Source organism: Sinohyriopsis cumingii, chromosome 14, assembly GCF_028554795.1.
Source record: "Sinohyriopsis cumingii isolate HCF-2022 chromosome 14, ASM2855479v2, whole genome shotgun sequence".
NCBI lineage: Eukaryota > Metazoa > Mollusca > Bivalvia > Unionida > Unionidae > Sinohyriopsis > Sinohyriopsis cumingii.
Genome location: NC_142974.1, coordinates 4,586,003 through 4,709,286, shown reverse-complemented (window position 1 = coordinate 4,709,286; position 123,284 = coordinate 4,586,003). Strand labels below are relative to the sequence as shown.

Here is a 123,284-nt window from a genome sequence, read left to right as displayed (position 1 = left end):
ATCCCATCCCTATTGAAATTGTATGGGAAACAGGAGCTTCTCAGAGATTTTGTATTGTTAGGTACTTTGCCTTTTTCTGAGAAGTCTTCTAATGAATGTGTTCTTATTCAAGGAATAGAATGTGGCTTTGTTAATATTCCTCTCCACTGTGTAAATTTGTCATCAGACTTGGGATCCGTGACAGTCGGAACAGTGTCTGGAGACAAGGTTTTGGTTAATCCACTTGTAACTGACAAGCCTTGCTTGGATCAGAAAGTTGATCCTATTGAAATAGAATTCCATGATTTATACACATCTTGTGCAGTTACTAGAGCTATGGCAAAGAAAGCTCTTGAGAATGATGTTGATCAGGAACGTATTCCTTTAGCTGACACATGTATTTGTCAGGCTTTAGATGGGGTCACTTTTACTCCTTGTTTGGATCAAAGGGTATTGATCACAGTGATCCTCTTTTTAGCGACTCGTTCTCTTTATTCTAATCAGGATGACAAACGATAATCACTTGTCGTCGAACATGAATGAGATCTCATGTATGTTTCAAAGGGCCATTAGTGAAACTGAAGCCACTGAAGTACCTGTCTGTTATTTCATTAAAAATGGAATTCTTATGAGAAAATGGAGACCTCACGAGGTACCTGATGGTGACGAGTGGTCAGTGAATTATCAAATTGTTGTTCCAAAATCGTACAGACAAGAATTCTTAGGCTGGCCCAAGAAACTCCTTTGGCTGGTCATTTAAGGATTAATAAGACTTATCACAAGATATTGACTCACTTCTATTGGCCAAAAATTAAAAGTGATGTTTGTAAATACTGTGCATATTGTCAAACCTGTCAAATGGAAGGAAAACCCGATCAGAAGATACTTAACACATTAACCCCTAACGACTAGTTAACGTGGCAGAAGGTAGTAGCCTACTACCGAGTTCTGTAGCATCATGGTCATGCATGATACACTAAAGTGGGTGGTATTATAGAAAGGTAGACAGATGAATCTCTACAAAGATACGAAATAATCTGGAAAATCTAGTTGCACTACAAAATACAGATACAAAAAAGCTCATTTTTTGGACCCGATTTTGTGTCCGGATTTTAGACTTTTTGGTCTCGGGTCTAAGGCAAACCGGTATGAACTGCAAACAGACATATGAACCTTTGCAAAAAGTAGGATAAGATGGGTATTTGGAATAAAGAGTGGTCTCGATGCAAAAATAATGGCTCCGTTTAGCCCACCTACCCAAAAAAAGAACTCCAACTTTTAACCTTCTGCTCATGCGCGAGCCAAATAGCCAATGAAAAACGATGTTTCTAACACAACTAGGCAGTATGTTATTGAAAGATCGCCGGGGATTTGATGTTTTCGGATGTATTCAGAAATAGCTTTCAAAATGTGTTTCCTACTCGATTTTCAGGCGAAAATGAAAAAAACCTCCAGGAGTTAATGTGTTATGGCTCATCTGCAACTTATTCCTGCATATGACGAACCATTTAGTAGAATTATAGTAGATTATGTTGGTCCCTAACCCAAGACCAAGTCAGGTAACCAAGACTTGTTGAGCATAATGTGTGCGTCAACTAGGTTCCCAAAGGCAATTCCTTTTAGGAACATTAAATCTAAAACAATAGTAAAAGCTTTGATAAAGTTTTTGTACTCAATTTGTCCTTCCCAAATCTTTCCAATCTGGTCAAGGGTCAAATTTTATGTCTCGAATTTTCCAGCCAATTATGCTTCAATTTCGCATCCTGCAGTTCAAGTCAAACATGAAATTGTGGATTGACAGAACTACATTGGAGAGACCTTTTGATTCTGGTAATATAGATCTGTCTCTCTCTCTCTCTCTCATTCTTCAAAATTTTCTTCAGATTAGATATTACGGCCCTGACAAAGTTACGAAGAAAATGAATGAGTTAAAGTATAATGATAGTACTGATGGGATCTAAATAATTTAAAGGAATGAGAGGGATAGCCAAGTTAATCATGCAATTAATTTAATTGTACCTCAGTGAGGATTTAAGTGAAGGAATGCAATCGGACTCTATTGACTTTTGGGTGACAGATCTTCGGAATTCAGACATTATGAATGATCTGGACCAGAAAGTTTAATATTTGTAACAGAAAGAAAGAAATCAACTTAAACAGTTATTATTTGAATATGAGCACTGATTTCCAGATGTTCTTACAAGAACAAACGAAATTTTCCATGACGTTGAAATTGTAAATTCCACACATGTGAAACAACATCCATACAGGATGAACCCTTTCAAACAGGAATACTTGAAAAACGAAATTCAGTATTTGCTGGAGAATTATTTCACAGAGCCCAGTAAAAGTGATTGGAGTTCACTATGTATAATTGTTCCAAAACCAGATAAAACTTTCCGTATGTGCAATGATTATAGGAGGTGATCAGTGTGACTAAAACATTAATTTCCATTACAAGAATCTGTGACTATATTGATAAGATCAGAAATGCCAAGTATGTCACCACATTTGACCTTCTGAAAGGATTTTGGCAAATTTCACTGACGGAAAGAGCAAAGGATATTTCGGCATTCGTGACTCCAGACGGACTTTATCAATTTAAAGTGATGCAGTTTGGGATGAAGGGTACGCCAACGTCTAATGAATATGACTACCTCTGGTCTAGATAAGTGTGATGCTTACATCGATGATGTCATCATCTACAATGATACCTGGGAATAATATTTAGCGACAATTCGGAAATTCTTTGACAGACTCACCAAAGCAAGTATGACAATTAATTTATCCAAAATTAAGTTCTGGCGTGCTTTTTTAATTTTTCTAGGACATCTCGTGGGACATGGACAAGTTAAACCTATAAATGCTAAAGTCAAGGCTATCTTTGAATTCCCTGTGCCGGTTAGTAAAAAGCAACTGATGCGATTTTTAGGTATGGTTGGATACTATCGGAAATTTTGTTCCAATTTTTCTATAATTGCTGAACCCCTGACAAATTTATTGAGCAAGAAAAACACGTTTCTTTGGACTGGCAAATGTCAGGAGGCTTTTGGTACGTAAAAACCCATACTTAAAAGCGCACCAGTTCTTACAGGTCCAAATTTCAATCTTTTAAAATGTCTATTGATGTTGGGGTTGGAGCAGTATTGATTCAAAAATGGTGTTGATCATCCAGTGTGCTGTTTTTCTAAGAACTTAAATAAGCACTAAAGAAATTATGCAACAATCGAAAAGGAATGTTTGGCTTCAATATTGGCATTACAACATTGTGAAGTTTACATTAGTTTAGCTCCTTCTTCGATTATTGTGTTTAGTGATCACAACCCCATTACTTTCATCAGCAAGATGAAAAATAAAAATCAAAGCTACTTAGGTGGAGTTTGTTGTTACAGGAATATACTATTGACATCAGACACGTTAAGAGAAAATACATTTTAATAGCAGATGCACTTTCCCGTGTATAGAGATGTATTATTTCATGTATAATTCATAAGAGTTGTTCTTTCTTCTTATTTATTTATTTAAACATCATATATAATTAAACTATGGTAAAAGAAAGCTTTATTATATAAATCTTTCTTTTTCTTTATGGGTAAGTGTTATGTATATTTGATTTAATTGGAAATTTTTTGTTAGTTTATTTTTTTAAATTCCATTTCATGCTATTTTAATGTAACTTTATTTACTGGATTTGACATTGTCTAGAAATTCATTTCAGTTCTGTTTGACCTGACTGTTTTTTGTAAACAACTAATAAAAGAAAGTTTGTTATCTAATGTTGACATAGTTCTTGACCTTGGTTCAGAATCAGTAAGAGCTGAAGTAAACAACGTTTTTAATTATGTTTTTAATTCTTTCTCAGAGTAAGATTCATAAAGCGAAATCGAGGACATACTTGCAGTACGTGACAAATAACATGTATCAATTAGGTTTTTGCAGAAGATTGACCCACATCCAGGCATATGTTTTGCGTTGTAGCTAGATTTATTATTGATGATATGAGAACGGATAGTCATTAGTGCCTTAACACTTGAGAATTTAAAGTGTTTTATGTTGTTACCAGTTTTGGGGCTAATTATTTTGTTTTCTTCAAATAATTTGGATTTTAAGTTTGTTTTCCCTGCAAATATAGTGCTCTAAATTATTTTTTGGACAAGGGCATTTATCGAAATTTGCACTGAATTCAAACACTGGAATATCATTTTCGATGATTCAACAAAGAACTGTTGACACACATATCTGCACGACGCTGACCACAGCATACGTCATCACCTTCCATTTTGGATTTCATTGGAACTCGAACTCAGTTTCATTGGGACTTTTTATTACTAGGACTTCTAATTTTTTATTCTTGGATTATTTTTGTATTTGATTCGTAGAACCTTATTTTTACCTTGTTTTTCTATGGAAATAAATTATTTGTTAAATTTTATCAAGTTTGTTGTCTTCACTTTTTTCTTGTTACGTTTTGTAAGAGCCTAAACACGTAAGAGGTAAATTTACATTTTTGTGTGCTGTTCTTTATACAAGTACGTTAATGTTCATATAACTACATGTGTGTGGAGTTACCAATTACATTTGCTGGATGGATGTATTTTTAACAAGTGATCCAATGTTTCCAGCTTCCCCTTTATATCTGGAAAAAGCAATAGTTAACACCATGGAGTGTCATGGTGTATACATGTCTAATTTGGTTAGAAAACTAATGTTCGTTGTACGAACTGACACAGTCCAATGTTTGTCTTACTTTCTCATTTATGTCATATTTGGCACAAAGAGTCTTGTGTGTTTTTTATGGGGATAGATCTTCTGCAAATCCAGTAAGCATTGTCCTTTTCAAATGATTAAAGGTAAGTGGTACGTTTTCTAAAAAATTTAAAATCTTGTCAACAATATAGCTAAAAGTGAAAAACAGTATTTTCGTCACGCAAGTAACAGGCATGACGTAGGCATTACTTTTATAGGGTCGGTGGCGGCGTCAAAAAGTTAAGGTGTTGTGTTACAGTCTTTTAAAGTCACGTATTTTTCAACATAAAACGGATCCTTGCTTGAATATAACTGTATATAAAGTTTATAACCTTATACGACTGGAGGTAATGTCTCATCTGCGTGAGCTGAAATCATAATTCCGTTAGTAGGCGGCACTCTGAATATCAATGAACACTTATTTTTATCAAACATGGTTACTCCATGTCGCAATCTGTCAAGACTGGTTCGATAACCAGCAATTGATGACGGGTTCAGTTTGAAAGTTACGATTTAAGGCTTTCCACTTCAAAACGTTTGTCAAAATAAATATTCAGACAAATGAAACCTGTCTTGATCAGACTATGTATTCATGTGCATCGTAACCCCGTGAGCTTCGGCTTCAGGTCAAATATCGTTACACTCATTGACTTTGGCTTAAAGGTTGAAGGTCACTAAAGAATCGTGTGAAATTCAGTATCTTGAAGAAATTCAAAAGAATTTTAATGTTACATGATATATTAGTACTTTACTTAGATACGGTATGCAGCTGCGAATGGCATAACTTGAATAAAAAAAAGTGGTTTTTTAATAAAACTCATTTTCTTGGTACATTAGTATCTTGAATATTATGAACGGTATTGACGACCAGCACTAGTTGGCTTTCGTTTTATGGTTGAGGTCATTAAAGAATAGTGTGAATTCGCTATCTTGAACAAATTCAAAAGAATCTTAATCTAACATGATATCTTAGTATCTCTCAGTCACCCCTCAAAAGTTTGCATAACCAGGATTGTGTGACCTTAGGTTCAAAGTCAACGAATGTGACTTAGGTTTTAAAATGTAATTATGAACACCGTAGTATGGATACATGCATACAAATGGAGTTTTATCAAACTCATTATACTGGTATATTTTGAAGGAGTCTGATAACCAGCTCTAATGATATTCAATTAATGGCCAAATGTAACTATTGTTTTTACTGATTTTAGTTCCCCATTTAGTTGGGCCCTATACTGAACTTTGTGTTTTAAGGATATTTTGGGGCTTTGTCTTTGTTTTGGGTGCCTTTATAACATACCTAAACTTATTTGGCATTGTGTAGCCAGGATCGTTTTGATGTCCAATCGCATACATAAATAGATACTAATCTAGGGTCGCAGCATCTTGTCCAGGCAAGTGTAATTCATAAACGTGGTTCCACGTCGAAACAAATTGGATTAGTTCAGTTTATTAGTATAAATGGATTTTAACTTAACTCGGCATGTCGGTACAGCATAACAAATCTGAATCGAATTCAATGATCGATCATCCACGACGTTATAGTCAAGACTGAAGGGCATGATAGATGTTTTGTCTTCTTTCTAATTTTTCAATTGTGAAGGTATTAATCAAATGGTATAAATAAACAACCACATTTTTATATATAAACACCGACATTTGTCTCTTTTTCTGTGTGCAACGCTTGCCAAACAAAAGTTCGCGAGATCGAAACCGACATCGGCATCAAATTGTTGAATACTCTTTGTACTTTTATGTTCAAACTTTTTAAAACTTGCTCATCCCCCCTTTTTTTAGCATTTTTTATGCCTGTCGTAGGATGGGCAATGAACCTAGTACTAATATAGTATCTGACCTGGTATGTTGGAGTTTCTCAGGAATATCTCTGAAGACTTAGATATTCATCGATTATAAGGATGAAAGAAGGACGAAATTGACCTGTCAAATATTCGTATAAAGTTTTTTCACCCATGAATACGTCGCTTCCTACGAGAGAACTCTGGTTAGAATCAGTCTTTGGTCAGACAAGGGGGTCAAGAGATTAAACATTACTTACTGCCCTCTGCATGTAATGTGATTTTAATGAATGTTCTTTTTGTCTTCTTCAAACGGCTACAATAGGTAACGCGCTCTTAACAACCCCTCCCCATCTCTCTCTCTCTCTCTCTCTCTCTCTCTCTCTCTCTCTCTCTCTCTGTGAAACCGCTCTGGTGGCCTAAGTGGTTAGCGCGTCCGCCTCAAACGCTGGAGGTCGCGGGTTCGAACCCCGGTAGTGTCATACAAATGGTACTATTGGCTTCCTGGCTTGGCGCTTATCATTTAGAGGTTAGTGTTGGGGCTGGTCGGCGTGGTGTCAGGATAATGTGACTGGATAGGACATGATGCTACGGCACGATTCCACTGTGCTAGATATCAATTATAAACTGACACACTGCAAACATGATAACGACATAACTAACAAAAAATTAAAGCTATATTAAAAATCCAAATCTCTCTATCTCTCTCTCTTTATTATTTTTTTTTTTTTTGCGGGGGGGGGGGGGTTATTAGTAGATCTTCGACCCCCAAATAGCTTGAAGTAAATATTTTGGCTCAGATTTGCAGTTGTTCCAAATTGGAAGATAACGACTGAACACTCTGTATTCAATTTTAGTTGCTTCTAAGTAAAAAGCTGTTGTTTTTTTTCTACAAATTACCGAATCTTCTTTTCTCTTGCATATTTCGAAAGAACTCAAATTTGGCAGATTTTAGTAAAATATATATTAACAGGATTCACAAAATTATTATTTTGCTGCTGTTGAAGGTGCGTCATCTTATTTCACTCAGTTTCCAATGCTTTCCTTCACAAACAGTTACCAGTAAAGACACGATTTCGCAATAAAAATCTGAGACCTACTTAATGGAGATCGAGCAGGAAAAAAAACAAATTTACAGTTTTCTACCTAAACTATGAAAATGAAAAGGTATACTGATCACATATCTAAATCTTAATAGATCTATGGTTTCGAAATATCGTATTAGCTGTCCATAACGGAGTGACTTGATCCACTTTTGAGTCTATGGATGAGCTCGTTGACAACACGTCTAATTTTGAAAGGAGGAAAGCAAACTTTGTTCAGCATAGTTCCACTAGGAATACATTAACATGGCAAGCGTAAAATACTGCTAGTAGAAAGTAGGAAGATATCGGGTCATTAATTAAAACTTTAAAATTTGTGACATTTCGTTTGTTCCCTCGTTCTACGTTGGATTTTATAACATGGCAAAACTGATACATCCTACCATGGAGATAAACTGTGAAGACAACTAAGCTTCTACGGTTCGTTCGTTCTTTTGTCTTTTGACAAACTACACCTGCTATTGGATCGCTTTCTCGTATGTTGTTAAGTACAAAGTTTGTTAAATACCGTATACACACAACCATGTGTTCAACACAAACCCAATCTAGATCATAGTTAGCGTTCCGTTAGGTCATGGTGTTTGAAGCATTCACCTCACGTAGGTTTACGTGACCAGCGTGAGGGTGTGTACACTTGATTTTACTCTTGATTGGCGTGATTTCAAGTTTCACCAGAGCAACCGATTCAGTAAGTTCGGGGAAGTGAGGTTATACAATAACATTTCAATGGCGGTTAGAAAAGGGGTGAAAGCATGAATAAACACGGGAAAAGACTTGACGTTAAATATTGTACAGTGTAAGAAACAAGCGAAGCATCGCATGTCGGAAATATTCCTCATTGAAAACAGAGCGAACAGAGCTTCAAAATGGTAAGTTATTCGTTATTCATAATTAGATTATTAATATTATTACCACTTTGAAATATCAGCATTTGTTTTTGTTTCTCAACAAAATGCATGCAATGATATGCTACGATAGGTGGGAATTATTGACTATTGGCGTCAACGTATTAATTAGTCTGTGGGGTGGACTAAATTAAGACACTTCTTCTGATTCCGAAATATTTCTTACATATTTTCTGAAAATGTTAATGTTTGTGGTTACTTTCTCTTTTATTTATTTGCAGCTCTAGAACTTCCCTGTCTCTTCTACCAACCCACCAACTTATATCAGCCTGTCTGCCTACATCCCAACATGTGGACGTGCAGACAGGCAGACATGCAAGCACACATACATACACACTTATATGAATGTATACAAAAATTCTAAAAATGCAAGGAATTTGTTTTTGTCTATCGTTTATGTAAGAGAAGTTCAATATTTTTAACTTGTTTGTTCATATCAGTGGTAAAATTCAGTACGCTTAGAATGTGTTCTATCACACTGAATTTTTTTAGAAAGGATCGATAAGGTATGTACCATTTAATTTTCGGGGTGGGGTATAGGATTTTTTGAATACTTTTGTTTAAGATAATTTATTTCGTTCAACTAATGTAATGAATATAGTAATTTTTAAATGCTAACCAGATTCATAATATTATTCTCAACCTATTTGGGGAACTGAAGTTTGTTTTTAACACACACACACACACATACACTGGTCGGTTTATAATGTAATTTGTTCATATCTTGAATTTTACAGAACGAGCAAGAGGAGTTCACCCAAGAAGGTATTTTTTTTTTAAACACAATGAAGTGATTATAAAGCCCCGTATTATCTAACAATTTGGTGATTCTCATCCCAGGCAAAGTCGAGCAGCAACCAATGAACCATGAATCCAGTGCCCTGCCTTAACGAGGGACAGAATCTGTCTATTTAATAAATCCAACGTAAAAGAAAGAGCAGCATCACAACATTTTAAGTAACTGAGAGAAACTTAATTATTATTGATATGGATTTTAAAAGGAAAGATACTTAGAACCCTTACAACTGATATGCCTAACCTTCTTTGTCGGAAACTGTTTCTAACACCGTAAATTTAAATTTCCTGTTTGGGCCTTGTCTGAGATTAACAATTACAAATTATGCATAATCAGACATCTCTCTCTCTCTCTTTCTCTCTCTCTCTCTCTCTCTCTCTCTCTCTCTCTCATGATTATTATCTGACAATGTATGTTAAAGTTATCGCTCATTTTGACTTCTTGAGCCCGATGTAACGTATTGCAGAATTTTATCAATACAACACATCCAATGGTTTTCAATGGATTGCCATGACAGTCGTCATTTTTGAAGATGCGCAGGTCAACAAATCACTTTGCTCTCACAAATTTTGTTTTAGAGTAATTGCGTTTTTGGTTCTGTAGTTGAATCCAGTCTAAGAGAAAATCGTGTGTGCAAGTAGTAAAATAACAGCGGATTTTATATTATTTTGACTGATCTAGATAAAATCCTTCTACGTTCCCCATGAACTTGACCTCACGGCAGACGAATATACATGTGTGCCCATGGGCAAACCATTGCCATGATGCTAGATCAGTAAGCAACAGAACTGCTGTTATCTATGAGGCGTCGTTGTGGACAAAGGGTGGTACAATCAGAACGTTGCCGTTGAAATTTTAGGGTCATATGTCCAGATTTCCAATTTTACGTGTTGTATCAAAAAAGCTTGTCCTTAAAGTTCCATTTTCTAGGTAGAGATTTTAGACTGTATATGTTGAATTAAACAATAGTAGCTGAAATCTATATTTTCTATGGCGAAGTTTTAGATTGTGTCGTTTGAATTACACGGCGGTGGATGGAATTTCAATGTCATACTTCGAGAATTCCTAATTTACGTACTGGTTCAAGGAGTTTGTTGAAAGTTCCATTTCACACGATGAGTATTTAGATATCATGTCTTGAATTACACAGCATTGGTTAAAAATTCGGAACCCAATGTCGAGTTTTTAGATTGTACATTCTAACTTGGCGGTTGTTGAAATTCTAATGTTGAACCACATTGATTTTGCTGAAAGTTCCATTTTGTATGTTGAGTGTTTTGATTGTATCTGATAAATTACACAGCGGTGATTGGATATTTTATTGTGCTTGTTAGAACTGTTATTTGTTATATGGTGAAATGATGTGTTGGTGTTAAAAGTAAGATTACACAAGGTCCAGTTTAAAGAAATTCAAAATAATATCGAGAATTAAGATACATCATTTGTGTATTCAATTATGAGGCGCCATTACATTTCATGCATTTACAGTTTGAAAGTTACCATTCACAGGTCGAGAATTACTATGAATGTCTTCGCTACAGGTCGCTCTCGTGACCGGACCGCGTTATTTTTAAACAAGGAGGTTGCTTCTCGTTGCAGTTTAATTCAACACATGAAATCTAAATACTGTACATATGAAATGGAACTTGTTGATAGCATGCTTGTATCATCATAAGTGGTGATATCTTCAAAAGAATAGCTCGTAGACGAATACACAAGTCACGTGTTTAATCAACACACACGAAGGTAACTCCTTCAAGACCACTACAGAATAGAGAGTAACAGTTGTCTTTCTTAGTTCATATCAACATCCCTTTTTCTCTAACGAAACTAATTGAGATCTAAACAAAACATCAATTTATGAACAAGTTAACAGGTTATAAAATTTACAGTTACAAAAAGTACTGGCTTTGGATTTTTTGACTTAGATAAATATTATTGACTAGACTTTAACTGAAAATGATTTAAAGAAGACAGGATTTTATACTATGCAGTCATCAAAATGCAATGCAAATAAATTCAACTAATTTAGCTAACAATAACTGTAACACTTGAAAACATTTCTAGATCACTACAGGGGATTATTATGTCCCTCACAACTGCATAAAACTGACTCAAAACCTCACATAGTCTTTGAGATAGGTTGGCGTCTTCACTTCGCGCCTGGGTCTTATAACTGGTGTAGTCGCTGATTCCAGGCATGTCGACTCTGGTACGGGACGCCTCTGATCAGGTTCCTTTACATGCGTGTCAGCCGTTTGCTCCTGTACAGTTGTTCTTTCCGGTGATTTATCGCGGATTTGTACTGGGATTGATGTCGGTCTTATGTGTTCACTATTTCTCTTGTATTGAACACCATCCGTTGAAGTTACAATACAGTTTCGGTCGTTTGATTCTGTAATAACACCTTTTCTCCAGGGTTTATCTGGTTTGTGTCGGAAATATACAGGCTGACTGTTTTCAAGTTTTAGTTTAATTCTAGCACTGCGGTCATAACTTTTCTTGATACAGTCCTTCCTAGCATCTCGCTTCTTGTTTCTGGGCGACTTCTTTTGAACCAAAGGTAGCATTGATCTTGTTTCTCTCCCAAACATCATTTGGGCCGGACTTAGACCAGTGTCCTGTCTTGGAGTATTCCTTAGTTCTAGCAGTGCTTCGTACTGATCAGTCCTAGAGTTCAGGCATTTAACCATCATGCCTTTTATAATCTTCACACCGGCTTCGGCTTTGCCATTTGACTTTGGGTGATGAGGAGAAGTCACGTGATGTTGAATGCCCCACTGTTTCGTGAACTGACTGAATTCGTCAGACGTAAATTGTGGTCCACCATCGCTGATGATTATTCTAGGTATTCCAAATTGCGCAAACTGCTTCTTGAGTTTGATAATGACTTGACTTGATGATGTTGTGGTGAGTAAATCAACGTCTATAAAATCTGAGTAATAATCAATCGCCAGCAAATAGTTTCTACCCTGTATTTCAAACAAGTCTAACCCAATTTTCTCCCATGGGTAGTTGCCGTCATCATGTTGCCGCAGGGGCTCTTTCTGGAGTTTTGGCTTTCTCTCCATGCAGTGTTCACAATTGTCTGCTAATTGTCTTATTTCTTGATTCATTCCCAGCCAGAAAACGGTTCCTCGTGCTCTCCTAACCATACTGTCAAAGCCAAGGTGGGCACTATGTAAACGTTCTTTAATTTGTCCTCTCCAAGCTTTTGGAATTAAAACAGCTTCCCCTTTCAGTATTATACCGTCATAAAAGCTCAGTGTGTCTCTGATAGAGAAATAAGGTCTCACTTCGGGCTTTAGGTCATTTTTGTTTTTGGGCCATCCTTCTATAATACGGTCAATCAACAACTGACAAGTTGTGTCTTTGGCAGTTTCTCTCCTGATTTCTGTAATTCGCGCATCCGGAATTTTATCAAACATTTCGACCTCACATACTTTCAGCCTAGTCAGTTCAGTGTCATCTGACAAACTATAAGCACGACTTAGTGTGTCCGCAATGATTAATTCAGATCCTTTGACGTACCGAAACGTAACATTGTATCTAAACATCTTCATTAGAATGTCTTGTAGCCGCTTTGGTGCTTGACTGAGTGGTTTCTTCAGGATGGTTTCCAGAGGTTTATGGTCGTTTTCAACAATCACTGGGCGACCATATGTGTACTGATCGAACCTCTCTAGCCCATACAATACTGCAAGCGCTTCTTTTTCTATTTGTGCCCAGTTCCTTTCAGCTGGTTTCAAAGATCTTGATGCAAACTCAAGTGGGTGTCCATCTTGCAGCAGAGCAGCTCCTAGGCCATCTTTACTACTATCAACTTGTAGTACCAAGTCCTTATTTGGATCGTAGATTGCTAACACATCTGTTTGCTTTAACAGTTGTTTCACTCTTTCAAAAGCTTCCGTGCATTGTTTTGTCCATTTCCACGGTGTGTTCTTTCTAGTCAGGTTTCTCAATGGTTCAAGAGTCTCAGACAGATTTGGCACAAATTTAGCCATATACTGTACCAATCCACAAAATCGTTTGATTTCAGTAACGTCCGTCGGAGCAATCATTTCAAGAACAGCTTTGATTTTATCGTTATCTGGCTTGATACCTTGTGGCGTGATTCTGTGTCCATGGAAAGTGATTTCAGGGCCCATATCCTTCTTTCCTTCATTCAAAACAATGTGCCTCTCTTCACAGCGTTTGTAAAGCTTTGCCAGCTTTTCATCATTGTCTTTCTGAGCTGCTATTTCATTATCACCACAACCAACGATGATAATATCATCCGCAATTGTAAATATGCCTTCAAGGTCGCTAAGAGCTTCATTCAGTTTCCGCTGAAATATTTCACTGGATACATTCAGTCCGAACGGTAGTCGAGCCCATCTGTATCTTCCAAACGGTGTTATCATAGTAGTAAGTAGACTGGATTTTTCATCAAGTCTAATATGCCAATATGCTTCTTGCACATCGAGTTTCGTGAATACTTTGGCATTATGTAATCCTGGAACTACGTCATCAAAAGTTGGAAGTCTATATCGTTCTCTCACTAACACTTTGTTCAGCGGTTGAGGATCTAAACATATCCTCCACGATCCATTGCTCTTCTTTGTAATTGCCATCTGGCTAACCCATTCAGTTGGTTCTGTAACTGGTATTAAAATGCCGCGTTCTGTCAGTAGGTCAATTTGTTCTTTCACCTCAGTTCTCACTGCCAGCGGTATGTTGCGAGCTGGCAATGCCCTGGGTTTTGCATCATCTGTGAGTCTGAGGTTCACTTCACCAAGATCTCCGAGGTGGCGTTTGACGCTTCCGATAAAATTATCGGTGTTAATTGTGACCAGTTTCAGTTCTTGAACCGCTTTCAAACCTAGCAAGCAATCTAGCTCATTTGGCACAATTACAAAAGTTACGTTATAAGTTTCATTGTTCACTGGGTTTGTCACTGTCAGAGTTGCCTCCCCTAAGGATTTCGCTGTTGACTTGTTCCACATTCTGAGATGTGACACTTTCTGTATTCTCTGAGATTTTCGGACAAATCTCTGTTGGATTGTATTTACCTGGGCCCCAGTGTCAATGTGAAATGTTACATCACAGTCATTTACAATCATTTTGGCTTTTGCCTTTGAATTGATCGAACTGTCAATGTAGTTAAGCCAGAATTCTTCTTCTGTAGCTTCTTCGGGCTTGTCATTTTGGTCAACTGTTTGCACTTTCTTGCAGCATGATTTGAAATGGTTCTTTACACCACAGTTGTTACATCTCTTTCCCCAGGCTGGACATTTTTCTTTGCTTCGTTCATGAAACAGTCCACAGAAACCGCACTTAAGTTTCGGTCTTACCAATCCAGTACCAGATACACCTGCTTGTGATCGTGGTTTCGCGTTATCAACTTTGTTCACCGAATCATGTACTTTGTCTTGTCTGATTTATTGCACATGTCTATTTGACTGTTCAAATGCTCGGCAAGTTTGAAGACACTTGTCAAGTTCAAGTTTTTCTTCTCTCAACAACAATTCTTGGAGCTTACCACTTGTGCTGAGTACAATTTTATCTCTTATCATTCTGTCTTTTTCTTTGAAATTGCACGACTCTGCTCTTCTCCTAACTTCGGTAAGGAAATGTTCGAACGATGTAAAGTCATCATATTTCACACACCAGAACCTGTGGGTTTCAAGAACTTCATTCCTCCGTGGATTACAGTAGGCTTCAATCTGTTGCAGAACTTTGTCTGGATCGTTTTTGTCATCTTGATTTGCCCATACAAACTGGTCATAAATGTCAATTATCTTCGGTCCTGCACAGTGTAAAATGATGCTGGTTCGAACGGTCTTGTCTTTGTTTTGGGAACCACTAGCGGTCAAATATATTTCTATCTGTCGCTTCCATCTCTTGAAGTTTTCACTTATGTTTCCTTCAGTAATATCTAAAGTCCCAGGTGGCTTTAACGAGTCCGCCATGTCGAACGAATCAAATCGGGACGAATGTTCAATTAAATGTGATCTATTTTCGCGACCTGGCTTGGTCAAATTTTCGGAGTTTCTTCAACTCTGTGCGTTTATCCAGCGAAAATCAACGTTGCAGACGTTATCAGGATATGCGTTCACCGCTGCCACCATGTTGATAGCATGCTTGTATCATCATAAGTGGTGATATCTTCAAAAGAATAGCTCGTAGACGAATACACAAGTCACGTGTTTAATCAACACACACGAAGGTAACTCCTTCAAGACCACTACAGAATAGAGAGTAACAGTTGTCTTTCTTAGTTCATATCAACAGAACTTTCATCACAAACAGTTACATACAACGTGTCAATTAGGGATTCTCGACATATGATATTGGAATTTCAACCACTGCTGTGTAATTCAAAATATACACTGTAAAACGCCGTCATAGGAAATAGAACTTTAAACCTCCACTCTATAATTCATCGTAAAAATCTAAAATCTCGATCTAGAAAATGGAAATTTAAGGACATGCAATTTGATACAACACGTGATATTGGATTTCTCGACATATGACATCGAAATTTCAACTGCAACTTTCTCATTGGACCAGCATTTGTCCGCTACGGGGCCTTATAGTTATCATGCTACTACTGTCAATGACTCAATTGCGAAATCACGCCAGCGATGAATATGGTTACAAATCCTGAAACTAGCTTGTACTAGCAAACAAGCAAATGTTGTCTAGACTTTCACTGCCTGTAAATCCACTATCCCACTGTGTCTTATAAACGCTCAGACTTGGCGTTGGCGTTGGTTTGCCATTTTCGCCAACACGGCGTCGATCTCAGCAATGTTAATCGTTTTATCCTCAGTAGTCATGAGGTACAGGTCGGTAAATGTATTGAGACTACAGTGTGTTGCCGCGAAATGTTCCCTACAGACACGTTATCGCGAATGCAGCCGTGACATGATTATTCTACTAGCACCGCCAGTCACACCGACTCCTATTCGTGCGCCTAAATAGTTAACGTAGTCGTGATTCTTACCACACCCAGACCAACGGTGGCTGCTGTGGCGATGCCGTATATAAAACCCACAACTTCACACAAGCGTATGTAGTTTACAATTACAGTGAATCTCTAGGCTATTTCATCTTGCAGCTGTTGTTCCGCGTCAATTATTTTCTCGCATCGGTAACATTGAAGGTCTATCGTCGTTCTTTTATTAATAAAGTGATCGCGAAGTGTAATTGCTGGACATGCTGTCCTTAGTTATGTACAACATGCAAACGCACTTCTAACCAATTACATGTACCCTTTTTTACTTGGACAACTGCCATGCAATCATAGAAATTATGTACTTGCAGAATATTTAAATTTCCATAAAAACAATGTGTGTTCTGGGACATGACGTTCACTTAGAATCAGTGTCTGAAACGGTCGTTCTCATCATAACCACACGGATGAATGTATCCTTATTGAATATCAGTCGACTAAGTATTATTTTCCTGGCCCAGTCATTGTTGGTGTAACATACTTATCTGGAAATACAACAGGGGTCGATTTTCCGTGAATATTATTTCATTGTTGGAGAAACAATCTCTGTTTTCACACCTAGTTGTGAAGTCAGTGACCCAGCATTTTTGCATGCTACAATACCAAGCTGACCTCTTGTTGGTATCTGTGCATCAAAGTAGTCTCAACTATCAATTTCTGTTTGACAAGATTATATTTCAGTGTATACAAGGGTTAGATAACAATAATCTGATGCAGATATTCATTAACAAGTGGAAAGAAATCAGTATCAATGTTAGCATGTGCTGTCAGCAGGCCCAGAATGTAGTCGGCAAATTCTCATCACCGCGGTCAGAATACATCACTTATATGTAATGATAAATCTAATCTTAAACACAAACAATAAAGATAGTTGAGGAGCCTGTTGAATAAGTACTGTACTGAATTACATCTCCGGCGATTAATTGTACTTATATTTAATAAGTCATAGATGTTTAATATTGTCATCACGTCTGATGGTACTTAAGGCTTATAAAACAGACTATACTTGTACTATATATATATACCTGTGATGAAAGAATCTTAAGATGAATAAATACGTTCCAGACTCTAGCACTATTAATATGTGAGATTCAATATCATCCAAAATATGCACAATAGCACAGGTTAAGTCGACCATATGTTCTGGCGTTCTCCTCTTCCTCGGGTTGTAATATTCCCACTGTGGCTAATATTTAATTGATCTGTAACCATCCGGTTACTATGCATGTTGGTGGCAGAAATTCTGCGTATGCATCCATGCATTGTTTCACCTCATCCTCGGCTACCTCAGTGTAATTCGTGATAACCGCGATCTACAAGGTTTCGCTAGGGCGACTCGCAGCTTCAAAACACTTTCTTAAATATTCACGTTATAAATTATAGTTTCCCTGTTTGGTCTTCGAAAATGACAAGCTCACCGGGTCGACAACAACCCAGCTGATAAACTAGTCATGTCCGCTTTGGTGGCAAATTTGGTCAAAACGACATCTGGGTTGTGTTGTCGGGCGGTCGAGAGTCCATGAATGTCAATAGGTACTTCATAAACTACTAAGCGTACTTTCGAAGTAAAGAGGTAAACTCAAAAAGCTTTTGAGGGATTGGTGAACGTTCAAAAGCGTGCAGTGCTTTAGCAGCAAAATGTTAGCATATTGGTTCGACATGGGGTTGCTCAAGCATGGTTAGCCAAAGAAAAATTATCGCAAGGAAATTTCCAGTGGATGGTTTAATATGAAAACACTCAGCAATGTTCCTGAGTCTGACCTATTGTTTCTTCAACACGTGGACTCACATTCAAGTACGCGTTAACTGTTATAGATGTCACCAGTGGATACAAAGAAGCGGAGGCGTTAACGTCTTAACATTCTGCTAGTGTCGCTGGTGCGTTTAAAAGTATTAAAACACGCTGACCACTAACAGAACCCTGGCTGTTGCAAGTGGACTCGGGAAAAGAATTTCTCAGATCCGTTGCTGCATTGTTAAGAAAACGTAATATGCGGTTCGTGTTGGATATGTTAATATACAGCGCGAATAGTCAGTCTATAATGAAACGATGTAACTATACACTTGCGGAACGGTTATTCGGACATCAGAACGCTCAGGAATTATTAACGGGGTCTCGGAGAGATAGCAATCTAGAGCTTTATCACAACTGGGTAACTCAGTTTCTATCAGTTATATTAGCTCTGATTATGAATCCACATGTATAATTGGATTAAAGCTAGCGGATGTGGAGATTCGACAGAAGACTGTCACCGTTACATACAAAATGCTTTCACAACCACAACCGTTAGACGCACTCGTAAACAATTTCGTTTTGTGCATGTATGCACTGGAAGAGTTAGAAGGTGGACAACGTCGAGTTACTGATCCCGTATGGTCCATTAATGTATTAACTATCTCGGATCGGATTGTTACTCCGAGACAACCAACACATTACCCTTTGGCGAGACAAAGGCCTCCCGGTAGACAATTTGCACGAGAGGATTTGCAAGTTGCTCTCGCGAAAATAGAACTACTGTCAAGATGTATTGTTTTGTATGCGCATGCCGTAGACGTAAGTGGTGATTCCATCAGGGAAAATCGACCGTTTGGTGTCAAAAGGGGAAAAACTTATTTTAGTGGAACAACAAACACCCATACAATGTTTCTTAGACCGGGTCTGATTTGCGGTTAGCGAATTCACAGCATGTCTGCAGTCATTTCACATGCACTCCACATACATTTCGTGCCGAAGATCCTTCTGCATAAGCACGCATGAGACTCCTTTCGCCTTCTTGATTGTTTTGGAGGCGAGACAGCAGAGAAGTCTGACCACAATCAAATATATTTTGGGGCACAGTCCTACATATTGTTCGATAGGTTTACCCGAGGACTCGTCTCTTAACTTACAAGCAACCTTTACATGTTCATTACTAAAACGTGGATTATCTTTCAGAGACACGCTAGTATCAAGATCATTTCTCAGCAACGCCTCACCCATGTCAACATATAAGTCGCCGGTGATATGCATCAACAACGAGTCTATGTTGGTGTACAGCATCTTGATTTTGCTGCCGTATTGTAATTAAACTCTAGATAAGCCCAACACAGACGCGGAAACACATGTAGGCTCTGTAAGCTTTAGTGTTGGTATTTTACTGTGCACGGCAATGAATCCACCATCGAAGATCTTCCACGACACAGACAGCCGCGAGCAGTAAGACACACACACACACACACACACACACACACACAGATATATATATATATATATATATATATATATATATATATATATGTATATGTATATATATATATATATATATATATATATATCATGATAGTCACACATATTTTTATATTTGAATGCGGACAGGACTCTGTGTGTTCATATTCGTTGGCAGAAATATCGCCATGAGACAACGACGAATTTAATGCCTCAACGGGTGGTAACTGAGTTTAAGAAGCTTTGTCCTACTCGCTCATGTAGTCGTATGGGTAAACTCATTTCCTGGTTAGCATATAGACTGGTGATTTAGATTTAATCTTTAGACCCAGTCTAAACGTAATGCATTTTTTCATGTTGCTGGGGATTACCTTTTTTGGTGCCTTTGATCTGCCGAGACTCCTTGCATAATCAGGAGATCATCATACCCACATATGTTCCAAAGTACTACATGAATTCATGTTGCACTTTGGTAACTTCGCAACTGTACACTGTGTGCATTGTTGGAGGCTCTTCTGTTCGCACCAGTAATGTGACACGATCACGAGTACATGCATCAATGTCAAAGGGGCCAACACAGATCCAGGAATCAGTGGCCACTGAAAACGTGCGTGTTTCATCATTAGTTATAATTATGTATGCGGAGGAAAGAGCTGTTGTATGATACATTTTCCCGTAACCTTGAAGGATTTACGAGACACCTTAATTGAGTCCTGGCCACGATACAACAATGGTGGCTCGATTTGCCCGTCACATTTGACTGCAGTATACCTTCTCCAGCTATTTGCGTTGTAATTCGCTGAACGTAGGGTGCATCCCACTGGTATGTTGCGACATTCGAAGTCTGCATAGATGATATATAGCACTTTGAATTTTTGTTGCACTGCTGTGAAATTCAGAACAAGTCTACCAGGTTCTGATATGACAGTGAGCTCACAGCTTTCTGCTGATTCCACTAAGTCAAGGTTATGCTAGTCAAGTAGCTGATGGGTACAACATACATGCATGCAAAGTATGTGTGTAAATGTTCTGCCCTCGTACTTACTAAAGCGGTATAATATTTATGGACAATTTGTATCAATGGTATCGCAACTTCGGACAGTGTAACAATAACACATCAGTATTAAACTACGTGCATGTACATATTTATTGCCGAATCGGCTGCCTTTATTCCAAATAAATACATTAGCATCGATGTCAGGATTAGCTAGCTCAAACCTACTGATGTCAGTAACTTCTGCAGGAAATTCAATCTTGCCAAACATAAGTGCACCAGTGTGTTTATTTGAACTTTTTTCTGGTATGATCCTGATTATCGCTCGTGGAATGCAACACACTCACGAGCACCCCATTCAATACATCTTTACATTGGTTATTGCTCAACGAGTAACACATAATAGTAATGGAAAGGATTTAACGGGACAATATGCAGTTGAACGTCCGTATATCTGTCTACAGTCCATCATGATTCTTCGCTGATGACTTTTTCAACGTGTCAACAATATTTGCAAACTTTGTGTGGATTTAATCATTATTTATCTCAGTGTCTTTACGTTTCAGTATCACACACTATCGCAATGAATCCACTGGTCTGTGATTTTAAATGCGTTATCATTATCACAGTTAAGCGGTATAATAAAATTTAAATGGGAAACATTTCCATCTTAACCACAGTGGTGACTGCGCGCTATAACATGGACATGTTTCCTTGACGCATCTTCGAAAGACGTTTAACAGTGTCTTTAACTGGCAAATATTCGATCAGGGTAATTGCCGAAAAGCTTGCAAAGCACCACGAGGTTTATGTAGCTCTAACCATGGTACTTATAACTGTGCTGCATTCTCGGAGGCTCAATAGAAATGGTATGTATTATAAGGCGAATACGCTCTTGTTTATCAGCAACTATCTGTGCTATTTTAGCCCGATTGGTCCATCTATGAATTTTTTTATGTGATACTACGCTGCTATTTCTCTCTGAGGAAAGTTCTAACATCACAAACATGTCTGGTGTTTTGACTGCTTGGTATTCGTATCTCAAGTTCTCGTGCGAGTTGCCTTGGTTGAGTCACAGTTGGAGGACTTATTTGTAAGGAAATCATTTGTCTAATTGAGACATCTTTGTATAGTTGTTTTTAACTTTACAGGGATTAGAAACTCCAATCGCTTCCATTCTGGCTATTATTCCATAGAATTCTGTGTCGTTTTCAATGGCTTTGACGTTGCTGGGTGTTTCTACAATCATAGATTTGGTGAATCTTAGCCTGTGCAACATAAATTCACTAACAAATCCGCATGGACCGCAAAGCTGAATTAGCGACTTTACTACGATAACACACTTAAGACATGGTCGAGTAATTAGACCAGTACGTAAGGCTAGCACATGTGATTTACATTATATTTAATGACATTTTATGCCGCATAGTTCATGTTTTCCAAGGCATACCCCTTTGCAGTAGTTACGTTCCAATGCCGTTGAACTTAGTAATGCAAAATGTTTATCTGTTTGGGATAGAACTAAGTAACATGTAGATTATGGTCTTCATTTATAGGAGTCTGAAATACTGTACGAGAGTGTTGTGAATAAGCAGGAGCTCAGTCTGACTAATCAGTAACATACCAATCAATAAACTCATGCATCTTTAGTCCATGTCAGATCAAATTAGTTCATGTAATTAATAATGCGCTAACCCGCATACTGCCGTTATGTGCATGAAATCCAATAATTTGAACAGTTTTTGATTGTTTGTATATCTTAGATATGTTTTCTCTTATGTGGACCTAGAGAGTGGTTTATAAATTTCCACCCACTGGTTAGTTATCGTGGATACCATCGTTATATTACTGTTGAAAGTAACTTTCTAAATGTGACGATTTTCGCTATCTTCGCTGTCACAATTAACAAAGCCATCTTCATCACAAAGCGTAAACGAATTGAAACATTATTTTACAATATCAAGTAATGACCTTTCACGCTTTTGTGTTACTCCTTGCTAAGTATATGTCGTTATTTTTCCAAGATTCGAACCTGCAGTATCCTAATCATATATGTAACACGGTAACCGATTAGCATACAGATAACATTTAATAAGTAAGTGAAAGAACTCATATTTGCAGTTAAAAGGCTGAGGAAAATAATGTGCACGCATCCCTTCTAAATTAAGTTGGTGTGACAACATTACCATTATGAATTAATTGTTCATGACTTATTGTATGAAGCCAAGCAATGTACAATACGCTTCGAAATAATTATAGACACTCCAAAATAATACATTTCTTAGCTAAATCAAGAAATCGCTATTTTCCCTTTGATAATTGAACGGCACGCTGGAGACAGGATTCAATACATCCTTAGACAAAAGTGAACTTTGCTGTACTAACAGATAACAGAAAACCTTCTCTTCCGCATGAATAACCGCTTGCATGGGTGCGTAGTACAATCGCGGGATTACACGTGGACTGGTATTCGTACGCGCCTGATGTGATTGCATAGTCATGGGTGGAGTAGATGGCTGTGACCTCTACCAGTAACACAAATATAAAACTGATATCATTATACTACTTGCAACTTGCAAATAGTCATTGATCGTTGTGAACTTGGTACATATAGTGGTCATCATGTAAGTTGCATATGTTCATAAACCTTTTGCAGCCACCTTTCATGTAAGAGTTATGTAACTTTCTGACTTGCAGATGTATGCATGGCACAATAGTGGGAGTGTCATTTCTAGTGGATTGCTGCGAAAGTAACACATTGCTAAAAATCATCATCAAAAGAGACGCATGTTGAAAATTGATTGTATTCACTTTGTCATCAGAAGACATATGCGATTATTTATGCTTTAAATTGATAAAATTGAAGGAGAGTGTGATTGGGTACATTGACCTGGGAAAATGCTCGTCATTCCTAAAATTTTCTTTTCCTAATTTGCTTTTTAACCAGAAATTCAGTGGATGCAAGAAAAGTTTGACATGAAAAGCGAGGATGGACTATTGGATTTTGACGGAGTCATATTCGTATTAAGATCCCTGGGTTTGAACCCAATCCGAACTGACGTAAAGAAACATTACAATGAAAACAACACAGACGGTAATCTCTCTCTCTCTCTCTCTCTCTCTCTCTCTCAGTTGATCATTCGACATTCCCTCATCTGATTATCAATGTCTCTACACGCGGTCTCTTTATTGTAAAACTTCTGATCCATCCTTATCAAACTTTATCCTACAAGTTTTACCACATACATTTCTTTGGTAATTTTGTCTTCGTTTGCCTTGTACTGATGTCAGGGAAATTATTACAATCGGAGACTTTAATAATGACCATCACGCTGAAATTATAGGAAGCGATTATTTAAAAAAATAATGAAGAGTCGTTTCTTAATGATCCAGCAATTGCTTTCTTTTATCCCGAAGAAAATGTTGCTGACATTAGTGAAACTCTAGATCTAGTGTACATTATATTCAGAACTATGCTAAATATTCATACTCCAGTCAGAACTATGCTAAATACTCATATTCCAGTCAGAACTATGCTAAATACTCATACTCCAGTCAGAACAATGCTAAATACTCATACTCCAGTCAGAACTATGCTAAATACTCATACTCCAGTCAGAACTATGCTAAATACTCATACTCCAGTCAGAACAATGCTAAATACTCATACTCCAGTCAGAACTATGCTAAATACTCATATTCCAGTCAGAACTATGCTAAATACTCATATTCCAGTCAGAACAATGCTAAATACTCATATTCCAGTCAGAACTATGCTAAATACTCATACTCCAGTCAGAACAATGCTAAATACTCATACTCCAGTCAGAACTATGCTAAATACTCATACTCCAGTCAGAACTATGCTAAATACTCATACTCCAGTCAGAACAATGCTAAATACTCATACTCCAGTCAGAACTATGCTAAATACTCATATTCCAGTCAGAACTATGCTAAATACTCATATTCCAGTCAGAACTATGCTAAATACTCATACTCCAGTCAGAACTATGCTAAATACTCATACTCCAGTCAGAACAATGCTAAATACTCATACTCCAGTCAGAACTATGCTAAATACTCATATTCCAGTCAGAACTATGCTAAATACTCATGCTCCAGTCAGAACTATGCTAAATACTCATATTCCAGTCAGAACTATGCTAAATACTCATATTCCAGTCAGAACTATGCTAAATACTCATACTCCAGTCAGAACTATGCTAAATACTCATACTCCAGTCAGAACTATGCTAAATACTCATACTCCAGTCAGAACAATGCTAAATATTCATACTCCAGTCAGAACTATGCTAAATACTCATATTCCAGTCAGAACTATGCTAAATACTCATATTCCAGTCGCAAACAAAATCATAAAGAGTCAACATAGACGAGCGTGGCTGCTAGTCGATTAAATAAAGCCAGTTTTATAGACAAATCAACAATAAGGAAGCACTATACGGAAGAAATAGGACATCGAAATGGACATAATCGTTTATCAACAGCAATACGCTTATACAAAATGCATAAGCGCAGTAATCCATGAATACTTTGAAAACCATTTTTTTGTTGTTCTGTTGGCAAATGATAACTGCAGTATAGGCTATCAAAATGCAGATGATCGAAAACTACACAAATCTAGAACACAAGCATTAAAGCAAAGTCTTCAGTACTCATGTGTAATGATTTGGAACTAAGTAATCTGGTATAGTGATTTGGAACCCCTTTGATCGAAGTAAAATTAAGTAATCTGGTATAGTGATTTGGAACCCTTTTGATCGAAGTAAAATTAAGTAATCTGGTATAGTGATTTGGAACCCCTTTGATCGAAGTAAAATTAAGTAATCTGGTATAGTGATTTGGAACCCCTTTGATCGAAGTAAAAATAAGTAATCTGGTATAGTGATTTAGAACCCTTTTGATCGAAGTAAAATTAAGTAATCTGGTATAGTGATTTGGAACCCCTTTGATCGAAGTAAAATTAAGTAATCTGGTATAGTGATTTGGAACCCCTTTGATCGAAGTAAAAATAAGTAATCTGGTATAGTGATTTGGAACCCCTTTGATCGAAGTAAAATTAAGTAATCTGGTATAGTGATTTGGAACCCCTTTGATCGAAGTAAAATTAAGTAATCTGGTATAGTGATTTGGAACCCCTTTGATGGAAATAAAATTAGTAATCTGGTATTGTGATTTGGAACTCCAGGGCCGGCGCTACCATATAGGCAAACTAGGCAGCCGCCTGTGTGCGCTGATTTCAGGGGGCGCATTTTTAAATTTATTTTATTGTTCATTAATTTTGAAATTGATATTTTCCGGGGGGGGGGGCGCCAGAATCTAACCTTGCCTAGGAAGCCAGATAGTCTGACCGGGTCTGGCGCCGGCCCTGTGGAACTCCCTTCGACCGAAGTAAAATTAAATAATCTGGTATAGTGATTTGGAACCCCTTTCCTCCAAAGTAAACTGTATTACTCGAATGTTACGATTTAGACTTCCTTCCGAAATAACGTTTAATATTCAGGTAATAGATTTGGAACTCCCTTAATTCTGAAGTAAAATCTGCACAGCCAGAACAAATTCATATATATATATATATATATATATATATATATATATATATATATATATATATATATATATATATATATATATATATATATATATATATATATATATATATACACAGATAGATAGATAGATATATGATGATGATGATATTATCTCGTTGCATCCAAGCGATGATTAAGAGATATATCTATTAATAAGCTCCGAAGCTCCCGACAAATGGTCAAGCCATCACCTCGTGTGATCTATTCGTCCCAGCCTACGGAGGGATCCATCGAAAACTTCCAGATCCTGCATTCCAGCTGGTCCAGAACCTATGGCCCCTCGCATCGAGTTAACCAGTATCGTTCCTCTAATCGGAGCACCTTGGACTGCACTATCCCGGTTACAAAACCGCAGAGAGTTCGACGATTCCCCGTAACAACATCTTAGCTGGAGATTAATTAAAACAAATGGATGGCCTCCTGACAAGTCATACGTATTTTGACGATACAGATAGAATTAACATTATACATACTAATCGTGACAAATTCCATTGTCAGAGAACTCGAGAAAATCGGGTCCCCCTCTGATTACGCTTTATGCGTGCATCAGTGAGTGAAATGAAATCAATATTTTGAAATCGTTATGGTTACCACTATACATTCTCGGGTAATGCTGTAAGTGGCAAGGAAATTCATATATACTTTCGGTCTGATATGATACAAAGGTATTTTCATACGATTCCATGACAAATGTATGCATGTATCCAGCCAGTCATCCATCCAACTAACCATGTGTCCATCTATGTATTTATCTATATGTCTTCCAAGCAGTCAAGTGACCTACCAACCAACCTTCCTGACTGTATCATCATCTTTTTTCAGTCACCCATTCACTTGATTTTGAAGAATTTAAAAGCATGTTCTCCAGTTGGATCAAAAACCGTCACAAGGAAGTAGATCGGCTCGTGGGCGCCTTAAAGGAACTGTTCCCTGACAATAAAATTCCCAAAGATGACTTGATAAAAGTGCTTGTGGCGATTGGAGAAGAGAATTTTACCGAGGCAGAAGCAGAAGAAAAAGTCGAAAAGATACAGTTTGGCAAAGATGGAAAAATCACATTTGAAGGTATAATCTTTACTTCTCCCTACTTTTATCCGTTGTCATCATTAGACAAAATAGACGTCGCTTTCAAACTGTTCCCTAATTGGGGATGTTTCAAACTGTTCCCTAATTGGGAATGTTTCAAACTGTTCCCTAATTGGGGATGTTTCAAACTGTTCCCTAATTGGGGATGCTTCAAACTGTTCCCTAACTGGGGATGTGTCAAACTGTTCCCTAATTGGGGATGTTTCAAACTGTTCCCTAATTGGGGATGTTTCTTCTCTCAACACGCTACTGATACCTCAGCTTGTTTTATTGCAAAAACTTGTTGTTGTCTTTTTAAAATAAGGAATTTGCAAGATGTGATTGAAAATATAGAACTTGTAAGGTTTTGACCAGCATCTGTGCAATAATTTGAAGTCCCAGTTTGAAATTATTGATTGAACTGAAGGTGTGAGTTACTTTCAAAATGACCTCTCGAATTTGATTATGAATGTAATCGTTCTATGCTGTAATTTTGCTATGTCGAACGGAACATGATATATAAATGACATTTGACGATGTACCCCATAATATTCATATATTAGATCGGATGAACCCGAAAGTTTACACGTGTCAGAAACGGGACGCAAGCCCGTATGTAAAATTAAAATTATTAGAGAAAGGATCGAAAACAGCCAGATACTATGTCAGCACGAATATAGCACGAGTCTGACGGTTTTTCTCTAATGTACAACAGAGTGCACAAATTCATTAACATTGCAGACCAAATTAAGTCACTGTCCATGGTTACTCTGGAGTCAAAAAATGTTTCCTTTTATCGACAAAAACTTTGGACTGATAGTGTTACCAAATACATTACAAAATTCACATTTCAAAAGAAGAAAAAAATTCAAGCTCGTCCTCTGTCTGCACTTTGGTTTCTTGTCCAATCCGTTACGAATCCACCGGGTTTTCACTCTTTTTTTTCCAGAATTCATACAATATGTTCAGAACAGGACAGACGTGGAAATAAATGAAGCTCAAGAAATTGAACCGGAAACGGAACCTTCAGAGCAGGATGAGCCTGACTTTTAACTCACACACATGCGCAGTCTGCAATATATTCATTCTAAAACGTATGGCCAGAAATAAAATGTGATGCCTAAGAAAAATCAGCAGCAAGGATATTGTTACTATATGTTGAAAAACAACGTATTTCTTCATTCAAACAGAGAGGATACATTTTAGTGTTGAATGGTTCAATGAAACTACATATTTTGTTATCGTTTATAGTAATGGTATCATTGACGTTCATTATACAATAATAAAAAACAGTGTATGCAAAACACTATTCCTATTCCTCAATGAGACTAGCCCAAATAATACAGTAAAAACGACTATAAAATGTATGTGTCCTTCTTGGTCATGACACCATGTATCTTGACCACATATGCACACCAGAGACTATCCATCGTAATTAATTTTAACGGTCGAGAGTACGTTGATTGAAGTAGTGTAATTACTATTGGGTAAAACTTTTTAATCAACTGCCACTTAAGGAAGCAATTTAATTTTTTTTTTGCTTTCTCAAACTTCAACAGAAAATGACCAAAATTAAGACAGCTCAAAAACCGCAAGATAGCGTATTCTCGAGTGTCTTCACGCCATAGTGTTCTTCTACTCAAACCATAATGGTAACTTATGTTACAGACGAGTAAGCTCGACTTGATAACTACATGTGTGGGGGTTATTAATAAACAGTGTATAAATCGTTGAGACTTTGTCGTTTTAATGAAGTTTTGAAAACTCAAAAGAAGATTTTAAATTGCTTGTTCTGGTGGCAGGTGATTAAATATGTATATACCGTCTATATTGATAGTAAGTTTCTAAAGATTGATCAAACTGTGTTTCATTTTGGGTTTTATTTTGGGATCTCCGACGTTGGACTTTAATTAGCATTATTTTTAGTTTTTCTCTACAGGTAATGTTAATGTGATAATTTTCTTTACATTTATTTGATGATCCCATTAACGAAGTACATGACAAAAATGTCCCAGAGTAATAATTATAGACGGAGACAATTATAATGGGTTCTACGTAGATTACCAAGTCCCAAAATAAGCTCCAGTTTTACAAATGTTTCGACAGAAATGATAATATGTTCAACCTGAATTTCTTTCTACATTTATTAAACAGCATTAGAAATACACACTAATACTTTATGTGCATTGTTTCAGCTTTGAAAACGCAACACAATATTTTGGGTATTATCATTTACTGATTCGACTAAATCACAATGACGTCGTTGATATCCATTTCCCAGCTTTTATTCCCGTAGCGCAACGCGCAGTGTTTTTTTTTTTTTTTTACACACTGACATGGTTTTGTTACTTTTTCATCCTAAATATGGTGTCTAACAGCAAGGTTATGTTGAAGATATGTATTTGTCTTGCATAGTTCCTTCATTGTTGACTGTATGCTGCCACCATTATATAATGGCAAGCTAATATCAGAGGCCGGTAACTAGGAAATTCTGTATTTCCCGACTGGTTAGAGAGTGACGACATTCACACAAAAAGTGACCTCATTTCCATAACGGCAAATTTGGAAACTCCCTCCTGAACCAAAGCAAGTAGTTCGTAGTTTCTTATCAATGCAGTGCATAATGCGTAGAAAATATGAACTTGTGTGCCTTTTCAGAGATGGCGCTCGATCAATAAAACTACATATTTTACTATCGACTAACGAACACCGGAAGCGTGCTGCAATTGTTAGCGAACATTGATTAACTCTTGAAACTCACACTCGTATTACAGTTGTATTCGATTTGAGTTGGCTCACTGTTTATGCAACAATATCACTTCTACAATATATGAAATATGTAACCTAAACAAACTATATTTCACAGAGGAGTTTTTTTCTTCTTTATTTTCTTCCATGACCTAGCAATTGTATTGTAGTCAAGTGTACACGAGTGTCATTACTGCCATTCATTCCGTATATATTCTCTTTGACAGAACATTTATGTTGTTTGAATATCTCTCTGCCTCATCTAAGTGTAACAGTAATTGCTTCATGTCATTATGAATTTTTATTGCATTCATTTTCCGATTTTTTCATGTATTCATCCGGACGATATTAACGACATTGACGTCATATTTTGGATCCTTTGGGTACGCATGCCTCTTCAAATACTTGTTAATATAGCCATTGCACGCTTTCAATAGGTTTGAAGAATATGGCATAATATTAGTTATACATGTTATCATACTTCTGTGTTCGTTGCTTTTCATTTTCATTTTCTTTTTCTGTGTGGTGGACCGACTTTACCGTTTCGTTCGGAGAAAATTGTTCTTTGCTCTCTAACAGTAATAGTCCAATCTTCTCCAAAATGGTAAATATGTTTTGTTCACCATTCCCCTGTTCCTTGATAATAACCGATTCAGGCTGATTTTCCCAGGCTTATACGTCTACCCGACGGTGTGTACCTGTACTTTGTATCTCCACAAAACATTTGGTAGCATCAACCAATTTTCAGCCACGATCGGGGTAGATGATGGACCCTATCACCGTTTGAAACCAACCGCAATCCAAATGAAACCCCATAACCATGTGTATATTTTTAAACTCGTAAAAAATGGATAAAACGAATAAATGAAAATATTGCCTAGTTGAAGCTATTCTTCTATCCTTACCTCTTTAGAGTTACACTATCCCCTCCCCACAACACTTATAAATTTCTAAAACTCACGATTTTTAACGCAAGAAGAACTTGTACTGAACAATGAGGAGATATTTCACTTATAAGTTAGCGACAATTGCGTCCAAAACATATGATATATATGTATGAATGGATAATAAAGTGGTCCAGGAACAGACCGATTTCTCACCAGAATGGACAGCCTCTCTTGCACAATGGAAGCTTTAGTCTAACCAGGCTAGCATATATTCTTCTTCACTAAAATGATTCCCTCCTGCATACAAAATTAAATACATTCTTCACACCACTATGCTACCAAATAAAGCCGGTGTATGCTTCTGTTTGGTTAGCTGTGCGATTATGTAACATGATACAATAGACCGAGTTCTTGACCTAGTGCAATATTGACATATTGATTTATTGCACGGGATTCACCAGTAACAAGAGTATTAATTTTGTAATGCAGGGGCCTGGGAATTTACAGCTCTCACATAGCTGAAAAAGTATATGGCTCTACTTTATAGCGAAATAACACAGTGTTATTTTTATCTAATTATTAGAACCAATATTGTAAAATTACGAGAGATAAAAAGACAATACAATTTTTCAGTTCGAAAGAAAATTTCAACCCTTCCCTCCGAAATAAATGGTTAGTACTTGATAGTGGACGAATTTGTCATTTGTAAGTTAATTGCTGTATAAGTTGTCTTCCAAGACATGTACCTAAAGTGAGATGACTGTTTATTCAATAGCTGACACGTAGTAAAACTTGTCTAGAGGGCTTGTTGATAAAAATAGGAAGTATTGAGGCTGAATAATATAATTTACTAGCTACGCTATTAATGTGATAGAAAGGAAATCTTTGAGTGGGATGTCAACAACTGGTCAAGAGAGAGAGAGAGAGAGAGAGAGAGATGTTTTGATTAAAAAACTATGAAACATTTAGTGGACTAGAGAAATTACGTAAATCTTATACATACAAATTACTGCTCTCTTGCATTTCTTCGGCTAATCCTCTGTCTTACAAAGGAATACGTGTACTTAAATACAGAAATATGCTATATCAAAATAACTTTAAAAATGAATTGTTTCCTTTCTTTTCATCCGAATGTTCTTCAAAACTTAGATTTGACCCGAATATTTTTCATAGCATCCCTTTCGGCTACCATGGTTGCAAACATAATACGTATCAAACATGTAATTCATGGTTCATAAATATAGACGCCTTTGGTTACCTAGTTATCTCCCTCTTTTATTAGGTATTTACCCCATCCTGTAGGTAATTAAGCTGCTGGACAAGAATATAATTGCTAAAGTCACTTATGAGACCGTCTTTGCTAAGTGTTTCTTATTTAGCTATGTTCACCATGACGCAGTGCTGTGCGATTTCTAACAACTCTCACAGTATACAGTTACTATGTGAGAAAGGACTGGACAAATACAACACATAATTTTATACAACTATTATACACTTCACCATATTTTTTGTAAAAAAATTGTACGTAAGTAAAAAAAAATGTAATACAAATTAAAATATATGAAACGGCCATTCCTAACACAAATACGATATAGCATGATTAAAACAATATTTCATACACATATAACCCTCAGAAGACATAGATTGGTCCTTGCCCAGGATCACTCAAATTTAGGGACCATGTTAGGGACAAGCGGAAGACTTAGTGTCTGAGGAGGGAAGTATATATCATAATGAAATATACTCGGAAGGAAAACAAAGGGACCATCTCCAGGAACCTTCTGAATACGACCGACCGAAAAATAATGAAAATGCAAATAGTAAAGGGCAAGCCTTGAACGTGATAAATAATTACTTTATTCCTTCCACATTCTTTTGATCTGTTAAAGAAAAACAAGCACGTACGCTATGGAGCATACAGAAACACATTAAGGCCTTTAAAATTTTCAGATAAAACACTACACAGTTCACGGTTTGTAAACGAACTGTGTTAAAAGATCTAGTTGATGTGGAATGAGATCAGCGAATTATAGGTCGTTATGACTAAAAGTCGCAATGAATAAATGGAACGCACTAGAAATATAAAAAACAATGAAAATTAATTTTGTTTGTTTTTAATTTTTTAATTGGAAAAAGAATTTTAAAAAAAGATTTAATCATCAGATGCATGCAAATATGTTTGAATTACACAACAGAAAATAGAATTAATTTTTAAAACTGACGATAATAATTGTATGAAAAGTGCCTTTTTGAGAAAGTATGCAATCGTCGTATGCAAATGTAAACTATCACATTAAAAAAGGTTCATTACCGAATTTTCAATAGTATAAAGTTTTAACGCAATGGAAACAAAGAACGCAGTGGAAATTATTTATTTTATTTGTAAATGATTTGTTTAATTAAGGAAGGCGAACAGAAGGTTTCATCATCAGCTGTATATTCTAAGCGTTTTGGATAATATATAACAGAATCGTGAATAATTTTCTTACTTACAATCAGAAAATGCCTGGATTAGGAACAAAGTACTCTTACATAAATCAACCGGTTCCAGTTAATCAGAGGTGTGTGTTAGCTTCATGTTCAAAGACTGGAGTCTCACGTACCAATTAAACACAGCTTTTGTCTCGGAAAGCACCTTTCATTCAAATATTTATTGAATAATGTATTTGTTTTGGTGACTGAACAGGCACAATTGTCAATCGAAGTTCAACTGTTGGCCGGAATAATCGGAAAAGATTTCAAACACACAAATTCCGCCTTGATTTGAAATTACAAACTTATGGATTCTGTAAACGGTATAAGATCCGTGTAATATTACATCGTCTGCCATCAGTATTTCAAAAGTAAATCAGTGGAACAGTATAACTATTACTTTTATATCACTTTTGTAATAAGCATGAGACGTTCTGCTTTATTTATTATTACGAAGATTGGATCTGTGGCTATATAATCATTCACAAGATAACACAAAATGTAAAAATATTTAATATAAATATAAACTAGATGATAACTTTGTAATTGTAAAATATTTGACAGTGATTAATATTGTATGTCAGTACTAGTAATCATGTATATATATATATATATATATATATATATATATATATATATATATATATATATATATATATATATATATACAGAGAGAGAGAGAGAGAGAGAGTCAAGTTCAACAAGTGTAAAAAAAATGTTGTAGTGGGCTTAACGCCTTTTTCAGCACATGATAGGCTACAGATGGTGGCCATTACATATGGCGAAGGAAGAACCCGGAAAAATCATGGGAAGGACCACCAACCAACGGGAAGCTACTGGCAAGCTTTTTCACGTACACATGTTGACCGAGCCTGAAACGAAGCAACGCAGAGAGAGGTAGGATGTCGGTGACTTGTAAATGCCAGCACCTTGGACCAATGAGCCTCACGGGCAAAATGCCAGCACCTTGGACCAATGAGCCTCACGGGCAAAATGCCAGCACCTTGGACCAATGAGCCTCACGGGCAAAATGCCAGCACCTTGGACCAATGAGCCTCACGGGCATCAAAAATAAGTGTAAGAATAACTGTAACCATTCCACGTAAACTCAATAATATGGTAATTTTTTGTTCATGTTGTTGATGTCCCCCTCCCCCGAATATATTAGCAAATAATATTTCTAAAGATGCGGGATATTAACGCGTTGTCAATTGTTTCCATGCCTTTCGGTGAGAAAAGGGGGTGAGAACAAATGATGATAAATAAAAATTTCAAGTCGACATAACTCACACGACATGCTTTTTGGTGTGTGTAGTTGTGGTAATAATAACTATAATCATTATTTTAGAACGTAGCCCATTACTGACAAGATAGATTATTGCGGCTTCTAAAAGGATTATGAATTCGTGTGCTAAAAGGTGAAATTAAATTTTGGTTTGAGAGCGTACAATGTTATTATTGTTGTTGTTATAGGGGTTAACGCCATTTCCAGCACAAGATAGGCTATACATGTCGGCCAGTATAACTGGTAAAGGAATAACCCGGGAAAATCCCCAAAAGAAATACCCACCCACTGGAAGCTTCTGGCAAGCTTTCTCACGTACAGTAAAATCTGTTTTGAAAAACCACTATGTGAGACCACCTGACTTGAGAGAATTTATCCACAATGCACATATTTATGGATTATATAGTCATACCACAGTAATGGGAGACCACCTGTCTTAAGAGACCATAATGTTTTGGCAGAAGGGGTGGTTTTTCAAGACAGGTTCTACTGTAACAACACTGGCCAAACCCGAGACTCGAACCCACGCAGATAGAGACGAGATGGCGCTGTAGACCACTGGGCCACTCGCGGCCTCCCGTAAAATGATGTTAAGTATTTGGGCATAAAGACGATACGATATGCTGGTCTAGATGGACTATACCGTGATAGCACAATGAAGAGCAGTAGCAACGCAGGCTTTCTCCAGTAACCCATCTTTGATGGTGCCATGGAATGTTATAATGGCAGCTCCAAACTTTATAAACCTATGCAGGACGTGTGGCAATGGTAAGAGGAATTCTTCACAATGAAATTACTCCGAAACAAAAGACGATTTGTTGAAGTCTCTTTGTTTCGCAAAGGATAAATATTATTATGGAAGGTCTTGATAACACAGTGGTTTATTTGGGAATATAGAATTTTGTAATATTTCCAACATTGAGTTTCTTTTTATGTTTCTAAGAAGGGACGAAATAGTACGCCATAAGGCGGAATGAAGTTTGGTTTTGGAATGTTCTAGGTTTGATATCAGGCCTGTAAATTTGAAGATAGTGTGGTAGGATACTGAAAAACAAGAGATAAAGCGAAGTTTAATTTGCCTCGAAAGAAGAGCTTTCTGAAAGGAGCGCTCTAATACTCGCAAAATGTAAGGCTTTCTGGAGGGGACTTTCTAATGCCCCAAAGTTTGAGGCTTTCTGAAGTGGACATTCTAATGTTCCCAAAGGTTAAATCTTTCTGAAGCGGACCTTCTAATGCTCCCAAAGTTTTAGGTTTTCTGAAGGGGACTTTTTCATGCTCCCAAAGTTTTAGGCTTTCGGAAGAGGACGTTTTAATTTTCCCAAAGTTTAAGGGTTTCAGAAGGTGGCGTTTTAATGCTCCCAAAGCTTAATGCTTTTTGAAGTGGACGTTCTAATGCGTCAAAAGTTTAAGGCTTTCTGAAGGGCCTTTCTAATGCTCCCAAAGTTTTAGGCTTTCTAAAGGGGACGTTTTAATTTTCCCAAAGTTTAAGGGTTTCAGAAGGTGGCGTTTTAATGCTCCCAAAGGTTTAGGCTCTCTGAAGGGGACTTTCAAATGTTCCCAAAGTTCAAGTCCCTCATTTTGTATCGGATAAAGCATCTATCTGAAAAGCATAAAATTATACAGCTGACCCGTACATAAATACATAAACAACGTTGGATTTTACTGAAGTTCAGAATACCCGGAGTAAGGCCAATTACGTTGCTCCAAATTGATTTTGTGCCTGCCACGATTCTTGTTAGATCCAGTTTGTTTGCCAATGCTGTTCTTCTTACCTATGATCTCGATATAACTCATAAGAGGAAGGAAAGTACAAGTTCTAAACATTTTGTATCATTCAAAACAAGGATAAGTGAACGATCAATATAGACGTTTGGGTCGTCAACAAAGTTTATGTGATCTGCCAAAGTGTAGTCAAAAGGTTTTTGTTTTGAACAGTGGAACCCGTTTTCTGCATGCCATTTCGAACCCTATTCTAAATCGATATATTGCTGAAGCTCATTAGTATGCATGCGTCTTGATCTATAGCGGATAAAAATGTCGACGTCTATTGAGCAGTCAGTTCCTACAATGAAACATTTTGCTATGCTATTAATTTTAATGACGAAATGAGAGACTGGCAAATGACACACTGAGGTACACCCATAAACCATAAACAGCTTTCGAAAAAGGGTTATGCCTACATTGGCTCTAACATAATTGGATAGATATGCGGCCCCTTTAACCTCGATTAAATAGATTCTTTATTCTAACTTACATCTATGTGGTTTTATATGCTTTCTCCACATTCGAACAATGGTTACTCTATGGTCTTTCTTTATGAAGGTTTCTCTAATCTGTGAATTCGCTGAAGTCGGCAAAACAGTTCTCTTGCAAAGAAATGTTTGAGAATACTTTGGCCAATGTAGTTTAATTTTATCATGTGGAAGAGTAGTGATCAATTCATCAAATGTATTTTTTTTTAAATTTGAAACAGATAATTAAGTTTTTACCAGTAACATTCAGTAACCGCTGTTTCTTGGTGCCTGCCAGAACGCTGTAAAGGAATGGAGGAAAGTCCTTAGCGAGTTCAAAGCCATTCCAACAATTGAAAATGTAATTAAATATAGTATATACCGAGCCAGATCAGAGGGAAAGAGAGAGAGAGATCCTTTGTCTTTATGTTGAACTATCGATCATATATATATATATATATATATATATATATATATATATATTCCTCCAGTATGTTACTCCAGACGTAACATATACCAACTGCTTACCATAACAGGATTAAACGTCATTTTGATGGACCATATTTGACATTCCTATACACATATGTGAGTCTATGGACTTCATATACACACATGTGAGTCTATGGACTTCATATACATATATGTGAGTCTATGGACTCATATGAAAATCATATCCAACGTATTACAAAAATAAGTAAAATAAATTAGATGAGTAAAAAGTAAATAAATAACCAAATACAGACATGATTGTTTATATATCTATGTGACATCGTATGACACCAAGAGACAAATCAGAGACATCGATTATTCATTAAACGAGGAAACAAATCCAACATATGAATTATTCACTAAGAACGTGATTGGAGATGAATGCTTTGATTAGTCTCTCTCTCTCTCTCTCTCTCTCTCTCTCTCTTCTATTTACACTACACGTATTGAATTTTATTTCAGTGCTACAGTTCGGTGGTAAAGACTGTACGGTGATCTGCCATATGGAAAATAAATGCATCTATATTTAGGGCTTGAATACGTACAGACAAATTGTGGTTCACTAAGCGTACAGTTTCCTGAGAAGTCCACTTCTGATTTTCTTGTGTTTATAAGATATATTAACTAAAATGCTAAAACTATGATTTTCATTTTAAGGAATCTCTGGAAGCTACGGGATGGTGTCCCATCAACAGAAAGTAAACGACCTCACGCAGTCACTTTGTCTAATGTCATCATAGTCACCTACTGTACCACCATACACAACTTTGGTTTTTTTGCGTGTGTGTTTGTTAGTATAAATTATATGCGACTAATGTTGTTTCTTAATCCTTTAGTTAACTTCGTCGCTTTTGGTGCTTTGAGGAAATCGCCCCAACAATGGTTGCAGACTGCCCATAAAAACCTCGTCCCAAATCGTGTATTGAATCGTCAAATGAAAATCTTATCTACTGTAAGAGTAACACTAGTCTCCTCGTTTCGTATTTGCATTATAATATGATTTGGCACTGTTTCCGGTTGTTTTGGGTAACGGATTGTACGTCCTGGTCTACTTCCTTGAATTCGACGAAATGAAATCAATAAACTCTGAAAATAGAACAACAGCCATGTGTACGAAGTCTTGCAGATAACGCAATATACATAGGACTGAGTCATGTAGATAATGTAATACACATATAATTGAGTCATGCAGATGATGCAATACACATATAATTGAGTCATGCAGATGATGCAATACACATATAATTGAGTGATGCAGATAATGTAATACACATATAATTGAGTCATGCAGATAATGTAGTACACATAGGATTGAGTCATGCAGATAATGTAATACACACAGGAATGAGTCATGCAGATAATGTAATACACACCGGAATGAATCATGCAGATAATGCAATATACATAGGACCAAGTCATGTAGACAATGTAATACTCATAAGATTGGGTCATGCAGAAATAAAAAATAGTTTTTAGCCTTCTCTTGAAATTTTATTTGGATATTGTACTTGTGGACATCGTACGTAATCCAAGTAAAGAGCTAACTAAAATGACTGCTTCTGTGTGTTACAAAAATCAACCTGAATTAGTCTAAAATACACAGTTTTTAGGACTCGTTAACATAGAAAAATTAATTTCTCCAGACTGAACAATACAAACTTCTGATAGTGCAACACATGAATTACCAAATACAAAACATGAAAGAAGAAGTTATCGACTCTTTTTTTCTCCAATTAACCTCTGAAGTCCAAAAAGTGAAAATGATCAGGCGTAGCTGGAAAATGTTAGATACGAGCACATCTGAAGTAAGGTCAAGGTGAATACCCTGGAACCCATATAACAACCAAATAAAGGGAATTTATTGTTCTTTTAACAATACCAACGACATTTGAAGGTATTTTAACAATATCAAATATAAACAGTGAGGAAAACCAGGGAAATTCTTTTTCTTTAAATATCTAACCTATGCAGTCAGCCCCAAAAGGAAAATGAAAACAATAAAAACAAAAAATGTAGAACACCACCCAAGACAATTATTATTATTATGGACATTCAATTTTCCTCAATATCGATTTTCTTTTCTTCTCAGCAAAACCAGTTGTCTTCCAAAATGAAGAAGGCATTTGTATCTCGCGCTTAATACTTTAAGTTGGTGACTACTGGATAAATCTCACTGTACTATATATGGAAAATGGGAACCAGTCTAGAAAAGGGTGAATGCAAAATAGAAAATGTTTGGCTGGCCACGATCGGTTGATAATGACAGTCAAATGTTAGTAACGGGAATCTACTGATAACTTATCCTAACTGTAATTTAAACAAGTAGATACAATTTTCCATTGATGGAATTTCAGCAATTTTACACACTTGAATTTAGAAAACTCATTACTTAAATTAGCACCTGATTTCTTACTAAGGTATTGAAAACATGTTTCACACACATGTATATCCCAAACAATACCGCTGCTTATATAGTCTTCTCAACACAAAAAGCTGGCATCATTTATCAGGCTGTACAATAAATGTAGTTTTGATCAGGCTGTACAATAAATGTAGTTTTGATCAGGCTGTACAATAAATATAGTTTTGATCATAAGCATTCAGAAATTTTACGCTCTTGAATTTTTCACCAGGTGTTCCTACAGGTTCTCTTTGTGAGCTGAATTAGTGTGAGTCCTATAGGGAACAACATACTTAGAGTGGTTCAACATATGCATTTACCATTAACTTGACAATAAATGAAAACTTCTTGTTCCAAAGATGGATAACAAGTAAAACAAATACACTTTTTTAACCTCAGAATGATTTTCAGAAGGATCTTAAACACACTTTCAGATATGGCAACAGTTGCCATGACATGGTGGAGGTTGGTGGAGTGCATATACTGGACTATGCAAGGTGGGGTGTGTAGTACATTGGTTAGTGTCTATATAATCAAATATACAAACTATATACAAAAGACCATTTACAGAGTAATTACGGTCACCAATTTTATATTTGCTAAGATACGATCACTTAGATCTCTTGTCACCAAGTTTAGTGGCGATGACACCTCATGATTTTGTGTCCCACCAATTACATCAGCAAATGTTTGAAACTGCAAATGTTTTATCTTAATTGGCTTAAGTCTACCTTTCTTTAACTTTAAATTATATGTATTACAGAGAAATTTATGGTCATTTATGTCATCTAAATCTCATTTTCGGTAGTTAAACATCATCACAAAAATGGTCTCTATAACTTTTTATTCATTTGTTGCATAATATGGCAAGGTTTATAATATATTTCAATCTAATAATTAAAGAGAAATAAATGGCAATAGCAAACAAATGTAATTTTTGATTACACAGAACTCTGAATATTTTTTTCTGATTCCCCTAAATAAATTTCAAATACTTAAATATTTCCTGAAATGCACCATTGCTCTTTAGGTGTAAATGAATTTGCAATATAATTTAATATTCACTAATGCAGTCTTTGACAAGCATATCTATGTGCATAGTTTACTTATGTATTGAACTACTACTATGCCATAGTAATCCAGGGTGGATATAGGACTCATGGTACTAATTATATGGAAGAATAAGAACCAGTCTAGAAGTGGACGAAGATTAAATAGAGTACAAATAGGTTTGGCTGGCCAGGATTGGGTGATAATGAAAATTAAAGTTTAGTTTAAAAAATCTATTAAGAACTTATCCTAGATGTAATTTAAAAAATATATGTAATGTTTCATTGATTGAATTTCAGTTCTTTTTTTACACACCTGACTTTGGAAAAGTTACTATTGAAATTAGTACCTGACTCCTTGAAGCGAAATTGAAAATACAAATTTCAAACACATGTATCTCTCAGTACTGATATATATATATATATATATATATATATATATATATATATATATATATATATATATATATATATATATATATATATATATATCTGATCATGAGCATTTAGAAATTTAAAGTTATTGAATTTTAATATCATGTTTTTTCCATCGATTTAATATGGCAGCTGGATTAGTAGCGTGAGTCCTACAGTGTGTCACTAGGTTACTAAAATGGGAGGAGGCTGGCACTACAATCCATATTACAGTATCGCAGTTCAGGTCAATTATTCATCACGCATTACTTATCAGTTGGGGGGGGGGGGCAATGTCCTTTAGACCTGTCCATCAGTTCATCCGTCTGTGTGTTTGTCCGTCTATCGCTTGATAGAAGGTATTATCAACCCCATAACTTTTTTTATATCCACCTCGGCTTGCGAGGACCTCTGTGAATATCGTTTTACTATGGTTGATAAATCGTTGCATCAGTTTCATAAAAGGTCAATAATCACACACTAGTATTAGTTCTCAAATGCACACGTGGCTGCAGATAACAACTGTAACACTATAATTTCTTACCCATGTAGTCTATCTTTCCATCACTGTTTTTGTCAGCAACTTTAATCATAAGGTTACATTCTTCATCTGTTAATGTATCCCCTAACGTTTTCATTGCAGTCTGTAGTTCTTTGGCGTCAATTTTTCCATTACCATCCCTGTCAAATACTTGGAAGGCACGTTTTAAGACATCTCTGTTATTGCTTTTCATCAGCTTTTTGTCCTGTTCTTGTAACAATCTCTTAAACTCGTTGATTTCTATCACACCAGACTCTAAAATAAAACGGGAAATTACATGAAAATTAAACATAGGGTGATGCTGATGATTCAATTTCGATCATACCATTAATGAAGAACTAAATATCACGGATAAAAAAAGCATGGTCAGTAAATGGTGTTTCAAGTGTAGTGTTGTCCTACTTGCGGAACAGAAGGAACGTACCTATAATGGATTTGTAATGAAATCTAACACAAAATATCCCTGATTCTGTTGCACTGGGTATGTCAGTTGTTTAAGGACATGTTGAAGAGAAGAAAAAAAAAACTGAGATGACAATGCACAAACATTGAAAAATTTGTGGCAATTGCTTCAAAGTGTTTGGAACTGGAAATTAAGTAGACCCTGGAAAGCAGGTCACTATGTTCCAGTGTTGGTGTACAATGCTTAAGTCACAAGCTGAAAATATCCCGGAAATGTGGTGTCATTTTGTGAGAAGGTATTGGAAGCAGAGCCGAGAAATTATTGTATCCTGTGAACAGGCCATGAAAGTGTCAAAGTGTTTCAGTTTCTGGATGCGACACATCTGCATTCAAAGATTCACCCGTATTAGTGATATAGTCTCCAATAGGACACTGTTTATACGGTATTTTCGAGTAAACCTCGGACATTTGATTACATCAACCTAGTTTTGATGGAGGACACACACATATATCTGTTGCCATGTACAAAGAAAAAATTCGTAACAATCAAATTCATGTGATCTGGTACTTTTTAAATGGTCTGTTAGGAATTCAAAACACACCGGTGGTACAATTTTATCTCACTATCATTTTGATAGATAAGTCTATGACAGAGAGCAGAGCTAATGAAGACATAACGCTGTTGTAGACAAGAGTATCAACAAAGTAGAGAAGAAGAATATATATGAATTTGGAAGGTGACACCGTACGAGTATTTTTTTTATAAACAAAAACTAGTAATCTCAAATGTCACCGTGCCAGATGTTTATTTTGGACAAGCAAAACGTTCGCTCTCGTACGAGGCATAAGGACCAAGGCATATATGAAGGACATATAAAGTTCACCACGTTGTCCCCAAACACAGGATTTCATACACTTTTACTGAAGCGTACATTCCCATCCAAATATCACTGAACATCATATTCTATAATAAATATAATTAAAGCAAAAATTCTGATTCGAAGTTGAAAATAAAAACTATATCATAGGATCTTGTTGCAGTTTACAATTTAAAAATAAATGTGTAGGAATGTTTGAAAAGTATTGTTAAATATAGAATCCATAACAAACTGTAAGCGACGTAGGCAACTGTTATCAAAATACTGAACTTACTATTTCTGTCTGCATATTTCATCAAATCTCTCAGCTCATTCTCTGTAGGGTTGTAACCGATTTCTCGAACCAAATACCGCAGTTCATCCACGGAGATTTTCCCGTCTCTGTCCCTGTCAAATATTGAAAACGCCTCTTCGATTCCTAAAAAGAAAACATAAGATATGTTTCTTCTTGTTGTTTTTGTGTGTTAGTGGTGGGTAGGAGGTGCATAGCTGAAGTCAGGGCCGACAAGTGGGGGGGGGGGGACAACCAGGAATACATTCCCGGGGCCCGGGCCTGTTAGGGGGACCGGGCCGAACAACACTTTTTAATTTTATAAAAGAAAAATTTGGTTTGAACAAGAACTAGGAGAGGCCCGGGTGTTTCTTATCCCAGGGCCTGTGATCGCTCTCTACGGCTCTGGCTTAAGTACCTAAATTCATGACGCTGGAAGACTTGTTGGAAAAACAGTTTGTGCTCTTGAAACGGACTACTTTCGAATGTATGTATTTTATATGTCACTAGAGTCACACACGCACACACACGCATGCACACACACATGTCTGTGTTTCTCTGCCTGTCTTGGTCTCTATCTGAATATAGAATACTTGATTGTTTCTATTGTCGAACAACTTTGCTTTGTGTCTATTACTACTGGATTTAGATTAAAAAATTCAGCGTACTTTATTAACATCTGGCCAATTCAATTAAATGACTGCTATTTTTTTTTAAACTCAAAGACTGAGAAAACACAAAGACGGAGATGCACAGAAGCATAAACACTGACATGTACAATGAGACAGAGATTGGCACAGAGAGAGAGAGAGAGAGAGAGAGAGAGAGAGAGAGAGAGAGAGAGAGATGGATGTATATGTACCAAGAGAGGCGTATAAAAAGAAAGCAAGAAAGAACGTGGCATACAACGACAGATACGCAAACAAGTAAATAAACACTTACTTTCGTCCCACTCTGTCTTCTGTTGCCTCGACTGAAAATAATGCAAGAAAAATGATTCAGCAGACATGACTACAGCCACAAAAGTTTCTTTTGCTGTTTGGGTAGGCGGTAGATGTTTATTATGTCCATGTAAGCAAGGTTTTATAATTGCAAATTAGTAGTCTTGTTTATTATTGAAGCCGTTAAGAAAACAACCGGGCATGACTAAACCAAAAAACCGTTAAGCTGAAAATACAATACTAACTGATAATGCGTATCTGCACCAATTTAGCTAACTTCAAAAGCTCATCTTCAGGAAACATAATATGATTATTTAAAAGCCAGCAAGTTATAGCACGTATAGACTTAGTGGTTACGGATGTATCGTCTCATTTTGGTCATTACGCTACGTATTTAGGCCATAGTACTTCCAAGGTCTACTACAAAAACTATTCATCGTAAATAATTCGTAATGATAGGAGTACCTATAAACATTGTAGTTATTGTAAAACGTTGAAATATTTTTTTAAATACACGTACAACAACTAATATCTTTTATGTTAGATTCTTAAACTTCACTAAACCAGAATGTAATCAACGATTCCATAACTCACCTCTCCAGCAGCCATTTTAGGCATTAACCATCGCAAACAAAAATAAATTATTACGAAAGTGATATTTTAGAAGGAAATATCTTTTATAAGGAAAGATTTAATTTTTTTTATTTATTTAGTTTTAATTCTTTCTAAAATTTAAAAAATTATCTTTGAATCAGATGATCTACCGTTAAACCATATACATGTAGGTCACAGTGACCTTTCTATTTGCTCTTGAGCAATTGGACTAATATAAATACATACAAACGTAAAACGATGAATCCTGCATGAGCAGGCTTGTGACCCTGATCCAAAATCAGTGAAGCATGAAATATGGTTCATAAGGTAACTGTTTGGAATGTGGTTATTCATCAAAATGTCCAAAATCAAACGGTATACACACGGAGTACACAATCCTAGTTTTGACCATGAACAAGACACAAAAACGTAGCCTACGCCACCGGCACCATTTATTGTAAAACTGCATATTATCATACAGTTTGAACATATGTTAAAGAAACTTAAAATTGGTAATTTAAACAAACTGAGTGAAACATTAAATATGGCTCACATTAACCTATTTTTGTGATGATCATGTGGTACCATTGCTGTCCCTTCTAATTATAATTCATAGACTTTCCACCCGTCTTACCAATGCAGTACATGTATCCTTCTTTAAAATGATAACTGATCTGATTGAATTTTCGTAATGGAAGTAGTGTTATTTGAGGAGTTAAAATGCAGTTAAGTCCCATCCCCCAATGTAAGGAAGAGAACTGAAGTATAGAATTCGTTGTGAATGTTTGCTGTTGCGATCCAGTTTGTAATACACCGTGCTAGGCTTAATCAAAATTAACATAATCTTAAATCTGTCATGTTCATTTTCAAGTCATGGGGGAAAAAACGTTAGCTGTGACCTTTGAATTTAAAGTACTCTAATGAAATAATCATGCCGGAAATATAGTTCTAGTTACAGTAGTGATTGAAACAACAAGCAATCGCAACCCATAGTCTAATTATTAATAAAAAAATTTTTACAGAATAACTTGTAAATGCGTAAAATGCTAGGTATTTTCTAAGAGAACACATCGCAATTACCTTCACGCAAGCATGTATCCTTCTCAAATATATTGGAAAAGCCGTTGACTTTACAAGTTAAACCGATCAGTATCACACGAAAATATTAATGGAAAGAAATTCAACCCCTCCTGTCATAAAACACTCTAACATATGCTCAAATGTATCCTCAGATAAGTTTATTACAGTTGGGGTTGAAACAGGATGCGGACGCGACCCGTATTGTAATAACCAAACTTGTTACGAAATGTGTTGTTATGGCATGAAATTTCAACACATTGTGCAATCAATTTTACGAAGTCCCAATCAATTTACACAGAACATGATTCTATAATATTCTAGTTAATTAGACAGCATAGCTGTTGAGGTTGACAATTATACAGATAATTGATCTAACTGAATATCAATCATTACATTAGAGAATGAAATCGTACGCAGATAATTCCGTTTTGTAATAATTGATACGTTGTGATTGCATGAAATTGGGACCGATTTTGTAATAAACGTGCAGTGTGCAACTTTTAAAAAAAAATATGGCATTGACACCACCATATTCAGTTTTATTAGATCTGAATCGATGTCTACATTGGAGTTTGTTGTGACAAGTGGTTTCATTCAATCTACATCCAATGAAAGCTGTTACTACAATAGGGGTTGTAACTACAGGCGGTCAAACTGTTACTACAATAGGGGTTGTAACTACAGGCTGTCAAACTGTTACTACAATAGGGTTTGTAACTACAGGCGGTCAAAACCAGTATTCTAATTAAACTGACCGTACTGCAGCTTGACTTTTGATTGCATGCAATCATAGCCAATATTGTAATAATTATTACAACTTGCAACTTGATTTAATAAGGGTCAAATTAAGGTCATTATAAGCCATAGGCAAGTCTTTCACAAAACGATTGATATTGACATGATTCTGTCTCTTTGTGTACACACTTTTCAGAAACATGGTAGTTTTTGGGTAGGCATTAGAAACCATACCTACTGTGCTATTGTATAATACGGCCCTGATTTATTACAATGAATAATCGTTGCATGGTGTAGAACCAGACATTTTTATTGATAGGTGATGTTGTGGAATATACGCCCGACAAATGTTATTAAAATAGGGTTGACATTGCATGCAGTCGCAGTATCTGTTGATTAAAGCATACATTATTACAATACGCTTTGTGAATGCATGCAGTATCTGTTGATTAAAGCATACATTATTACAATACGCTTTGTGAATGCATGCAGTATCTGTTGATTAAAGCATACATTATTACAATACGCTTTGTGAATGCATGCAGTATCTGTTGATTAAAGCATACATTATTACAATACGCTTTGTGAATGCATGCAGTATCTGTTGATTAAAGCATACATTATTACAATACGCTTTGTGAATGCATGCAGTATCTGTTGATTAAAGCATACATTATTACAATACGTTTTGTGAATGCATGCAGTATCTGTTGATTAAAGCATACATTATTACAATACGCTTTGTGAATGCATGCAGTATCTGTTGATTAAAGCATACATTATTACAATACGCTTTGTGAATGCATGCAGTATCTGTTGATTAAAGCATACATTATTACAATACGCTTTGTGAATGCATGCAGTATCTGTTGATTAAAGCATACATTATTACAATACGCTTTGTGAATGCATGCAGTATCTGTTGATTAAAGCATACATTATTACAATAAGCTTTGTGAATGCATGCAGTATCTGTTGATTAAAGCATACATTATTACAATAAGCTTTGTGAATGCATGCAGTCTTAACCCTTTTGCAATAGTTATTGCAAATGGCTGCTGACCCTGACATTTATACCTGTCGTAATCTAGGGGAATATCCGTGGAATAAAAGATGTTACTACAAAAGAGATTGAAATTGCAGGATCTCATCCCCATGGCAACAAAGCATACGTTATGCCATTATACATTGTAATTGCACGCAATAGTCACCACTAATGTAATTATTATTACAATTTGTAACTTTTAAATATGAGTATCGTTTTAATTAGATCCATAAAATTGTTAACTTTGACACTCAACCGACAAGTGATCTCATCAAATATTCATGGAACAAATGTCATTATTACAATAGGATTGAAACCCCTCTTCAAAATAAAACAGATTTTATTACAATGCTGCAATATACGTTGGAATTGCATGTCATCGTAATCACTATTGTAATAATTGGTAATTTTCACTTTGAAGATAAATCGAGGAGGTGGGGTGGATGACTTATTGATAACTCCACTTATATATAATAAAAATCCCCTCACCCCCCCCCCCAAAAAAAAAAAAACTCAAGCCCAATTGTGATAGCTAATGAGACTTTTAGGTGCTAAAATGTTCCACTCCACATTTACGTATTTTGTGATGACGTGAATTTCTTAATCGAAGACGAATCTCTACAGTTGAGCAATAAGATCGTGTGCTTTTGAAAGAAGAATCCAAGAATATTTATGTTGACATGAATCGTTTTTTTTTCTTCAGTCAAAGTCTCAATTTTAGGTAGTTTCGCCGCCACGAATAAACCTCTTGCTGAGGTGACATTTTGTCAAAACTGTGCATCCTCACTTGATCGTAGGCAATGACTAAATGTAGATGGAAAATACCTGTTTAGATACGTAGATGCCATTTTATGGATTCAGTTACTTAATCACTCTAGAGAACAATCCAATTTGTTATTCGTTTAGATCATTAATTTTGTCCTAAAATTGCAATGACTATAATGTAACATCTGTAAATAATACATCCTCCCACATCTCCTGCGATGAAGACGGCAGCTAATATCTTTATTACCGTTTGGCTTACTTTCCTTCTCTTATTTACCATCAAGTGTTCTACTGTGTGCTCCTTTCTTTTTACGTAGGGCTTACTGACGTCATGCTTAAGTCCTCAATTTGTGCTTTTGCTTTTAATTTAATTTCAGTTTCGATATTAACCTAGTTTTAAATTACCTAGACTTTGTTTTCATCCTTGAGATCCTAACGTGTATTTTTATAGTTATCTGAAGTGCCGAATTCACTTTTAATTACTGCAGTTTTACCATGCTTTGCTTGCTTTTATTTTAAGTTATGCAATATGTGTTCTGTCCCATCGTATATATTTATTATGCTGTGTTGGAATGTCTTGCTAATCATGTTCGATTTAATGCCTTTATTTTTTATTTTACCACGTCGGTAATAAAAAGCCCATTACAGTTGATGTTGAATTCTTGCTTTAAATCATGCCGACTATAAATAAATCTGATCGTATTTTATGGAGATCATACGCGTGTGAGGAAGTGCCATTTTGCGAAAACTTCACTGTGATATCAGCAAAGGAGCGAACTATATTTGTTTTCAGGGCAGAAGAGCTCGTGAATATTGCGACATTTGTGTATCGGGATAGCCATTTTCAACGGATAAGAAAGCAATAAGTTATCTCTTACAAAAGCGTTAGGAAAACAAAAACTTCGATAAATGCGGAACTTATTAGAGAACGTATACTCTTTCGCCGCCCGAAGGCTGTTTAGGTCCAATGGTGCTATAACCCTATGTGGCTTAGTACATTATCTTTGCACATTAATTATACGAGTACGTTGACAGGATAATATCTTGTACCATTATTACAGACTGAATTCTAATTTATAAAAAAAACGAGGTATAAACAACTAGACTGTGAAAGGTGGTTCAGTAAAGCTTCATTATGGTGTAATCGGCATATTAGGACGTCTGCTATCTTGGCTCCGTCTCTGCTAGTAAAGAATTCCTATGTTCTTCCCACATATTTAGTAAAATTTTCACATTCTGCAATAAAGCCATTGTAGAGAAAAGATCGCAGAAAAACAATATTTCATGAGTGTGATGCATTTTTTTAAGCATACAGTTTTCTTCTGATGGCATTTTACTACCAATTAAGATCATTCTTACAGTAGGGTTAATCCGTCTAAGGGGAGGTAGCCCACTGTAAAGGCGTATACTGTTGATACTGACAGATTTCAGTGGTCATCTTATTTACATAGTAACATTGTTTCGAGCAATGAACTGAAAGAACGAGATTTTGAGACTAAGAAAGACATGAGAAAAGTGACTACGAGGGGAAGGGTTACACAAAAACAAATATCGATTTAAGTTAAAAGAACTGTGTACCAAGCTTTGTTCTCTGTGTACCTATGATTAGCCTATACGTGATAATACAAGTCGAATCACTTCAAAATGATGCCAATAATTTTAAAACAAAACAAGCAAGTAGATATTTAAGCCGACGTTATACTGATCATCCGTAAAAAGCCCATTAGAGCTTATGTTTTGGTGTTTCAAATCATGCCGACTATAAATAAATCTTATCGTATTTTATGGAAATCACACACGTGTGAGGAAGTGCCATTTAGTGAAAACTGCACCGTGTCCTCGGAACAGGTGCAAAATATATTTATTTTCAGAGCTGAAGAGCAAATGAAACAATTACCAGATTTCACGACGGTTAAGATGACGTCATGTCTGCTGAATGATCTGTAACTTTTAAATAGGCAAAATAATTGTCTTGCGTATCTTTGGAAAAAGAAAAAGAAGTGATTTAAACTCAACATACACTTGTAAATTCGTTTTCCTTTTCGCTGTAAAGTATCATTTAATGAAGAAGAAATCCGCTGTCTATCAGACATACACCCAGAATTAAAAAAAAAACAAAACAAGAACGGTAACGAAAAACAAGTAAGACGCATTTGAAATTTAATCCTGGATGTAATATACTATTTCGGTATTAATTTTTTAACCGCAGTTATATGCACTACATGTAATATTTAATCCACATTTTGTTATTGATATTATTATTGTCAATAATAACAATAATAATAATAATAATAATAACAATAATAATAATAATAATAATAATATGATGATGATGATGATGATGAACTGACCTCGAAAAGTGCATCTTTCTTTTTATCCATGATTTAAAATTCTCATTGTTACAGATAATTTGTTTTATGTCAATCAATTGTACGTCCGTGTCTGTGTATGCGTAGTTTGTTGTGGTGCGTTTCTATGACTCAGTATAGCTTTTCTGGTAGTACAATTTTTTTGCCTATCATATGAGGCCCGGGGTGGCCGACATGGCACTCGCCTTTTGCGGCTCGCTCACACATCTTACGCTGTCCGCATGAGTTCGAGTCTCGGCTCGACCAACCTGGGTACGTGAAAAAGCTTGCCAGTATCTTCCCGTGTGTAGGTGGTTCTTCCTTCACCAAATATATGGGCCGCTATGTATAGCCTATCAAGTGCCGAAAATGTCGCTAAACCCCACAAAACCAAAGCGCTATTGTATATGTGCATGTCTTGAAGATTCATCTGGTACTGTTAGAAGAGCATTCTCAAGTTATGAAGAAGTAAGTATGATCAACCCAACACACCCAGACCTTGATTATGTATTCATGGTGTGCATGGATCCCCTCATATGCTATAAGAGTGCGTATTTCAAGTAGGGAAACGAGGGAAAACAACTTGGCGAGGAGGAGGAAAACGGAGAACCAGGATGTATACAGCAGAGGGAAGGGGGACTCTTCTGACTTATCACCTCTGCGCCGTTTTTCCAGCGCTCAGATCAGAGAGACATTGGTCTGCATGCTGCATCCTAACGCAGTTGATCCTCAGTGAGTTGGAGCAATGGCGTCACATGGGTTGGTGTCACCCAGTGCGGTAATTCATGTTGTCACCCTATGGACCCCCTTCCTGTACAAAAATTCAAAAAGTTTATAGACAGTCATGTGCGGTAACTCATTGCGTCACCCCATGGTCCACCTTCCTGCACAAATATTCAAATATTTTATAGACAGTCTTCTACGGTAACTCATGGTGTCACCCCCGATGGGCCTTCTTCCTGCACAAAAATTCACAAATTTTATAGGCAGTCATTTTTGGTGTCACCCCCTCTGATGGTGTCACCCGGTGAGGTCCGCACCCCACCCCACCCCCAGTGACGCCACTGAGTTGGAGTCTCATGGGCCACCGACGAATCTAAGTTGTACAGCAGTGATTCATATTAATTCATGCGTTTATTCTACTAGTCACTCAGTACACATATAATTTCTATATGTAGATATTAGGCATGAATGAGGGATCAGCTAAATATTCACGTGGTCTATAAACAGGTCTAGCTAGTATTATAGTCATTACAACTGGAAAACATGATAATTATTAAAATGTGACTTTTCAAGCTTTAATTCCATGGAAAAGGCTATTCCAAGATAGTATTGTAATTTTTATTTTGAACACATACTGAGTCAATATTCAGGTCTGTACATGTTGTCCCTCATCATGCTAAATGATCTTAGGCCCCAGCCTACACCATCTCATCTATAACAGGGAGTACGGATGGTGGTCGGAGTGAAGGTGATTGGTCAGTAGTGCGGAATCGCGGTTCTCCGAAAACAGATCGCGACACTATCGTTACAAACTGTAGTACAAATTAGGGCAGCAATTGGTTTGTTTTGTCAGGGAACTAAAAGAGCTGCTGTTTAAATACATAGATCGTGGAGGGAAATAAAAATACGCACTAACGTTTACTTGAAGGCTGATGTAGAATTATGTGCATTGCTAACCTTGATAACCTTGGTATTTTTCTTATGTAAACTAACGTCTTTGATCAACATTAAAAGACTGTTAATATATGTTTAATACCTTATTTAGTAGGCGTGGAATCTTTGCAACCGTAGTTAATACCCCCCCAAGTCGACAATATATTATACACGTTATATTTCAGTAGAATGCCAACATAATTATCAATTTCTTTGTTCGTTGTTTAGAGATCAGGCTGTTTGCTATTTATATACAATGTTTGCTTTGTGCAAAGAAAACATAAAAACTGGTCTAGTTCGTTCATTGTTGCAGCTGCACGGGCTTAAATTTTGCGCATTTCCCTGCAAACTACTCATGTATATACATTTGAAACTACACGTCCAACTTTACAGGATAACTACATTCAAGTTATAAAAGCAAACAACAAACAACATATTTGCACGTGTAAGTATTTGTGAAGCCTCACTGACATATATACTGCCTGAGAAACCTCATTAACATGTATAATGCCTGAGAAACCTCATTAACATGTAGAATGCCTGAGAAACCTCATTAACATGTATAATGCCTGAGAAACCCGATTACCCTATATAATGCCTGAAATGTAAATTGCAGAAAGCTTGATAATAATTATAAAGAATGTGTTTAGTCGTGTTATTAAGAAATAGGATTCGCATTATCGATCAAAAGAAACAATATAACGAAATACGTTAACGTACCAAATTAATTGGTCGGCTGAAAATAGCGCAGTTTTTAAGCGTGAAGAGACGCGCTCGCATAGAGCAATTTACTATCGGCTCATAAACAAAACAACAGTCTAGTAGATGCTGGGGACGATTGTTGATTATACACCTGATTTCTGGGTAAGTATAAAGCAAAAAGATACCTTAATATACTGAAGATATGAAACTTACCATTTTGTGTTAAACCTCTACCCCTTCTCCACGTATTTGTTACCAGGTGAATAATTTGCTTTACCTGTGTACACCACAGTCAATATATGTTGCGTTGATCGAATGAATAGGATTTAGAACACGTCAGAACCAATCCGAACAAAATGGATCTCGATACGGGTGATATGAAATATGTCGTATGCTTGTTTTGCGTTAGGTATCGCTTTCTCGTGTCAATTATACATGACCGAAACACAAACTAAGCCAAGGACACTATTATAATGAAGCATCGATTAACAAATAAATCGATGGCGCATTATTAAGCAGACAAAGAGAAATTGGACTAGTTCAAAATGTTGGACTACTTTTCGAATGTTTTACAGTCAATCCTTCGAACAGTCCAATAAAAAGATCGCCTGATAAATATACCAGGTAAAATCCAAGGTCAAAGAAAAGCGGTTTACATTTGTATTTATCCTACACACAAATCGTGTTGAAATACACATATATTAAGAAACGATAAAGTACAAGGCATACGACCAGGAGCCGAGTGTAATAGACGGTGTGTGTGTGTGTGAAAAACTATCAAAATGTGTGCCTTAGAGAATATAAATGTTATAATCAAAAGGATTAGTAGAATATAATAGAATAGAATAGAATAGAATAGAATAGAAACTTAAGAGGAAAATGTTATTTCATCACAAGCATTTCTTACTGAAATTGGAAATATGTACACCAATCTCAACTCAAGACAAGTGATAATTTAGATGTTGATTTTGGAGCAATCAGAACGAGTTTAGTGCCCCAAAGTCACCACAAAAAAAAAAAAAATACACCCCCCCCAAAAAAAACCCCCCCAGCTATCTGGCTAGATCTTCTTTGTGTATGCTAAAGGATGAATAATTACAATCCCCAGGAGTTGATGGGTTTTCCTGAGGTAATTAAAAATGGAATGACTTACCATGTTTGATCTTAAGATCAATTAAGGGAACATCATGAACATTGTTTGTAAGATAATTGAGTTAATAACGTTTTAAATACTGTTGTATTTTGTTGTTTAATGAACGGGTTTGTCCTGTAGGATGAGTCATTTTAACAGTGTGTGTGAGTGCGTGTGCGTGTGATTTGGAGTTTTAACTTTTTTTTGTCATATCGCTATGATGTCTGCAGTGTGGCAGTTTATAGCGATGTCTAACACTGGGACATCATGCCGCAGACCCAGTCACATTATCTTGACACCAGGCCAACCAGTGCTAACACTAACCTCTTAATGCTGAGAGCCGAGCGAGGCAGCTGTTAGTACCATTTTTGTAAGTATTTGGTATGACTCGAACCCACGACCACCCCCATCTGAGGTGGACGCTCTTACCACTAGACCACCGGAGCGGTCTCTAACAGTGTGTAGAGCCATTAATAAAATTCAACGGTAAATTTCATGTGATGTGTATTGAGGTCATATGTTTTTGAAAACCAAACCTACCTAATTTCTAATTGCCGAATGTCAACCACATGACCTTGTTCACCAGTTCAATTCATTCCGGAATGAATATTGATGTCTCAATTGTACTACGGCTTAGCAATCTATATAAGAATATTATTAATGAGAATTAGACATTCGAGCTGTAACTACGTATCCTGGAAGTTATTCAGTTATATTGAGAAGATTGATTCATTTATTTAATTTAATAATTCGTTGGAATTACAATGTCCGAAATATTCAGATTAATTGGAATAATAGCTGTATGGAGTTACTGTGAATTCGTTTAAAACATTTAGGAATTATATAATATGCGTTATGTAATGTCGATATATCAGCACGAGAAATAGTCGAATAGTTTTAAGACAAAACCAAGTTAGCACTGCAACTCATTCGGATTACTCGATACTATTGGATTTGATACAACTACCTAGGTCTTTATGGTTATATTCACTATACTGTAAGTTATGTTTACTTGTTGACCTTGCATTTAAAGAAATAAATTATATTTTCAATTATACAAAACGTGTTGACTTTTGACCTTTCTTGTTACTTATTTAAGAACACATATTCGTAACACAAATTTCATTCAGTCAGAGACAATATAGTATTATTTGCTTACCAAACATAGAGTTTAAATAGCTGTCTTCCTGTTACTATTTTAAATATAGTCTATACATTAAGATCATGATGGAGAACTCAACGGGTAAAAGTGATGTTGGAGACAATATCCGAATCACGAATTTTATTCATTAAACCCACCAGCAGCACACACACACACACGCACACTTTTATTTAGTGATTTTTCATATATATAATGATAATACTAATAACATCAGATAACTATAGGATAATGGACTGTTCATAAAATTAAATATTCTTGGTCAATTTGAGGATTTTGAAGAATCGTTTATTCTGCAAATTTTTTAAAGTATTTAATTTTGGGAATTCGGCACAAAAAAACGGATTGCGATATTTCATCAGCAGTTATACAGAACGGATTTATATTTGTCACAGAATTAGGCAAAGAAATAACTTGGTTTTGTCTTAAAACTATTCGACTATTTCGCGTTGTACATGCGTACAACGTTATCTAGGGTGAATGTGTTTTTCCAGGTAAGCGACTGTATTAACATGTACCTAGCCATAGAGATTACTTGTGACGAGATAACATGACTAACATGATATGCACGGGTATTCTACCCTGACTTGTACTCACTCTCCTATAGATTTAAGTAAGACCAATTTCTGAAACCACACTGGTCGTTTTTGGATCACGTCAAGGAGTGTACGCTCTCCATTGCGTTTGTAGCTGACTGTGTTTGAAGCTGATTCTGACTGTTAATGTAGCTGACTGTTTTTGTAGCTGATTGTGACTGTCGCTGTGATTGTGTCTGTCGCTGTGAAGGTGGCGCTATACAGTTTCGCATTTTGCATAGGGTTAGGATTTTAAAGAAAAAGAATGTCCCCGGCTTTCCTCACTGGTTATATTGGCTATTTAAAAAAGACCTTGTATATCTTAGGTATAATGCAAAGAACCTTTAATTCCCTTTATTTTGGTGTATGATTGATGGGTGTACTATGGGTTATAGAGTATACAGCTTGGCCTTACTTCAAATGTGCACCTGTCAAAAAAGTGCTAGCTCTACTTGGTCATTTTCACTTCCTGAACTTCAGAGGTAAATTGTATAAAAAAGAGCCGATAACTTTTTTTACATTTTATATATTTGGTAATTCATTCATTGCACTTTCAGAAGCTGGTATTGTCTAGTCTGGCAAAATTCATTTTCCCTATTTTAATAGCTGCTATTTATAGTGTACTTTAGACTAATTCAGACTGATTTTTTAACACAAGGGAGCAGTCATTTTAGTTAGCAGTGTGCTTAAATCATGTAAAATTTCCAAAGTACAATATCCAAAAGAAATATCATCCACATTACATTAATGTAGCATAGAGGTATGCAAACATTCTCTCCACTGTGCATGTTTTAAATGCGAACTACTTCACCTTACATACGTCACTCTCTCAAAAGTACATATTATCTGGTGAGCGCCACCGAAGTGTGATTGTCAATGTGACTGTAAATATGACTAGAGCGGTCTGAAGCTGTCCGAAGCCGTCTAAAGTTCCTTAGAGCTATCTGGAGTTTCCAGAACATTTAATGCTACGTGCTGTCGATACGTACGTATGTATGTACGAATGTCTGTGCCACGGACGTAGACGTAGCAAAATTAAAAAGGGTGCTGTATGCTGTCTGTACGTGTATACGTATGACTGTACACGTGGTGGATTCATAAAGGGTGCGAGCGGCCGATAAGTCAGGGCCAACCAAAGGAATCGTGCGACTGTACAAGGGGTCTAGAAGCAAACGTTTGGATCAATTGTTGTTCCATTGCATTTTTATATCCATAAGATTATTTTGAATCTTACTTGTATTCATAAGATTATTTTGAATCTTAATGTAATTTATGTTCGAGATTATGTGAATCTCTTATTGTGTAAAATACTGTTTGAGGCGTATGTGCAGTCCATGAGGTTTCTTGGATCTGTACTTCATTTTGATTTAATATTTTTGGTTTATTTTCGATGTGTGCTTGTTGTGTAGAGTGACTTGAGTAAATCGTATGTTAAGAGCATGAGAGAATCATTGTATTTTTACATCATATATTTATCTTTATTAATTCATTCATAAATTTCCATCTTTCTCACATTGTGTTTGTCTTATTCATTTAGTCCAAAGACTCACTCGGTTTTTATTCTGCGACAATACTGTATTTCTTTGCAAAAAGAAGGGGATGTAGACAAGGAGGTCCTATTTAACCATAGCTGTCTGTACTATGTGCGGACATACTGTCAATTGTGATATTAAAGCTGGACAATAATGAACATAAAGTTAGTTTGTGGATTATAGTTCCCATAAATATTTCTATTCAGCGCTCAGTTTATTAATGGTTTGCTTCAACATCAGGTTTGAAGATAAATGACGACAAAACCACAGTAATATGGACATAAAGTGAAAACGTTTGTAAAAATGTAAGCCGTCACGCTCACTGAAAATTAATTTGGGAAAAATATCAATAGTCTTTAAAGTATAGAGTTTTCAAAGAATCTGATGAAATGATGAATATTAAAATGTCAAAAATACATCCGCAAGATAAAATCACTAATACCTTAATTGTAAAAGATAACATTGATTCATACAAAAAGAATAGCAGCTCTCTCTAAACTTAACCATTTGATGTTGGCTTTGTTTAAACTCGCTTACTAAAGCAACAAATGACTGTATGAAAAGAGAGATAATTATACGAAACTAGAACAATAGTGGACTAGTTAAGGTTAATTTGAAAAACTTCATTTAAGCATTTAAAAAGTTTAATGAAATACATTTATCTGGGTCTATGTAATGTTAGAAAAACAAATGTCAGATCCAGATAATTAAAAACAACAGATTGATCCAATTCATATCCATCACTCGCCTATACTCCGTACTAGGGTATCATTACATGTATAAATTAATTGCTGTAAAGATATTATAAATCACTTGCTAATAATAATGTTCTAAAACCGAATCGGGACAAAAAGGGACACTGCCCTTTTTATTAATTTTAATCCGGAGATATGGAATCGGATATACATACAAACTGTATTCTAAAACAAGTCCAAAATACATTAGTTCAGTATAGAGTATTTCACAGAATACTACCTGTAAGAAAACTGTAAACAAGATAGATGTAATCCAAAATGACCCATACAAGTTGTTGCATGTGGAAATTAGAGTTGTATGGGAACTAAATAAGATCACATGGTTAAATGGAAATGTTACTTGGGGTTCAAGGGGAATTCTTATTTTAAATGGTACATAAATGTACATGGAAAAGATCACTTGGGAGTCAAACGTGGTTATAGGATCAAACGGGAATTTATATCTACAATCCAACATCATTACAATCCAAATCTACAAATACAATCCAGCACCCACTCACTGAATACTTTTTAAACATACACACACGCGCGCTCTTCCTCTTCGATTGACACACACACACACACACACACACACACACACACACGCACATCTGCAATGCAACGAAATGAGCAGGAAGTATTGATACGAATACTTTCATACAAACATGCAATTACATGCAAGGAAATGAAGTGTTGATAGACACTACCATATTCTCTCACACATGCATACTGTTGTTCGGAAAAAAAAATGGGGTAAAAGGGTTGTTAAGTTTAGTTGTTAACAACACAGATGTACACAAACACGTGCATACAGAAAACACAAAATTGCGAATATGATTATTCTCTCTTTTCAAGTGATCTGGGTCATTTATTTTATCAACTTGGCTGGTAGCGGAGAACAACTTATCAGTCTAAGCATATCGAATCTTCACAAGTTCTGGTGTTTTTTCAAAAACGACCACTTCTACTTAGGCAATATGGAAGTGTGGAGTGCATAAGGTATAACCGTATCAACTGAACAGCCCCTGGTGGGCAGAGCTTAAGGTGCAGGGGAAACTGTATTCAGAAATAAGAGCAGTGATTGGTGCATTATGTAAGAGTTGTAGTTTCTGACAGGCTTAAAAGATGTTGAGTCTCTTGGCAGCATTTAAGATTATGTTAGTTCATATCTAGTTAATATTTTGTATTTTTTAAAATTAAAATAAATGTCATACACATCATTAAAAATGCATCTGTTAAAACTGGATAACTCGTACCCCTATTTATTAGCAGCAGAGTTATCTCTCTTATATGCGATTGGATACCTGATTCTGTCCTTGTCAAGGTGACAATCTAACATTGATCTCTTTGACAGTGTGTGATACGCCTGCTGACCTCTGTGGAAAAACAATTGGTACCGTGATACTATACATGATTTATTGTTCTCCGAAAGTAAAGAGCTTGACAACGTTCAATACTACTCACTTCCGAAACTGAAGATTAGAGAACGGACGTTACGCAAATATACATGTTAACACATATTTATGAAGAATGTTACTTATTTCAAATTACATTCAAGACATAGATTCATTTTAGCAGCTATCACAACAAAATAGGAAAAGGGGCAATTTTTTAAAAACTATTTGGTATGCTCTTAACACATAAGGTCGCGTTTTTAGGTGTGTGTGTGTGTGTGTGTGATTTGGATTTTTAACGTAGCTTAAAAAACAAAAGTAAGTCATATCGCTACGATATCTACAGTGTGGCAATTTTATAGTGATGTCTAGCACTGGGGCATCATGCCGCTTACATGTAGCATGATGTCCCACATTATCCTGACACCAGGCCGACCAGTGCTAATACTAACTTCTTAGTGCTGAGCGCCAAGAGAGGCAGCTGTTGGTACCATTTTTTTTAAAAAGTATTTGGTATAACTCGACCGGTATTCGAACTCGCGACCTCCCGCATTCGAGGCGGACGCTCTAACCATTAGGCAACCGGGGCGGTATGTGTTTCGTACTTTGCATTTGATTTATAAAAGAATGTGAATTTCTTGGGTTTTCCTCGCTGGTTATTGTACATCTTAGATAATATTTGGTGTACAATTAATGGGTGTAATTTAGGTAAATTAATATATATCACGGCCCTTACTTTAGATGTGCATCTCTCACAATACTGCTGACTCTTCTTGGTCATTTTTCACTTCCTGAACCTCACAGTTAACTGGGAAAAAAAGAGCAGATAATTTAAAAAATGTTAAAAATATATTTATAATTAATTCATTGCACTTTCAGACACTGGTGTTATCTAATCTTGCAAAATTCATTTTCTCTATTTCTAATAATTTCTGAGGTGTACGGGGGCCTAGTATAGGCTCTTCTTTTTTTCCCTCTTTTTATTATTGTACACTGGAACAGCCATTGGACATGCATCACATAATGACCACATATAAAGAACAGTACCTGACCATAGCAACATTCATTCTAAAGTGCATATTGCCAATGCAAACAACCATATACCGGTCCCTTAAAAATGTAGCCTGTAGAGCAGTAGTATCCAAACTTTTTCGGGTCACCGCTCCCTAGGTTATCCTCAGCGCTCCATACCTTACCCCGTAACAAGCACTATTCAGCATTAACGCTCCCACCGCCCAAAAAGCTACCGCCCACTTTGGGAACCACTACTGTCGAGCATGCCTGGCTGGTTCGCGTTGTAATAGTATCAAAAATCGCTGGATAACAGAGGTGTTTACTTTGCGACAAAAACGTCCTGTGGCATTATATCATTTTCATCGTTTTAGAAGCTGCTTCTCGATTACTCATTCACAACACGTATGAGTCATATGCCGTACTTACCACAAACTTATAGTAACTTTACGGTCTGTCGTAATTGAATTGATAATTAGACTGTGCAACAGATACACCCGGCGGAAAAGACCCGGATACAATATTCACAAACATTTTCTCACGGTTAATCTGCTGGTATGGCTGAATTTGTTTGGAACTTTGAGAAATAACCAGCATGTTGTGTAAGTTTTTAGATGTTTTTACTTACATAACAATTTTTTTTTCTTCTTCTGTCATACTGGATTTTACCAGGGTTTACTTTTTAAAATACGTGTGCGTTTTAGGCCTAATGTATTTTCTCAACAACGCTATTAATAATACGAGTATCCCAAATTTTCAGCTTTCAAAAGTGGTTTATATTATGCTTTATAGTAATTATTTTATTCGGGGGATGGAAAGTGTACAGTATATGTACTGAAGTTTTCATTAAAATATCGCATTTACCCCTAGACCGGAATCAAGTGTTGTAAGCTGCTGCTGTACAGTGTAGTAAGACGGTAATCACATGATAGTTTTGCTTTCGTGTACGTCATTGTTGTAGGACTACAACTTGTTTCTGTTACTTTGCAATTTGTAAAAACAATATTTACATTTCATTCAGTGTTTGATTTTCTCACGTGATGATGGAAATTGATAACTTTGATAATCAATAAAATATTTAACTTGGGTTATCATTAACACCTAAAGTTAATGCTCCATTTCTCATACGTTGTAAAAATGAGTATGTGAAGTAGTTGCAAGATTTACTTCCCTTTTATACATCAAAAGCTGGCCATACAGCTTGCATATAAACAGTTGCCAGACAGCAGCCTGAATGGTGAATGGCAAATAATACTAGTTTTATGTAAGCACATTCAATGGCATTGAGCAATGATTTATAATATTTTATATTGATTTGGAGTCTCTTGACAGTAATGGATTACCTACCTTGGGTATGATTGAAAAAAGGAATGAAATGGAAATAAAATATGCTTTGGAAATAAACAATTTGTATATTAACACTGTTTCATCACTATTGGAACTAAATATGATTTCTGATGATAAATTGACAGCATAAAATACAAAAATGAATACTAATTATAAGTACTAATGCAAATTTACTTAAAGAAAATTATTGTACCAAATAAAGATTTCAGAAGTACATTTTATTTGTTGGTCTTTATCATGAAATATGGATAAATATTTTACTGGTTATTTGTATAATAATTTAGAAATTAAATGTAGAAAGGCCAGAACACAGATATTAATTAAAATACCAACAATTTAAAAGTAGAATGCAATCTTCATTTTTCTCAATGAATTTAGTCCTGCAAATAATATGCTTTAGATTAGAACCATATATCCCTATCAAGGTTAAGATAGACTGAAAAAATAAAAAATGAAATTAAGATGTAAATATATTTATTTGTCTGAACAAGCAGACTATGACTGATGGACTAAAAACCCTAATACAGCATTATGGAACATACAAGAAATCTGGCATAGTAGCCAGTAAACTACTGATTTAAGAAAGTGAAAGTTTATGTTATCGAAAAGATAATATCTGTGACCTCTGGAAAATTGTACATAACAGTCGTAAAGATAAATTTCCCAGTCTGTTTAAGCTGACAAATCTAGCCATGTATATACCCCTTCAGAAGAAAGCACAGAACAATATTCATATACAGATAACATATGGGGTATGCTCAGAAAGAATCAACATATTAATGTTTGTACAACTAGAGGTGACATCTTTTAAAGAGTTGATTTTATTAGTGCTCAAAAAAGTGAACAGGAAGGAGACAGATTTTGAAATGTTAGGTAAATATTGAACTTTGCCCGTTTTCTTTTTCCCCACCTTTTTTCTTCTCCCCATTATTTCGAAGGCAGAGGGGACATTCTGCCTTTAGAGAAAATGATGTCAGCATATCTCCTTAAGTTGTAAATGGGGAAGAAATTTGTCTCTTTTTATGCAGCTATTTAACTAGCGACCGATTGTTCCAATGAAATAAGTAAAACTAGTACAAAATCAGCGAGGGGGCAAATTTCAAGCAGCTCAGGTTTATCACCTTGAGTAAGTTTTTAAAAAATATAGAATGTCACTGGGTGTTGTCTGTATGTTTCCCTCTTTACTGAAAAAAAGCTGAAGTACATGTGGCTGCAGCATGGTCGCATCTGTATCTCTACAGTGATTTTGTTGGTATTCATCCTCATTCCCATACCCAGATTTGTATGAGATGAGATTTTCTTTGCTCAAGGAAAATGCATTATTTCTTCTGTTTTGAAGATAACATCATAATGTCTTTCAAGTTTAAGTGATACATGAAATTGGTAATATGATGTTTTTAAAACGTTCATACAATGTGAAACAAAGGGTCTAGTGGCTAAAGTATATTAAATGGAGTCTGTCTTAAATGGCACGAATTAAATTAATTTGCTTAAGTAAGAGAAATGATAAGAGTGTGCTGGGTGAAATAAATGCAAATCACACGCATCACAATTGCGCATAGTTTATATAGATGTATGTATGAAGAAGTAGGGTTGAATTACCATGCTTCTCCCAGGAAACCCAAGCATTAATTTATCCAGTTGAGAAAGAGAGAGAGAGATGTTTTTTTTAACATATTTTACATTCTTTACAAATTTATGATTGTTCATCATTTCGTCTACTTCAATTATTTAGTATTTCCAGTGCATCCGTCTTGTTACTAGTTTATTATCATAGGCCTATATCAAGTTTCTTAGTTGCTTCTCATTTTTCATTTTTCATGTTTTAGGCCTGATTTAATTAGTTTCGGGCTTTGGAAACTACTTAATATTTTAAGTTTTCTTACATTCATCCATGGATAGCTACTTTTGTGTTAGTGTAAGATTGATTGGCATTTTGGTTTTTAACATTACCATGATATGTTCTCTCTGGGAATGATCTGATGTACTCGATCAGCACAACATTGCATTTCGAATTTGTTAGTGAGTGCAGAATGTTGCTGAGCTATGTGACGTGTTCTAAGCTGTTGTTGTCCATTTGGCGAAACCTTTAATGTTTCATAAATTTTATGTGCCTGTAGTATGTCTGAATCTGCTGGTTGTGGAGGTAATGGCATGCACTTGCAGCTGTCATTTTCTCGGTGTAATATGAACCGTCCCTCTTTATTACTGAAATTGTTGGGTTTCAAGGTCTGTTCCACTCTGCACAATTATACCAGAAGTCAGATCTCAAGCCCTTGTCCTGTCTGTTTAGGTTATTGGAGTTGTCAGTTACAAAATATAAACTGTTCTTTGTAACTTTTAACCCTTCACATTTTTTTAATATATACATATCAGTGCTGTCCAACCTTTTTGACACCATGTACCACTGACAAATTTTTCTTGAAGCAGAGGGCCGCAGCAGAAAACTTAAAAGCAACGACTATAACAATTGTTCACGATTGTTTACCTGGTTAAGAAGTTATACTATGAAAGTAGGCCATTGACTTTTTTCTAACATATATGCAAAAACATTGCTCGAGCTCTGGCATGCCATTTAAAATCAGCAGGTTGGACAGCACTGATATATATATATATATATATATATATATATATATATATATATATATATATATATATATATATATATATATATATTCCAGTGAAACTGCCCCCTGGACCCCCAATATATGGTCAATCCTTGAACTTAATACAAATCACAGAACCATGTGTGACTTTCAAATTACTATTTGTTTTTTTTTGTTGTTATTTCACTTTAAGTCTAGTAAGCCATACTTGGTTATTTTGTAATACATATGTGTCATTTATCCCTTGATAATTTCCTCCATGCTTGGGAAAGGAGTCTCAACTTGTTCATTGTATTTTCATTTATAATATCATTCTGTTTAGTTGGCAGTATATGAGATTTACTTCGTCCAGCTATATCTGTGGCTTGATTTGTCTTATTTTTTCACAGCTATGCAACTTCATTTATTAACATTAAACTTGCACTTTGGGTGATTATGGGATGAACATGCATGTGTTCCATATAAATAAACAGATAGAGGACTCGTCATTTTAAGCTTTTCTTGATGAGAGAGAGAGAGAGATGGGATAACATAATATATCAGTTGTTTACACTTTGAGATGACCCCTATTGTCTCATTACAGAACAAATTTCTTTATACGGTTTTAGAACTGTTTATGAAAACTGCTTTACTTAAAAGAGAGGATATTACTATGTATTAAAACTATTTCATCGTGTAGGTGACAACTATAAATAGCCTTTTTATTATCACATGAATTAATCATGTTATAAAATTTTATTTTTAGAAGAGGAAAGTGCTATGTACATTAAAATTGGCCTTTAAATACAATTTTCTGCCTTTAATTGGAGACAAGTTTAATTGCAGTTTTATCTTTCGACATCACAAATCAAACATAACAAATGAAGCAGAGGAAACATTTGAAAATTTTTTGCAGTAGAGCCCAATTTAGAAATGGTGTTGTATTTTTTCAGTCATTTTTTGAATGTCTCAGTTGCTTCAATGTGACATATTAGGACCTTCCTATAGATTTTATAGTATTATAACATAGTAGATAAAGGGAGATAAAATTAACAAGACTTGAGTTAATGAACTAAATAAATATTTGAAGTTTTATAATTGAATTATTGTACTTAGCTATTCAGTTTTATATATTTATATTATCTACATTCTATATTTTCATCATTTAATGATGATTACTTACATGCCTTTACATTCATATCTACAATGGCTGCAATATTTAAATCCTCAGATGTCATCCCATTGATAAACATTTAAGTTATAATCACATACACACATGGACACATACACACACACACACAAAGACACACACTCACAAAAAACACACACATACACATACACACAAACCCAAAACTTAAGTAGAGGACAGGACGCTTTGTACACATTTCAGAGGGAAACTTGTAGTGCATTGTCACTGTGTGCAGTTCCAATTAGTTTTTGAATAATACTACATGGTGTTGAAAATATCACAGTTGAAAAGCTGCAAAAATTGAATAGTTTTAGAAATGAATGTTACCATTAGCAGCAGTATTCCAGGCTGCCTTTTTCTTGCAGTTCTTATTGTCGTTTTCTTCTATACCTCAGGGTCATCACTATACCGCAGGGTCATCACTATACCTCAGGGTCATCACTGTACCTCAGGGTCATCACTATACCTCAGGGTCATCAATAGTACATATGCCAAAGTGTTACTTGTTGGTGCATAGATTTTTTCTAGGGTCAGCTGCACCAGTTGCTTTGGATCTTTTACAAGCAGAGACATTTACATATCAACTTTATTTGCGTATTGGACTGTAAGGTATGGTGTATATCCCCTTTCAAGTTGTGTTCATGCATGCAGTGAATGTGTACTGATCAGTGTGTGTGATGTGTGCTTCATATTTATTGTTTACACACTTCAGCATGCACATTTTGCACAAATACTTTAAAATGACTTGGGGTACTTTTATTTTCTTTTATTTACTACATTTTGAGAAGATTAAATTTGTAGCTAAGGGATTGAAATGGATGACCATTCTTTGTTTACATGATTATACCTGTCTTCTAGAGATGTAAATATTTCAAAATGTGTATGGTTATGGGGTAATGATAAGCATGCTAATTTGGAATAATGGTAGTTCTACTATGTGTCAGTCACCAGTTCCAATTTTGTTTTAAGTTTAACAAATAGGGGTCATTTTTTTTTTAATTGGGATCCTTGTCTGACCCTGTGATTTAAGTGGTTTTGCAAGTTATCAGGGTACAAGTTATTGAGGGAGTGGTGTATTTTAATTGAAACATCTAATAAAAGATCAAATTTTCTCCTGTTTATGATACAGTAAAACCTGTTTTGAAAGACCACTGCTATGTGAAACCACCTGCCTTGAGGGACCCTATTCTCAACACACAAATTTATTGATTATATAGTAATATGACCTGTTATGAGACACGACCTGTCATCAGAGACCAAACGTTTTGAACCCAAGAGGCAGTCTTTCAAGACAGGTTCTAATGTACAAGTGATAATTCTTGTGGAAGGTAATTTTTCCTGTGCAGGTTACAAAGTAAAGTTTTTGTTTTATTTTGTTTTTGTGATAATAATACTGCTAATAATAATGAGGACTTTGTATAGCGCCTAATCTTTAGAAGATCTAAATGCTTTACAACATTAGACAACACCTATAACTTAAAAAAAAGATTTTAATTAATTTTAAATATGGAATCATTAGTGTGTATAGTACAAGTACAGGTAAGATATGATGTGTGTAAGAAAATTTTACAGATCAGCTGTTTATTTTAATCATGTATTGAAACCAACCATGGATGGGTTTTAGTTGTGCTTAAAAATGCTTTTAGCTAAATTTGATTAAATTTTGTATGTGCTTCTTATGTGTGTTTTTACATGGTTGAAATTGTGATAGAAACTATGCTTTGAACCAGACTCAGAATGTATGATGTTTCTTGAATTATTAATTTTTATAATTATGTTTATGAACGTAAAAGTTGTCTACTACTGGCAGCAACTCACAAAATGACTGGAAATGAACCACCGAATGAAGTTATGGCAACATTGCTTCGCAGAAAAGAAGCAGAGAAAGAAAAAGAACATGGACAGATTTCAGGTAAACCTAAATATTTCTGTACAGTACTGTTTTTAATTTGTATCTGAAATGCAGAAGGAAGACTTAGTTTGTAAATATATAGATTTCCAGACATAGGGCTCACAAAAGTCACTATATTTTTACTCGCTTATAAGTCAATTCAAACTGCAGACAAAAAAAACCAACAAAAATCCTGTTCTGCCATAGCATAATGTACCTGCAGATCAGGATCTATGCTGTTTGTTCTACTGATTACTTATAAAAAAAACCTGCACAGACCCAGATCTGCCAGCACATTTTGCAATGCAGTTATGGGTCTGTGCAGTTTACCATTGGACTCCTCTTATAAGTGAGTACATATGGTGTCTTCTCATCCTGAATTGGTGAAAATTGTCTGGGCCATGTAAAACTTCACCACACTCATCCTTGTGCATTCATGATGTAGATTCACACATTATGAATATTTCTGAGTGTATTTACCTTTTAGAAAGCTAATAAGTTTAACATTACTAAGCATTTGCTTTGTATCAGTTGTAGAGGCATAATTTGACTACTTGTTGCCAGTCTAGAACTTGTTGTAGGAGGACAACATTTCTTTATACTTTTACGTAGGTACCCAGTTTACAAGTAAGCTTGATAATATAAACATATTGTTTTGTTTTTTCATTCCCAGCCCTGTTTTTCTTAATGATGTTCACATTTACACTGACACTGGTAATTTAGGCATCATTTTGATGTGGAGAAAGTTTCTCTTTTAATTAGCTTGATCACATTGTTATGAATCGCACCTCTGAGATTTTAATAGATACAAACTGTCAACATTTTTTCTTTCTTTTTCATCTGGTTAGGCAATGTTTCAGTTGCTGCTATGTCACCAGTATTTTCATAACCAAAGCTTTGCTGATATATTATTATATCAAGAAGTATGTTATTACTTTTCACAAGAAAAATGTAGCCAACTTGCATCTAAAATTAGTATCAGGTGATTCCCATGATGGCTGCCATTGTAATCTATTTATAAAGCTCATCATGTCTGAATGTCAACTCAGCAATTTTCCTTTTTGTGGTGCATGCATTTAGCTCCCAAGGATTAAAGTTTTTGCTACAATGGATCATTTAGTACATAAGTTGGTGCAAATTGAGATGGGATTCATTTTTCAAATGTACAGTACTTTACTGACATTTTTCTTGTGAAAAGTGATGACATTCATGTACTTGAATAAATATCAGTTGGTGTCTTTACCTTGGCTTGGCAATGAATTTTTAAAGATACACAGTCTGGGAAATACAGTTTATCTGGGGAAAGTGCAACAATGACACAACAAAAATGATAAAATTATGAGTCTCTGTCTTTTAACTTCCCTCATACTTAACCCATAAAGATATGTGATATCCTGTCGAGAAGGGAATTTATGATACCTAGATTACTGAAAGTTTTCACTGTAAACATGATTACCACAAAGAAATCAAGGGATATGTGTGCAATTGCAGAGTCTTGAGTTACATTGTCTCATTTTATATTTATCTAAGGAGACATGTATTAGAACATAATAATTATATGTCTTTGACCCTTTAGTAATAAACTTAAATGTGATTCTTTACAAAAATTATGTGCAGTTTAGTAGGGAAGTGTACTGTGTTGAGTATATTGAAGACGAGGCAGATTACCCTTCCTATTTACTCAACCAAAAGATCAATGATTGGGAAATGATTTCATAAACCATGATTTTTCCATTGATTTTATCTTTACTTTAACAGTGCAAAGAAGTTATGATACAAAAGAAAACTAAAAATAAGAAAGAAGCAAGAAAGGACCTGGGCGGATGACCATTGTTATATAATTTGTCATCACTAGTGTGAACCAATGTAGAATCTCTAAATAATAATGTGCATTTCAACAGAAATTAGTGAAAACTTGAATTTTAAATATATACTTTTTTATAAGGCAATTTTAAAATGTTTTTATCAAAATGAGAAACTGAAATGAATTAGCATTTATTTCTGTCATCATCACGAAGTTGACCTGAAAAAAAGTTGGGTGATATTAGATTTTGAAATATTTGAAGGACAATTAAAGGATATATTTACTGAAACATGGCTCTGATACTTATTCAGAGTCATGTACACAAAGAATGATACCCCACATTACAAAGTTGACTCAACACTCAAACTTGTACACAAAGAATGATACCCCACATTACAAAGTTGACTCAACAGTCAAACTTGTACACAAAGAATGATACCCCACATTACAAAGTTGACTCAACAGTCAAACTTGTACACAAAGAATGATACTCCACATTACAAAGTTGACTCAACAGTCAAACCTGTACACAAAGAATAATACCCCACATTACAAAGTTGACTCAACAGTCAAACCTGTACACAAAGAATGATACCCCACTTTACAAAGTTTACTCAACAGTCAAACATGTACACAAAGAATGATACCCCACATTACAAAGTTTACTCAACAGTCAAACCTGTACACAAAGAATTATACCCCACATTACAGTTTACTCAACAGTCAAACCTGTCTACAGCAGCCATCCATGGGAAAAGGCAGAAGTGGCCTTTGTAGTCAGGTGGCTTCTGAAGGCAGGTTCAGCTCTTAGACTTGGTTCATGACAAATTTGTGTACTATGAACCAAATAACATTAGCATTATTATTAGTAGTATTAGCATTATTATTAGTCGTATTAGCATTATTATTATTTTGCATGTATTATTATTAGCAGTTGTATTATGCTACCAAGATGTAATTATTTAAACTAATTATCAAACAGAAAAATAACAAACTGTTTAAAAAAATTACACACAAGGATTCTGTATCTTCTGTTCAACCCTTCATGTATATTAAATCAAAAGTAAGTCTTAAAAAGTTAATGATATTAGTTTGTTTTGTGTATATACCCATCCCATTTCAGTTACCTGTAATTGTGTAAAACATGACTGATTATTTGTTAGAGCATTTGGTATTATTAGGCAGGAAAACTGGTGTTGACACTTTAAACAGTTGATGGATTAAGCAGTTGCTTAAGCTCCCAGAAATAAAAAGACAATTGGCTTTTGTTTGTAATCTTGATGATTAGGGACTGAAAAGAGGCTTCTGTTTTTAACCTTGATGATTAGGGACTGAAAAGAGGCTTCTGTTTGCAACCTTGATGATTAGGGACTGAAAAGAGGCTTCCTGAGGCTGTTGCTAGTAACACCTAAACCATGAGGTATATCATGATTGCATTGTACTTCTTTTTTTTTATACACCTGATACATTGATTCTGCAGGATTTAGCATCCTGGAACCATTTCCAGCATAGTTTATCATTCTCACTACTTTTCGTTATAGTATGTGATCTCTTGTACTCAGAATCAGCTATAATATCTTGCTTATGCTTAGTCCACCCTAGTATCTGAGTTCACCTGAATCCCAATTCTGCTACAACTATATGTCTTTGACTACTTTTTCCACTATCCAGCAAACATGTTGCTACGATCATCTCCTGTAAGGATAAAAACTGCCCTGCATTTCGAAGCTGACATGTGAACACCTTTGAGTTTCAATGGATTATGCTAAGTACAATTGAAATATGAAACATTTAAACATTGATTCACATGATGTACCTTTATATATATATATATATATATATATATATATATATATATATATATATATATATATATATATATATATATATATATATATATATATTTTTTTTTTTTTTTCGTCACTAGTTTTGCTGTTGTTATCCTTGTGGTACTTTTCTTTAATTTCTTGGTAGTTTTCTGCAGTAAAGTATTTTCATTGATTTTACTGTGATTACAAAGTGAAAATAAATTTGAAGACAGCCAGGTTACAATGATGGTGGTAGTGACTCGTCTTTTTTTATCATCATCATGACCATTTTCAATACCATCTTTCCTTTTTCTTTCTCATCTTCTTCATTTATTATTATTATTATTATTATTATTATTATTATTATTATTATTTATATTATTGTTGTTATTATTATCATTATTATTGTTGTTATTATTATTGTTATAATTATTATTATTATTATTATTATTATTATTATTGTTAGATATTGAGGCAGCTACATTGGAAGAGGTCCATATTCAGGGTATGTTATTTTTGCAAATTGAATTGTTCTATGTCGTCATTAAATATAGGCTTGGAATTTTTTTAAATTTATGCAAATAGCCATTCTCTCATTAAGAATTGTTATTAATTATGTTTTCCTTTATTACCAATGCCTTGTAAATAAGTTGTAAATCTTTCTATTATGTCTCAGACATTCAGCAATCAGATCAAATAAAATTCTTAAATCCAGCCACCTACAGAAGAAATATGCTTCAGAATGCAATTTAATATGACATTACTTTCTTTGTCATTGCTTGCAAATGGTATCCTTAATATTCATGAAATTAGGAATCTCATTTTGCACGTCAGACCAATGATGTAGGTCATATGGGTCTAATTTGGTGTATATATGCCAACCTTTAACTTAATAGAAGATCCATTTTACCCATAAACCTAATTAATGATGTTATGTATATTGGATATAATTGTTTGTTAGTTTAAAACAAATATATTTTTTATTACATGCTACTGTAATGTAACATTGTATGCTGGACTTGACCTTGTCCAAAATAGAGTTCTTTTCTGCTTGAACTAATTGACTTTAAAAACAAAATCTTTATTTCATTATATGTAAACAGCTAATAATAGCTTCATTATTCTCTATGTGTATAAACTTAATATAGGATTGTTATTCAGGTAAACAAGAAGGAGTAAATATGTTGATTTGGGTCAGGGTTTTTGGAGTTTCCTAAGTGAATTTTACAGGTTATTGAGTTGTAAATAAACAAGGCTAATTAAATCATTATAAGAAGGTTTTTTTCCCATTAGGTAATTTTAAAAAAAATAGAAAATGCTAACTGTGACCTTAGGTCAAATAGAGAACTATAAACTCTTTTGATTGTGAAGATTTGGTCATTCATGCTTTTACATCTAGCACCTTCAAGTTGTATTATGCTGTGACCATTTTGGGCTGAATTTTATTTTCTTAAAATTATTGAATTCATGTGATTATTTTCTATGGAAATAAAAAAATGTGCAGTGATAAAATTCTTGGATAGAGACATTCACTGGTATTTACGCTGAGTTCAGACCTGGAATTAAATTACTGTGATTTAACAAAAGACTTGACACATCAGCACTCCATAAGCTATAACTGAGTTTTGTTCAGGACTTAATATTATTATGACTTGGAATTTAATTTGCAATACCATAAGTTCTTTTGTAATTTTCACTTTGTACTCTACGGAAATAAATTATTTTTTGCATTTTACAAAGCTTGTTGTATTTCACTCTTTCTGTTACTTATTTTAACAGCTTAAACTTTTAACAATGCTTATCAAAGATTAGCTTTCAAACTATGTGCTAATGGTTGCATGAGTACCATTTGACACCAATGTTAGTTATCACATTCTGGCTTTTGCAGAATTCGATAGTTAATGCCATATAATTTGTCTGTGTGTTTGCTAATATTTTTTACCCCATTTATGTTATACTTGAACTTAGTAAAAGGGCAGAAAACAAATGACAAAGACAAAAAGGGGAGGAAGCTGCGAAGATGTCTTCGTCTGTACCTCTATGCAGCTGCCAAATGGAGGGACTGTAACTGCTATTTCAACTTGATTTTTTTTATTGTGGCAGTGATACAGATTATAAAAACTGCTTTGTTAACAAAACAGGTAAGTAAATATAAGTAAAACTCAATATTACATCCGTATCAGTATTTCATACAGCTTTACCACTTGAGGAAAAATAATCTGAATAGAATAATATAGGGATGAGAGCAGGAAGGTAAAAAGTGATTGGAAGGTGGATGAGAACAGTTGGTTGGAAAGAAAGAATAATTGAGAATCTTGCTTACAGTTTAAACATTCTAGGGCACACACCCCCAAGATAGTCATTTTATATTGTTCAGGAAAAATGGGAGTATGTGATGTTTGAATAAATTAGCTACTTGAAGATTATAAAATGTTCATGGAAGGAAATATCTCTAATGCTACTGATCTTTGGTGTTAATTCGTCAGTGAGATGGGTTAAACTTGGAGCGTTGTGTTCACTGATTTGTTTCTGATTAAGACATTGTTTGTTTTTGATATGTGTTCAATAAACAAGGAAAAGTCCAGAACCTTTTGTTGCATACAGATGAATTTAAAGTTTGGATAATGGCTCTATTAGTATTTTATAATTCCTTTTTAGTGCAGTTAAATTTCTAAATCTGCACAGTTAGCTCATACATTATGCATGAACTGGAAGTGTGGGAGATTTTTTTCATATCTCTTATCTTGCTTCTCCTTAGAAGTGATATGCACAGTATTCCTTGTCAGTATTTAATAAATAGATGATTTTTAATTTTTCATAGATGCTGGAATTCGGTGATCAGAGAGCTCACTTCCAAGGCCTCGTTGATCGTGGTAAGACAACTTTAAGCCATCTTCTGCTGACTAGTTGGGAATCTGGTATGGAAGTGCCGCCTTATCCTCCTAACAGTGGAAAATATGCTGTTTATACAATCTATGACCTTACAAAACATATCAACTTTGCTGTAGAAAAGGTGGGGATGTACAATCATTAACATTTTTTTAGATAACATACTTGTAGATCATATCTCGTCTGCGACCGTTTTTATATAAAATATGCTGTTTATACAATCTATGACCTTACGAAACATATCAACTTTGCTGTAGAAAAGGTGGGGATGTACAGTCATTAACATTTTTTTAGATCACATACTTGTAGATCATATCTCGTCTGTGACCATTTTTTTATAAAATATGCTGTTTATACAATCTATGACCTTACGAAACATATCAACTTTGCTGTAGAAAAGGTGGGGATGTACAGTCATTAACATTTTTTTAGATAACATACTTGTAGATCATATCTCGTCTGTGACCATTTTTATATAAAATATGCTGTTTATACAATCTATGACCTTACGAAGCATATCAACTTTGCTGTAGAAAAGGTGGGGATGTACAGTCATTAACATTTTTTTAGATAACATACTTGTAGATCATATCTCGTCTGCGACCATTTTTATATAACATATGGTCGTTGACATTTTATTGTACTACAGTAAAACTGTGGTGTAGATTGATTGATGTCCCTTTTTCCTGTCCAGAACTGTTTGATTCCACTCAATTTTTAATTTATTTATACTACTTTACAATTTTCTGACTGTTTTAAAAAAAATATGAAGTTTTTGATGTATTTTTCAAGAGCTTGCAATGAGACAATTTTGAGGAATTGCAGCACAGGTGTTAAAAGTTGCAAATGCAGATCTTTGAGTTTGTAGTTATATGTATATTTCAACTCGAGTAAGCTTAAACATTTCTAGATATGCCATATTTATTTACACATTCTTTGGGATAGCAAAGGGACTGTAAATCAGGAACAGCATGATGTTAGTATTATTTTACCTTTACCTTTTACTATGGCATAGCTAGTACTTTTCTAGGAAGCAAATACCCAGCCAAACGACATAAAATTCCATCCTCCCATTAGTGTCAACCAGATTCTGCCATCGCGTTATAAGCGAATTGCATTATAACAAAATGTGTTATAACAAGTTTTACCTGTACTTTCTGCTTGTCTTACTTTAACTCATTAACCCATCAAAGAGAAGGCATTTTCTCACTGGGCCTATTGTCATTGCTGAAATATGGTCCATGTGATTCCATCTTGCAACAGTCTCCTCTTCTGTGAGGGTGAGTATTCTTTGTTTTTTGTTTTTTATTCATCATTGTTGGGATCATCAGACCTCCCACCAAACTGACAAATACAGCTATGCAATAGCAACAGCTAGGAAGTAGCAGCAGGTAAGATATTACTGAGATTAAAATGTTGTGTTTAGGGTGTGGGGATAAAATGATGGCATACTTATCAGTTGTTATCGCCAGATGCCCTCTTGACTGCTCACACTGATGTCCCACTTTAGGATGCTCCCTTAAATATGAGGGTCCTTCACATATGCCCAATGTGATTCATTGTTCTAGTAGATTCTGGTTCTCACTTCTTACCTCCCCAAACAGCTAAATTTAAACTCTCAACAGCATGAGCTTTACATTGTTTATGATTACTTTGGAATGTTTGGTTTTCTTTATTTGTCCAAGTTTATTCCTTTGGTAAATCAGAGCACAATACATTGCCTTTTTTGGATAGATAGATAGATAGATAGATAGATAGATAGATAGATAGATAGATAGATACATAGATAGATAGATAGATAGATACATACATACATAGATAGATAGATAGATAGATAACATATTTCAATACTACTTTACTCATTACTGTAGTAAGTTGGATTAAGTTTTGGACATTTTAGGTGTTTGTTTTGAAAATGAAACTACTCTGTGCCTGATTTCACCATCATTTTCAGACATGATTATGACTGTGGTGAGAGTTAAAACAATTTTATTACTTTACATGATCAAGCATTTTTTATAAATATGTACCATTTGTCATTGAGTATAACAGGTATACGATACCATATGGGAGACACAGATTATCGAATAGCAACATGTTATATGTAAGTTCTGTCACAGACTATTTGCATGATTCACCTGGAACACTAATTATAAACATGTTGTATTCTTAAAACCAGCTTTCTGTTGTTTCAGGTTAATTTTTATGTTTTCTTCTTGGGGAGAAAGAGGGGAATGGTGAAAAAAAGAGAGAGAGGGAAAAAGATGAAAAATTATGATAGGCGAAAATATGGAAATACCGGTCTGAAGAACATACATAGGGGTAGATATACATTTTCTAAATGGAAAAGAAGGTGTTCCAAAAGTGATGTCATCACTGTGGCAGCTTAATTGTTTTCCAATTGATATATTTCAAAACATCATTATGAAAGATATAATAAATATACATCTCTAATGTGTTTGATATCTTGTATTTAAAAAAGAAAAAAATCCAATATGTTGTGGGTTTCATACTTTTAGTTTGTATGTGCCCCTTGATATTTTTGTAGATGTGTAGTCTGTCTGAAATCAATTGTTCTTTTGATTTTCAAAGACATTTGCTTTACTTCAATAAGTTGGGTACAAGTGCACTCAGCAATTTATTATTTTTGTTTGAAAAATCAGTAAGTAGACATGCATGTCACAATTATGCACAATGGTCTAATTTTGTCCAAAAGCATTACTGTCAGCTGTCATGGAACAGTATATGTCTTTTACTCTAGTAAAATGTTTGAGAGTTTGACTGTTTTTATGAGGAAAATGTGCACCTGCACTAATGCAAAGTTTGCATGTATTTTATGCTTTATAATCATGATGCAAGCTTTCCACAGTTTTGTGTTTTTTGAAATTCACCTTAAATTTATGCAAATCTTCCACAGTTGTTTGTTTTGGAATCCTTCTGATGACATAAGTTACCTACCCTGAATTTCTAGGCATGACCTGAAGACATAGCCACAGATTCTGTTCACAAGCTCTCTTGACTTGTTTGTTTTGCCAGAGAAAACAGATATTTATATCTGTGGTGATCTATCCATCTAAATTAACAAACTGACATACATTATGTTTAAAACTTGAGCATATTAACTTTTCATTTCTTTTAATAATAAATTTGTTCCATAAAACAGTCTGATCATTGATCAGGTACTATTTTTTTCAAAAATCTCAACATAATTGGATATTCATTTGATATTGATGGCCATCAGTATTCTTCTATAACATTATTTATGACAGTACATATTTCTGTCATTTACAAAATGATTCTTTGTGAGTATTTAATATGATTTCCGCCTAATTGATACAGACCCTGAAAAGAAACTTAAATTGTATAACTTAATGGATAAAAGTAGATAAAGAGATTTACAAACTTTGCTAACATTTAGAATTAAACTGTGTTGTGACTGCTTCAATGGCCTAGTGGTTAGAGCATCCACATCAGATGAAGGAGGTAGTGGGTTTGAACCCTGGCTGAGTCATACCAAAGACGCATAACAATGGTACTAGCAGCTGCCTTGCTTGGCGCTCAGCATTAAGAGGTTAGTGTCAGGATTGGTCGGCTTGGTGTCAGGATAATATGACTGGTTGGGACATGTCTACAGCATGATGTCCAGGTTCTGGACATAACTATAAACTATCACACTGCAGACATTGTAGCGATATGACTGAATTTTTTTTAAAGCGGTGCTAAAAATCTAAAAACACACACACACATATGCTCTGCATTCTGCTGCCTTTTTAGTTGCTTAACAATCCTAAACAATGACAGATTCTATAGAGTGTTGCATGGTTACCTTCTGAGATGCAATCATGGTTTGAACCACTTAAACTAAGCTTTCCATTATAGCTAACAACCTGCCATATCACTATGCATTCCATCCAACCCCAAAGGGTTCATTTGTCCTGCACAATACATATGCATTCCATCCAACCCCAAAGGGTTCATTTGTCCTGCATAATACATATGCATTCCATCCAACCCCAAAGGGTTCATTTGTCCTGCACAATACATATGCATTCCATCCAAACCCAAAGGGTTCATTTGTCCTGCATAATACATATGCATTCCATCCAACCCCAAAGGGTTCATTTGTCCTGCATAATACATATGCATTCCATCCAACCAAAGGGTTCATTTGTCCTGCATAATACATATGCATTCCAACCAACCCCAAAGGGTTCATTGGCCTGCATAATACATATGCATTCCATCCAACCAAAAAGGGTTCATTTGTCATACATAATACATATGCATTCCATCCGACCCCAAAGGGTTCATTTGTCATGCATAATACATATGCATTCCATCCAACCCCAAAGGGTTCATTGGCCTGCATAATACATATGCATTCCATCCAACCCCAAAGGGTTCATTGGCCTGCATAATACATATGCATTCCATCCAACCCCAAAGGGTTCATTGGCCTGCATAATACATATGCATTCCATCCAACCCCAAAGGGTTCATTTGTCATGCATAATACATACAAGCATGCAATATCATGCCACTCAAATTGCAGAATTGAATCCCATTAACAAATATTCACTGAGGGTCAGACAATTTAAAATACATGTGGTTGGAGGTGCTGTTTTCCAGGGTATGTAAAACATAAGTGAACATAAAATGGCATTTAATGATTGGATGATCAGACTGAGTTAATGTGTAACATGCTGTTCACTAATAAAAAAAATGTATTGTATGGTTAACTAATATTCAGAAGTTTTTAAGTAGAATTTGTGTGGTTCAATATGTGTCCATGTAGACTTTGTGTGGTTCAATATGTGTCCATGTAGACTTTGTGTGGTTCAATATGTGTCCATGTAGACTTTGTGTGGTTCAGTATGTGTCCATGTAGACTTTGTGTGGTTCAATGTGTCCATGTAGACTTTGTGTGGTTCAGTATGTGTCCATGTAGACTTTGTGTGGTTCAATATGTGTCCATTCATGTGTCAACAAATTATTTAAGATCCAGATATTTTTCTCCCAACACAATTAAGAACATATATGCAGTTTCCAATTCAGCAAAGCTGTGTGCATTTATTTGACATGTCATATTACAGAACATGTGTCATAAAATTATTACATTCTTTTGGGCTGTACTATTTCTTATTGGATATGCAGTATATCAGTAATTTAAGTTTTTTTTTCAAGTGCTTCTTAATTTTGCAATGTTTTTGGCACTTACTTGATCATTGACTTCTTCACTCTTTTTCTTATAGAATATATACACATATGTCTGCAGTCAGTTTGAAATTTATTGAATACTCACCTCATATCGAAGTTCTTTTTGGCTTTCAGGGAAATTTCACCCTACCCCAATTTTTAGGATAATCTACTTTAGTCTGATAGTAAAATGGAAACATAATTGATTCATTCAAAAATTGAGTTAACACTCTCAACTAAGACTTGTTTTCGTAACCCACACAGACATTTACATCAGAGAACATCTTGAAACATTTTTGCCTCAAACAGTACATTAAACATCCTAGTATTTCTAGGTCTATGTATACTAAAACAGTACATTAAACTTCCTAGTATTTCTAGGTCTATGTATACTAAAACAATTCATTAAACATCTTAGTATTTCTAGGTCTGTGTATACTAAAACAATTCATTAAACATCCTAGTATTTCTAGGTCTATGTATACTAAAACAGTACATTAAACATCCTAGTATTTCGAGGTCTATGTATACTAAAACTGTACATTAAACTTCCTAGTATTTCTAGATCTATGTATACTAAAACAGTACATTAAACTTCCTAGTATTTCTAGATCTATGTATACTAAAACTGTACATTAAACATCCTAGTATTTCTAGGTCTATGTATACTAAAACAGTACATAAAACTTCCTAGTATTTCGAGGTCTATGTATACTAAAACAGTACATTAAACTTCCTAGTATTTCTAGATCTATGTATACTAAAACTGTACATTAAACATCCTAGTATTTCTAGGCCTGTGTATACTAAAACTGTACATTAAACATCCTAGTATTTCAAGGTCTATGTATACTAAAACTGTACATTAAACTTCCTAGTATTTCGAGGTCTGTGAATACTAAAACAGTACATTAAACTTCCTAGTATTTCAAGGTCTGTGTATACTAAAACAGTACATCAAACATCCTAGTATTTCTAGGCCTGTGTATACTAAAACTGTACATTAAACATCCTAGTATTTCAAGGTCTATGTATACTAAAACTGTACATTAAACTTCCTAGTATTTCGAGGTCTGTGAATACTAAAACAGTTCATTAAACATCCTAGTATTTCGAGGTCTATGTATACTAAAACAGTACATTAAACATCCTAGTATTTCGAGGTCTATGTATACTAAAACTGTACATTAAACTTCCTAGTATTTCTAGATCTATGTATACTAAAACAGTACATTAAACTTCCTAGTATTTCTAGATCTGTGTATACTAAAACAGTACATTAAACTTCCTAGTATTTCTAGGTCTATGTATACTAAAACAGTACATTAAACATCCTAGTATTTCGAGGTCTATGTATACTAAAACAGTACATTAAACATCCTAGTATTTCTAGGGCTATGTATACTAAAACTGTACATTAAACTTCCTAGTATTTCAAGGTCTATGTATACTAAAACAGTTCATTAAACATCCTAGTATTTCGAGGTCTATGTATACTAAAACTGTACATTAAACTTCCTAGTATTTTGAGGTCTATGTATACTAAAACAGTACATTAAACATCCTAGTAATTTGAGGTCTATGTATACTAAAACAGTACATTAAACATCCTAGTATTTCGAGGTCTATGTATACTAAAACAGTACATTAAGCATCCTAGTATTTTGAGGTCTATGTATACTAAAACAGTTCATTAAACATCCTAGTATTTCGAGGTCTATGTATACTAAAACAGTACATTAAACATCCTAGTATTTATAGGTCTGTGTATACTAAAACAATTCATTAAACATCCTAGCATTTCGAGGTCTATGTATGCTAAAACAGTACATTAAATATCCTAGTATTTCTAGGTCTATATATACTAAAACAGTACATTAAACATCCTAGTATTTCGAGGTCTATGTATACTAAAACAATTCATTAAACATCCTAGCATTTCGAGGTCTATGTATACTAAAACAGTACATTAAATATCCTAGTATTTCTAGGTCTATATATACTAAAACAGTTCATTAAACATCCTAGTATTTCGAGGTCTATGTATACTAAAACTGTACATTAAACTTCCTAGTATTTCGAGGTCTATGTATACTAAAACAGTACATTAAACATCCTAGTAATTTGAGGTCTATGTATACTAAAACAGTACATTAAACATCCTAGTATTTCTAGGTCTATGTATACTAAAACAGTACATTAAACATCCTAGTATTTTGAGGTCTATGTATACTAAAACAGTTCATTAAACATCCTAGTATTTCGAGGTCTATGTATACTAAAACAGTACATTAAACATCCTAGTATTTCGAGGTCTGTGTATACTAAAACAGTGCATTAAACATCCTAGTATTTCGAGGTCTATGTATACTAAAACAGTACATCAAACATCCTAGTATTTCTAGGTCTATGTATACTAAAACAGTACATCAAACATCCTAGTATTTCAAGGTCTATGTATACTAAAACAGTACATCAAACATCCTAGTATTTCGAGGTCTATGTATACTAAAACAGTTCATTAAACATCCTGGTATTTCTAGGTCTATGTATACTAAAACAGTACATTAAACATCCTAGTATTTCGAGGTCTATGTATACTAAAACTGTACATTAAACATCCTAGTATTTCTAGATCTATGTATACTAAAACAGTACATTAAACATCCTAGTATTTCGAGGTCTATGTATACTAAAACAGTACATTAAACATCCTAGTATTTCGAGGTCTATGTATACTAAAACAGTTCATTAAACATCCTAGTATTTCTAGGTCTATGTATACTAAAACAGTACATTAAACCTCCTAGTATTTCGAGGTCTATGTATACTAAAACAGTACATCAAACATCCTAGTATTTCTAGGTCTATGTATACTAAAACAGTTCATTAAACATCCTAGTATTTCGAGGTCTATGTATACTAAAACAGTACATTAAACATCCTAGTAATTTGAGGTCTATGTATACTAAAACAGTACATTAAACATCCTAGTATTTATAGGTCTATGTATACTAAAACAATTCATTAAACATCCTAGCATTTCGAGGTCTATGTATACTAAAACAGTACATTAAATATCCTAGTATTTCTAGGTCTATATATACTAAAACAGTACATTAAACATCCTAGTAATTTGAGGTTTATGTATACTAAAACTGTACATTAAACATCCATGTAATTTGAGGTCTATGTATACTAAATCAGTACATCAAACATCCTAGTATTTCTAGATCTATGTATACTAAAACAGTACATTAAACATCCTAGTAATTTGAGGTTTATGTATACTAAAACAGTACATTAAACATCCATATAATTTGAGGTCTATGTATACTAAAACAATTCATTAAACATCCTAGTATTTCAAGGTCTATGTATACTAAAACTGTACATTAAACATCCTAGTATTTTGAGGTCTATGTATACTAAAACAGTACATGAAACATCCTAGTAATTTGAGGTCTATGTATACTAAAACAATTCATTAAACATCCTAGTATTTCGAGGTCTATGTATACTAAAACTGTACATTAAACATCCTAGTATTTTTTGGTCAATGTGTACTAAAACAGTACATTAAACATCCTATTATTTCAAGGTCTATGTATACTAAAACAATTCAGTAAACATCCTAGTATTTCGAGGTCTGTGTATACTAAAACTGTACATTAAACATCCTAGTATTTCTAGATCTATGTATACTAAAACTGTACATTAAACATTCTAGTATTTCTAGGCCTATGTATACTAAAACAATTCATTAAACATCTTAGTATTTCTAGGTCTGTGTATACTAAAACAATTCATTAAACATCCTAGTATTTCTAGGTCTATGTATACTAAAACAATTCATTAAACATCCTAGTATTTCTAGGTCTTTGTATACTAAAACAGTACATTAAACATCCTAGTAATTTGAGGTCTATATATATGACTGGGGGTGCGAGGCCTGGGCCTGATGTCCCGCTTGCCAAAGGAAAGTGAAGCGTCTCTCATAGCCTCTCCTTCCCAGGTGTAGTGATCGCCGCAGGACCACTGTCTCGCTCTGCGGGGCAGGAGGTTACTTGGATATGGCCTCTCCTACACTATTGTGTCCACAGCAGCACCTTCACGTGGTGCCCCCTGTTTTAACAGAGCCTGCTGTGTGGCGCGACAGAGTACCCGGCGGTATAACTGGGTGGGCAGACTGGGCTCATTAGCCTTGGCAGGCAACCAGTCTAAGAGAAGGGGAACTCTGACCCCAAACCCGGGCAGATGAAGCTCGTTAGCCTTGTCATGCAGTTCATGTAGGAGAAGGAAACTCTGATTCAAAACCAACCAAGTCCCATCCATTGGATTATGGCTCCACTGCCTTGTGGATATCTTCGGGAGAATGAAAGGCTACGGGAGTAAACCCAGACAGAAAATCAGGAGTGGAGCCCCTAAAGCGGCTGGGGGTCGACTACGACCTCCTTCCGGCAGCTCCTGCATCCAAACTGGTGCCAAATGTCATGCTTAGCATTCCTTTGGACCCCACCAGCAAGGACGAGAGGGTTATCCTGACGTCTGGGCAGCCCAAGATCTCCATACTCCACGCCCAGGCTTGCGCCCTGGAGAGGACACTCCAGTCTCGCAACTGAGTGAGGAAACAACACGGAAGCTGATAGTTTACGGGTTGTAAGTCCCACCCGATTGGCATAGGGAAGGGGCGCCACAGGTCAGCTTTGATGGTGGGAGGGATCATCGTGTCCCACTGGCCAACTATTGCCCGCCTCAAGCCGGGCAACCCCCGGTCAATAAGGTGTTGACCCGTCATCATCTGCCTGCTCCAGTGGGTGTCTGGAGCTCAGTGTGTTGTTCAGCATGACAAGCAGACGGTAATTCCACACCAGACAAAAGAAACAAGAAACCAATAAAGAAGACTCCAGCTCTTCGATTTGCAAGCTGGAATGTGCGCACCATGTGTACAGGCATCTCCGACGACCTCAGAGAAGTGGACGACACCAGAAAGACGGCCATCATCGATAGAGAACTCACCAGACTAAATATCAGCATAGCTGCCCTCCAGGAAACCAGGCTCGCCTCTAGTGGCTCCCTCAGAGAGGAAAACTACACCTTCTTCTGGAAGGGTCGAGAACCTGAGGAGCCCCGTCAGCACGGAGTGGGCTTTGCCATCAAAAACAATCTCCTGGCCTCGGATGAACCTCCCACAGGGGGCACTGAGCGTCTCTTCTCCATCTGCCTCACCACTGCTTCAGGTCCTGTCAACATCATCAGTGTCTATGCCACAACCCTCACGTCATCAGAAGACGTGAAGGATCAGTTCTATGGGCAGCTGGACGTACAGATCAAAGGATGCCCCAAAAATGAACCACTATTCCTCCTCGGCGACTTTAATGCCAGAGTAGGTGTGGACCATGAGTCATGGCCTACCTGCCTCGGATATCATGGCACTGGAAAGACCAACGAAAATGGCCAGAGACTGCTGGAGCTATGCACCTACCATGGCCTGTGCATCGCAGACACCTTCTTCAAGTGTAAGCCACAACACAAAGTGTCATGGAAACACCCCAGATCTCATCACTGGCACCAACTCGACTTGGTCATCACCAGGCGCTCTGCCCTTAACAGTGTCCTCTCCACCAGAACCTACCACAGTGCAGACTGTGACTCCGACCATGCCCTTGTGAGCAGCAGAGTGCGACTACAGCCACACATGCTACACCGCTCAAAACCAAAAGGACGTCCTCGCATAAACACTGCGCAGATGTCAGTCCCTGCCAAGGTGGAGGAGTATGTGTCTGCCCTGAACAAGGCTCTCCAGGACCTGCCTGAGTACGACGCTACAGCCAAGTGGAATGCCATGAAGGGTGCCATCTACAGTACAGCTATGTCAACGTTTGGCAAGAAGGAACGACCCAGTCAGGACTGGTTCAATGCACACCTATCAAGGATGGAACCACAAATCGAGGAGAAACGAAAAGCCTTCATAGCTTACAAAAAATGCCCTAATGAACGGATGCTTGCTGCTCTCAGAAGTGCCCGAAGTAACACCCAACGCATTGCTAGACAGTGTGCAAACGAGTACTGGCAACAACTGTGTGAAGGGATCCAGCACAGTGCCGAGTCCGGACACATCCAAGGTATGTACAGTGGCATCAAGAAGGCTCTAGGCCCTACAGTGAAAGGGGTCGCTCCCCTGAAATCCCTGACGGGAGAGAAGATCACAGACCGTGGGCAACAGATGGCCAGATGGGTGGAGCACTACTCAGAACTATACTCCCGAGAAACGTCAGTCACTGATGCAGCCCTCAGCAGCATAAAGAATCTGCCCACCATGGAAGAGCTCGACAAAGTGCCAACCTTAGAGGAGCTCAGCAAAGCAATTGACTGCCTTCCAAACGACAAAGCACCAGGTAGTGACAGCATCCCGCCCAAAGCTATCAAACGTGGAAAACCAGCATTGATTAAACCACTGCACGAGCTACTTTGCCGCTGCTGGGAGGAAGGAGTAGTCCCCCAAGACATGCGTGATGCCACAATTGTGACCGTTTACAAAAACAAGGGCGACCACAGTGACTGTAATAATTACAGAGGGATCTCGCTCTTGAGTATTGTTGGTAAAGTGTACGCTCGCATCATACTCAACAGGCTGCAGTTGCTGGCAGACCGTGTGTACCCGGAATCACAGTGCGGCTTCAGAGCAGGCAGGTCGATGACAGACATGATCTTCTCCCTACGACAACTCCAAGAGAAGAGCAGAGAGCAAGGTCAACCACTCTACATGATGTTCATCGACCTCACCAAGGCCTTTGACTTGGTCAGCAGGAAGGGCCTTTTTAAACTGCTGAGTAAGATCGGTTGCCCCCCAAAACTCCTCAGCATGATAATCTCTTTCCATGCATATATGAAGGGAACAGTCCTGTATGATGGATCCTCCTCAACCTCCTTCCCAATTAACAGTGGTGTGAAGCAGGGCTGCGTGCTGGCACCAACACTTTTTGGGATCTTCTTCTCCCTGCTCCTGTCCTACGCCTTCGACACGTCCACGGATGGCATATATCTACACACCAGGTCTGACAGGAGGCTGTTCAACCTGGCACGACTGCGCTCAAAGACCAAAGTGAGAGCTGTGCTCATCAGGGAGATGCCTTTTGCAGATGACACAGCTCTTGTGGCCCACACTGAGGAAGCCCTCCAAAGACTGGGAGACCGTTTTGCTGTTGCCTGCACGCAGTTTGGTCTCACTATCAGCTTGGAAAAAACAAATGTCAGCGTGCAAGATACCACCATTGCCCCTTCAATCAAAATCAACGGTGTCACCCTGGAAGCAGTCAGCAACTTTACCTAACTAGGGTCAACCATCAGCAACACTCTCTCGATTGATATGGAGCTGGACAGAAGGCATGGAAAGGCAAACACCATCATGGCTCGATTAACGAAGAGGGTGTGGGAAAACAATGCGCTGACAGAGTACACCAAGGTCCGAGTCTACCAGGCCTGCGTTCTCAGCACCCTTCTATATGGAAGTGAGACCTGGAGTACCTACATGAGGCACGAACGCCGGCTCAACTCCTTCCATATACAGTGCCTAAAACGCATCCTGAAAATCAGCTGGCAAGACCGTGTTCCACACAGCGAGATCCTGCAGCGTGCAAGTACCCCCAGCATGTACTCCCTGCTTATTAAACGCTGCCTTCGATGGCTGGGTCACGTCCGACGCATGGAGGATGGAAGGCTGCCAAAGGACATCCTATATGGACAGCTGGCCACTGGCATGAGAAGAGTCGGATGCCCCTCACTCCGTTTCATAGATGTGTGCAAGAGGGACATGAAGGCATGCAACATTTCACCCGATGGCTGGGAAGAGCTGGCCGAGGACCGAGGCACCTGGAGACTGATGGTAAACAATGGCATATCAGTCGCTGATGCAAGGAGAGGCCAGTTGGCGGCAGAGAAACGTAAGAGAAAGAAGAACGCAGCAACAACCACAGTAACGCAGACTTCCCAGTATGTCTGCACCAACTGCAATAGGGACTGTCACTCACGTATAGGCCTGCACAGCCACAGTAGACGATGCCAACAGAGACAGACAACACCCCAAGGGCGCTATTCGCATGGTCTTTCGAGACCGAGTCGCCAGTGATGATGATGATATATATGAGTGACATCTACACTTATTTATCAGGTATTTAGATATCTCACTGGCTGGAATCAATTACTACTCATTTTCTGATCTCTTGAATGTTATTCACTTTGTGACCAATATAATTTTTCTATCTCTAAAAAAGAAAACTCATTTAGAATCAGTAGATCAATTTATATTCACAATACCCATTAGATGTGATTGGCACAGTGAAAAATACACTTTTCCATTGAAAACTTGTACCCTGATATCTCATCAACCCGCTTGTAACTTGGTGTCTAGTGTGGATCTTGTCTTTTTTTAAATAAAGAAAATATAAAAAGATTGGACCCTGTGTTAAATGTAAAGAAGATTGCAATCAGAATTGGGGCTCTGAGTTGCCGAGTGTTCTAAAGCACTTTCCGTTACAGATCATTGCCATCTCACCTCTGCCTGCGTGGGTTCGAGTCTCGGATTCGGCTAATGTGGGTATGTGAGAAAGCTTGCCAGTAGCTTCTCGTGAGTCGGTGGTTCTTTCCGGGGTTTTCCTGGGATCTTCCTCCACCATTAATACTGGCTGCCATGTATAGCCTATCGTGTACTGAAAAATGGTGTTAAACTCTACAACAACATGAACAAAGCAATTAGAATTGGTAAATGAAACCTTGATATATTGCTTGTTTTATCATTAAAACATAGCAGTTAGTGCCTGAAATGTTAGAATTAACATCATAAAAGTTTTAGTAAGAAATTACATTTTTTGTAAGATTTTGTTTGAAAAAATATTTTCTCAATACACCATAAATACTAATATGTGGCAAAATTGTGATCAGTGAAAAATTCTGATAAATGCTCCATGTAAACAGTATAAGTGTGGCATATTTTTTCTAGTAAAGCATGGAAAGATCATTGATACACATGATGTAATACACAATGTGTTTAGAGGTACACATGTTGAGTGTATGTAAACCATGTTGAATAATGTTAATTATGATCACTCCAGTATGGTTTATTCTGAAATTACAGGTAATTTGTAAATAAAAACAAACTATACCATTATAAGAGATATTTCATTACAGTTTATTTCAGCACACATATAAATTGTGTATTCAGCAATGCAACCTGTCCCATAATATCACCACCCTCTGTTGATTTCCATCCCTTTATTAGTTTTTTTTTTTACGTCCCTCTGTAATTTGCGTCCTCACTTATGTTACAGTTGATGTTTTTTAACCCCGTTGTGCACAAGTTATTGAGGGAGTGGTTTATGACTGTTGGTTCCATTAAGTTTATTAGCTTTTTATAGGTCTCTTGGTAACTTGCACCATCACTTATAGTGTTGTTGATGTTCGTTGTGCGCATGTTATCAAGAGAGTTGTGTACATAGAAAAGAAATAATTGCAGAAGAACATGATCAAATGCATTAACATCAATACACTCAAGTCTTGTACTTAGCTTGCATTGATGCCCTAAAAAAAGTGGCCTTTGGTAGACAAGTGAAGCCTCTCTTTTGGTCTTCTTGATTAAAATATGTAAATTATTCCCTGGTTTGCATGATTTCAGTCTGCCAGGTTTCTGATAGTAAAAAAGGTAATCCCACCAATATTTTAATTTTGATTCCCATTTTTATGTGTAATTGATTTAGCATGAATGAAATGGTGACTGAAAAGTACATAGAAAACCAGAACACCTTATTCTTGATACAACAAGTTCTAATCATCTGTCATTTTATTTGCAGTACTATAGTTCTCCCAATGATGCAGTTGGCATATACATGTTAGACGGCAGTAAAGATTGTGTCGAAGGTGGAGTCACATTCTGTGTGAACTACTTCACATATGACAATGTTAAATTGGATGATGGGAAGCATAAAGCAGAAATGCATGGTATGTATTCTCCAGGTTGTTTTACACACCCCCACACACAGACACACACATACACATTCTGTATCACTGACACAATACAAGTTTATTTGCAGAGTTTCCCTTTTCTAAATTATATATGAAATGAGTGGTATATTGAATATATAGTGTCCATACTTGGCATATTTTATTTATACATCATGCAGTTGCACATGCTGACATTTCCATGGGAGTTTGGATTGACTGCAGAAAACATGATATTTGATGTTCTACAGCATTTGTAACTAATCACAGCGCTTTTGGAAATAGTTAATTTGCTTGATTTTAGTAGTTTCTGTTTTCATTCATATCGATAATAAATGAATGTAAGAGGCACTTTGGATGTAAAAATGAAAGTTGGTCTGAAAAGGTAGAGTGCTTGCAATCAGTGTATCACTAGCATCCCAAATATGAAAAACATAGGTTCAGAGAGAGAGAGAGAGACTAAGGAAATCTGGATTCATTGTGGTAAACCACATGCTCAGATGTGTGATACACACACACAGAGGACTGGCCATAAAATTGTTTTTATTCTCCATTCTCTCTCCCCGTCTCTCTCTCTCCCTCTCTCTCTCTCTCTGTTGATTGGTTTGACTCTGTTTTACTGTCATAGTTTGAGTGGGAGAGAGAGACAGAGATGGATCCATTGACTAAAAACTGTCAGACTGACTGACCAACCAAGAGAAGGAGAAGCTAAACAAAGCAACATATTACAATATGTGTTTGAAGCTTAGATGAGGAATATTTACAGTTTGTCTCACTAAACTATTGCAACTTTGTGTCATTGGTGTCATTTAATGCTGTATTATCCAACCACAGACATTCTGTCCTCAGGTGTGGTCATTGATGGAGGAAAAGTTTTGAATTGCAGAACCATGCCAACTATTATATGAGATGATCATTTTCATAGCAGAACTTGAAGCAGCCTGTTGAGTTTAAGTCTGCCAAATTACCTTTGTGTGCGAAGTGTAGAAGAACCCCATGGAAAGTGTACATATGCAATTTCATGTAGCTTTACTTCGTGTATAAAAGTTTTCAGCCATTCCTTTTCTCTTTCCTCAGATTTTTTCATATTTTATCACATGAGAAATCGAGAGAGTGCAAAGGGGATTTTGATAAAATTTTGTAACATGTTGAATTCAGATAGCATTCATGTAGACTGAACAGGGATTAACACTTCTTTTCCACATTATTTTCCTAATAAAATATGGAAATTTGTATATAAAATAGAGCAGATCTTCTCTTGAAGCCATACGCCATGGGCAAATCAGTATCATCTACCTGCATCAAGGGTATATCAGATTGCAGACACTTTCAAAGTCATTTTATTTTTTAAATATGTTGTCTATAAATTACAAATAAATGATAATTGGTTGTTGAAAATCACTACAACTGTTCAATCTTTTCTCCATTTTACCTAACCGAATTCTGATTATTGTGTGTTATTTTTTAAAATACTGACACTTGGACCACATTTTTTTACAGTTTAAAATGTGGCATAAACATGGACACTGAAAACATTTGAGCATGTGTTGACCACAGATGTATAACAGCATCTCTCTCTGCCCAAATCTTTGAAATTTGGACAACTGAGAGGTATGAAGTAAGCAGATATTGAGGCCAAAAACACTAGAATTTCATGAAGTGTCATACAAAAATAGTCCGATATAATTGAACCTCATGGTTATCTCACATTACAAAGTTTTTCAAATGTTTCATTTTCAGATGTATGCTTTAAATCCCATCCAGTCTTGTTGGATAATGGAAACTGTAGCTACAATATTGTTGCTGACATGAAAAACAATCATTTGAATGAGTCTATAGTTTTTAACAGGTATGCATTTAAATTGTAAATATAGCAAAGAATAATCATTTTGTGACATCATTAGCATATAATGGCTGTCACAGTTTGTGTTTCAGTGTCTTCCTATGAAGACTGCAACATAATACAGATTTCAATTTATGCTGACACTATCAATAGAATTATGACAGACTATACACAGTGACTTCCTATGAAGACTGCAACATAATACAGATTTCGATTTATACTGACACTATCAATAGAATTATGACACACTATACACAGTGACTAGTTCATTTGGTGGAGGAAGATCCCATCAAGAACCACTGACATGCAGGAAGCTGCTGACAAGCTTTCTCACATACCAACATTGGCATGAACTGAGTCTTGAAGCCACGGAGATATAGGTAAAATGTTAGTGATTTGTAAAGAAAAACGCTGTTGCCACCAATGGCCCTGTGCAGAACTCATTGATAATTGCTGAGTCTATGACTATTTGAAATTGTATATTGGATATAGTGACAACCATACGGTGTCAGACTATTTGGTGTCAGACTGTACGGTGTAAGACCATTCAGTGTCAGACCATGTGGTGTCAGACCATACGGTGTTAGATCATTGGATCTGAATACTCTGATGATCCTTGAGCTTAACAACAATTACATGTCAATAAAGGAATAGCTTTCTCCAAAGTCACCTATCATTTGCTTGCCTTCTTTGGGAAGGAAGACGATTTAGAACATATGATTCTTAAGTTATGTGAAAATAAGCCCTCTAATTTTGGTGCAATTTGTTCAGATCAAGTTCAGGGTCACATCAAGGTCAACGCTCATTTCGTACTGCAAATGTTTAAACTCAGTTTTGGTAGCAGTTATACTTATGTTGTGCTCGTAGCAGAGTAAACAATGTAATATTTAACAGCTTCGTTACAGAATTAAAGGAATACAAGTAAATGCCTGACTCAAGGAAGACCTTACCATTCGTATAAAATCAATCTTACCAATTGATATTGAAGTTTAATTTATATTTATTTGAACCGCTCCGGTGGCCTATTGGTTAGAGCGTCCGCCTCGGATGCAGGAGGTTGTGGGTTTGTTCCCCAGCTGAGTCATACCAAAGACGTACAAAAATGGTACTAACAGCTGCCTCGCTTGGCGCTCAGCATTATGAGGTTAGTGTTAGGACTGGTCATCCTGGTGTCAGTATAATGTGACTGGGATGGACATCATGCCACATGTCTGCGGCATGATGCCCCAGTGCTAGACATCACTATAAACTGTCACACTGCAGACATTGTAGCGATATGACTGAAAAATTGTTAAAGCTACGTTAAAAATTCAAATCACACACACACACACACACATTTATTTGAAATTTCATAATATACCCAATTCATGTTCCTTGTAATGACTGTAGTAAGTAACATTTTGGGTGGGTACTTTTGAATAGAGCTTAAAACTCCACGATTATGGTTTATGTCCTCCAATTGGACAATTACATTGACTTTATGCACACAGCAGAAACTAAGGATTGTAATTCATTCAAGATTATAGGAGTAACTAGATTATATTATTATAATTAATTACAAATAGATTTATATAAATAGCTGCTCAGCTATTGCTAGAACAAGCAGTTGTTTTCTAAACTTTAAGAAAAATTGACAAAGTCCAAAAGATTCACATTTAGTTTGGTTTAACTTGCTAAAGTTGTAGTTGTAAAGTTTATGTTACTCACCCATAACACCAGTGTCCACTGTCATTCGTATACACAAAATCGTGTGCTCTCATGTACATGTAATGGAGTTGTTTAAATCAGTTTGGAAGTGTTTTCAACTTCAGTATGTCCACATTGTATTTAACTGTTGTGGCATCTATGCAGCATGCTTGATAAGTATATGTGTAACTGATAACAGACCACCAGACCTGCCAACTCTTACGATTTTGCTGTAAGTCTTACGAAAATTACCTTTAAAATATGGATTTATGGCATACAAACAGAAACTACAGGAAAATGATCGTTGCAGAAAAATCTGTATAACTGATTCATCTGTGGTTTTTTTGGATCAGGGTTTAATATTAGAATTAGTGAAATTAGGTAGGGACCAGACTAACTTTACAGCAGCACCACAGACACTTTAAACTGCATCAATTTGTGCCCCCTGCAGGTCCGGGGTTGTAGAATTGGCCCAGCGTGCCTCGCTATGTGTCATAAAAGGCGACTAAGTAGAGGCAACCTGTTTGCCATGGGTTGCGTCCCGTGTCGGGGGAGGAAAGGATCCTGGTAGTTGAGCAGAGGCTTTCCATGCAATACACTACTTTGGCCTCTACTTCTCTTAGACGGGTGGTCGGGATGGGCCCGGTTCCGACAAATCGGCTGGTCACGCCGAGCCCTAGGAAGTCTTTATTTACTCTCTCACCTTCTTTATCTTTCTCCTTGTATCTCTCTTGATGCCACCGTTGCCCCTATAGCCTTTTCCTTTATCTTTCCCTTTCCTAAGTCTTAGAAGACTTCCTAGAAGGCGGTGGCTTAACGGGTCAATTGGGGGGTAATTTTACCGACCTTAGAAATTGGCGACTTCAGGGTCAATCAGAGGTAATTTTATCAACTGAGCATGGCATCTGTGTATCCCTGGCACTTGAAAAGTGTCCCCTTGTTGGGCTCCTCGGTGGGTGGGGAGCACGGGTGCTGAATTTCTATTCAAGCCATCATGGATAATTAAAAATAAAACAAACAAACGAAACCTTTGTCTGACTCTGACGACGAACCATGTAGTGTGGAGTCATTTCCACGCTTCATGGTCATACAATCAAAAGATGCCACGGAACCGCTTGCCTCACTCTCTCCGTTTGTGATCAAGAAAACAATTACAGGTTTGATTGGAACACCAATGAGCGTCAAAAAAATGAAATCGGGTTGCCTTCTTGTGGAGTGTGAACAACAAGGTCAGACAGACAATATCAAGAAAATAAAAACTTTCTTCGATATTCCAGTGACCTCATTCGCTCACACCACACTCAATACATCCAAAGGTGTAATTCGTTGTCACGACTTGGCTGGAGTCGGCGACACTGATATCATTGAAGGAATGAAAAATGAAGGTGTCACTGCAGTACGTAGAATACGTATTAAATGTAATAACAACCTGCAGGACACCAACACAATTGTACTGACCTTCAGCAAACCAACAGTACCCAAAGTGGTCAAAGTTGGCTTCTTGCAAGTGAAGGTTGATGTATACATTCCAAACCCCCATCGATGCTACAAGTGTCAAAAATATGGCCATCACGAAGACCGCTGCTCAAAAAGCAAATATGTGGCTGATGTGGGGACAATTCTCATCAGGAATCTGATTGTAAAGCAACTCCGCATTGTGTCAACTGTGGAAACGAGCACCACGCCAGTTCCAAGGATTGTGATACCTGGAAAATGGAGAAGGAAATACAGAGGGTAAAATATACATCCAACATACCCTATCCAGAAGCCAGAAAAATCGTTCAGGCCAAAATAGCCCACCCTGGCCCATCCTTCTCCACCGTAGTGAAGAACAATCCTAAAACAACGAAGGACGCTCAAACACAAACAGAAACACCTGATTCAACACCAAGCTCAAACATCCCTCATCACCAAGCACAGAAAAACACGGCATCTACACAAACTACATTCAATACCCAACCACCGAAATCACCGAAAAGTAAAAACAAGTCTCACGGAAACAGACAACAAAAGGGGTCAGATGACCCTATCAAACTCTATAACAGGTTTGGAGACATTGAGAGCATGGATGCAGAAGAATCTGCTCCATGCGCTCAAGGTAGCTCCAGACCTAAAAACAAAACATTCAGCCCCTGTACTTCATCCAGAGAAAGAACCAGATTGCCTTCGCGAAAGGTCTAACCTAGGTCCAGAATCCTCAGTATAAACTTATAATGAAGAACACCATCATACAATGGAACTGTAGAGGACTTAAAGCCAACTATCATGATATTCTTCTGCTTATAAATAAACATGATCCTGCAGTATTATGTCTTCAGGAAACATTTTTGAAAGATACGGAGAACATCGCACTTAAAAACTACTCTCTGTTTAACACCTACTCACAGAATGTTGACAGGGCCTCAGGAGGAGTCTCTGTTATTGTGAACAACAGAGCCCCTCATAGCTTCATCCATTTAAACACCAATTTACAAGCCATTGCTGTAAGCGTCACTCTACATCGAGTGATTACATTTTGCTCTATTTACTTATCACCAAACACTAACCTAGTACCAAACGAACTTGACAGTCTTGTTCAACAGCTTCCCGCACCCTTTGTTTTACTCGGGGATTTTAATGCCCATAACATTTTATGGGGATCAAATCATATAAGTGACAGAGGTCACAAAGTTGAAGACTTTATTTCTAGACACGATCTGTGTCTATATAACACCAAAACACCGACATATTTACACCCAGGCACGGGTACATACACATGCATTGATTTGACAATTTGTTCTCCTTCGCTGCTTTTGGACTATGAATGGAAGGTCGCTGATGACCTTCACAGCAGCGATCACTTCCCAATCTCCCTTGTAAATGTTAACTCTACAATTGATGAAGTAATTCCACAATGGAATTTAAAGAAGGCCGACTGGGCCAAGTTTGAAACACTCTGTAAAACTAGGCTGAATGAGGATACAGTTTTCAATGTTAACAACCCCATTCAGCATTTTACATGTATTTTAACTGACATTGCAGAAGAATCTATCCCCAAGTCCTCAACAAACTGTAAAAGAACCCTAAAAGCTTGGCTCACTAAGGAATGTAAGGAAGCCATACGACAACGCCGAGAAGCATTGAAAAAATTTCACAATCATCCGACGCCTGAGAATTTAAGTAAATATTGTATTCTCTGGGCCAAAGTTCGCTGCACAATCAAAGAAAGTAAACGAGCATCATGGAAGAAATATGTTTCCTATTTAAACTCTCGTTCCTCAATTAAGAAAGTTTGGGACACGATCCGCAAAATAAACGGAAAGAGAAAACACAATTCTTTCCGACATCTGAAACTGAACAATAACAATTTTAGCTCAAAACATGACATAGCAAATGTTCTTGCTGATACATTCTCTAAAAATTCCTCATCATCTAATTATTCCGAAGCCTTCCAAAAATTGAAAACTCAAAAAGAAAAGTCACGTTTAAAATTCACATCCAACAACTCGGAAAGTTACAACCAACTGTTTTCACCATCAGAACTTATGGAGGCTTTAGACAAGGCCCATGATACTTCTGCTGGGCCTGACAAAATACATTACCAGTTTTTAAAACATCTTCCAGAATCATCTTTAACATCTCTTTTGAAACTCTTCAATGATTTATGGATTACTGGTAATCTACCTAAGATATGGAAAGAAGCAACAGTAATACCAGTTCCCAAACCCGGTAAAGATAGCGAAGATCCTACCAACTATCGACCTATTGCACTCACAAGCTGCATGTGCAAAACAATGGAATGAATGCTCAATTCTCAGCTTGTATGGTACCTGGAAACTAACAATTTAATATCTCCTTTCCAAATTGGCTTTTGTTATGGACGGAGCACCAACGGTTTTCTTTGATTTAGAAAAGGCCTATGACACAACATGGAAGTACGGGATACTAAAAGACCTGCACGATCTAGGTCTAAAAGGCCGTCTGCCCTCTTTCATATCCAACTTCCTCTCAGACAGAGAATTCAAGGTATGAATGGGCTTTACTCTCTCAGATTTGCACGAGCAAGAGATGGGTGTGCCCCAGGGCAGTATTTTATCTGTGACACTTTTCAATATCACAATTAATAACATCACCAAGTGTTTGACTCCTGGTGTGAATTGCTCACTATATGTTGATGATTTTCTTATATGTTATCGATCAAAGCACATGCATACAATTGAAAGACAACTACAGCAAAATATAAACGAGATTCAAATTGGGCTAGTACGAACGGCTTCAGATTCTCAAAATCAAAAACGATATGCATGCATTTCTGTCAGTTACGACGACACCACGAAGAACCTCACCTCACGCTGGACGGAACACCTATTCCAGTTGTTGAGGAAACAAAATTTTTAGGTATTATCTTTGACAGAAAACTGACTTTTATTCCACACCTAAAGAACTTGAAAGCTAAATGCTTAAAAGCACTTGATTTACTTAAAGTAGTAGCGCACACTGACGGGTGCTGATAGAAAAGTCATACTCAGTTTATATAGAATGTTTATACGGTCTAAACTGGACTATGGTTGCGTTGTGTATGGTTCAGCCAGAAAATCATATTTGAAAATGCTTGACCCAATTCATCATCATGGAGTAAGACTGGCTCTGGGAGCATTTAAAACATCCCCTTGTGAAAGCCTACTAGCTGAAGCGAATGAACCACTGCTATCGCAGCATAGAGAAATGCTTTCCGCACAGTATGCTCTCAAATTAAAATCAAATCCTCTGAATCCTGCTTTTTCGGCTGTCTTTCAACCCAAATACAAAACCTTATACGAAAATAAACCAAAGGCCATACCTTCCTTTGGCATTAGAATATCATCCAGCCTTGACAGTACAAAAATTGATCTTTCTAAAATTCAGAAAACGTCCTCTGAAACACCACCCTGGCTACTTAAACAACCAAAAGTACTTTTTACGCTACACGATGGAAAAAAATCTGAGACAAACCCTTCCGTCTTCCACAACTGTTATCAAGAACTCCTCACCGAATTTAAAAACTACACAAGAATTTATACCGACGGATCAAAGGATGAGGAAAAGGCTGCTGCAGCCTTCGTTTGTGGAAATCACACAACGCAAGTTCGCTTACCAAATGGAACATCAATTTTTTCAGCCAAAATCAGAGCAATAGACCTTGCTCTGCAACATATAGCAAGCAAACATATTTTAAACAGTATTATCTTCTCTGACTCACTATCAGTACTTCAGTCACTACACAATAGAAAACTGGAGAATCCATTATTGAAAAACATACTCGTCAAAAATACCGAGATTAGTGTCTCCCACGATATAATATACTGTTGTTTACCTAGCCATATTGGTATTAAAGGTAACGAAAAAGCTGATCGCGCTGCTAAAATGGCCCTTACTCTTGAACCATCTGATTTTAAAATACCATATACTGATTTTAAACCTAGTATCAGAAAGTTCTTTCATCAGAAGTGGCAGGCATCATGGAATGATGCTGTAAATAACAAACTTCATGCAATCAAGCCAACTCTAGGAGAATGGACTCCTCCCTACAGAACCATTCATAGGGAGGAGATAGTCATTGCAAGAATCCAAATTGGTCATACTTATATCACCCACTCCCACATACTAAAAGGTGAAGACCCACCAGAGTGCGTTTCTTGCAATGAACCATTCACTGTCAAGCACTTTATGATAGAGTGTTTTGACCTGCAACCTACGCGCGATCGTTATTACATTGTGCATGACATGAAAGAACTTTTTGATACTATAAACATCACTCGTATTATAGAGTTCCTGAAAGCCGTAAATATTTACTCTAAGCTCTAACTTTTATGCTATCACCTTGTGAAGTTTTATGTAATATATATATACCGTCCCATTTTAATACCTTTACATCTTTTTTCATTAACATAGAACATTTACATCTCCCGTTGATCGGGAAGCTTCATTTTGCACCATTATCCTCTTACCATTTTTAATTTCAACCATTTGTTCTTTTATATCGCTGGTCAATATAGGACCTTTTATAATTTTTTTAAAGATTATACAAATAACATTTTGTTTGGTGCTAAATAGCCTAACAGTGCTGATGCGCCATTAAAAATAAAATCAATCAATCAATCCATCAAGCATCAATTTGTTCATGTGAAGCATCTGCATGATCAAACTGTTAAGTATAGAAATGTTTAAAAATGGCATCACGAAAGTGATGCATGTTTAAGAGGAAATGGAAAATAAGCCTCTAGAAAGTGTTAATAATCAACACAGAAGAATAAAAAGGTGTATTCAGATTCTTGTGAATAAAAGATGGAAAGGACAAAATTATGTTTATTATAATAGATATCACATGCTAATTTGAGTATGTCTTGTGGAAGGAGGTATGATTGCCCTTGTCATTAGTCCTACATGTAAGACCTCGCCGCTGACATTTATGTTGTGGGCATCAAGAACGTAGCTCAAAAACAAAAATAATATGTGCTATGTCTTACACTGTAGGACTACCATTGTCATATGAAATGGAAAAAGAATTTCCAAGAATTGCATCAAGTTGAGAGATAGCAACAAGCCATTGAGTTGCATAGGGTTTGGAACTAAAGTTTGTGCAACAGTACTAGTGGTAAATAAGGTCTATGCGTACTTTATAAACTGTGTGATGAATATGCTTAATTTTTTAGCAATCTCGAAAACAAAACGATATGCTTAGACAGATACTCTCAAATTCCTCAAATTTTAAACTGCATTTTGGTAAAATTTATATTCCTTTTATTGCAGTTTTCTGAAGATCAACTTGACATTTCATCTCTATTCATTGAGACTTGACATTTCAACTGGGAGCGGTCGATGTCTCAGCATACAAGGAATCGTGAGTCAGTTTTTTTCATAGTCTGTAGTTCTTGTTCATGATGATTCTGGCAGTTGTTTATATATGTTTTTATTCATTTTAATAATAGTAATAGAATACTGTCACACGTATAGACCATAATCAATGATGGAAAACTTACTGAGGCAGGAAACATTGCTTATTTCTTTATGAAGAAGGTTTGGTTTTATTTGTTAGGTATCTATTGAAATGCACACTAGCTGCTTGCCATGTGAATCATTTGAACCCATCCAGTTTGAAGTTGATATTAATTTCATTACTTAATCATTGTTTGGTCCGATTGATTTCAATGGGATTCTGCTATGTGGTTAACATGGATTACTTCAAGATAAACATATTTTACATTTTCAGATATCTTTTACCAACAAAGATGATAATGGTCAGGCTTTGGTTGATTTACAAACAGATACTGGTGAAGTAAGTTGCAAAGAAATTGGAGTGGATTTACCAGGTAAGACTTTTAATCTTTTTGACCTTTTTTTGCATCGGTAATCAAAATGTGCTGACTTACATGAGAACATTTTTGTGTTTGCTGCGAACCCATAAAATGCCCTTGATTACATTAATGGACCAGCCATTTAATTTTCCAAGGTCACCGTGGTAAATGGGATTTTCTTTAAATTACAGCAAGAAATTTTATTGAAGTTTATTAGGAGCCAGAAATTACAGATCCCACCCAGCCCCCATTTTATGGTTGGTCTCTTAGCACATTGGGAGACTTGTGGTTGGTAAAGAGGTTTTAGGATTGGGGAGTCAAGTCCCAACATCATTTTCATGTACCCTGGAGCATAACAATTACTCTGTTGGCTCCATTGGGCTATTAAAGGTTAATTGACATAACTGAGTTAATATTTTATCAAAGGAAATTGGAAATTTACCAGTTAGAAATTGCAACCATTGCATTCTTATAACTCTGGGTCTTAAACAGTGTAACAGAAAAATGCAAAATCAACAAGTTTAGTAAAATTAATTTTAAAAAAATATTGTTTCTCTAAGTTACAAAATGAACATTAAGAGGAACTTGCAGTATTGTGGATTAAATTCCAAATAATCCTAAATGTCACAAGTCCAAAAATTTAGAATGATCTGAATGAATTCCAATAGTCTTTAATGTGCTGATATACCAGAATTTGCTTATTTAACAAAAATCTTGATGTATCACAATGATGTAGTCCAGAATGACTTTGAATACATTCACAATAATCCCAAAGTAGTATTTCAGTTCAAAACATCGGTGAGCACTTTATAATTCCAATAAATGATTAAAATAAATGATTCCTCTCATGACAGTAAATGATTTCATGGCTGAACTTGAAACAGGAATGAATAATTGTTTACCTCGTCCTATATATAATAATTTCACTTATCCTAAGAGAAAATAGAATGCCCATGCTGTGGTTCATTTTAGATGGATGCATTTCACTAATTTGCAAACAAGGTCGTAGCATCAATAAGCATGTCACACAAAAAACTCCGATTGTATTGAATATCCATCTTATACATGTTAGTTTGTTTGTTTTTGCCATTAAAAGATTATATCCAGCTGAGGCAATTAAAATAAATTACCATGTGCATGGACTATGGCTGATCTGACCTGATCTGCTCGGAGTTTGAACAGCAGACTTTTAGTCGCTAGATGGGCATGTAGCTCCTTGTTAATTTTTAAGGCATTATTTCTAACATGTTAATTTTACTTACTTTGAATTTGAAGTGCAGTTAACATGTTAAAATTATTTGTAACACATTAACTATATTATGCATTATACATTCTAATGTATTTTATGTATGTTTTCATGCATTAAAAGTATGTTCTGATGTGTAAGATGCAAGTTTCATTACATCAGTTATAAAATTCTCATGGGGAATTTCCAGTGATAATGTCCTTTACTATTTATGTTAGAAAAGTTGATACCTCAGATGATGTTGGTGCTGCAATAGAAAGAAAAGTCGTACAATTTGTTAGCTGGAAATTTATTTGCGAGAAAAGAAACCCAAACATATTTACATCACCTCAACCATTTTTAAGATTAGATTGCTGTCAGAGTGACTGAGAAGTTGTGAATGAAAACACAATTTGATACATTTACAACTTCTTCATCATTACTAGTTTAGTACAACTTCTTCATCATTCCTAGTTTAGTAATTGTCTGTGTTTACTTTGACAGAGATGAAAGATGTTACTGGTTTAATGCATTAGCAGTATATCAGGTTTAAAAATGCTGAATATTCGCTTTGGAAAGTGCAATGCAGGGTTGGCAATATTTCATTTTATATATATATATATATATATATATATATATATATATATATATATATATATATATATATATATATATATATATAAATACATACACACACACACACATGCACACACACACTACGCACTGTCTAAATGCACAACCAGCATAAATGTTTGGAGAATAATATTCACAGGCTTTCTTTAATTCTGTCATTTTTGCATTTTGGTATCATATTGTTAATAACGGTGGAATGTAAATTTACATATGCATTGATATGTTCATAGGAAATGACTGTTATGCGCTGAACAGGATATTTTTAGTGTGTTAATTTAAGTGAACTTTAATATAAAAATTATTGTAGTTGTTTATACTATATCTCTTTCAGACGTAAAGACCATAATAGAATCCAACTATGCTGTCATCGTGATGATTTTCTCTTCAATATCAATGGTCTTTATGATATTCGATTTTGCAGCAGGAATCTACCTCTATTGTGTGAGACATTTTTTTCTGAGACATTTTAATTTTGAAATGGAATATATTTTAGGCGAAGAAAAATTGTCATTATCAGGCTTAGGGCAGGTTGGGAGGATATATATATATATATATATATATATATATATATATATATATACACCTCTCCCTCAATAACTCGTGCACGATGGGGTCCACCAACATAGACCACACTATAAGTGAGGGCTCGAGTTATTGAGAGACTTCCAAAAATAAAAATAATCCACTTATAAATCGAGAAAATCATGGGGGGTAGGGAACTATGATGTTTAATGACTGAATCCTCGTTTTACAATCACATTGATAATAATTGTTAATAACTCACTTTTTCTGATGAAGTTGTTATTTATTCTGTATAAATAAAATTTTCAAAATTTCCCACATGTAAAAGATCGCTCCAGCTGGTTTCAACAACCATCACATGTATGCGAAAACATGTATTACTTCACTGCTTTTTGTTTTGTTGATTAGTCTGGTTCTCAGAGTGGTATTAAATATTATACTAGCAAGTCGGGTGTCAAAGTAGCCGGAAACTAGACTATCTGTTGATATACCACCAAACAAGATAACTTTTTTAAAAAAAAATACCAACATTTATTTTGTGACACAATTGCCTATGTTGAAACTCAATTTTTGTATTGTTCAATTAGTACAATATTGATGTTGTGATTTCATTGAAAGTAATAGTGAAACTTCTTATCATCCTTGAGGATATCTCTAAGTGCCAGTTCGGAAATTCTCAGAAAATCGCTTGCCCACCATGGTCTGTATCTGAAACCAAGCTCTTTTTTTTTACGAAGAATTCATTTCGCTTGGTTGCCTTGCTATCTTTGATCACAGTTATGAAAGAGTCAGTTAATTTAAGGTAGTTTATGTTACATAATAAAATTTATAATAGTGTTCAATTGATCAAATGAAGTGAGTTCACCCGACATGCGACCGGGGTAACTAGATTTTGAGTATGTAGGATTTGCGTGCCTTTGAATTTTTTTATATTTTACCTCCTTTATTTGATTCAAAAGATGTAATTTACGTGATAGGGCCTAATACCAAGGAGGCCAGCTGTTAATTCATTGCAGCAATACAGCAAATACTTCCACAAGTCAGTTATCAAAACACAGTCGGCACTTAATTAGGTTCTCAGAGAATTGGTTGCCGACATAGCTGTTATGGTAGATTGACCCATTTTACCTTTAAATACACATTGCATTTGTAATGATTATGCTTAAGTGAAACTAAAAGATAGAACTAAAACACAAATTTCACTAAATAAAAATTATTTAATTGGCATTTAAATATTAATGTACTGCCTACACTAGACATAAGTAACATTTTCATTGATCGAAATTTCCTTGAATGTCTTTAATTACGGTGTACTAAAAATATAATTTGGAAACAAAATTTAATGGATTATATGACTTCTTATTAAAAGTTGATAATTTCAAAATTTTAATTAAAGTTTCAAAGTCATATCTACCGTTTTTGACCATAAAACGAGCAATATTCCAATGTTTCAGTTACCAATTTTGATTGCGATTTTTTTTTTAAGTTTAAGAATAGGGATCACAGGTTTTTAGTGGTATTTTCTGGTTTAAAAAAATGGGATCCATGTCTGACCCTGTTTTATAAGTGGGTTCGCGAGTTATCGAGGGAGTGGTGTATATAATATTTTTTAAGGCTATGACTGAATGCTGACTGTTACAACCAAACTGCATGGTGAATGTTATCAAACATTCTTTTCAAAATGGGCTTTAACCAGTCCTGTTGAGTGCACAAGACTGAAGCCTCCTACTGGCCATTTGTATTGGTCATCTATAAATCTCTATATCAGGTATGCATAATCAGTATGATAAATATAAAAAGTCATGATTCATTCATTTGACGCTTTATTCATTGACAAGATGTTAGTGAGAAATTCTCTGTTATGATATATTAATTTTCTTTTGCAAGTTCAAGCTTTGCATGTTTGTCATGTACAGTGTTTTAATTGTATTTGACCATTTGAAAAATGTGTATTGTTAGTTTTAAAGTTTTACATTTTATTCCATTGAAAAATATTTGTCATTTCAATCCTCAATCCAATATACTATAAATATACAGAATTTAAGTTTATATAATTTATCAAGCTTTGCCTGAGTTCATGGCATGCATGCTTGTCAGCTTCAGTACAGTAAATATTAGTAATTGAATTCTATTATTGTAACAAAATTCAGTCAGATTATTTCTGCTAATGTCAGTCCTTTCATAGTACTGAAAAAAATTCCTCAACTTCAGAGAATTGGAAGTCAGCCTTGAAAAAAACCCAGATACTAATTCAATGTCGTCATTGCTCAAGTACACATTTTACCTAAATATTTAAGGAAGTAATTTTGTTGTAGCCATTTTCCATCTTTTGATTTGATTTCAAGTCATGTTAGTATAATTTGATAATAATCAATGACTATTTTGACAGCAAACAAACAAATATATGAAGCAGAACTCTGAGAAGCACTTTCCTGGACAAAGAAATGGCATTCCTGTCAAAGAATATGCCCGTCATATAAAGGGGTGGAACCTAGTAGTCATGATTGGAGATCTTTGCACCTTCATTGGTACCATAGGTGCCTACACGATGGACGTAAGTAAAGTACAGACACCTTTCTGTAATAAAATTAAGTATATTTCGTGCACATTTAAATTGTAGTTAGGTTCAGTTGAACCATCTTACATATGGTACGTTTTATCGTCGGCACAAGATAAGACATAATGTGGCTGTGTGTTTTAATCAAGCACGACATACTATGAGAAAGCTACAAGATACCACATGATACCAAAAGATACCACATAATACCACAAGATAACCACATGATGTGGCTGTGCATGTTTTAATCAAGCACAACATACCACAAGAAAACTTACATCTGGTACGTTTTATCGTCGGCACAAGATAAGACATAATGTGGCTGTGTGTTTTAATCAAGCACGACATACTATGAGAAAACTACAAGATACCACATGATACCAAAAGATACCACATAATACCACAAGATAACCACATGATGTGGCTGTGCATGTTTTAATCAAGCACAACATACCACAAGAAAACTTACATCTGGTACGTTTTATCGTCGGCACAAGATAAGACATAATGTGGCTGTGTGTTTTAATCAAGCACGACATACTATGAGAAAACTACAAGATACCACATGATACCAAAAGATACCACATAATACCACAAGATAACCACATGATGTGGCTGTGCATGTTTTAATCAAGCACAACATACCACAAGAAAACTTACATCTGGTACGTTTTATCGTCGGCACAAGATAAGACATAATGTGGCTGTGTGTTTTAATCAAGCACGACATACTATGAGAAAACTACAAGATACCACATGATACCAAAAGATACCACATAATACCACAAGATAACCACATGATGTGGCTGTGCATGTTTTAATCAAGCACAACATACCACAAGAAAACTTACATCTGGTACGTTTTATCGTCGGCACAAGATAAGACATAATGTGGCTGTGTGTTTTAATCAAGCACGACATACTATGAGAAAACTACAAGATACCACATGATACCAAAAGATACCACATAATACCACAAGATAACCACATGATGTGGCTGTGCATGTTTTAATCAAGCACAACATACCACAAGAAAACTTACATCTGGTACGTTTTATCGTCGGCACAAGATAAGACATAATGTGGCTGTGTGTTTTAATCAAGCACGACATACTATGAGAAAACTACAAGATACCACATGATACCAAAAGATACCACATAATACCACAAGATAACCACATGATGTGGCTGTGCATGTTTTAATCAAGCACAACATACCACAAGAAAACTACATGATACCAAAAGATAACCACATGATTCCAAAAGATACATGATACCAGAAGATAACCACATGATACCAAAAGATGTGGTTGTGCATGTTTTAATCAAGTACATATTACAAGATAACAACAGGATAACACAAGTTAGGGTGGGGATGGTGCAGATGCATTTGAAGGAATGTATAAGCACTACAGCTAGTAATATTTTGTCAGTGTGATAATTTAGACAGAAATACTATTTGGCAATACTGTAACATGTCCCTCCACATTAATTAGCATAGAACCTGATGATACATCATATTTAAGCCAAATGCACTGCCTGTGTGGTCCATTCACAATGAAAAAACAAAAACACATAATGAAATTGCATAAGATAAGAATCACATTTTCTTAATATCATTTAATCTTTGGCAGTTTCACTGAAATGCTATGGGGATGAAAAGTAGAGAAAACCAAATGTAGGTTACCATTTCCATGGTGCAGTCCAAATGAACTCTGTCCAGGTATATTGAAACCCAGGTGTTGAACATTTCACTTGCCATGCACTCATAATTGTAATGAGACCATGTACCACATACTCATCATGTTAAACATACAGAAATAATGTATTTGACCATCTATTCTAATTTGTAATATTCCACTCAGAGGTTTTATACATATTCACTGCATATGCAAACATTACAGGGATGGGGATGTTAAAATAAACTATTTATTATTGCATGAAAATAAAAAACTTTAAAGCATTTACTTTTTTTATCCAATCATAAGCTACTGGCCAGTGACATAATTTCAAGAGCTGCTTACCTGGTATCTGTCCATTGTACCACTAATGATTGCTGCCAAACCTAATCCCAACACTGACATACATGCGTTGTCAGATGAAAAGGCAACATCAGCACAGACTGTAATCTTACCATGTATCTGCTTGTTTATCAGACACACATGCACACACATGTAATTTCTTGTCTGAAGCTTAGTAATTAATTAAAGAAACTTGCTTTTACACTAGTACATTTTGTGATACTTACTGTATCAAGTGGTACTTTTGTGGTGAATTGAGGTGCTGATTTGATATGTGTATGAATAAGATGGTACACTATGAAAACTACTACATGTGTGACTATAGAACTTTAACCCTATTCAATCTAGCATGGTACAGTATGAAAACTACCACATGTGTGACTATAGAACTTTAACCCTATTCAATCTAGCATGGTACAGTATGAAAACTACCACATGTGTGACTATAGAACTTTAACCCTATTCAATCTAGCATGGTACAGTATGAAAACTACTACATGTGTGACTCTAGAACTTTAACCCTATTCAATCTAGCATGGTACAGTATGAAAACTACTACATGTATGACTATAGAACTTTAACCTTATTAAATCTAGCATGGTACAGTATGAAAACTACTACGTGTATGACTGTAGAACTTTAACCCTATTCAATCTAGCATGGTACAGTATGAAAACTACCACATTAGTCACTATAGAACTTTAACCCTATTCAGTCTAGCATGGTACAGTATGAAAACTACTACATGCGTGACTATAGAACTTTAACCCTATTCAATCTAGCATGGTACAGTATGAAAACTACTACGTGTGTGACTATAGAACTTTAACCCTATTCAATCTGGCATGATACAGTATGAAAACTACCACATGTGTGACTATAGAACTTTAACCCTATTCAATCTGGCATGATACAGTATGAAAACTACTACATGTGTGACTATAGAACTTTAACCCTATTCAATCTAGCATGGTACAGTATGAAAACTACTACATGTATGACTATAGAACTTTAACCTTATTAAATCTAGCATGGTACAGTATGAAAACTACTACGTGTATGACTGTAGAACTTTAACCCTATTCAATCTAGCATGGTACAGTATGAAAACTACCACATTAGTCACTATAGAACTTTAACCCTATTCAGTCTAGCATGGTACAGTATGAAAACTACTACATGTATGACTATAGAACTTTAACCTTATTAAATCTAGCATGGTACAGTATGAAAACTACTACGTGTGTGACTGTAGAACTTTAACCCTATTCAATCTAGCATGGTACAGTATGAAAACTACCACATGTGTCACTATAGAATTTTAAACCTATTCAATCTGGCATGGTACAGTATGAAAACTACCACATGTGTGACTATAGAACTTTAACCCTATTCAATCTAGCATGGTACAGTATGAAAACTACTACATGTGTGACTCTAGAACTTTAACCCTATTCAATCTAGCATGGTACAGTATGAAAACTACTACATGTATGACTATAGAACTTTAACCTTATTAAATCTAGCATGGTACAGTATGAAAACTACTACGTGTATGACTGTAGAACTTTAACCCTATTCAATCTAGCATGGTACAGTATGAAAACTACCACATTAGTCACTATAGAACTTTAACCCTGTGGAAAAAAAACACGAGGTGTTCTGATGACAATTACGTACAAGTTATGGATAGACTGGCATCATCTTGCAAATGCATGCACATCAACTGATAATCCCGACTTGTGATATGGAAGAGATACTGAACAAATAGTTTTATCACTTCACTAATGACGCATGGTGAAAAGAAATGAAATATAAAAGATATCCACATCTTTTATTCTCATGCAAATATTTTTCTGATACAAAATATTCCTTGCAACTTGTTTTTCTTGAAGTAAGATTTTTTGTTACCTATGTCAATAGTGTGTCTTTTGTAGAAGAAATTTCTTAGATTTTCTTCATAATCTTGATATATATATATATATATATATATATATATATATATATATATATATATATATATATATATATATATATATATATATATATATGCCATGCAAATGTATATTTAGGTAAAATGGAGGCTTTACAAATTGGATGAAAATGCTATTTGGCTGGGACTTGGTTGTCTTCTCTGCTGGATATCACTTGCTCGCTATATTCACTTCAACAAGAAGTTCCATGTGAGTGTATATGATGCTGCCATTATTTTTATATATATATATATATATATATATATATATATATATATATATATATATATATATATATATATATATATATTTGGAAATTATGTTATACATATATTTTGGTTTGCATGTATAAATGTATACATATATAGATACATATATATATGGAGGATAGCTACATCTTTAGGGTTGTGAAAAGAAAAAGACTTCATTTTGCATGTGAAATATTTTCTTATATCTACTTGAAGAGATGTGGAATTTTTTGTTCTATGATATGCTTTAAAGAAAACGGCATTGATTGACATGGATTTTGTTCTCCATTCTATGATAATGCATTAATGACTTCATTACTACAGTGATTAAAAGAAGTTTATAGATTTTACATTCATTTTAAGACAGCTACATTTTACAAATTTAGTTAGTACATATAATACTGCAAATCATGTTTTTATCAAACTTAAGGACTTTTTTCATATGATTTTTTTCATTAACACATTTCTTGCACAGATTGATCGAAAGAAAATTGTTGTAGTTACTGTAGAAATAATAAAAATACAGATCAGTAATATTTTGTAGCCTTTATAACATGATATCTGTCAACTAAATGTTTTAATGAATATGAGATTATCCATAAGGTTTTGGCTTTATTTTGTTTATTTCTGCATTCAACCATGAATTAATTGTCAGTTAATTTTGGTTTCAAATTTACACCCATTTATTCATGATTTTTCTCTCATTTTCAAAAATGATTATGATTGTAATTAAAGATAAAATTTTACTTTCAACAATTCTTTTACTATATTTAATCAAGATTATTTCCCTAAAAATCTGAATGACATTGAATGTAACAAGTACAGTAATGGTGAATGTAGAATAAAAACAGGTCATATTAGTTCAAACACTGACAATTTGCACTATTAGTTTTAAAACAGCTCCTGTTTGGAGCCTTTGTCTTTGTAGTCTGTTTTCATCATTTTTAATGCACCTCATTGGCAAAAGATAGTAGTTCTGAAAGTGTTATCACTTTGGATTGCAATAAAAGTAGCATTGTCCATTGTGGCAATATAAATTTGTTCCCAATGATAAATTTCATTTTCACATTATGTAGTACATAATAAATATACCTATCTATTTTCTCATAATTTTTTATAGACATTTTGATATTTATTTACAGTAAAACCTATCTTGAAAGACCACCCCTTCTGCCAAAAATTATGGTATCTCAAGATAGGTGGTCTCTCATAACAGGTCATAGCACTAGATAATCAATATATCATTGAGAATATGGTCTCTCAGACAGGTGGTCTCACACAACAGTGGTCTTTCAAGACAGGTTTTACTGTACTATTAAATTCAAGGAATATGTACTATTGTCGGCATTTCAGTCATTCAGTTTCTCTTGTTGTCATACTGTTCTGCATATTTTGATTGAAATTTTTCTTAAAATGGATTCATAAATTTTATTTATAATATTGACATTTAAAGCACATGTGCATCATTAAACTTCTGTTTGCATTTAAATATTATACTCATAAAAACAAGAGATCATACAATGGCAGTCTTTTATGTTTAGCATTTTTAAAACAGAATTTATTTCTTGAATTTTGACATGGTTGATTTTGCTAGTAATCGTCATCTTTTTGGCAGTTGCTTTTCAGGACGATGTACCATGCCTTCCCCGATGTTCTGGCATACTTATTTTGTGTTGGCCTTCTTTTCATTGGTTTCACGTTATGTGGATATGTTGTCTTTGGTCCTTACCACAACAAGGTAACAACACAATTTTAATCTCAACATTTTAACTTTAAATGTTTAACATTGATTTTAACAAAAAGTTCTGACTAATTATATTACATATCTCGGTGTCTTAGATTTGAGATACGGTTGAGATTAAGGTAAAAGTTAAACTGAAAGGAAAACCAGCTATTTTGTGACACATTAAAATTATGACTATGGTTCCTTAGAAGCAAACCAGGTTTTGCATCGTGAATGAAGAACAGGAATATTAAAGAATGTTTCTTGCTACATTGTGGTTTGACTTACCGTGTTCAAATAATCGATGAAGAATGAAAACTATTAGCTTCTGCATGTTTTATTTGATGACTTGGAATATTAGGTACAAAGAATATATTTTTGTATTAGTTTGTTTCTTTGGTCATGGAATTGGGTAATTTGAATATCTTTCCTTTTACAGATAGCTGAGTTCCCAACACTTAGTCTAGAATACCTATGAACCTTTATTGCATAATTCATTCATTTTTATGATAATTTTTAAATCATTGAAATTGCACATATATGACTAGATCGCTTAACTCCACTATCCATGATTTGAAATAGTTTCAAAATTGTTCTGTCCAGATGTTAGAATGATAGTGCTTGTATGACATGATTTTTTTCTCAATCTGGTTTTAGATTGCTGTATGTTAAAAAAATTAAATTAATAATCAAGATGTTTCCCAAAAATATAGTTTCAGACGATGTCCAATGCAGCAGACACATTGTTTGCAACAATTAGTGGGGACGAAATTACCATAACTCTTGCTGCAATCGAGACTGACAAGTTAGGCAGTCAGGCTGTTTGGTGGTTTGCAAAGATCTATCTGTGGCTGTTTATATCCATCTTTACTGTCTTCATTCTTAACATCTTAATTGCCATCTTCAATAATGCATATGAAATCATTCAGGTGAGTTATAACTTATAAAACAATTTTTGAATTTGTAAAACTTGTAATTCAGATGCAAGAATTTATGTGAGGCTCTGGGATAAATTGTATCCAAAGGCATTAATGACACCAGCATTAAATGTCAAGCATCAACTAATTTTTCTTTAAAAATAAAAACCATTATTCCAGCAAGTTATGCAAGCTTTCACTTTGAAAGAACTAAGATGTTTAGCCATTGAATTTTAATGTTAAGTATGTGTCTTTAATGTTAAATGTATTAAGAATGTAAATTCTTTTATATATATATCATATATAACATCAGGTTTATCGTTGAAAATTGTTGCATGCTACAAGACTGAATTCTTCTTCAATATATTAATAACTAGTGGTCCTATATCATATTCAGTGACTTTCTGTCTCTGTCTTTCTGTCTCTCATAGTCTTCTATTTGCATTCAGTCTAAGTTGGCGACTATGCTGGAAACTAACTTATCATCCTCATTCCTATCATTTAATTACTAATTAATTACTATTTTGATTAGTTTGATTACTAATTTCTTATGGTACAAACTAATAAATTGCCAGACATTGCAAGATCAAACATCTACCCAGAAAATGGCATCCATTTAAATTATGTATTTCAAACTAACTTATGTACACAATTATTCATTGATGGGTTGTAACTTGAAAGAGCCGCAAGACTTGCTAGTTGGTTTCTTTGATATAAAGTGGTTATACATTTGAACTCAACATTGCGACTGAATAAAAAATTCCAAAACAAATACTAGAAGTGATACTGAGCAGGTATATTGTAAATTTAGATACAAATTATGTTGAAATGTGAAACCTTTTGTAAATCATGTGACTTGCTGTATAACTGTTTGAAATATATTATTATACCATTTGTTATCTCCCATAGATGTCCAAATAATTGCTTCCAATTTTTTTTAGATTTTAATCTTTCTTGAGAGAGAATAGATGAAGATAGAGGTTGCCCAAACATTGAAATGATGTTAATATTTAATTAATTACTTTAGAACAGTATTGGGTTTTCAATTTAAGAAAACCAAACCTTTTCATTTTTTTTAGTTACTCATCAGTCCATTGTTATTCTGGCAGACCGCATGTTAATATTTAGTTGGTATAGAACTGTACTGGGCTGTCAGTTTAAATATTCTATTCTGGCAGACTTCAACTTGTTGGTATTCAGACAAATGAGATTCTAAGCTTTAGAGAAGCGTTTATTTTATTTAATACAAGCTGCCAAGTTTTCTTACATCTTTCATTTGGTTTAGCCCAAAACTTTCTTCTGAAAATGGAATTGTTTGATTTGAAATTACATGTCCGAAACTACAGATCTGTGTTGATATTCATGTACCATCTACATAGTTGGATAACTGTCAGCTGGGACTAAAGTATATTCATTTAACTTTTGACCGTGCTGTATATTAGCATCCTTTATAGACTTCACTGAATAACATCATCAAGTCGGACAGTTGCCAATTTTATGTTTTTGCAAATAGTGACGTGAGGGACCCTATTAGTATTGTACTGTCAAAATTTGTTTTTCAAAGGCAATTTCTCCAAATGCTGCCTTTCACCCATAGAAATTGATGGGTACAGATAATTTATATTGTTTCTATAACCTCTTATCATACAGTCCGATCTTGGTACCAGAAAGAGGTTGTCTGAAATGTAAATTTCATATGAAATTCCTCTCCTATAAACTGGTAACACACAGGCAGTGTTTTAAATAAAGTTCATATCACATTGAGATCCTGGTTGAAATTGAAGATAGTTGGATGGAAGCTGCTGGAATTACAGCAGTAATAGCTTGAATATTATGAAATACTTATCTGTACCTAGAATTATTTTTATCTTTCAGAAAGAATACCAGGAAAAGAAAAAAAACACTGACCCATTACGAAGAGTTCTGCGCGAATTGTTATTCACTGATGACAGTTTACAGGGCAATATTGGGCAAGTTAAAAATGGGCTGCTTGGAATTTTGAACTGTGAAAACAACACTGATATGTCTTCAAGAGAGCACGACCTGCGACAGGAGTTAAAAGCTGTTGTGATGGATAATGACACATCAAGAAAGCCAACAATAAAAGAATTTATGGAGAGTGGAGGAGAACGTCTAAATAAACACTTCTCACGCTGGAGAGTTCATTGTATAATCCCAAAAGAAGACATGGAAGTCTGAAAGTTTTTGTTTGATGGAGATGTAATTTTAGAGGAGCAGTGAAGTTCAGAATAACACTTATGTTTTAATATATGGTCCCAATGGAACACATGGAAGTTTTAATGTCCCAGTATGTTCTCATTTTATAAGAAAGTACAATTTTAGAAGCTTGAATTGCCCAAAGTTCTAAAACCAGTTCAACATTTTTAACTCGTTTTTAAACTTTATTAATAAATGGGTATTTTAATAAATTTCTCATAGTGCATGTGTTTATTTTTTTACCTATTTTTATTTGCATAATGGTAGAATAAAGATCTAGAATGATGCAATATGTGAAATCTTTTCCTTGTAAAACATACTTTTTAACTGCCTTGAAACAGTGGTAACGATTGTATCAAACAAGCAAATTTATTTCTGAGTTTGACATGAACTTTGTCAAAATTCTGAGACACAGTGTGCCATATATGGTTTCAATGAGTAAAATACCAAGTTAGTACTCAGAAAAGAGAACTTTGTAAGTCTCTGTGCCATGCAAAACTTCTACAAAGGATGGTGATGACCATGCAGTAACTGGTTCCATATGGCAACTGCAGACCAACTGCCACCTTAACTCCCCATTAAAGGTCATTTTTTTATACTTGATAAAAAATTGAAAGTATTTACTGAGAATGAACCAACAGGAAATTCTTCATATGCTATATTTCCTCTGCATCATTGGTACATAATCCAACAAAGCCTGTTTAAAAAGATAGGTAGGTCACTACAGCTGTAATTGTATGGGGACTCAAATTTGAGACAAAGGTGAATGCTCAAGTTTTGGTTCAGAATTAGTGAGTGCTAATGCAAAAAGTTAAACACTGTCCTTTCAGTGGACATGAAGATTTTCTAAATTTCCAAAGTATACCAAAATTTATCAGATTCAGTTAAGATATTTTCTGAACCATTAGCAAAAACGTCTGCTTTTGAAACGTATTTCATTAATAGATTTGTGTCTAACAAGAACTTTTCATACTTGAGTGTCAACTTTTGCAATTTTGCAATGATTTGTTGTCTCAATCAGTGAGGGTGAACAGAAGTCAGTGGAAGCCTTGTAATTCTGACTGTCGATATCCAGATCGTCTGAATGGAGGAATTCGGTTTATTCTTTTCCCAAAACACAGAGAAAACTTCCATGGATAAAGATCTTTTTGTGATCATGTGTATGATCAGCTGAATATGAAGCAATTGATGGCAATTATATCATGTTTTTTTTGCATAAAAGTATGTAGAAACTAAATGTTTCTAGAATATGGGTGGAGACCCCGCTACTTTCGGTCTAATATTTTTCTTTAGGAAGCACTGAACTCCAGACTGAATTATTTTAAAGTTTGAAAATTTACATTTTACTGTTGGCTTGTCCCCAAAGTAATGATTTATCATCTCGATCTTTCAGAAACTTGAGTGAGTCTTTGCCATCTCATGGGGCTAAAGGAGGGGTGGGGATGCAAAAAAAAACATAATAAAGAAATACAAAAACAGTGGCTTCAGATAATTATCATCCGATATGTTAAGCATGCATTTATATGTTTACATTAACAGACATCATTGATCAAAATTCCATCCGACAAACTTAGTAGAACTTTAAAATTATGTACAACAGTATACTTCTAAACAGTAATTATTTCCAATTTTGTTATTAGTTTTTAATTATTTCGAATGCAGCATGAACATAAGCCAGATAAAATTAATAAAGATAAGATTAAATCCTAAATGCATCAGCATCTTTTTGGAGTGAATTTCCTTGTACATGAATAAGTTCTCGAGCAGCTTTAAAGTTGATTTTTTTTAATATATCGAAATAACACTTTAGTTATTACTATATGAACTTGAACTACAAATATAAATAATGACTGCAGCAGTATAATTAATGCAACTTTGAAATTTTACATTTCTAAGAATGATACAGATAATTTTTAATAAACATACACTGAAGTTGAAACGTATCTCTTTGCCAAATACTGTATGTTTGTCGGAGGTTAGCAGGGTGTCATCTCACGTGAATTGGTAGGCGGGGTGATCTATCATCTCACATAAGGTCATGTCTCCTGTACTTAAGCTATCTTCTCAGTCTTCAGGTACAGAATGAAGCCAGTGACTCAGAATCATCAAGTTTCTTTGTGGGTTTTGACACAAAGTTGATACTGGAAAGAAATCTGTTTTCATTAATGTGATGCATGGCTGTATTCTTGCTGCATAGATATAAAGGTTGAAGAAGTATATTCAGTCTTGGCATTACTTTCACTTGCTTAATGTGTGGGTTCCCAATTAGTTCCACTGACCTTTTTGAGACAGTATTAGTAGAATCAGTTTAACATGTCTCACATTTAAGACTGCATTACTAGCGTTAAGTCAGTGGATATGAACAATTCATCAATATAGAGTGGCATTAGTAGTAGTTCAAACTGTACAACATGGACTTCTCAAGTATTTTGAACATCACTGCTATAAGTTACTATCACTCCATGAAGACCATTCAGCCATCCCAGTGTGTTCTAGCCTCCTGAAGAAAACCTCACACAGCTATTGACAAGTAACATCCGATTGTCATGCAGAATTATGATTGCAAGCAAAAAAAACCTGAAACATTTGTGGATAAAGTCTTTGTTAAAATAGCTCAAGGGTGTGGAACCTGGCATAACAATTTAATCAGAGACATTTATTGATTGTTGAAAATATTGAATCTTTGTCGACCACTTTGGATGGTGTTAATTAATTTATTTATCGTGTGCAGTGAATGCCCAGCCATTTAACAGTGTCATCATCAGCAATGTGTAGAGCCTGCAGTACACCAGGGAACTTTATCAGTGGACAGTTGTCCACAGTGTGTAACATTGTCCATAGAACTCCATTGCTACAGGAAGAGTCAGTGGCCTTGCCCCATAGGACAAGGTTGACTTCACAGTGGCCCTGTCCTGTCCGGAAATGGTTCAGGGTGTTATGGTGTTAATTCTGCCCATAACTCAACTCAATCCAGACAGGAGACTTAAGACTGTCATGAGTAATGGATAGGTCACCAACAATCATTCTCTTTAGCAAGACACATGTTTCAAATGTCTTTACTGCCACAAATCTTTTACGAAAGCTGATAATTTCTCGTGAGGCATTTCGAACATGAACTCTATAAGCCATGGTTCTAAATTTTTGGAAGTCAGTTTTTGAGTCCCAAATGTTCAGGAGCTACTGAATGCCTTTCTTTCTTGCTGGATCCGGACTCTCATGGTCTTGTGTTAGTAGCTGAAGTTATTGGTTCATGCTCACTAGTGTCATTTTTGATATCACTGGCATGTTCTTGGGCCAGCACTTCAGCTAGCGTATGGGGCAACACCGAAAGTCATCTTCTGCCCGTGGTTTTTTTCTTCTGGTTTCTTCTCAGCACAGCCTGCTTGTGTCATTTTGACTTAAATTCTGTTTTGACTACCTTATACACACACTGAATCCCTCTATATAGGGAGAATTTCTCACCCTAAGAGAATATATTATTCATACCGATTTCAGACTGGAAGATGGCAGAGACAAAACAGATCGCTCTTCTGGTCAGAGCTTTACAGAGCATCCATTGAAAATACTACGGATAACTCCTCTGAAAATAAAAGTCAAGATACCTGCTATATCTTTCATGAGGAGGTGGTACTACAGTTGCAGGGAAAGATTCTTCTGAAGACGACAGAAAATTTGACATCTCGAAATTAAAGCCATCCTCTTACGGGAAAAGGATACTGGTTACAGCTGCATTGGTAGTCGTAATTCTGTCTCTCCGAATAAACGAGGTATCCAGCAGGCGCAACCCAGTACATTGTCTTCGTTATTTCAGCTATAGATAACGTACTTAAACATAAACCTTCGGAACGCTGGTGCGCCTATATACTGTATATAATGTCACATGTCCACTCTCTCCTATTGGGAGATATCACGCCCTGTCTGAATTTTGTAGCACGCATTTGAACTGGTGGAACATTTCAATCCGTTCAGTTGGGTCCTAAACAAGTACATTGTTCCATTGTTTCACCTTTTCTCAAGATTTGGGCTACTGTAGAATCTTTTATGCTTGTTTTAAACATGCTTTTCAACCCAGACTATATAGTCTATGTGAATACGTCATCGACCATCACCGCGGTGACGAACAAGGCAAAGAAAGCAATTATTACTCTATGGACCCACTGTGAAGAAAATTGAGGAGAAGTTGACCTATGTAGAGGTGTAGTATATGTTAACGAACTTTGGTTAACAATTCCAACTGGGTGTGTGTGTGCGCCGAATGGTCTAAAGCGCACTCCATTACGGATCACTGCCATCTCACCTCATTCTGCGTGGGATCGAGTCTAGGATTCGGCCAATGTGGGTATGTGAGAAAGCTTGCCAGTAGCTTCTCGTTGGTCGGTGGTTTTTCCGGGGTTTTCCTGGGTTCTTCCTCCACCATTAATACTGGCCGCCATGTATAGCCTATCGCGTACTGAAAAATGCGTTAAACCCTACAACAGCAACAACAATTCCAACGGCCCTTTGCAGGGCCACCCAGATCTACTGAAAATATTTTTTTTATCTTAATTGCCCAAAACAATCTGTTTTTATTTTTTGTGTTTTGTCTCTATTTTGTTAACAACTAAAACTTATAAACCCTTTTATCCTTTTTATTGTAACAGTATGTGCTAGCATAAAATAGTATGTCAATAAACATTGCCTTATTCTAGCACAGTGGCTTCCAACCATTTTTGGCCATGACCCGAACAAAATGTTTTTGTATGAGCCTTACAACCCCGTTTCCACATTTTGATAAGGTTTGCCACCGTCAAAAAAGTCCTGGCAACCTCTCGCAACCATCCAGAATATCCACGCGACCCTGATATGGGGCATGACCTGGAGGTTGGGAACCACTGCATTCATGTAAGGGTGTAATATTGTCTATATTGTCATTCTGCTCTTGAGATAGTGTGTGTTTGTATTTAATGATATAGTATTGTTTGTGAACACTTTCTACCCTTCCTTGTGTGATATTATACTTTTATGTTTGTGCAGAAGTATGTGTATCCTTACTTTTGGATGGTATACGTGGTTTGTTTGAATAATAATAAAATAAATTAGGTGATAGATTGTATAAGTGGTGAGTGTTCAAGATTAGTAGGTGACCGTTGTAACATTATTTAAGTAACTGAATGTATGCCGTATTCCAAACTAAATACACAAATGCAGATTCATCATTACACAACAACAACATTATTACTGCGCACATAACTCCGCCCAGATAAATTTTAACTTAGCCGTGCGCTCGACATAACTTTCGAAAGAAAATGGCGTATCTAGTTAAAATTGAAATTTGGAGTCATATTGTGAATGAATTGCAACAACTTTTCCATTTGATTTGGAATGAATAGATTTTGGTATTTTTGTCGATTCTACGAAATTTCTTGATTATGGACTGGATTTATATGTGACACATTCCACATGAAATACATCGAATTGAAGAAGCGTGGGAGAAGCGTGTTGACATGTGCAAATGTGTTTCTGTTTCTGTCAATCAATTTTGAAATCATAATGTGGGGAAAATATGAAGTCCTTCAATTGCAATTATCAAAACGATGCTATGGAATTTAATGCTTTTTTTCATTTTGAGTGCAGTAAGGAGGATGTAATTGCACTTATATTCGAAATTACAGTATCGTTTCGAAATGTGTAATCAAGCTTGAGAACCTATGACATGGTTCGTGTAATTCGGATTCGCAGAACTAAGAAAGTACATTTTGAGGAAATACATGATGGAAAACTAAGTATATTTTTTGCGTTCTTATCACCAGCTAAAGAAGACAGTGTATGTCTTGTCACTTGTATTTTATTTGTAAGGACCCATTTTTGAGTCTGTTGTATAGCTAGCCTAAATCCGAAACATTGTATCAACAAAGATAACGCGGAATCTGCCAAGGCAGCAAGCATGTCACAAATATAGTCCATGCAGCGAAATCAGCCCACTACACTACTAAGATCATGGGAAGTTCCAGCTGCAAAGAGCTCTTCGAGATTACTAACAAGCTAATGTCAAGGAACAAATCTACACCACTTCCAACTATCTTCTCTCCAGTCAACCTTTCGGACATGTTTGCAAATTTCTTCCGTGACAAAGTACAAACCATTAGAGATAAGCTTGACACCACAATTTCAATTGACTCGTCTTCACCATACAGTTGGGATACAGAATTTGAGCGGCAACCATTAGCAGCATTTGAACCTGTCTCTATGGATTTCGCACGTACAATCCTGATGAAGAGTGCACCTAAGTCATGTGAACTTGATCCAATTCCAACATCACTTCTGCTTGAGTGCTTAGATCCAGTATTGCCTTTACTAACTGATGTTATTAATGCCTATCTCTCATCCCGGGAATTCCCATCATTTTTCAAAACTGCCATTATAAAGCCTCTGCTGAAGAAACCAACACTAGACCATAACGATTTAAAGAATTACCGCCCAGTTTCTAATCTCCCATTTATATCAAAAATCTTAGAAAAGGTTGTTCTATCCCAGATTTTATCTCATCTAAATTCAAACAGTCTTTTTAGCAATGTACAATCTGCATATCGCCCTTGCCACAGTACTGAAACTACTCTTCTAAAAGTAGTTAATGACATTCTCTGTGCATTAGATAGCGGAAAGATTACAGTCCTCACCCTCATTGATTTGTCTGCAGCATTTGACACAATAGACCATGATATATTACTTCACCGTCTCCAGCATGTATTTGGCATTCATGATACAGCCTTACTGTGGTTCAAGTTCTACTTGGTCAACAGGACACAAATTGTATCTGCAAATGTAATAAACTCCAGCCCAGTAGATCTATGTTGTGGTGTTCCACAGGGGTCTATTCTTGGACATGTTCTCTTCATGACACTCAGTCGCTCTCAAGTGTCATAGATCATCATCCAGTGTCTCACCAGTTGTATGCTGATGACACCCAAATATACAAATCTAGCCACCCAACTGAAGTTGATGCTACCATTCAAGGTGTAGGGAGGTGCATTTCTGATGTGAAATCATGGATGACTTGTAACAAGCTGCAGATGAATGATGATAAAACTGAGGCCATTCTGATCACAACACAAAGACTTTTTCATTCACATCCTTTACCTCAAACAATAAATATCAGCAACACCAACATTAAATTCACACAATCAGTACGAAACCTATGCGTTACTCTTACATTATACCAACATGCCATGAACATATGCAAGGCTGCATATCTTTCAGTTGATGCCACTAAAACAATTGTGTGTTCATTAGTACTTTCAAAACTGGACTATTGTAACTCGGTTCTGTCTGGTTCATCTAGATATCTGCTCCAGAAACTTCAAAAAGTTCAAAACACAGCTGCTCGGATCATAATTAAAGTACCAGGATCAGAGCACACCTCCCTGCTGCTCTGTACCCTACACTGGCTATCCATTCGATCCAGAATCAAACACAAAATTTGTTCTCTGTGCTACGTTTCACTGTCGGACTCTAGTCCAACATACCTATCCGACCTCACAAATGTGTACACACACCAGCAAGATACTTACGCTCCTCTTCTGACAATCGTATACTCATTATTCCCACTATGAAAACAAAGTCATATGGACAGCGTTCTTTGCATATCAGGGCCCAGCAACGTGGAATGAATTGCCCACTGAACTTAGACACAAAGACACAGTGATCACATTTAAGAGGGCTCTCAAAACTGACTTATTTCGACTGCAAGAACAAACTTAAAAGACCTAATAATGTTTCCTACCTTAAATATTCTCAGTATGTTTTTTTTAAATGTTTTCTAATATCATGGTGTTTGTTTTTGTAATCATATCATATGTTTGTTTGTTTATCTTATAGGTGTTGTCTAATGTTGTAAAGCGCTTAAAGCTTAGAGCTTCTAAAGATTAGGCGCTATACAAAGTCCTCATTATTATTATTATTATTATTATTATGCGGCAGTCCACGAAACATCTGCTTTAGTTCATTCAGAAACAAATTTAAACAACCACAAGGTAATGCGCCTACTATGCTAGTGTACATGATTTGTTTACAAATCAAAAGTGCTGACGTCTGCGTCCATTATTTGTTTACAATATAAAGCAGTTTCTTTATGCACGTGAATGCAATATGTATATTTGCACGTGAGTTAAGTGTCAGGTAATATTGCTCGATTTTGACAATGTAAAGTTAATGGAGAAATAAATAAGCATATAAGAAAGTATCATATGACTTCCATGCATCCAACACATGTTAGCCTACGGGCGCGTATAATTATGATATGAGCCCTAATCAACCCATGCAACTACTGAGAATGTAACTCTTAGGAACGCATTTTAGTGACTTCTAATGCGCTAATTTGGTTTCCAAAAGTTCAAAATATAGATCTTTCAATTTTTTAAAATTATCAATGAATCTTTTTAAAATGAAATGAAACCAGTTGATTGTAATTTTTAACGCTTTAGTTGCAAGTTCTGAATATAAGTTTCCAGTGCGTTAGTTCCTCAAGTTTTTTTACAAGAACGGTCTTTAATACATGTCACCACATCATTTATTGCTATTTACACGTATTTTCTTTGTATAACTGGGGACTATATCACAGTCCTTTGTCTATATGACGCTGATGAACGTAAGGCTTCAGCATTATGGTGTAACTGTGCCATTTTACGCAAACCCTGGATAGGGGGTGGTTGTGGCAGAGCTGCATCTGTTGGAAACATTGTATTCCGAAACAAACAACCAAACAAGATGTGATTGGCACATAATATAAGATTTGTATTTCCTTTTAGGCTTAAGAATAGTTAATTCTTTCTGGAAACATGCGAGATGATGTTAATTCACAACTAGATCATATTTTGTATTGTTTATGATTTGTATGAATGTCTTACACATCATTGAAAATGTCTATGATGTGACAATAACTTTTACGACTGTCTGGTTCCAGCAGATTTATCACCCAACAGATTTATCACCCTTGTTAAATTGACAGTCTCACTTTGCTCTGAATGACACTGCGTGACACGCGTGCTAAAGTAGGA

The 123,284-nt window shown here is 35.7% G+C and overlaps 3 protein-coding genes across 5 annotated transcripts; 2 read left to right on the top strand and 1 right to left on the bottom strand.

Moving 5' to 3' along the window:
• Positions 1–8,345: 8,345 nt before the first annotated feature.
• Positions 8,346–30,433, top strand: LOC149783126 (uncharacterized). The gene is made up of 5 exons (XM_089933072.1): positions 8,346–8,493; positions 9,267–9,294; positions 23,469–23,615; positions 26,959–27,201; positions 28,151–30,433. Exons 1-5 carry the CDS (start codon positions 8,491–8,493, stop codon positions 28,252–28,254), a joined length of 525 nt encoding a protein of 174 aa, XP_089789198.1. The 5' UTR covers positions 8,346–8,490; the 3' UTR covers positions 28,255–30,433.
• Positions 30,434–37,560: 7,127 nt separating this feature from the next.
• Positions 37,561–60,509, bottom strand: LOC149783125 (neo-calmodulin-like). 2 transcript variants are annotated; one of them, XM_089931349.1, is made up of 5 exons: positions 60,398–60,509; positions 44,212–44,242; positions 43,273–43,416; positions 41,722–41,973; positions 37,561–38,399 (listed from the first exon to the last, which is right to left on the bottom strand). In XM_089931349.1, the coding sequence occupies exons 1-5, from the start codon at positions 60,440–60,442 to the stop codon at positions 38,362–38,364; spliced, it is 510 nt and encodes a 169-aa protein (XP_089787475.1). In that variant the 5' UTR covers positions 60,443–60,509; the 3' UTR covers positions 37,561–38,361. The 2 variants fall into 2 exon arrangements, with proteins under 2 accessions (XP_089787475.1, XP_089787476.1); XM_089931350.1 differs by lacking the exon at positions 60,398–60,509 and adding an exon at positions 53,349–53,694.
• A 601-nt stretch (positions 60,510–61,110) lies between these two features.
• LOC149783124 (mucolipin-3-like) lies at positions 61,111–114,542 on the top strand. Of its 2 annotated transcripts, none has more exons than XM_089931348.1 (16): positions 61,111–61,274; positions 66,189–66,402; positions 67,604–67,705; positions 71,763–71,801; positions 73,265–73,437; positions 74,118–74,309; positions 89,227–89,374; positions 91,115–91,223; positions 99,672–99,762; positions 100,132–100,231; positions 102,406–102,515; positions 104,986–105,150; positions 109,247–109,357; positions 111,011–111,133; positions 111,832–112,047; positions 113,911–114,542. In XM_089931348.1, exons 3-16 carry the CDS (start codon positions 67,615–67,617, stop codon positions 114,232–114,234), a joined length of 1,992 nt encoding a protein of 663 aa, XP_089787474.1. In that variant the 5' UTR covers positions 61,111–61,274; positions 66,189–66,402; positions 67,604–67,614; the 3' UTR covers positions 114,235–114,542. The 2 variants fall into 2 exon arrangements, with proteins under 2 accessions (XP_089787474.1, XP_089787473.1); XM_089931347.1 differs by having other exon boundaries at positions 67,587–67,705.
• Positions 114,543–123,284: the final 8,742 nt, after the last annotated feature.

Excerpts from the sequence above, each read along its gene's own strand:
- LOC149783126 (XM_089933072.1), top strand. Across the intron at positions 9,295-23,468 it reads AGAGGAGTTCACCCAAGAAG|AAATTCAGTGGATGCAAGAA; the intron begins GTATTTTTTTTT and ends CTTTTTAACCAG. Across the intron at positions 23,616-26,958 it reads CAATGAAAACAACACAGACG|TCACCCATTCACTTGATTTT; the intron begins GTAATCTCTCTC and ends ATCTTTTTTCAG.
- LOC149783125 (XM_089931349.1), bottom strand. The coding sequence starts at position 60,442 with ATGACCAAGAAGAGTCAGCAGTATTGTGAGAGATGCACATCTAAA. Across the intron at positions 41,974-43,272 it reads GAAATATGCAGACAGAAATA|AGTCTGGTGTGATAGAAATC; the intron begins GTAAGTTCAGTA and ends GTTTTATTTTAG. Across the intron at positions 38,400-41,721 it reads TGGAAAGATAGACTACATGG|AGTTTATTGATTTCATTTCG; the intron begins GTAAGAAATTAT and ends TTCTATTTTCAG.
- LOC149783124 (XM_089931348.1), top strand. The coding sequence starts at position 67,615 with ATGACTGGAAATGAACCACCGAATGAAGTTATGGCAACATTGCTTCGC. Across the intron at positions 67,706-71,762 it reads AGAACATGGACAGATTTCAG|ATATTGAGGCAGCTACATTG; the intron begins GTAAACCTAAAT and ends TATTATTGTTAG. Across the intron at positions 89,375-91,114 it reads GCATAAAGCAGAAATGCATG|ATGTATGCTTTAAATCCCAT; the intron begins GTATGTATTCTC and ends TTTCATTTTCAG.